The sequence below is a fragment of the Opisthorchis viverrini genome (assembly GCF_000715545.1).
Source record: "Opisthorchis viverrini unplaced genomic scaffold opera_v5_398, whole genome shotgun sequence".
Taxonomy (NCBI): Eukaryota; Metazoa; Platyhelminthes; class Trematoda; order Opisthorchiida; family Opisthorchiidae; genus Opisthorchis; species Opisthorchis viverrini.
In genome coordinates, this window is record NW_008752057.1 from 165,401 (window position 1) to 294,910 (window position 129,510).

Here is a 129,510-nt window from a genome sequence, read left to right on the forward strand (position 1 = left end):
TGAGAAAAAAACACGTTATCTACTCCTCGGGCTCACATTCTTTGGGCTTTCTGTTGCTGGCTTGTCTTTCACAAGTCCCCAAGCTATAAGTACCACTGAACTTAGTAAAAGACACTTATTTATTTGTGTTTTCTGTTAGCAGGGAGTTCTGTCCTGCTCATATTATTTTTTTCATCTGATACTTGTTATGATTTTAAGACTTAAAGTTATGAAATAGAAGATCATTCTGATGGCTAGTGTTGTGCAGGCGTAGTTAGTGTCAGTGTTTTTAAAGAATGCCCTTTGTCGCGTAATAACCCATTTTTCTCAACCACCAAGGATGTCTAGAATGATCGATGAAATAGATGAACGAAGACTTAAAGTTATGAAATAGAAGATCACTCTGATGGCTAGTGTTGTGCAGGCGTAGTTAGTGTCAGTGTTTTTAAAGAATGCCCTTTGTCGCGTAATAACCCATTTTTCTCAACCACCAAGGATGTCTAGAATGATCGATGAAATCATGAGATGAACGCTGGAAGGCCTCCAAAACCCCGCTGTTCAAACAGCCTGTGGCGAAAAACTCGTCCATCTGAAATATGCAAACGACATCGTTATCGTCTTCGAAGAGAAGTAGGCGCGGGTGTTTTTGGATGAACTGATCAAAGTTAGTCCACCCTTTGGTATGCACTTTGCTCTTGAACATGCTGTTACTGAATACGCCACCTACAATCCAGGAAGAAGCACTTGAAGTTGTGAAGCGTTTTACGTACCTTGGACGTTGTATAAGTTCCGAAAGGTGTGTGACAGATGAGGTAGATGCACGAATCTGCAAAGCTCGGGTCATCATTATAGGTTTGAGACACTTATGGCGTCAAAGTGATATATCCTTGAATCTCAAGGAACGTGTGTATCAAGCTACAGTGCAGCCTGTTTTGTTGTATGGCTGTGATGTCGGTGTATCCGCACGTCGGTGTGTCCGCAACGAGGCAATTGGAAAGCGAGTGTTCGGTTGTGCAACGGGTAATTCCATCCAGCACCAGAAGCTGCGTTGGTTGGGACATGTGTTGCGTATACGGAAACATCGTTTGTCCAAAAGAGTGCTGTTATCCTTGCCTAATTCAGACTGGCAGGAGCAGAGACGTGACCAACCCTTCACCTGGTGGAGGGGTATGAAGTAGATTATGAAACGCTTGGACACTGTCAGTACCGCTCGTCTCCAGGTATGGGGACCGCATGATCCCCACTGTGCCTGGTTGGATACACTGCAAGTTACGGCTGACAACCGATGTCAGTGGCGTTTTTGCTGCCAGTTTCTATCCGGATTGCCCGAGTGAGTGCCTAGAGGTGTTGGCACCTCAGAATAGTTGTGGTAAGCTAAGTGCTAAGTCCCTTCCTCGCCCACCTTCATTCTTTTTTCACAATAAGGCTTTCAAATAAATCATCGTTGTACGGCAGCGAAGTATCGGTATTGAACACTGATTTCATGCTGTCGACGGTGATGACAATGATGATGATGATGATGATGATGATGATGATGATGATGATGATGATGATGATGATGATGATGATGATGATGATGATGATGGGGTGTGTGGATATTTACGTCAGATTTCCTGAATAACGAGAATACCTATCACCACTCATGTACAGAAAGCCAATAGAAATGTACTACGTTTAGAGATTGCTCTTCAGGCAGGTCTGAGTAAAAAATAGACGAAACCTGTTGAAATTTATCGTTAGAATTTCATGGCGGTGAGGCTCACGATTCTACAGAAAAAAATTAGCTTGGTGATGCACTAACTTCTCAAGACTCACCAATGATTTGCATTTCAGATTTTCCAAAGCAAACGGTTTTACTTGCGTCAAAATTTTTCAGTGAACATGGGTGGCGGTTGATTTAGTGAATGGTTTGAGTAACTGAGCCGATTTTTGTGAGCCAAGCTTCCTGATACCATATAATTTTTAAACAACAGCATAATGGAATAGCGATGGATGTAGAAGTTTGTAATAGTTTGAACAAGGACGTTCAAACAATAATGCTCGATGAATCCGAGAAATACGCCAAAGCCAGTACTCAAAACGAAAGGACAGAAGCCAAGAAGCGCCTTGGACCGTCCAGATCCCATATGATTGCAGCCAGTAGATTTCTTATAACAGGGAATCGGATGGCCACTTTTTTTCTAGTAGTCCTTATCAGCAATATAACTTTTGACGGTTTGGCAATCTGAACTCTAATTTTTAACAGATCAAACAGATACGTTGCTAAGACTTTGCCAAGTTGGACTTGCATGAAACAGCTCATCTGAACAAGCGAGCACGCAGCTTGAGTGATTTGTGAGAATAGTTTGCAATCACTGCTCTGACGCCACTCATCCATATTTCAAAACAAGATTATTGCAATTTCAAGGTGGAGAAAATTGACTGTGAATTCATTCCGGTTATGTTCGAGCGTGTGAGGGTAGTAGGGGTCATATGACAAATCTTGGTCGAGAATTCAATGTCTGTCAGGAGATTTCTCGTTTGGCCCATCTTTATGCCATTTACAGGCCTCTTTATCATTACTATCATCAACTTAGTCAACAACATCAGTTTTGTGTTACAAAACCTTTATCATTCACTGCTACCATAACAACGTCGTAGTATTCCAAAACACACCTGCATAATCAGGGGGAAAATATCAATCTTCTGTTTCCATGACAGTTATTGAGTTAAGCTCCTGAGAAGAGATCGCAAAAATCAATCAGTACGTAAACTAAGAGGTTCAAACTGATCATTTTCTATTCTCATTGACCATTCGAGCGATTTCGTTTACGAGAACAATAAGTTGACATTGAAATTATGTCGGATTTGTGGCCCTAGCAATAGATCAAGCAGCAAGAACGTTTCAGATGATTTTGTTTTTAGCTGAATCTCTTAAACGCGAAATTTTTCTTATCTGATACGACTTTGTTTTACCCGAATTTCAGGTGACTTGTTTTCCTAATGTGCTTTTAGCCAGATTTATAAGTTAAATGGATATTCACAAATGCTTGTTTGTATGATTGCTGCAATTCACGACCAAATTAAGAGGTCCAGTAAACGATCACAGATTGGCTTACTCTCTTTCAGAATACAGGATTCACAGACACATTTCTGATGCGTCTCAGCAGGCAAATACTCACAAAACAGGTGCGATACAGGAAACTACTCACAAGGTTGCTGAAAAATTTTAGACAGCCCACGACCGGTTTCGCCCTTCTTGGGGCTCATCAGGTAGGCACAGTCCCCAAGTTTCCTCAACCTTATGTCCTGAATGTGATAGAGCTCTGAATTTGTAGAGCGTTTCAAAGTCCAGTTGGCATGCCAGCGTGAGGACCACACTCACCGTGATCGCTCGGTCAAGTAGGTGTGAAAACAAAGGCGGGTTAAACAGATCGATTGCTATCATGCGGAGCGTCAGTTTTCCTACTATCGTTGACCCGTTTGGTAGCAGGATCTTTGTTTGTTGCGTGATCTTCTTTGAGCAAGTAGTAACAATTGTACCTAAAATACTGTTCGTAAATCACATTGTATTAGGAAATGACAGATATTCTATAATCCACGTTGTACTGCCAAGAAGGTTGGCAATCGTAACAACAAATCACCACAAATGATAACCGAACCCTATCTTGTTCTTGGGTTTCAAACACCTCAAATGGGAACTACACAGGATGGAATCCAGATTTGTAGCCTGAATGACTGACAGAGCACTTCTTCGCTGACACGTTCCGCATGCACAAGAATTAATGAACGAACAAACGCAGAAAAACTACACTTTTGGTGTTGGGAGACGTTCCTTTTTGCAAAGTGAACTACGCAAATGACGCGATCGGCAAGAGAAACTGTGCAACCCAACACAGTTGCCTAAGAATGTTTAGAAGATAGATTTATGTAGCTACCACCTTTCAACCGGTAAAACCACGTTTGTGGTCATACTGATAATGTTTTGTGAATTGCTTAGGCTTTGTTGACATATTGCTTCAGACTTCTGATTCATTTAATCGAAAGCAAAAATTTGCAATATATACAATGCAGACAGAAGAAAATGAGAAAACTCAGGACAGGTATACTTCTCAGAAAATTAGCCAGATGGGCTGGATACAAAATTAAAAGAGGTGATATATTAGTATACATTACACATTAACACGTATGCTTATAGTCTCTTGGATCAACTCGGGTGGTTCTCAGCAAGTGTTTGCGACCTCCTATTGAAAGTATCATCCATACTCGTGTTTCACTGCCGAATATCACCATTTAAAGAAAGCAACAGAAACAAATCCCGATTCTGATAGACAGTAACCCAAATGTGTCGGCAGGTCATAACGGTTTACGGTATTGTGTATTGTTTTCAAATGTACTCCTCAGAGTACTCTTGAGCACTCGTTTTTTACTTTCGCGTTGTTAACCCGTCAACTCCGGGTACACATTCACTACAGATCTCAACCTGCTTAAGTTTCGCTGTTTGCGGTGATTACATCATACACGTAGAAAAACAGACACAATGTAGCCTTTCAGGATCACGCGATTGTTTTGCTTCATGCGACTGATTTTGCAGAGGAGCAGATATGTTTTGGGTTCTGTAGGTTCTCGGGTAACTGCATTCGCCAGATTACACATAATTCTATGATAATCTCCAAGATAAGCAAAAGCCTGACAACACCAAGTGCTCCTTCTTGGGTGGCAAACATGGTCATGTGACTACATAGATGGTATAACTCTTTTTTTTAAATCCAGTGCGAAAGGATTCGGTGACTCGGTCAAAAATGTACGCAACTTCTTTTTACTTTTAAAATACGAAACAATGTTTAGAGGGCATTCATCCCAGTTTCTCACAATCTCGTCCAACCAAACTTGACCCACTACCAATTAAGAATTTAGCACGGAGCTAACCTTACAAAAATGTGTGCACAAATAAGTAACGTACGTTTATTAAGTCATATGATCTCAATTTTTTAAAAACTGCGAAGAGTGGGTTGGGTTTTTTTTGGACAAACAGACTTGGCCTATAGATCCACTCAGGACGCCCACAATTCATGTACATATGTAAAAATACTGAACTGGTGGGATGAGCTGAGGGCCTGAATTAGAAACATTTATACTACAGACGGTCAATTTTTTGATTTCACCAGCATCCAGTTGCCTAAGGATACCATGTATGACTCGATTGCTCAATGACCACCTGCTACCTGTAGTTGCGTCGCTCGTTGTTGCGTATAAAGCCAATGGAATATATGGTACTCCACGAAGGCAATAAGACCTACCGTCACCATCTGACTAAAATGTGGACATGAACGTCCGGTGAACATCGCCGGCTCAAACCAGAGGTTTCCACATTGCTCCTTTGTGAGTCTGTCCAACATATTGATGAAACTGAGCCAGAAGTATGAGTATTTGACCAATTTACACAGTGGGACCTCTCTAAGGCAACTAAACTTTAGGAAAAATCCTTTTAACTCTGTTGGGTGGGCTGCCATTTTTTGGTTACATTAAATAAGTTATGTACAGAATAATCCGATGCAACCAGAGCTTCATCTTTGAACTAAGCATTTTCTTTTTAGGGGTTATTCCTGAGGATACTCGTTTGCCCGTCTTTACCGAAATTAATACAGCATGAAGCTTTCACCTAATCCATTTTGAGGAATGTTTGTACAAACGAAAGTCGTTCAAAATCATCCCCTTGAATACCGTTGTGTTCCTCTCTATTAAACTTCCTTCTTATCAAACGTACTTGAAAAAACCTTGCTGAAATAGCTTCCTTATCTCATTTATGACGTAGAGCAATAGAAGTACTTTAAAGTCTTTACTGTTTTCTTCCACGGAACTCAGAGAGCATCAATAGGAAGATGAGAATACCACCTGTTGTGAATCGTCATTTCGGCAGGTTAGATTAACTTAAAAACACTGAGTTACGTAGTGTCTTTCTAGTGATCAATCCATCAGTTTAACTTAAGAGTACGTATAACCGAGATGAAGATCACCCACAGCTGAGCTACTGAACTGCAGTTAAACGAATCAAAGTGTAGAAATCCAAAGATGTATTTTAAGTGGAAACTGAAGATGGTAGAGCGCACGGGTTTTGGGTTGCAATGAAATAGTGTAATATGTGCGCAGTATCCATCATATGGAGAAAACGTGAAAATCACTCAAACTTCTTCTCAAAGCATGTTTTGCTAGCAACCCTTACAGCCTGAATTTGATGGTTATAAACTAAATACGGGGTAAAGTACTGTGTGTTTCTTTGACTGTCTCTTCGGCATGTTTTCATCCATGCAGATACAAACGGATATCCCACAACATCACACTCAGAAACTCGAAGGACGAGTTGAACAATCTTTGTGATCCACGCTTGGAATATCTCATCCAACCATTTATTACAGCTTTCAAACACGAACAGCTTGGTTGCATATTGTGATATTGATGGAAATGAAGAACCTACCAAAAATGTGGCACCCAGAAGTGATGCTCGGCTCCACCACCCAATCCCCTGATTTTCGATCCCACTAATCAATCGACGGTATAATCAGATATTGTGATGCATAGATAGCAAGCCATTCCCATTCAAGGAAGTTTATCACTTTAATAGCCCTGTACTTTCGGGGAAGAGTGAAAAGATTTTCGGGCAAGTAAAAATAATATGAACTTATTACATTAGCAATCAGGCCGGCTGACTTGAACAATTTTCTGGTGAACTCTATTTTAAATCATGTGATTCTGGTGTTTACATTTCGCTAGTCTTCCTGTCGCCAATTTTAGTCATCTGTGGTCGGCCCACCAATCCTTATTTGCGTAAATTGCGTACTGAAAGAAATCGTGCATGCTTTTCTATCAGGAAGCTGTTTATTTTACATTCCCCTTTTGCCTCCGTAGTACTTGTTGTTACATGAAAAACACCGAAAAACGCTAAAGTATTCCATGAATAATTCAGAGTTCATCGGTCGGATTCTGAAAAAAATGGGACCGTGTCAACAGGGTGCTTTCAAGACAGGTAAAATAAGCGCCATTTCGTGCGTTTCATCACATCCAGACCAACAACAATCAATCTAACACAACAGCCGTACTCTCTACGGAATTAATGATGACCCGCTGTTTGCAGAACAGTAGTGCTAGTCTTATGCTAATACCGGTAAAGTGAGTGTCACTTGGTGGATATTTCCTACTTACAACTATCTTTCGACCATCGTACAACTATTTTAAAAGCTAGGTGATGCTGAATAACTATATCCTTGTAGTTGTTGTCGTGGATCCTATTGTTGGCCTGGAGACTGTTTATTGATCAGTGATAAAAACTAACCCGATCTTGCACAATGTTTGTATGAGGGGAACAACTTAAATCAGCTTATCTACCTGAAGATTTTATATAAGCAACTCACTGCATACACTACACTGCAGATGCATTGGACGGTAAACTTTCATGGTGAAATTTGGTACATGATCTCGAGTTTAACGGGCTGCGAATTCGGCCAAGGTCTACGTGGATGGTAAAGCTGCATCCAGCTAACGAGCCCTTGTAGAGGCGAAAGACCTTATATGGCTGAGCTTTCGGGGTATGATCACATTTATGTGAACTTATTCAGTGGGAACAAGGCTTGAACAATGTGGTGCCCCCGAGTTCAAGCTGAATTTTAGGTTCACAGGTCGCCCACAAAAATCATTTGAACGTATTGTGTGTGTCCAAAGGTGCTAAGTTTAAAGTGTTGTGGTGTGCCTGGTACATGGCCAATGTTTTTTTTAAATTATTTAACTTTCAGTCAAACGGTGTAGTGAAGACTGTCTTTCATGTTATGAAAATTTGGCACAGTGATAGCTAGTTCACCCTCGACCAGGCCTTGTTTATCAACTAGTGGTGAAAAATATGTGATGGGGGAACTGCAGGTTGCTGTGTTATCAGAAGTGGTCTTAGCAGAATATCTTGGAACGCTTAACTTTTGTACGGCTGTTTCTCATAGGAAGCAGATATTTTGAAGAGTGGAAAGTTTGCTTAGGTGTTATTCAGTTGACGAAAGATGAACATTACCAAAATGTTCGAAAAAAAACTGACTGTGCTTAATACATAAGGTTCTGAAGTTTCTATCCTAGGCCACAATAAGTTAGCGAGAGGGGTTCCGAAGGGACCACCGACAGCAACGTGATGCATCTGATGGCAAAGTTAGAATGAATATTATCTTGACGGAGAAGGCTCAAATCTTTCGAGAGCGGATGTGGACGACTGACAACTGACTATCTGTTGCGGCGCTATTTTAGTGAAAGAAATGGTCTTCACTGAAGTTCAGTCGGTTAATAAAACTCCAGCAAGTGTCAATATGTGTACGAGTGAACATTTAGCCAAAACATTCAATAGACGTCTTACTTGCTCTTATGGGGATTTTAGGGTTTTCTGTAGTGAGGCAGTTGGCGAACTTTACATGGCATCCGATTGGGGCCATAGGCCTTGATTGGGGAAAACTTATTGGAAGTGAGCTTAGTGACAGTTTCAGCTAACTTAAAAAGGCAATTACGTGATGATTCTGTAAGGAATAAACTTTAAAAACGTTAGGTTGTAGACTTGTTTTGTCACTTTCACATTATTTAGTCAAATTTATGTGGATAGTACAAATAAGATTCAAAAACTAATCCAATTTTTGAGATATTTCGCTCAAAGGACTACTGCTTAGTCCACTGCCACTCGCCATCCACCGTCAGGCAGCCCAAAATAGTCAGTTTATTAAGGTTTCGAGTTCTGCATTAGCATCTGATAAACGCGCCTTAGTCAATTCAATGTTCTATCGGGGAAACATAGTTGGATTACACATGGAGGTTAAGTTATTTGGGGAACTTAGTTTTGAACTGGCTACCCCAAACACTTCATCCACAGTCTGAAAAATGCCCACACGGAGCAGTTTAGCGCAGCTGGGATGAAAGGTTTCTCACAAATAATGCTTCTGAGGACGCACATATCTGCCTGTGTGAACTAAAGATCATTCTGGGCTGCACCTTTTCCATTACGCAACCAAGTACAACACAGTCAACCTTGTTCCAAGCAAGTTGGTGTCTCTTGCACTGCCAGAAGAAACCACCCTCTATCACACAAGGTGGACGAATACACCGATGACCAATGCTAACCCCTTGAATCAATTCCGTGCTCATTGCAAATCTTTTATAGTTACTCAACCGCGTCGCCCAGACTTGCTGACGTCGAGTATGTATCCGGGTCATGAGAGGAATATGCCTTTGTTTCCAGTGCGTGAAATGACAACACAGAAACTTCAAGTTATCCGTTCCTCAGCTTGGGCCATTCTGAGTCCCTGTGTGTACGAATAAACCACAAAACTTCGAACTCACATTTTAAGTTTTCAAACACAGAGTATGACCTCAAATGACTGCCGTTGAAATAGAAGTAGTTGGCACAAGACTAGGGCCATGTCTGCAAAAAGGCAAGTTTATTGCGAGACACTCAATCGTGTTTCTGCTAACATAGTCAGATGTCTAGACATTTAGTTGTGACCAGACTCATCTGATGTCGATTGATTGGTGATAGTTCCACCTAAGAATTAAACGTTCAAATGCGATAGAAATTCTGATGCCTCCCTTGAAGTGAATGAAACATCATGAAACCTTTAGCAAGAATTGACGTCAGCCTGAACTCGACATGCAACAAATCTTTGTGTGTTAGTGCAGTCTGTTTTGAAAACGTGACGCACTTTCCAAAGTGGTTTTTCAAAGCCTTTAAACAGGAAGTCTTTGGTATGCCAAAAGGTTATAGAAACTTTTACTATTTTGTACCCTCCTTACTATCTTTTAATTTGTCATGCTTGATAAAGCGACAAAATAAAAATATAATATTAGTGGAGGCAAGCATTGTTTTGATTAGGTGACGCATCCTGTAGTCCGCTAAAACAAGTAAATGAAATTGTTTCCCTGTAAAAATGCAGTTATAGATTTAGTATCACACGAGACTTTATTACAAGTGACGACCGAATGAATTAGTGAGAAATAACTGACCAATGTTATCTTGGTGAACCCCTTTCTCAATGCTTAGAATATCAAAGATCGCCTTCAAATAGCAAATAAAGTCAACAGTTCTACATGGGAAACTTGACTCAATAAGTATGACATAGGCTTTTAACCATTATTTGTTGTTTTGTTGCTTAGTTAAGGCCTCATTAAGATCGTTCACGTAATCTGAAGGTGACACACTGCGGGTTATTTACATGTTTGTTGGAAGCTTTATTGGTCAAATGACTCTGGTATGGTTCGATTACTCCGTGGTCCACGTGGTTCCAGAAAGAGGATTTCAGGTTTCGTTTGCCATGACTGGGCATGACTGGGTATAAGGAACTTGCCTCCGTTTCATGATGAACAGGATACTGAGATTCATTTCAGTAATTCACGAGTTTACAACTAATAAGGCATTAGTAAATACAAAGAAATGAAGTTGCTCTGATTTCGTCTACCAGGTCCAAACGGCCTTATTTTTTTCCTGTAGAATATTGAGCAAAAAAAAACAATGGTATAGATCCCACGTTATCCACATCGCATAGAGTGTTCATGCGACCTTAGAACAGACATAATTCTAACGATGGAATTTCTGGACAAACTTACTAAATTCTTTGTTTTCAGCAACATTTGACAGTTTTCTATTACAACTCTCACAAAAGTGGTGACTTCACATTCAGCCAGCTGAAAGATGGTATTCAGGATCCAAGAGCGTTTAATGAAGTTTGTTTTGACTATCCTGGATTCCGCACCCAACTGGAATGTTTGAGTTTGGTCGTCTATATTTGTAGTGTACACACACATTACTTCAGCATCGGAAGTGTATACATGAAATTGCTGAGTTGCGATTTGGTTGGTTTACAGTTGGCCACCCCTTAGTGGTTGCGTGGACTAGTAAACAGTTAGATAATTTTTTAGTCTTTTCTACTTCCCACAGGTATGGGTATTATTAGGCCCTGTCGCTTTTATAAAAGATGATTATAAAATGGAATTAATCGATCTTGACGCGATAACTCATCGTGCCTTTCCTCCCATCTCAGAGTAATAGACATCAGCAGTCGCATTCTCAGCGAAATAAATCAAGCAAAACAAAGAATTTGCTTGCAACGTCCTATGACTTATTTTGATGACCACGGACTGTCGGATGTGGGGTGCGAAACTGGGTATCAGCTGACTAAATAACGCCACATCCATGGATGAGGAAAACACATAACGGATCATTTTTCTAAAACCAAGCGCATCATCTACTTAATAGTACTTGTTGAAATTCCTGGGACTTTTCAATTGACAGGCACTTTAATCCTGTCTACGTCATCGTCCTGTACTGTAGTGGCTCTCCTGATTTGCCGAAACCTAAATGTCAAAAACCGTATTAAATTATCGAATGTGTCAGACGGTAGTGGCAATGTATGTTGTTAGGCACGCAGACAGTGAAGTCCGTTCGTCTCTAATGCTAAGCCATGACTTCTCATTTAAAAAGGAAACCATGTTCGCACACACATGTCAGGAAACAAGAACTAGCAACGACCTAGTGTCCCTTTGCAAAGTCAAGCGGTAAAAAAGGAGGTGTTTTACTTGGGCAACTGTTCAAAATTACCGAGCTACATGGTACAACTTCAAAATGCCAGCTGACCATATGGGGAAAAACATGCGTGATTGAAAGTAATTCCACAATTAACCGTCTCAATCTTCCCTGTATCTTGAGCAGTCTTGCGTTTTGTAAACGGCTGGCGTATTGGTGACTTTTTTAAGACGATGTAAAGTTCCTCATCAACATAATCATGTAAACAAGACGAAGCGGACATAATTCCTACCTACATATTAACATAGTTGTCTGAACCGTTTTCGAGATAGAGATGTCTTGACACTAAGCTCTGCTTGAGCATCTGTTCAAAGCTTGCGGTGTTTTCGAAACCCAACGGACGTTCTGTGGCACGTTGTAAGCTGAGAGATATTTTTCGTCACTTTCCTTCCATTCAACCTGATATCAATTCTATCACCCACACTGTCAGGTGTTTTTCAAAATACACTATTTATTCCCATTTGCATCTCTAAACATCCACACTTTATTGGTCAGCTTAAGAGATTTTTCTCTGCGGGACATTATATATTCCCTTCCAAAGAAATGATGATATGAACCAGATCAAATGGTTTTCAAGTATTGAAACTGCAAAGCCCCAGTCGTTTTTTTCAATCTCGACCAACCGCACAACACTAAATCGCAGGACGTTTGGGGGTGGGTGGATGGAAGCCTGAAGATTCTTTGTGGTTGATTCAAATGATACAATTTTGCTTGACATCCCGCACGGCCTCGTACGTAAACAATGGATGAAGCACAGGACACCCACAAACAATTATTGCAATCCAGACGTTTAATGTGCAGCTTCATTTTTTTCCTGCAACCCCGATGTAAAACAAACATAACATTGGTAGGCGAAAACGAAGAGACTATTTGAGAGCAAGATAGTACTGCGGAAAACACAAGAACCTAAATAATGTCCTTACGTTCCTTCACCTATCTGTAGAAAATTGTTTGATCGTCCTTGCTAACAACCGACACGATCAGACTATCCCAAATTAAGTGGAGGGACAGAAGATTCAGGAGAGCAGGGCCAAATTGTCCGTTGGTTGTCTGCGAGCGACACAGCATGAAAGCACTAGCGTTCCCTCATCTCAGTACTGCTCATGCGTTCGCGTCAACATTTTACGCAGATTCATAAAGTAACACATGAAATGTGGCTTTGATATTAATCGTTGTCATCTATTCAAGCCCATCAGTTTAGTGTCAGCCCATAAACGATTATACTTAAAGTATATATGCACTTTTGGTAGTTGATTCCCCCCTCCTCATCCTAACAAACAAACCATCAAAACTACAAGCTAAGCTGTCAATGTTCTGTTCGACATCCGCAGCCTAATATAGGTCCTATAAACCTAAACAGTTCAGGAGAGAAACCAGTAAGCAGATTCTTGCCTAACTAATTTGCAACATTCGTTGTATACGACTAAATCGGTGGATGTTAGAAGGAGCATTACATACAGGACCAATTAACACAGCTTCATTGTATTAGCGACCACCATACTATGGTGGTTTATTATGCGCCAATTGGTATAGATGGATGCTCATAGTCAAAACATCCAAAGTGAACACCTCTTATAACTCGGTAAAGAGATCGTTGTTCTGTTCTATTCGCAGAGCAATTCATCAATCTTCCAAAATTGCCAACACATTTCCGCTTGTGACGTGAAGGAAGTTCACTAAAAACAAAAGTGATAAAGGAGAATATCTAAAAAGGCACATTTTTATGCAGTTCCCTTATTGAACCACCTTATTTGCAATATATTCCAAAAAAACTGTTCACAATACAAAGCCAATAAAATCCGGTATATCATTGAAAAAACGGAAAACTAACAGCAAAAATAAGTAGCTCATTTTATGTGCAACTATCCTGAATCATCAAACAAGGCAAAAGACACTTTGGACGTAATTCTAACCCTTTCCATCAAAACGCTAAACAACAGCTGTTTCGGTTCGCACGAGCTGTAAACTACAAATTCTGCCCTGCCAGTGTGAAAATGCTTGTGAACAAAACAGTTGTTTGGTGCCATCAGAAATGTGCCAAACGTAGGGCAGCACATATTATGAAGTATAAAGATGGTATTATCGAAATAGTCAAACAAATCTCCTTTATAATGATAAAATAAAATTTTAATTGTGCTTTTGGCCAACGACATACTGACGGAAGCCTCTACTTACATGCATATTATTTTTCAAGAATGACATAAGACTGGCGGGGTAAAGGGCCCTAAAGTGGGGCAACAGGTAGTTAACTTACCTACCGTTTAGATAATGTCATATCAGGGAAACTGTTATCCAACATCTGTGGTTCAGTCAATAGAAACCGCTTGAGAAGAAGTTTCACACGGGTTTAATGAGTAGTCACAAATTTTCGAACTACAATTCGGTGAGGGAGTAGTCAACATACATGCGAGACCCACAAAACTCGGGGAATTTGATGAGATATTTTTGGAACCGGAAAGCCATTTTTATAGTCATTTTGAATGACGATTCTTTACTTTTTCAAACAGAACCTTTTCAATGGAATCATTCACACTAACCTACACTTGCAAAGTTTCTTAATTTAAATTAAAGTGCATCACATGAGAGGTAAACGTTAACTGTAACATTTAGGACATTTTTTGTTGGTGCTTCAGATCCAATGCATACACCATGTCAGCCTATCCAATAACTAGCACGTTTTACCGTGGAATAATCAGAGAGCAATCTACTGTCACAACCCGCTACTTCGTGAAGTGTGCATAAAACACCACACTCATCAGAACCTAATATTATAGTCTACATTGTGATAATCACGTATCGATGCTTGATAAACGTGCTTCGGTAGACGTACTTAATGTGCACAAACGTTTCCAGCTCCTGGACGGTCGTTGGGCCAATAACTACACATTTAGATCCCTATTTTATTGAGAATGATTCCATTCTGTGATTTTCTTTGTGATTTTGACTTATATTGTGATCCGAATGATTTAGAACAGATATAGAGTTAGCTGAGTGTGTTTCACACGACACCGCCATCGCGCCCACCTTTAATAGTTCTCAGTTTAAAATTCGATGATATGTGGCTCTACTTTATCTCTTCTTCCCAGAAAGAGCTGATGTCACGGTAAATATTGCTCCATTTTCCTCAAAACAAACAGGTAGCTCATTCATTACAGAATAGCAATTGAGCAGATTCTGTCGAAGTAGGTGACCAAATCGTTTGTGGATGGGGATGTCGAAAAACTCGATTTCCATATTCATACATTGCAAGTCTGTCAGATGGAGGATCAACTGACACACGCATTTCAGCACAATCGGATCGAGGGGAAATGGACTCACACTGAGTCTATGCAGTCACAACTGAGGTTAGAACAGCATGCACAACATTCTTTACCTGTTATCCTCGTCAGCTTCTTGTCTAGCAATAGGATGATTCGCTACGAAAGACCGTCGGAACAACATATATAGACAAACAATAACACCTTTCTTTGCAGAGAATGCCACCCAGTTAGTGATCACAAAATTGTACTTTTGCACAAGATTTAGAAGTTGCGAGTTTTAAATAAACTTCGCAGATGACTGAAAATTTGGAAAACCTAACTAACCTTATAAGGACAGGTGAACTGGTGGCCGGTATTATATAGCAAAATCACCAAATTAGAGCGTAAATGTGGCAAGCGAATACTTTTTTGGACACTGCAATTGTGGTTTAACTTAACTGGATTCAACATGTCATATGTTAATGTGTATAACATAAGTGCGTCGTCCATTTAGTCAGCCAGTAGTAGGACCAGTATGCGTGAAGTCTAACACGGCTGAAAAAAGATTTCTCGTGTGATACTGGAGAAACCATTTGTTTAAAATAATAAAAGCATTGCATATTTTGAGGGACAGAAAGTTAGAATCCAACTGTTGGCTGATATTACAATGGATTGATCATGAATGGGTTTTCCTGACAAAATCAAGCGCTCTCTGGTGTTTGTGAGTTCGGAAGATCGAAGTTAGTTTTTTCAGATTCAGTCAAAATCTGGTACGCCTATGAGCGCCGAGGGACCATTTCTGCCAGGCCAAGGGCAGAATTATCTATTCAGAAAAGGGAATTACTGGTGTGTTTTCAAGCGTATGGATGCAAAGGTTAAGCAACGAGAAAAAAACGAAAAACGAGGTCCATCGGTCATTGTGCTGTGGTCGGTACGGAGCAATTTTATCATGACCATATTGGCGTTATTTTTGTACTGGAAAAAAAGAAAGCACAGTGATGGCAAAAGATGAAAATATTTGAATTAGAATCGTCTGCTACATTTAACTTCAAGTGTGATTCAGGTTTAGTTTTCAAAAAATGTTTTCTATGGTAGCATGTTTAAAATGGGATCGTTTTACCTTCTTCAACGCTGGTATACTTTGCTTATTGCGGAACCGATAACAATTTGTGGGACGTACCATTAATTGACACAAAATATAAGATCTGCTTTCGGTATTTCATCATGATTCGGCCAAAGTAGTTCCATTTAAGAAAGCTCGTTCTCTCACAAATGAATTCTGAAACATATCAAAGTTGATCAATTAGGCAGTATTGTGAACACAAGGTTATCCCGACAGCCCTGGTTTCAAACTCAGAGAGTTTTATAAGGGTTGTCAGCCGGCTTCTAATGATCTGTTAACGTGCCACCTTGGAAATACGGATGCCAAACTGGGGTCAATGGGCCCAAAAGATATCGGTGGTGAGCTACTCCGCTTACACGGGCCCTGCAAAACTCAGCGAAATTCGGAAATTCCTTCTGAAACTCGTGTTACGAATAAAGGTAGATAACAGATCTTGCTTTCCGTAGCTAATCCTATTGGCTGATAAATTATAAATTTCTGTTTTACATAACGCAGTGAAGTCCGGAGTGAAAACATTAGCTGGTTCGTGTACAGTTAAGATGAAGTATAGAGAATGTTTAAAATGATCAGCTTGAGGTCAACGTCCGACTTGGGAAATGAACTCATGAGAAATTTGTCTACTTGTTAGAACTAATTACATAATATTTGAGATTAAATTTAATATAGATCTACGAGCAATAATTTAAGTAAAAGCCAGTAATTGGATAGCCCTGAATAAGCCAACGGGTCCGGGCCCTGAAACGCATATAAAGAAACGGTTGACTTTCACTTTTTATGCATGGTAGAGATGTACGAATGATGTTAGTAAATGAGTCAGATATCGTTCATAAAATAGGCCATATGTCTTCTGCCGAACCTGAAAAACAAATGGCAACTGCAAAGATAAGACGTAGTTTAATAGATAACAAGTATCCAAAGCATTTTGACTGTTTTAACGATCAGCCGTTATTAGTACTAATACATTCGACCGTATATAATACACCAGCGTAAAGCGACTAGGCCAGTTGCCCAGGCGTCTCAAACCTCGTGTGTAGAACATCACGTTGATTCCTAAGCAAAGTATCTCAAGTGTATAAACCATTCGTCTTCTAACCAGACCGGAAGTAGATGGGTTCGAACTTCCAGTAGGATGCCAACTGCTAATAAGTAATAAGTAGAAGACGGTTGCAGAGTGCTTGGCGGCTTTTCAGCACAGAGCGTCTTCAATGACAGGACGATATCTCATCTGAAGGTTTAAGATTAACTGTATTCATTTAGACGATACATGCGTACTTGCCATTGAAGAAATTTACACTTCTAAGTCTCTTGATTCGACCTATGAGCAATTTTCACTAAATGGGCTTTTTGATATTCACGTAACTTAATTCATTTAAGGGCTTGCACGAGCAATTTTTTTCTGGTATAAAATTTATTTAAAGATACAAATTTTTTTCCAGTGTGTTCGGCTGACAAGCAATGTGCGCCCCGGACGTAACGTGAAACAATATGCACATCGAGGGTTCCAGAATAGTACGTTATTTTGTCGTTCAATTTAAATTATTTGACAAGAACAAGTGAAAACTGTAGCGTGTTTGGCTTGCTCTGATTTACTGAGAAGGTCTTTGAAAATGACAGCAACATGACATCATCTGAACAACCGCCCTAAAAGCATTAAATCTCCGAGACTCTCTTTTAGCATACCCAAGAAAACCACGAACTTCTTTGGCTGCAAACTTTATTCATTTTCAGGAGACTTGAAATAGCATTTTTCCGTGCTACTACGTTCTCATCACAATCCGTCGTAAAAGAACCTTTAGGAGGATATATTTAAATGGTCTCAGATATCTAATGTGAAGTTAAGAACAACACTGTAATGAGTTCGGTCGTGCCCATTTACATAAAAGGTCTCGAGTGAGCAACATATCTGGTCCGATACCGGATGCATTTTTGAAAAGATCTAAACTTGAACCTGTCCGTTGCTTTATCAAATGATATTCTACCCCTAAAACACGTGGTTTCTAACGTTTTACACTAGCGGCTGAGCACTGTGAAACATCCGTTGGAGTATTAGCCAGCTCCGAAAAAACCGTCAGCTTAGGTCCGAAAGTAGCATTGTCCTGAGCATGAGGAAAAACAAGAGTTAAACTAGCATTCTCTCTGTTGTATGTAACCAGGAGAAAAGTAAAGACAAGAGAGACTGGATTGTGTCAGCTTATGTAGATCTGTCGCGTCGTCTTCCCCAGTCTTCTATTAGTATAGTAAAGACGTAGGCGAAACGTAGCACACTTCAAATCACGATATGAGACTGAATGTGGACTAAATGTAAGAACTGAGTTTACGGTGGAGTGAACTGACTGCAGAAACTTGGGTTGTCTCACGGAACTGGAATAAAAGTATGTTTTCAATGTTACAAATGAACTAAAGTGGCAGGATAACAGTGGGGTTAGTACAAATCGAAAGAGCGAAAAGAAAAACACTCCCTCATTGCTTCAATAGGGCAGATATCTGGGAGACGTTTTCGATATTCTTCGCACTCTTAGTAAGCGATTTTGGGAAGTACTGTAGTGTGCGCTCTAATGATTATGTTCCACCTGGTCATTTGCGGATCTTTTGATATTTCGTATTCAAATATTAAGCCGGCAGTGGGAAAAACGCACTACACGGTACATTTCAGATAGCAGCGGATGTAGTTTGAAGCTGTATTGCCTTAGAATAACAGGTAGATTTGGAGAGGCACTATTGGGCACTTCTCTTTGAATAGAATTCCATCTTACAACGACCAGAAATAGACACTGATAAAATCCACCCAAAGTTAGAAGTTTCTCACCCATGATGTTCCTCCAAACATTCGGTGAGTGGATTTAGAAAAATTCAGTTTGTGGAAGAAAAAATGAAGCTCATTTCAGTGATCGGTAACGAAGCCGTATCAGACAGGCAGATACTATTCACCATGCACTGGTTGATGAGACATGCACTATCGTCGTCTAATTACTGTCTTCGACTTGAATGAGTAGCTGCGAACACATTGTATGGAACAATCCGTCTTGAAGTGAAGTAAAGAAACAACGCTCGCCCTCGAAATTGAGTTTTATGGGATCCTAATAATATAAGGTCAGCGTCACTTCCTTTGCATACGATCTTGCCAACCTTACAGACCGTGGCACCGGAGATAACTCGGTAACATTCTAAATGGACTGCCTAGCTGAGGTTTTCCCATCATTGTAAAATGCACTCGCCATGAGCAGGCTTCGCAAAACCTGCTCCGTAAGTCTTATCTTAGTTTAGTTCATAGCTGTTCCTCTGGTTGGTTGTGTTATTTAAGGACATTGAGCATTCTGCACCCAGGTTTCACTCCTTCTTTGCGTCCCCTGCTCAGTTTTCACCTGTTCGATGCGGTTAGGTTCTCCACTGGTGTAGTGATGACCGCCTCCCAGTTAAAATGATCAAATAGAGGACCTTAGAGTATGGAACTAAATATTGATGTTGTCCTCTATGGTGCTGAAATAAGCTGGGATTTGAGTGGTCGTGAATGTTTGGTTTCATGGTCAGGTTTTATTCACAGCCATAATCGCCGGGGAATGGTCAACAGACGCAGACTAACGGCAGGTTGGCCTTGTAACAAATGGTATTATTATTTTGCAAGCAATAGTGTTCACGACCTTCTTCCAAGAGTAAATGTCCCCCTGAAGGCATAAACGACTGGTGTCTACTAAAATAGAAATGGAGTTTTTGAAGATTGAAAATCCGAAAACACTGTGGAAAGCATCTGCTGTTAACCATCACTTCATACGGATTTTTCTCAGAAATGTCACTTTAAGGATTCTACTCTAATTTGACTTTTGATATATTTACCTTTCAAAGCTTCTAGAGGGATACTTTTGGCAGTTTTTCGGTTGAGTCGTTAGTTTTTGAGTGCCCAGAAAACATTTCTTGAATTTTTTTTCAAACAAAACAACTAATTGGTCTATGGCTCAGAAATAGTAACCCACGTTACGCAACATGTGTTAGGATTGCACGTCAGTAATTTTAAGAGCTCCATTCAGTAGTGCAGTAACCACCGTTTGATTATTGATGTCTCATTATATGACTTCATCTTCCCTCTGATTTCTACAAGATGTAGGAATAGCAACCATATCACTGTTTGACATGTTCAGAAAAGTAGCATACACTGATAGTCATTGCCAACTCATTGCAAACGATGGAATGGAAGTTTCAATCAACAAATGAAGATGGCTTCCGGGCAAGTGATGTACCTTGTGCTTGTGCAGTGTCTCATCCAGAATATTTACTCAGGACTGGCGGCGTTGAGTCAAAGAATATTCGTGTTAGGTATCGTCTACTATTAACCATGAATTTTTAGACTTTCAGGTTCATAAATTCATCCGAAGTACCTACGCAGATGCAGGTCACCAGTCGCAAAAGTATAATGCGCTATCACATAGATCACAAACATCTCTACCGTATCAACTTGCTTTATAAGTGAGTCAACAATACTGATCAGTATGCTTGACTCCAAATAGTTTCTCGACTTAATATAGCAGGTAGGTCGCCTGGACTTCTATTAGCAGGCAGAAAGTTTATGAATTTCATGAACACATTTACTGTTCTCCAAAAAGAGTATGTGATCTATTTTATGAATGATTGATCTCACTACGGTTTTACTGTTGACCCAAGTGAGAAACTCTAGGGAATAATAGCGCCTAACCTGTGAGAAGTCAAAAGTTATGGCTTTCAAGCCGAAGAGGTAGCTGAATTAAAACCAGGATCTAAAAATTCCTGTCACAAGCATTTCCCGTTTACACAATGCAGAAGCCTTAAAATGAGACGACCAAATGATCTGGTAAGGAGTTTTCTCAAACTAACAGTGGACTAGGGAGGTTCCATATTCTAGTCACATTTGTTTTCTATTTTCGTTCAGCTACTATTACTTTATGGCACATTTCAAGGGGTGGTTTCTGACGATACATAATATGGGCTGACAAAACTATGTTCGAATTCATCAACTAAGTGCGAATTTCTGTTGGAACCGCATGTACAATCGCAATTTCGTTGCAAGTTGTTTAAACCTGCCATGTGAAACACCCTTTGGACGTTAATTACTCACAATTTCTTGCACGTTTAAATCACCAGACAATGGTGTTCCATTTTTAGACACCAAAGTTTCTGTAAATGCGGAAAGATTGAAAAGGGTGCATAAAGTACTCCGCGTTACGTTTTCGATTCAGACTTCGTGTTAGCTTGCGGCAATAAAGCATTGGTACACAGTGGTAACCGAGGGCTTGAATAATTGGATTTTGGTTTCACATTTACTCCCAAGTTTGTTATTGCTTTACATTTATTTAAAAAGAACTTCGAAACATGTATTTAGGACATGACGCTTTAGGACCAAACGTTAGCGATTACACCCAATACAACGTCCATGACGGTAACGCCCAAACACAGTTGCCTGGTTTTGGACTTACGGGAGCGTCATGTAGGAATGCCCGTCTTTTACCACAGTCATCTCTCAAAAGAGTTTCCCGACACACCCACCTGTCCACACGTGTCATGTTGATGGATTGATAGTGGATGCTTAGTCTGCAATCTTGCTGTTTGCATTTTACTGTGATGTTAAAGTACCACTTACAGATCGCTTTTTATATAGGTAGTGAATAATCAAATAACAAATAATGAAACAAATAATATATAACAAGCATCAATTATTAGGACATCTTGAGAGTAATAAGCAGAAGTGTATAGTTATTATAGGACCCATTATAGCCGCTTAGAAGTTTTATCTTTACAAAATAAATAGTTTTTTGTGCCATTTTGTGTAGCCTGTATTTTCTTTCACCTTACATACGTGGAGGACCATTAATCCCGTCAAAACAACCCTAGCAGAAAAGCTATTTTCATTCGTAAAATTTCGCGATTAATTCCCCTTGCGCAATCCCATGAATAACTTCTGTCTGGAAACACGTCCCCGTGCACGAACATCAGTTATCAATAAAAAACACGGATGGCACAAAATCATCGTCCAAGCCATGACTGCAAATATGTACGCCGTAAATTCCTTTGAGTGCCTATTTCCTTGATATACGTTGTTTTTCTGCAGCACATTTCGTCATTTTCTAAATTTGGGCGGTTCCCAGAACAAAACAGGTATAATTTTCTTACTGACTGAAAAGTCCAAAAGGCCAAATTCTCTTTTAAATAGATGCACCAATATGCGTATTATCTACATTCCTCAAATTTATTAACACGTACATAATCGGAACCTTGACCCTGTGGTTTAGTGGTAATTCTCATAGACTAGATTACTCAATGTCATGTACAGGGAGAACGTTTGTACAGTGCTTCTCGGCTTTTCAGCAGAGATTGAATTCACTTACAGGACAAAATCTCTACAAACAAAACAGGAATCTCCTCAAACCGCTAATGTAGATATATTATTTCCTTAAAAGTAAGGATCAAGCCACCAAATGCCAGTATGAACCGCGGGAATTTTGATTGTGATGTTCCGCCCACATGCTCAGCTGATTGGCTGATTTGGTTAAAGCGAACTCCGGACCGACTTAATTAAAACTGATTCCAAGCCTTACCTGACGAAAACTGGTATATTATATACCAAAGTTTTGTTTTCGTTTACGATGCCTGACAGCATACATACCTCACCGCACAAAAATCTTGAGTTATGGATGCTTTATCCTCAGTAAAAGTCCTGCTATTGCACAGTAGTTTTTACATGTCTGCATTTTTTTACAAGATTTCCCCCAGTTGTGATTTATTTCCAGACCTATTCTCTTTATGTGCATTGCTGGCTATGTAGGCAGAATTGCGGCATTTGATAGGTTGCGACCCATTTGCTCTTCATACACATGGAACACGAAACGAAGAGTTTGAGGATACAATAACGCTAATGGAATGTCGGCCATCATATGTTGCCCAGCTGTTTGTATATGATGGCAAACGTTCGAGATTATGCGTCGCAAAACACACTCAGTGTCTCACTGGCGAGCTTTCGAATGGGCTTTTCAGGCTTTACTCTCTGCACCGAAAGCTATACTCACAAAATCGTGCACGATTAGAACGCACATGGTCTATCTATAAACAGTTCGGTCTTAGTAACAGTGTTTCAAGTGTTCAAAACCCAAAAACCTTGTCAGGCAATTAATAAAACAATTTACACTAGTACATGGAAAATATTGGGAAATGAAGTAAAAACCAGTATTTGCTTTACAAGTTGTGTCATATTTACTGTGCAAAAGTCGAGCTCTGGAAACTCAGTACCATTCGTTGCCTAACCGAGCACTTGCGGGAGAAATCAGAAGCACATTACTCAGTATAGTTTTGGTAAGAATAAATGTTTCAAGAAACCATGTTTTGGGAGAATAACAACGCACAGAGTACTTCATACACATAGCTTGTAGAAAGAAAAAGACTGGGTAGAAAACCGAAATAAGTTCGATCTGGGTGAGATGAAAATTATGGTATTGCACATTTTCTATACACAAGGCTAAAAGTGATGGTGCTCGTGATGGCTTACAGAGGTCAGCATTTTCTTCTAAAGGTGAATTTTATGTTGAATTGGTTTCCTATTTCATCCAAACTGTGAGGAGGAAGGCGGGGTTTATGGATATGCACAACGATGCCCAGCCTGTTTTCATGCAAGCAACACCGAAAAAACGGAGAACCACACGTTCATGAAGGGAAATATGTGTTCTCAAATTTAGTCAGTAAGGGTTGTTTGATTTTTTTGGTGCAGCCGTCTTGTGAATACCGCTTATTAGTGAAGATTCTCATTGTCCTTCATCGAGTGAAATATTCAGCCAAAAATTAAAAATGAACTTCTGTAGGTCACGTTTTTCCAAATTGTCTTATTATTTATAGATTAGTGTAAGTTCACTTTGGTGAGAGAGGAACATCCCCAATGTTAAATTTAGATATCCTACTTAGATTGGTACTGTTCAGTTTTCCTAAAATGGCATGACCTGGCTTTAGGGACTTCAAAACTTTGTACCCAAACGCCTAGATGTTCGCTCTGACACAAGCTGACTGCTGTTAGGATGTCAAACTAATACAGAAGCGCTTTAGAGGACTGCGACACTTTGACCTCCTCATGAAACTCTCTAGCGAAAACGAACAGTTACGAATAACGTCTTCAAAAAACCTTCCTTATGGAATGCAAACCCCAGAGATGATATTACTGATCACGAAATCCTCACGTATGTGAGGTTTTTATTCGTATTAAATTTCAACTCATCGTCATCAAACGTCCTTCGAGCTGAATTTCTGGGCAAAAGCCACTGGCTTTACCTCTCGAGTAAGGTGTCGGATGAACGCTTCACACAAGAAACGGATTAATATCCGTGTGGCTCGCCGTTTAGCTACTGAACCAGGCGTAATTCGGGTGACACTTGATTATTTGAACTAAATAACACTACTCTTGTGGACCTGGCGTGATGCCGAAGATTTATCAGAACTAGAGTAACTGCGGCCAGTGTTTGATAGTCAGGCACAAATCAGGCTATTTTCTACCAAACCATGCTTCTATCGACCGGTAGACATAGCTCGGAGATCCAAATTGGGTGTAGATTCTCATTGGGCTCCTGATTCTTCATCAAACCAATACATAGTTGTTTATGTGGCTGAGTTCTTAGAAAGCGTGCAAATAAATGCTACAGCATAAAATAAAAATTCTCAGCTCCTAGCTTGGTTTCTTCTAGGTTCTCCTCGAACCACAATGATTATGATAAAACCTCTGGCCATTCTCGCTCGTGGTCATATTGTCAAGATATCTAATGTTAATGTCACATGCAGATGAAGCGGTTTGTATGCAACGACCGAACAAAAAATAAGTTGTCTTCTCCATTTTTCATGGCGACATTTTTTCAACCTTATCGTAATTACTTCCTAACTGTGTACCGATTGGGTTTAATTAAAAAACATCCCTTAAAGTGTGTGCACTTCCCGCACCGGATTTTTTTTGGATTCCTCTCGGTGTTGACATTTTTGCATAAAAACAAAGACGCGTATTAGGCATCGCCGTAGGAGGAAAACCTCATATGCATTAACACTGGACCTAGTTGACCAAGGGTGTCCACTGACGAAAGATTTCTTAAGCTGTCTTTTTCCCGGAGATGCATTGTCATCCTGAGTACTAGCACTTCTGACATGGTTGACAGCTGAAGAGAAGCTCTTGCGATATCCAACGCCCAAATCAAGACGGCCGTGACAAAATGTGGCATGCTTTAGCCCAGTATATCTGATTTGCGCTGTCATTTTCTAACAATTTTGTCTTTGATGGAAATGAATCTATGTCAGTAAACTGAATCTCACTTTATAGAAAAGTTACAACTCAGGTGCTCTGCGTGCATCCCAAATGAGTCAGCGTTTTTCAGTGTGATCAACGAATATAGCTGAGATGTCAGTTTTATGATGTGCATTAAATGTTCGGATTTTACTTTTGGAGAAGCTCGGTAGCCTTATGCAGACAGGTCAAAGATTTGACCCGTCACTGAGTATGACGGGCATTCAATATGAGTGAACAATTTGGTCATTAGGAAGCTAACGGTCCGCACCGCGCCACGAACCTGCCATGGCTTTGTGTGAGATTTAAGTGATCTGGTTACAAATAAAATGGACTGCGCATTCATACTTACCCCACTACCTCAAACATTTCACGGTGGAACCTAGTCAAGTTTGACAGTAAACCTACAGTCCAATGAACATATTGATAGTAACAAACTTACCAATCTATTTGATTGCACACTGTAAAAACATTGAAGTTGTGTTGGACAAGCAAGGAGGAGCTTCATTTACTACATTGTTTGTGCAATCTCACATGGCTGGACACCCGGCTACTGTGACAACCTACACGGCCGAGCTGAGCTTACCACGTGTCAGATCATGCACATGAGGTGCATCAATATTTCCCGTAACCTGAGGTATACAAGTTTCGATGAAAACCTTTAAACTTCCATCCACAAAACTGCTGTCCAAGTTGAAAGAAACTAACAACCCCTCAACAATTGTTTCTTTAAGATCGAACCATTGAAGTTCATCACTGTGTTCACCAAAAAGGGAACTTCCGACGTGACAATACACACTGATTTTAGGATCAACCCTAATACCAGTATATTACCAGTAATTTACAGGAAAACAGTTGGGTTGATGTGTGCCACATTTCTACCACTGGGCGACACATGTGAAGCGACTGCCTCCGGAAGCGCAGAATGATTCATGCCGGGGTCGATTGTATGCTGTCATCAGTTTTTTTCACGCTTGATAGATTTAGACGTAACCACGAAAACTGGGGCCGTAAATATACACACATCAGTACAGACATAGGCACAAACTGCATGCACCCGAACGCAGCGCATGCCTCATTCTGCCAGTGAACACATTTTCAGAGGTTGTGTTGTTTATGGAACTAAGGGGCATGCGCGGAGTTTATCCTCCTCTATCTAGCTTCCTATCGTGGATAAAACGACATAATGGACCAATCAGCGTGAAGCTATTAACAGTGTAGCCAGCCGATAATAATAGATGTCACCAAACTTAGCGGCAGCAACAGCCGCAGTAGTGCTAGAACATGGATTTAAACTCTGTTCTACCGCCGTCGACGAGAACGCACCATATTCAAATATCCCATGAAACTGCGAGGTTGCATATTTCCAGGCTTATGTAAAATATCTGGCGGAACCTATTCTTTTGTAAGAATATGATTTTGATTTTGTTCCTATTTTGCCAATGCTGGATCACCTTGGTCAGTATTCAAACTCGATTTGACCGGTACTCACTGGGTGGCCTAGTCCAGCTAAGTCACACCTGTGTGGTGTACGATGAGACGCCAGGGAATCGCGTGCTATCAGACGACTTGAATGGAAACCCATGCTCCCTACTCTCTCCAACTCAGTTCGTAATGGACGGCGGTGGGGTTTCGGTGAACACAAAGATTATTTCGACAGCGAATCCACTGGCACACTACTTCACTATACAGCCCATAAATTTTACCGTGGTAACCACACAGCGGATTGACAGAGAAAAGTTTTGTGTCAAATACGCCAGTGGCAGTCCCGACGGAGGACAATCTGCTGGGATTATTCGTTGTTGTGCGAATCGCAGGCGGGACTGTGATTTATCTGTAACAATTTTGGTACAACTTTCCAGAACACAATCAAGACAACAGATGAATGCTTCCCTTGATCAGCTGGAAAAGCAGTCACATTTTCTGCGACTGTCCATTCGGTTGGTTGATATCAATGACAATGCGCCGCGATTCCAGGCGCCTACAAAACAAATATTTGTCTCAGAAGGAATTAAGGTGGGAACGCGGTTACAGTTACCGCTCGCGGAAGACGCCGATTCTGAAGATTACGGTATTGTAAGGTAAGTAATTTTTTCTGGATAGCAAAAAAATACGGTGTAAGGATCTACTACGAACCGTTAATTTGCCCTTTGTAACGTGATACCAGAAGCTTTTTCTATCATTTTACTCAAATCCGGTGAAACATTGTTTTGACTAAAAGTTGTTGAAATGGTGAAATTCCACATTTAATCAACCTTATTTAAAGTACTTTTATTTTAGATTTTCCGCGAATTTGTCTATTCTCTAATCGTCATTCACACATCTTCAACCGTTCGCGGACAAAATATCCGCGATTAAAAATGTGCCAACAATATACCAAATGTGGTCATTTTATCAGATAACCGGTATTATTTGATCAAGAGTCTTCGGAGATGTTTTACTTTTCCTTGTAAAAAAACAGGTTAGTGTGGAGTTAGAAGTCCCCTTTAGCTTAATAGTGCAAGGCCCATTAAGCTTTCGATCAACTCATTTAATAAATGCACACTGTGGACTCTGGCCACCGTGATGATGTTGACTGGGAACCGTGGAATCTTTGGACACCGTCAATAACGGGAATTAAGTTTTGCATCATTCGGTGAATACGCAGCAAGGCATTCAGCCTTACTCATTTAGGAAATCGACTTTTGGATCATTGGTAAGTGCAGAGTAGGATCAAAAAATGCTTGTGATACATGTAATAAAAGTGTGTTAAATACAGTTTACCCATTTAAGCTAACGAGATGCAGTCAAAAGGGTAACCAGGTCTGGATATGGGACTACTGTCCCTTCGATAACCAGCTACAATGGAATCGTCATGGTAAATCATTTTCACATCACTACTCTCATTTAACTCCGGATGTGCATAAAAAGGCAGCCCAAGTGATAAATTGAAACCGCGGGTTGAAATAACACTCAGCTGTGTTCATTATGTCTTCATTTCTTCTGCAAACTCGTTGCCCGCACAAGCAAGTAGTTTTTACGCAAAAAACAGCTAATTTTCATGGCTTCGTAATGCAGGCTGTATGAAAAACCCGCTGTGGTAGGGGGGTCTTTTCAACAGATGATAGCCGGTTGGTTACTGTTCAAATGTTGTTGCAACTAAAACTTGTACTGAAACTGTAACCAATCCACTGTCCCATGAAGTTCATGAATACTTTTTATATACTTTCAAAAGTTATCTGAAAGCGGTGATTTGGAATGTACTACTGGACTCTTTTTATGAGACCAGTCTTCAATTGAAACGTTTTTCCTGAGCTTTGAGCGTACATAGGGTTTCTCATGTCTACTTGAAGTGAATGTTACGCATGACTGTATTCTTGCAAATCCGTAGAATAGGCTCACACTGTCTCACTGAGATAGTGGTTTCGTATACATGTGTCTGCTTCCGTCAGGCGTTTGATCGTGAACTGGTATATTTTGAATTCCCTAGCCAGATTCAACCAAACCTTGATAGTATCCCATTGTACTGGCAAAGTTTATATTATATATTGAAACTTGAAAACCGTGAAGCAGCTGAGTGCCACTCTACTCTAACCCATAAAGTATTCCGTCTGAATTCGAAAGTGTAGATGTAGCATGTTACGTCAAATGACCCAGCAGTGCAATATACAAACTTGGCCTGATCCAGTCACCAGACGTCCATAGACTATTCGGGCTACTTCAGCAAAACTTATTCTGACCTCAGCAGCCTAACGTGACTGAAGAAAAATGAATCTTAGCTGTCACTAAGAGCTCCTTTCCAAACTTACTGTTTTCCTCCAAAAATCATTTCCAGTATGCTACTAAAGTATTTCGCGACAGAGGTTTTGCGCAGCAAACGATTTTTTCAAGATGAACCACATCAACAAAGGTGGCCTCATGTCACACTACAGATGATGGTCAAGGAAATAATTAATCATAAGCTTTTATTTGGATATTTAGTTAACAGAGTAGCAGACAGTTGAACCGATTTGTCTTCCGCCTACCTCTGTCTTCCTAGGGCAAAATCAGCAGTTTCCTGATCGGGAAAACTATTTACTGCGTCACCTTAAAACATGTGACATTCTGTTCGAATGGAATTTCCGATAAGTTGCCGCAGCGGATTAAGCATGCAGAGGACCACTGTTCCGCTTGTAACCGATAGGTGGCTACAGGGCGATATAACGGAAAATTTATAAACGCATCAAGATTTAACCCGGATAAATGAGTGGGCGCGGTAGGTACGGTTGATTCTCTTGCACCGGACACATGATATGAAGCCGTCGATGGTGAGCAGTACATAAGCTGATGTAACCACAACAAAGCGGCTTAGACATACACAGTATACTTAGGCTTTTAGATCGTAGTATTGTGAAACAACTGTTTATACACACGTATATATATATATATATATATATATATATCAGATAGCATATTCTATGTTTGGTTAACAGGGGTGATTGAAAGATGTCACTACATTTTCAGCAACTCTCAACTAAATCCAGACTGCTTTTGGCATCCGTAGCCAATAACTACTTACGCTTGGTGTGCACCTGCATGCACCCCTGCATTTTACAGATAAATAAAGGCTAATGCAATCGGAGAAAATGTATTATTCAGAAACCCTAGGCTCCTGTTTGTATTCCTAAGGTTCCGTCTGATCAGCTAGTTTCGCCGTCAGCAAGCTGATATATCTGTTTGCAACAATCCCAAGCTTTCCTTGTGCAGTACGTGGTACATTTTTAGTGCTTTTGCACTAAAGTAGATTGCCTATTTTTTTCAAAGCTTGCATCCTGGAGTTCCACAAAGATTGTTATGTTATCTGCTCACTCCCTAAATTGTGGACTCGTCGAAGCACATATCAAAAGAATCACAAATTATTTTGGGGGAAACTTTATTATGGGTACTCAACAGCAAGAAGTTCAATCCATACATTAAACTTAAAATGAGGACAGTTATTCGACAGCTTGAGACCTTTCTTCGTGTGGATCAAATGGTGGCACCCATTGGTGCAATTAACCCTTTACCGATAAGATTCATTAGCTAGAGACCATCAAACCCGAGTAAGCTTGGAGACAAAAACACTGGCTCGGTAAGGGCTTTGTCCGAATTGCTGCATAGTTGCGATTTGTGACTTCAATTACAGGATGCATTTTAATTACGTGAAGCGTTTGATTATGCAGGAGGTCTAGTCCGGGAATTTTCAACCAATTTATCCAGGTAGGGGATAGATGTTTTCATTTTCAGAATAAAGGAACTCATTTTGGCAGAGTTACTTCGCCACTTTTTGTGTGTAAAAAGTCAAAGCTCTGGAGGAAAATGCAGTCGTGGTTGTAGCTAGGATTATCGTCCATGTGCGTGGTCCCCCAAACTCATCTTGATCGAGTTTGACGCCTTGATCATCTTGTTCAAGGAGCTTCCATTGAGGATACCTCTTGGGTGCCACATATTTTTTATCTGTGTGGGTTTGTACCTGATACCCCAATTTGTTGAGGAGGCGTGGAAAAAATTTAAATGATCGTTTGCTCGGCTTACTTACTCAATCTTTAAGTTTCGTTGATGATTCCACGTTGTTGATAATTGCACCACTTTATGTCAAATCGACCGATCTACAAGCGTACTGCACAAGCTCCCCGGTCCTTTGCCTCGGGTTCTGTTCACTCTGGGGTGCTTGGTCATTTACGCTTTCTTGGCTTTCATTCTCCGTAACTTGAATCGTCGTCCCCGCCTCAAAACTTCAAATTCTTGAAGATCATTCCTGTGTTCCATTCTTGCTGAGTCTTTCAGTGACACTCGATAGTCATCTGTGCTTCTCGGGAGCCTGTTCATTTTCCTGAACTTAATCTCACACACCGACGCTTCATATACCAGTGCCTTATGAGATGAGGACTTTTCAGTGGATTCCAAAATTATTCTAGTAGTTTGAAAGTAACACACGCATTATGATTTAGGTAGTACTTGTTAATAGATTCGTGGCTTCTCTACGTACGTCGTTATAATCCACATCTCGGAGGTCAACTGTGCGCATAGTGAAAATGAAAACTTTTCGTCTATTTAGAAGTTGGGACCCACTGACTGGCACACACCACAAAAAGTACACGTTTACGTTTATTTCGACATGAGTTTGAGACTTTGTAGAAAAAAGCTTGACTAAATTTCACGGTTTAATTATTAGGTAAATGCGCTCATCCGGCCAGTAAACTTACGCTCTAACCACTTGAGCCATCTAGCCCCAAACGTTTCCTCTAGTGAGCTCTGTAAGTTTTCGCTTCATCAAATACCCTTTTAAAAACAGTATACGACGATAAGATCTTCAAAACAGTAAGTTATCAGTTTCAATTGAATAAGGTTTTCTAGTCAATTCTACAAAATTGGTACAGTCATCCCTTAACTATGCCTCAACTGTGGAGTTTTGAACAAGCTGAGACAAAGAATAGACCATGAAATCTCTAAGGAACAGGTGTAACTTCCTGGCCAATATGAAACCGTACCTTCTGATAAGCTTTTTTAAAAGCTTCACCTACGTAACTGTTTCGCCCACAAAACGATAAAGAAACTTTTTATCCCAAACTGTTGTGGCCCAAACACTATTCTCAGTAGTGCACCACCCAAAATGTTTGGGAATAGCATATGTTGACCTCCGTAAACCGGAGAAAAAATGTCGCGTAGGGAAGAAAATGGGTGTAACGTCGCCAGCATCATCGTCATCATTCACAGTTCCTTCGTCCAACTATGTGCAAGACAAGCACGACACTAATTAACTCGTCCTAGTGGGCAAAACAAGTGTGGCCGGATTGCTTGCGTGTCACGTGCAGGTAAGGACATCGTTTTTGTGTTATATGAAGCCCCCGGAAACATAATGGGGCACGTTGTCTTTGTCCCAGCAAACGGAAACGAAAAACAAGTATACATTTTCCGCGTATGAAATCACACAAGGGATGAAAGGGAAAATAAAGTCAAATATATATGAACTTCGCTACAAAAGGGTAATTTCGACCTACAGTCACTGACCGTAAAAAGTATGGCCTTAGTACTAGCGCTTCTAAACACTGAGTAGAAAGTATTTACAATCGGGGAGGATATTCTGAGGGACTTGTTTCCGGACAGTGCGAGTAGGGACGCCTAGTTTGCAACATACGTCCTTCCTTGTTCTCTGAAGGATTATTCATCATTCACCTGAAAATAGTCTATAGAAGTAACAAATTTTGGGGCACTTGCAACTNTCCCACATTTCTACACAATACACACACAATACAAATGAATCCTTGAGCCTCCGCTTAAGGGTGCAGTTGACTAGGTATCGACTTGTGAAGGGCAGAATATATCCGAAAATTTTGTCAGCTCTTTGCATACAGGTGGATTTTTCAAGGCTGGACGCTAAGAAGGCAATGCGTCCAAGTACTCTAGACACTACCAGTTGGCTCGAAGTTCCCAGCAGAGGTCGCATTCTAGGTTGACAACATGCAGCAGATCGGCAGACAGACAGATCGGCTAAATACAACACAAAATGTTTACATAAAGAATTACTTGATAACCGAGATTCACTGAACAAGGAGGATCTGTCTGAAGTCCAACGTCCTTTGAGCTACCGGAGATGTACGCTACGCAGCCGTACGCTTCAGCTTGAATCATCCGAAAACGACAAGGCGGCAAGCCCAGAATAGACTTGTTAAATGGTGTATTAAGTTCTGCATACGGATCCAAATTTAGAAGAATGATAATAGCAGACAACCGTCTGTCCTGGACCACCAGGCAACGCCAAGCATGTAAAGAGCCCATAAAGGCAGAGGACTTATACTTGAAACTTTGTCCAATAGGAAATAAAGCGAAATAAAGTGAGCATGTAGCGGAGTTCACTATTCCCTGAGTTTGATAGTATGTCGACCAACATATGAGCAGGAATATAAGACAAAATTTGGGTAAGGATTGTTCCAGTATAATTGTATTTGTGGACAGTTCGCATTGCTTTTCCCTAATGCTGCAAAGTACGATACCAGTTCTCGATTCCCATAAAACGCAAGAATTTTGTTAGACCGTATGCAGACCCTATGGTAATTTGCCCACTCTTCTTCGTTTCCACTGGCAACACAAATGATGGTGTAGACCGGTTTGTCAGAAGGTGTTTGCCAAAGCGTAAGCTGATTATTCATGGTATGGTCTAAGAAACTGCCAAGCAATACTGTTGGGAGTTGTAGAGTGTTACGAAGAAATTGCACTGAGAAGTACAAATGCAAGCAGCATGAATCAAACACAGAATCTTTAGCAAAACTTAAAAAACCGAATTTCCGCTAACCGGGCAGGTGTTTTTTCAACTGAGCTGCAGCTAACGCTCTCTATCTATCAAGCTTATGCCTGATGGCCAATTTATCAGACGAATGATCTTATGGAATGTTCGATTTACAAGGGTGATCACAAATGGACCTAGGGACACTAGCCGTTACTCCATTAGCTAGAAGTATGGCAATTTATATGTAAGATTCGGATACATAAATGAAACGCGTGCTTCCTTTAGGTTAGTCTGTAAAGACTCTCTTTTGCAAGAGATGTAAGAACTTAATAAGACCAAGTAAACAAGTGCCATCTCCTAGCGCCTCCACGTTGGCGACACTTCTAAAGTCTTTCGTTGCGCGGCCATAAGTTCATCTCTAATATCACACTGTCTCGATAAAGCGGTGATTGTGCATTTAAACTCAAATTACAGCGAAATTTGAGTTTATTGAACACATACTATCAGATTAAAACCGCTGTTGTGTGATTTGCGAGAAACAATGGGTCCTTTTAGATGTGGGTCCAAAACCCCATTTAAAACCAGCGGAAACACTAGCGACCGAACAACACTTTTGGGCCTATCAGATGAAGCTGTTCGTTGTTTTGCAGGTTTCTTTAAGATCACTGTGAAAATTTGGTATTCTTACCTGATTGGCTCTGTCTTAATAAAAGTGACAGAGATGACCGGGGGAACATGCGGTCCCTGTAAGACTAATAGGTGGTGGTGTCAGCTCCTGAAGAACCAGATACACTGATACGCAGCAACAAGTCGGTTCGATGTAGAAGCTTTGTTCTTCAAAGGTTTTTCGCGGAGATCCTGGACGGTACAATTATAAATGATGTATAACAGAATAGTTTTGGAAGGGTATATTGGGTGAAAATATCGAAGATGTCTTGGAAGCAAACCGAAGTCAGATTTTTCTTGCCGAAGCACCATACCCAAGTGCATAAAGGTCGGAACGGTATGGTTTTTACATGCTGGTCTGTATGGCCACTTTCAAGTTGAAGATTTGCGATAAATTTTTGACATTTTCTTGGTTTATTCATTAAGTTCAATGATGTTTTGCTCCTAATGAAGTGGAAATAGTTCTTGGATATGTGCAGGTTCTTTGTTGCATTAAGGCTCTCAGTCCCACATGCCTGGATCACACAAATGTGGCGAATCTCGCTGAAACATCAAAACATGTTTTGTCCAAACGGCCGCTAAAACTGTACTTGCAGTTTTGGTGCGGTGTCGTATACAGCCATAGATGGCTGACATAGATGGCCGACATGAAATCATATCACTAACCCCCACATAACTCAAACTTGTCCAAACGGCCGCTAAAACTGTACTTGCAATTTTGGTGCGGTGTCGTATACAGCCGTAGATGGCTGACATAGATGGCCGATATGAAATCATATCACTTTCCCCCCCACATAACTCAAACTAACATTGTTTTAACGTATTCAAACTACGTCACTTTGTTGTTCATCTTGATTCTACGGGAGATTGGAGTTGACTACATCAGGTTGAAGGAGAAACAGTAATGAGAAATTTGTTGTTTGTCTTTTTAATTTCCCATAGTGTCTAAAACTTTCCTCGGCACAAAATGTGATCTCAAAATATGCGAATGAACAGCAAATAGAATTGGTTGTCCGCAAAGCAACGTTAGCGGAGTGAACCAGAAAACATGAAGTTTATCAATGTTATCGAGTAATTAGTTATTATGTGTTGGCCAAACTTTGCTTGTTGGTAGGAAACCACAAATGGGGAAAATAAATTGGTTCAAATTTAATTCAGTTTCCACAGCCAAAACTCAAAGGTTTTTTCTACCCTCCTGCATTTGTAAAATCGCTACTTTGAGTTGACATCTTTGCCACGTCCGCATGACAAATTTGAGATTGGAGTGTTTGCACTTATCATACCTAAATCATCTTGTCTTTGCTCTCAAAAGACGTGTCCCACTGTTTCCGCTTACACTTCGCAAAACAGTTCACAGGCAGTTGTAGTGTAGAGTAAGTTGATGAAGAAGATAAGAGTTGATGTGATCACACCACAGATCACTTGTCTCCTTTGTTGAGGTTTCCAATTGATCAAGCATTTATTAGCAGCAAGCTGTAACCAAAAATGTCATACCATCATTTAGAGGCGTCTCTGCAAAAGCTTGAGAGATCTGTTGAGAATTAACAAACTGAAGCTTTCTACTTTCGACACGTAAACACAGAGGTTTATGCTAATAACCTGCCCCAACCTAAAAATGAGACCCGGGTGCGTGGCCCCATGTTTGGTTCCGTTCAGCCCTTGTGTATTTACCCTGATTTAAGCTGATTGTTCATCATACTGGGAGTAAAAGTGAGGAAATTATTTACAATAATTGTCTTTGTGTTGTATCATTTTAATTGCTAGCACAAATGTGGGTTTTCTTCTGGGGTATACCGTCCAATCAAACCGCTGAATTACCCTAAACATGCACTATGGGACGTATTATTCCACAGAAGTTGGCCAAGAGCCCTGTTCCTTCTCAGCTATGTTGCTTGCATAAACCTACTAGAGGCCTTATCATAATCATTCTACGGGTCCGTTGAAAGTGCACATGTGAACTGCACATTATATCTGGTCGGAACACAAACTGTGCTCAAATTACTAAAATATAACATTGGGACCCACCCTAATGTAGTATTCCTACATAACATAAGTCTAATTTCCTGACTTGATATGGCGTTGTCGCCTATTTATAAAACGATGATCATTTCGTTGATATTATTCGTTCAAATGTCAATTTATCCTTGATTCTACGTTTAGTTTTGTTCCCACGTTGTTTTTATAATGTAACGATTCTCTTCGTTAGCTCATCCCAAGCCACTGTGCACTTTTCGATTTGACGGTCCCTACAAAACCCCATTTTGTGCTGCTCCTATTGTGTCTCTACTAATACCTGGAGCAATTTTTCTGCTGAAAAAAAAAACAAATTTCCCATCCCTGTCCCAAACCTGTCGAAGTTTCATTTTTGGTGAACAGTCTTGAAGATTTGACACATACTATAGAAAGATTACGACTTAAGAAAGCTGTCTCTGAATATGTGACTGTATGTATCTATTGATGAAATCAGACTATCATATGATTCACCAAAAAGAGATTTTCACTAAGTAAATCAGTCGCACAATATGTAGGAATATGCCATACGAATTCGCCTAACTAGAACCAAGTTCACTCAAATCATAAACTAACCTGTGGTGTTAGAAGTTCGAATACCGGTAAATCTATCAAATGCTCACAACTCAGTCTCACTGATGCTGGGTCAGGACGAACATTTTTCCAGGATTTTGTGTTGCCTCTGAATTTTTAGCAGATTTGCTGAAGCGTGCACCTTTTGCGACCTATTTTCACATCAGTATACACCGGAAAGTGTAGAACCCGAAGTTATTTGGAAAGCTGACGCGGTTCCCAGCCGAAGCCGTGCTATTTGTGGAGTGGCGTCGAGTATAGGTGCTTAGTTCAAAACATCAGAATAAATGGTTACGATTTCTGGCGAGAAAATTAAAAAAATCAATATTTTTTGTCGTTTTATAAGGAAATGCATAAACAGCGATGCTATTGGCATGAGCACTATAAAAGACAGATTGACTGTATTCATGTAATCGTAAAATATTCTTGACAAGAGCTATGTTTTTAGTCGATTGAAACAAATTGAATCCTTCAGTAGGACTTGTGTTACATAGGAAGTACTTTAAAAATACGTTCTTTAAAACTAATTTTCGTGGTTTCAACGCCAAAGTGATGAAACATAATTCCATTTGATCGGTCTTCCTGCCACACGCTGCAACGCATAATCCGCAAGAAAAATAGATAAAAGCCCGCCAAAATACGGTACATCGTACTGCAAAACTATACTTGTTTTCGTTCACGAATAAACTCTGTTCTTACAGATCCTGCTTATCTCTTTTCCGGACTTGGAAGTACGTTTTTGATAAACAATCATACAATGCCTTGTGAAGCATTTTTGGAATAGAGAACAGAATTCCAACTATGAAATTCACTTGTTCAACTGGCTTCGATCAATTGATTGGCAGATTTTTGCTGCGTAACGAAACTGAAGAGACTTGTAGCACCTGAACAGAATACTGAATGAGAACAAAAGAAACGTAGGCTTCCTGCATAAGCAAAATACAGCAAGAGAAATCTTCATGCCGGAAGTCACTGGCGATCAGACAGGGAGGAGGGTCAGTTGGATTAGAGGACGACTACTTGCAGACGCTACACGGAACACTGCCTCCTCTCTGAAGGTCGATGTCAAGAATTCCCTATATTGGGATGTCGCCAATCTCAGAGAATGAGTGACAGTCAGAAGCGGAAGTAGACGTTGTTGTACGGTCTGGCGCGACGCTTGAACATTAGGCAAGGTTGCAAGTGTGTAGCGAAATCTACACAGTCACCACACAGAAAAGTAAGCGGTCAGTGTCTTAAATTGGGCAAAATCTGCATGACCGTTATTAAACACTCATTTCATTGGAATGGATTGTCTCGACTCAGCAAATAGCTGACTCTCCGTTTTAGTGCAATTTTGGGGATCACTGGAACCTCAGGCAAAAATTACCTTATCTAACGGGTCGGGTGTAGCGTATCTGCACGATCCCAACATAACCTCGAATGGTATGTACCAGAAAACGGTCCGTTCGACTTGTCCCATAACAACTCAAACTTCAAACTTGTTTCAGACAGAGGCGAAACGGATAATTCGTCTTTTCCCCTTGTAACTGCATGTTATCCTATCCAGCCACCCAAAGAAGCAGCTGTATGCATGTCTGCATGGGGATTCGTTGTCGGAGGTTGATTTTATGTAATTTGGGAGAGAATGCTTGAGAGTTTTCTCCTGTAAGTAAAGTCAATGTATGCTGTGACTCTGATGGGAATTCTACAGCTGTTTCCTCCCTATCGATTATTACCAACGCTGTGCAACTCGCTTGTCGTTAGAACGACGAGAACCTGCGTGCTCCAAGCTAATGGTTGAACAATTAAAACGTCCGAACATGAAAGACTATTCAGTGATATGATTACCTCGAACTTAGACGGAATAAAGTTTCACTCATCTTTCATTCGCGGAATTCACATCACTGGTCACGTGTTGAGCGGTGAAGGCATTTCTCACAGTACAGTTTCGTACAACTCTTTTCGAGCTTCCCGACACTGGTTTGAATTGCGGGACGAAAACTCAATTGAAAAGCTTGGACAAATGCAATGCTTCTAAGTATGCACTAGCTTAAAATAGATTTGATCGCTGAACATACTTCTGAACCTTAATGATCAACTTTCACACCCCTTGGAGGCATTTCCATCACAAAGCGTTTCCGTGCGACCAATTATCATTACAACAAATTGTTTCTGACCAGTCTGAGTAGGATTTCTTTCGTTACGTGGGTTCTAAGCAGGTGATGAATCTTCCATGCGATGTAAGGCGTACGAAATGCGCACACAAGCCAGACAGAAGCTGTCACGACGATCAGGGGGACTACGGTCGTAAATAGAGGTAGTAAAAACCGAAACTTGCATTACGGGAAGCGCTATGGGGAAATATATAGATGTGATCATTTGAATAACTGTGTAAGGTACACCAGTTATCGGATAGACAGTACACTGTTGAAGGCAGCTGGAAAGATAGTGGCCAGTTTTTTTGGCGATTTTGTGTTTAGGTTGACTAAGCAAACAGCGGTTATACTGGACCTGACAAAATAACACTAGGTGCCTCGGCATATCAGTGGTCGCCATTCCAGACGGTGGGGGGCACTTTTAAGCAGTCCGTCGTCAAGGCTGCAAACATGCCAGCATACCGCAAACTGCCGAACGCAAAAATTCTAAACTATCCGTAGAGTGATTTCAAAAGTTCAATGTTGTGAAATGAGTGGTAGATGAAGAATGTTTCGTGAAACATTCCTTTAATACTGAAATTTCGTCAAAACGGGCTGTCCTGTAGTCAGTGATGGACGTAGAATGAGCAAGGTGGGAAGGTGCACGGTCACTTCTTCAGCAACATGATAATATTGCAGTGACCAGAAATAGAAGAGACAGTATATCTGATAGGCGCTGAAAACAACCCACTCGACTGCTGGTAAGTCTTCTACAGATGGATAAAGAAATCTTAAATACTAAGTTATCGACACTGGTTTTCGGGAATCCAGTAATATTGAGAACCAAAAGCGGTAATCCTCTTAATAATACAACGTCTCGTTCAGGGTAAAAGAGGAGACAAGTTTCATCTAATCCGGAAAGAAAGATGTGCTTCCACGACATGAGGGGAAGATACTATGAATGAGGGTCTTGACGCTGAGTTTTGATAGTCTCACCACTGTCTCAGCCACTGTTTGTTTGAATCAATGCATTTTTGAATTGTTGTTAGATGCTAGAATTGTGAAACGTCTCTCGCGGAAAACACGCACTAAAACAGTGAATTTACATGCTTTATGGGAGAGTTTAGGCTGTTCATCCTACGCATTTTAAGTATGAACCGGAACTTCCGTATTAAAGATGATTACTGATACGGTGACGTTGTGCAATATTTAGAGGATGCTGAATGGTTTGCGCTGATGTATCGATCCGAAGTAAGGCAGTCAAACAATCTACCTACTCGTTCGCGGCAGTGTGGCTTAACACATTTCGTTGGTTTGAAACCACAGGTCAGTAAAGTCACTCGGGAAGACAATGATGATCACGAATGCCGCTGTCTGTATTCGTAAGCTTCTCATGAAATCTCAACACAAACACATCCAAGCAGTGCAAGGTGAAGAGTGTTAGAATCAGCCTATGTGGCTCTTTTTGTTCTTAACCAACCGTAAATTTTCCAGACTTACTGGTAGGTGGTGACTAATTTGCCCTACAAATTTTCCTTCAGGAGTAGCAAAGGAATCCGGCCGAAATCACTAAAACAGAGACTGAATTAAAACGTAGTGGAGATTTCGGTAAACCGCTAGGTTGAACCAACTTATTGTGTCAAGGTTATGCAGCACTCTAACCGGACCAGGAATATTGAATTAATACGGGCCTAAACTGTCATGTCACCCTGGCCAACAACTGATTATGTTTCCCATGCCAACGTGATATTCGACGTGTGAAAAAATAGGTGCTATAAGATCCACCATCAGTGTCCCTTAGATTTTATGCTTCTCCATTTTGCTGATTTTACGTTTGCCGCATGAAGATAAACTATAATTATCGGCATTTTGGGATGGTTACTCGTCAGTTATAGTTTGCGGATAGTGTCCGAAGTTCAGGCCGTGATTACTTGTTACTAGCTAAACAGGTTAGATTGGCTGATCAGGATTGGAGAAGGTCAAATCCTGGCTTCTATAGTGGCACATCTAGCCTAGCTAAACGAGAAGCAGCACTTGGGATTGTATACAGGCTACCGTAGACTCGGTCGCAATACCTAATTTTGCAGCAGTGACTTTCATTCACTCCTGACCCCCGACGGATAAATTTGTCAAAACCCTCTAACTGATTTGGCTAAATGCTCGTCTCCAACATGAAGCCAGCACACAACAAAAGTTTGACCACTTCACACCATCTACGTTTGCGTAACTGTACTGGGCTAATTTCTATCACGTTTAGTCCAATAGGTGTTGTGTACTGGCTGGGAGACAAAAACAAAGGGCATGCGTTTATTTTTTCAGAAATGCGAAATATTTTTCACTGATTTATTGAACAAGCGAAATTTTGTTCGAAGTATGTGAACGAAATGTGTAAGCACTTATTATGTTCTGATGCAACCTGCACCGCAGTAGATTCAAAGGAAACCTCAGTTCTTTCTGAAAACTTTCAAATTTTGGCCGTTCGACTGATGCACCGTCAGCTTCAAGAAAGGCATGCTTTCTTGACTAAGGCTCATTGATCCGAAGTGCTCCTGATTTGCCAATACAGTGAGTGCTAGGGGCTTGTTGTCCTCTTCTCCGTATTCTACAGAATATTGTATGAGTTAGTATAAGAATCTGTAGATCTCCGGGTTCAGCTAGCTAAATGTGTGCTTGCGTTTGAGTTGGGTCGAGATCCTGCTATTCTTCCGATCCCTGTGCGCACATTACTATGTTTGAATCCCACCATGATGGCTGAGACAGTGACACTAATCCTGGACGACAATGTTCAGATGTGTGGTGACCTCAAGCTTGAAAATCCCTTAACCAGAAGATTCAGCTGGGTTCCAGGTGCGTCACCCGCGTAATCACTCTTTTTGCAAATGAATCTGTTTTGCTAATATCAGAAACGTTGGATCAATCGGAGACAGAAACTCGGGAACCGCGCTTCAAAAAGGGCGAAACCTGTCATGGTCTGTGGAAGAATTTTAGCAAACCTATCAGTGATGTAATACGCCTATACTTCATCTGAGACTCAAGAGAACATGTGGTTGAATTCAAGGCCTATCATGTTATTCTGTGTCATAGTGTATAAGAGGTTACCTCTCCAGTGTCCAAAATGATAATGCATTACCTTGTCAGAATAGCTTATCATCGGTGTTCGGTAATCGCGTTAGAAATCGTTAGCAATAAGTCATCATGTACTGCTTTATACAGGCCCTAGTAAAAAATCACCTTTCCTCAGAGGTAGTATTCTGAACCTTGACGTCGTAAAATCAGTTGACTGTCCGCAATCTCAATAACTTTGTCTGAAAATAAAGTACTTAATGTGCGATTGATTACTCGTTTTTCAGAATGGAGTAAACTTAAAACTACACTTAAATTAGTTGAAAGAAAGAAGTACATTTTCACTTTATCCTATCTGCCAATCCCGTCGTCCCTCCTGGTTCCTTTCTGTGTCTTGCAAATCCACCAAAGTTGCTCGTGCCCACCTGACAATTCAATCAATGCGCATATGTTATTATGCTTTATTCAAAGTACAAAGAATTAAAATACCTCTGGTAACCGATACAAAATGAAAGAAGATACATTTTAGTTCCCAAATAGGGCTTTTTGTTTATTAACCTTAGATGTTTGTTTTAAATTTTGAAAACCGTCATTGAGGTAATGCTAGCAAGTGTACATCGAAGCAGTGCGTAAACAGTCTGGTGTTTGGGTCACCCATAAGAGTATTCTTCAAGATGAACCAGAAGTTTTACGTCAGAATAGAAATGGCTGTTGCGCTAGAGAGATTTTTGAATAAAATCTACACATCGCCAAAGTAATAGCTGAAAACTGCTTGAAAGATCCATCACCACATAACATACTGAGTGATACAAATGAGGAATTTTGAGCGGTTCCACGTGCAACTCATGATGAGGTATTTTGACAACGCAAGGGACTACGCGGTATTCACGGAATGTCGGGCCTTTCGTAAATGTAGAATTGTCGATAAGCCCAACTGGCAAATTGCTATGTTCACAGTAACCCTCCCCGGAGCTTTCTAGTGTCCAGCCCAAGAACAGTGTGCTTTGGGGATCAAGATTCAATTAATGCATGGAACTAGTCATCGCGGGCATTCACCGCAGATTCTCAAATGCTCCATATTTGTCAGTTAACTATGTCAGTAAACGTCAATGTCAGCCGAAATCGACTGGACTTTCCATGGCGAAAAAAAGGAAGAATACACCGCAGATTCTCAAATGCTCCATATTTGCCAATTAACTATGTCAGTAAACGTCAATGTCAGGCGAAATCGACTGGACTCTCCATGGCGAAAAAAAGAAAGAATTGCAGGCCGTGAGTTTGTGATCAAATCGTTCACCCCTTCTTCAATTATGGGCCGAAAGGTGAGACATTAACTTATGGAAAATAGATACAGTGGGAAAAGTGGTAACAGAATAAGGACAGCGCCAAACAAAGTAATGTTATCGTCATGTTTATATTGTGGCTTGGCGATGAAAACTGAAGTTTTACGGAGAGACACAGTGTGATGGATACAGACCCTCACGAGTTTTGTACCAGTCTGTTAAAGTGGCAGCAACCCCCTCTTACAGCAATCATTTCCAGAATGCAAACAAATAGATCGAGTCAAACTAGTCAGCAGTAGGCCACCTGAGTGCGGTTTCCGTCTCCAAGTTTGATCGGGATGTTTTATCTCCGCAGATTTTGAGCAGGAATTGGCATGGAAGATTAAAATCTGGTAAACCATAAAAAACTGCTTTTTTGAAGGCACTGTGGCCCCAACAAATTAACGGAATCCCGCATGCTACGTCCCGTAAAACTAGAGGGACCCGGTGGACCTTTATTTCTCTACATTCTGATCGTTGTAGCATTGTTTGAACGTTCAGGAGTCAGGTTTGTTACTTGTGCATTGGTATGTGAAACGGTGTAACTTATCCTTCATCTGACTGACTTGTTGAAACTTTCCTCTTTTTGGAGTATGCATGTTAAGTTTAATCTTTTTTCAACGTTTTTCTGAAAGCTGAATACTCATTTATTTTGGTCTTTGCAAATCTGCTTGAACGGATGCTAGGCTGCCAGAGAAATCCGCTGGTTATTTTTCGAAAGGATGTGTCAGCAACACCCTACCTGAAGGATCTGTCAAATGGTAGAATCCGGGTGATAGTGGAATTGACAATACACCGTTCTTGAGGAAGTTCATGAACGAACTTATCTGGGAGAACAGGGCTCTTATCAAGACACCTTTGATACGTGCCTCAAACTTTCGAATGTTAAGTGACAGAAACTTAGGACTTTGCGCTAGAAAAACAGACCAACTTCAAGCTGTCGACTGCTTTTTTTAGAAAGGTTTTAGAACTTTCGGTCGGATGTTTGGTCAGTTACCCAGTATCTGTCGACCAGTGGACCATTCAAACGATAGCATTCCGATTATAGTAGTCAGCTAGTCGAAAGTAGGCTAAGAATGATAGCCAATCTTCATTCAGGAGCAGCATTTTCAAGATATGCCATTTCCTCTTTTCTAGGAGAGCGCCAGCAGCAGATTTGCTTTTCACATTTCAGGCATGCCAGAAGATAAGTGTTTGTCTTTCCGTGCGATACGCCGCGACAATCCAAGTGCTGGTCCCTAATTTACGATTTCCGCGGTATGAAAGCAGTTCAAACATTGTTAACTAATCGTTTAACAGAAGTGTTGACACCGTGTTGGTTTAGGCCTGGCTTTGTTGGCCTGCATGCTCAGGAAGAATGCAGCTTTTTGTGCAGAAAGCACTTTATCTACCTTTAGGTGATACCTACTTTTGTGGACTGGCAACTGAATCTAAGCCTGTTGCTACCGGTAATCAGTCGGTCTTGTGCTATCACAGGGTGGGTTGGAATCGTTGCTGGTATTCATAGTCCTGCGTACGGTAAATTTTCAGCAAAAATGTGGCCAAATAATTTTCAGGAATCTACACCGTATTCTCACCGCCTGCAGGTATGCGTGTTCATAAGCTTCGAAAGACTGCGGAAATAACGATCTCAAATATGCCGACCGACCAACCGTATTCTAGCAATTTTAATCTCGTAGTACTTCCTGTGCAAACGTCATCCAGTTTACCGGAAACAACCATTCATATTTCTGCCGCGCAATAGAACACCTTGAATTCTAACTGAACGGATTGTATGCAACTGAAGTAGAACTGGCGGTACGATGTGCCCAAAAGCATCTGTTATCATTAATGATATGCATTTTTCCGCGCTTTCTAATCTTCCAGGTGTCCGGTCCATTTACGAAACTATGGTCCACACTCATAAGTATGTTGCATTTCAGCAGCTCAAGAATAAAACACCGCAATCTTTATACCATCCGGATGGATCCAAGTTAGAAAGCATGGAAATATATGCGAATGTGTTTGCCAAAAAACGAGAAGGAGCGTCCTTCATAAGCCCCATAAAGTACGTCATGTTAGTTATTTATCCACAACGCAAATGACATCTGGGTTGCATGTTTTAACGGATAACGTAGTATAGGTTGCGGCCTTAAAATGATTGATTAAACAATATATATGAGGTGTTTAGTTGCTCAAAATTTCGTTGTTGTAGATCTAGAATTAGCAACCAATCGACGCTGCAACCGTTTCAGAGAATCTTTTAAACGAAAATTTATACTAACAGTTTTGGAAAGAGTAAGCCACTTGACATAAGGCGATGGGGTAATGTTCACCACAGCAGGATTAAAGTGAAGTCATATTACACGTCGTTGAAGTTCCGTCTGTTGTGGATGATTTCTTAGTGAAATAAAGTGGATGAGTCACTCATCAATATTCTGTTTCTACCGAGCTGGCTAAAGCGAGCAGTTCAGCAAAACGGCCAAGGGTATTATTATTCCGGAAAAGTGAAGAGCATTTATACTACCAGAAGGGATGTTTTTATTTGCAATTATTCCTTTCCTATTTCCTACCGCAAGGCACCAAATCAGAGAAATAATCTCATCCATTAAAACAGTGGAGAATGTAATCACTTGGTCGGTGATAAAAGAGCTCTATCTGTGTACAACTCTCCTTGTTTACAGCTTAGTTTTACTGTTAGAATCTATGGACATTTGCAAAATCTTGTTCAACTATAGAGGAGAATGTCGGTAGCTCAGGTAGCGTAGATGGTCGTTGGCTTGTTCGCTGAGCTGGGCAATTTGGTTGCAAACGTTTCATCACCAATCGAGGTGACATCATTAGTGCGTAGTTGTGCGTATTGGTGGGTTAGTGGTTTTCTACCGAATGGTTTTCTACCAAATGATAGGAATATCCTACTAACTCAACATAACCTAGAGTGGTAACATTTTTTGCTGCCCTCGCTTGGCTCCTGAAGGGACAATAAAATCGACCGTTCATCATGTTTTTCAGTCTTTGGTCCCAGGACTCAATCTATGGAAAGTGATTTTAGTCTATTTTGTACTGATTGATCAACACAAAATTATGTCATTCGACATGGTGGATTAATCGGTGTTGCACCGCGTAAAACCTTATGATCATACTTCTTACTGTTAACTCGTGAATCTCGACAGAGTAAAAACTGTGAAAGGTCACAGTTAGCCTGGTAGAAAATAACTCCCTTTACCATAAGATTCTTGCCTCCTTACGAATCATTTCGATTCCTATAACGTCCTCCAAACTTTTGGCTTGGGAATTCGAAAAGCAGAGGATACCGAAACTTAATCTCTAAGGGCAGATCTTGTCCGAAATTTCGATGGGTTGTTTCAAAAGTTGCGGATCGATTATCCGGTTCTTACTAATGATCGTTTAGCGTCACACAGCTTGGAGCCAGTTTTAATTAACCGGTACGCAAAATAATCTGGCACTGTACTAGGGCGTATTCACTCCAGTTGCAAGTAGCTGGACAGTGGGACACTTATTTACTGAACCACGACTCCAAACTCGGCCTCTAGAATACTCGTTTCTATGCTTAGGAAATCAGGCGATATCATTCACTTGAGCTGCATAAACAGACAATATCATTCACTTGAGCTGCACTAAACAGACACACACACCCATACCAAAAGATTGCTACGGTTGAGCAAATACTACCATCATTATTGATTTTTCACTATGGACACATACACACATATTATTGACCTCCAGTATTGTAGTCAATGGGAATCAATTCTCTCATTTTAGTGAACTTGGCTGAGAAGCCTCAAGTTAGCCAATTAGTTGCAACTTTGCTAACCAACCGAAAAGCTTCAGATCTTCCGCCTTCTGAATGGCATTGTCTAGAATTGGGTAATGTCGCCGCCCTCAGGTTTCATTGAAATTTTATGACATCTACCAGTAAAAGAATATCGCAGGTGGATTACTCGACTTTCATTGCATATCACAAACCCGAGCTCTATTTGGCGTTTTCAGGATCTTTGTAACCCTCCGCAGCTCTAAACATATGACTGAGTTAAAAATGGCAATTTCTGAAGGCATTTAGCCGCAGTCAGGAAGAATTAGTATCATAATAGATGTAAATAGGAACGGACTCCAAGTGCCGGAAAACATCATTTCGAAATTAAAACACAATCTATCGTTGCCATGGTGAATTCTTTAACTGATTCAATATACCTTTTGTTGTCCTGTGTTCCAGACTCGAAGGTCGGACCAGTGCAATCGTGTTGGCAACTGATGTTATTAAAGTCATTATACGTATTACCATCGGGAGATACTTTTATGAACATCAGCAGTTTAATCAGCTCCTTAACTTCTCCTTACTTACAAGTCATCTCTACGGCGCACTTCGCTGTCTTTAAGAGGAAGTTCTGAATTCGGAAAATGCCTGTAACACTAAATGATGTTATCTTTCTTAAGAGGTCAAATAATGGAGTGCATAAACTGACTTATCCTGATGCATATAATACTCCCGGCAGGAAACAGTTGATTATGTGACATCGGACGTGTGCAAAACAACTCTTTGCAAGAAGAAAATCCCCAAAGTTGAAACAATCAACGCAAAACTTTACGGGATTGCCCACATCCGCACTTTCTTAGAGATCTCCCAATTTTGCCTCTCGGGAAGCGATTCTGCTTCTCACAACAGACCACGGACCCTAGGTCCCCCGGGTAATACAGGAAAGATATACATATACCAAATATCGGGCGGTAAGTTTTGCAGGAATTAAGTTTTAAACCAAAACCAACGTACTGGGTTCATCTGAATCATTCAAGACTGGGTTAAACTTGCTTAACAAAATCAAGTCCCAACATGGTGCTTGCACACACCTTTACATTTCTAAGAACAACCGCAACCCTGATTTTTGATAAGCTTACCCATGGGCAGCCGAATCTGAATACTAGCAATCACGTTACGAGCCGTTCTCGCAGAGAGTTGGAACAATTTATTGGTTTCATTCGAAGATTTCTTGAATGCCATGTGGTGGGAACCGACTCATTCATACCACCTTAATAGGATTAGCTAGTAAATACATAAAAAGGTTATTAGGAAACATCACTGCAAAGAGTGAAGGCAAGTCGAGGAATGGGAATCGAAAACCACAGTGTCTTCAAAAACGAACTATTGCAAGCTCAGCGCATGACACCGATTAGTTGACATGTTGGCTAGAATGCAATGTAATATTTTTATGGAGTTGACCTTTAGCTATGTTTTAAAAATTTGTGGTGAGAAATAGGACGACCCAGTGAGTGAAGCAATGTCCTCATAGCACATCATTTTCTAACCTTCGTCTTTGTTCTACGATGTTACATCATCGACAATGCTCCGTCAGTGATTTGCCAGTGAGGGTTTTGAAAGATGGAAACGGCGTAGAGAGGTAGCGCCTTTTGTGTTCCACTGGCACCGAACAGCAAACATTTAACGACAGAATTAATGTGATAACCTTTCAAGTAAAGCAGAACTCCAGCTGAAACCTTTTTTCGCCACTACATAGTCAATGCCTACGTAATGCACAAGTCCTGCAGAAGCACACAAGGATTGGGCTATACGAAAATGTAATTGTGGCTTGAGAACCGCTCGTAAGTTCTCGCGGACACCAATCATTCTAATGGTGCAGACGGATAGTCCTGCTGGATATTGTGGGTTCTCGTTAATGGTTGTTCTCCGGTCTTGACTTTCAAATCGATCATACTTGAAGAAATTTTGGATAAGAATGGTGACTACGATCCTGTTGCTTTGTAAATCTAGATGAAAACAATGAAAAACGCAAGCGGTTCGAAAAGGCGCTGTTTAAATCATTGAGTTACTCGAGCAGTTTGCTTCGAAGCTTGGGCCATGTTCACTGAAGGAGACGGACCGGGTGGACTTCTGCTGCATATGCTGTTTAAAAACGCAACTGTACCTCTGACAGATTTTCTATTACCTCGGTACCCGTCAACAGCCACTTTCCCGGTTGAAAAATCTATTATCCACAAGTTTTTACTCAATTCAGGTGTTACAGCGTTTACAGGCGAGCTAGGCATTACTTCTACCATTTTGTATACAAGGGAGCTTGACTTTGCAAGTACAACATGTGGAGCTATGATCATTTGCGGTACCAAAGTTACATCAAACCTGAAGTGAACCAAGACAGGAATTCCGAATGCAGTATTTTGCATCATCATCCTTCAGTTATTAAAAATGTAAAATTATGGATTTTGAAATTATGCAAAAGTAACAAATTGTCTTTATCAAAAGACGCAAATAAGGCTTTGAGACCTCTGAAAAATTGGCTTCCGGGTCGCCAATCACTTCTAACCATGTATGTATGGGGAATGGGCTTGAATTTGCAAGTACTCTGCCGGCAATAACCGAGAGTTTAGTAGCCGCTCGAAGCCATGTGTACATTTTGGCCTAGGTTTGGACGACTAAGAACCACCGATTCAAGTTAGATTTTTGTCAAGAACACTTGTCCGTTGCTCTGTCTGCAAGGTAATATAAGGAAACTAGCAGAAAGTTTCATCGCCTCTATCTTATAGAAGACTGTGTAAATTATCCATTCGAAAAGATCGCCATAACACAAATTTTTAGTCTTGCCTCCCGCGGTGAAAGTAGCCAAAGAGATGAATGCGCAGCAAGTTAAAACAATTTTGTTTAGAATACGGTAGCATGATATAAAAGATGCAAAATAATAATGCGTGCAACCGAATCAATGGACCGAAAGTTTGGTTGCCGTTGCTCTGGCGTCATGCGAATAAAAATCACCACCGAGATGGGTATCGAACAATTTATTTAGCCAAAAGTTGGTAAACGACTAAACCATTTAAATGACTCTGAAAACTTATCTATAAAGGGAATATACGAACAAAGAATTCGACTGTCAATGACCACTCTACTTCTGATGGAAATGAAAAAAATTCAGAGAAAGATGTGCATTAGAAAGGATAACTTTTAAACGTTATCTTCGTTACAGCAGCTCCGTTTTGCTCAAAAACACCTTTGATATTTCCGGGGGATTTGTTATAAGACAAGTTTTATTTCAAAATCCCTGAAGTTAGCCAGACTTTCAGTTTGGAAATGTTTTATTAGCCGGTGTACTGAAATTGTTTTAGAGGCACTAAATTATATCTCTTCGTTTCTACTCCCCGCCTAGATGAGCCTGAAAAAACGGTCAGTGAAAGCTAAACCAAACATTTTGGTAGTCTGTGTTGCTGTCACGATATATTTATGACATTGACATTCCTACTGGTGTTTGAAATCCACATGGCTGAACGCCGCATATTACCACATGTCTCAAACACCTCCGTTGAAGACTGCATTATCAGATCTGTATCCTACAGTGGACTTTACTAGGAACTTTGCATACTGCTGCGTGATCTAGTGAATGTTTACACTATATTTCTACATACATGTACATATAGGTCCTATATACTCGTCCGTCAGGCTGAGCAAGTAAATAATAGCAAGTGACTGATTAGAAGAAAGCTTGCAAGAGACCACCTGGAAGCAGTTTTCGGAGGGAAGTTCCATGGACTCAGTCAGATAACGGATCTAGTTAGTGTATCCAGATATCCAGACCTAAATGATGATATTACTCAGACGGTCAGTGTTTCAGGTTGGGCGGCGCAGATGCTTTTTCCGTAACATATATTAGGCACCTTTCTACAATTTGACCTCAAAGAAAAAGCTTCAGTTGAGATGCTGGAGCCGGATAGCTACTATAGACTCTTATGCACTAAGTTCTGTGTCATAAAAATACAGCCTAAAGGACATGACAAATGCAAAAACAGAATTATTCGAACAGTAGCGAGCTTCTCTAGGTTGCTGAAACGTGCAATACAATTTGATACGTATGGTTATGATATTTTCCGGCTTACACACATATACAAATCATTCAATCTTGACTACTTTCTTACGCAACTCTTGCTAACCGAAGTTTTCGAGCTATACTGGCCATGGTAAAGTTTAAAACGCATGCATAATAATGTTTTAATGAATGAACTCACTTAGAAAGCCATGTTGCTTTAAGATCAGTTTGAAAAATATTGCCTAAAATGCGTTCCATATTATAAAATACTTTCCCATTACTCAAATAAGTTTTCTTTGGTTTACTGTTTTCTGCGGAAATGCGTGGTAGGCATGAATTTACACCATATACTAATGCGCCGTGTCCAAACCATGGATTCTCGGCAAATAACCAAGTTCAGTGCTCTGCTATCAACCAGTAGTATTTCCAAAATTCTTGGCATGGTATGGTCGTTAAAAATAAATGGAAGGTGGATTTCATTACTCAAATAAGTTTTCTTTGGTTTACTGTTTTCTGCGGAAATGCGTGGTAGGCATGAATTTACACCATATACTAATGCGCCGTGTCCAAACCATGGATTCTCGGCAAATAACCAAGTTCAGTGCTCTGCTATCAACCAGTAGTATTTCCAAAATTCTTGGCATGGTATGGTCGTTAAAAATAAATGGAAGCGTGGATTTCATTTAAAGAATCACACAGTTTTTCTAAGCTGTTTTCAGTCACATGTGGTTGAATGCTTTTCCCACGATTCTTTTAAGGAAAGAACGTCCGCTCTCACACACCTTCTCCTTTGGTTTAAAAATTCGACTACCTTTGTTTCAAAACACTTGACTTTAAAAACCAATCGAAGCGCAACGGGAACATGAAGGACCGTCCGTTGGTACACTGGAGCATTGTTGATTGCCGTATGCATGTTAAGTGAACGTAAAGTGTCTTTCCGGCGCAACCCGGGAAACCTCAAGGATGTCGATTTACTGGTGAAGTGGGGTGAAGTAGCTGAAGGAATTTTAAAGAAATATTGGCTGAGACAAGTGAAACCTGAAATGCTTCTAGACTAATAGTCTTGATGATTATTAGTCTTAAAAATTTTTATAATGTTGTCGGTTCCCACGCACAAGTGGTTGGGGAAAGATATTTCAATACAACCCCTTTGTCCATACTTTTATCTAAGTGTATAATTCTTAGACGGAGGTTGGTTTTGTGTCACCCAAGGATGAGGTGTAAGGGATATAAAACCGAGAGAGTGAAGAAGTATGTTAGATTTATTACAGGTTAGAGTCTTCGGACAGTTAACCCAGATTGATTTGGAGACTAATACGGAAAGCACAAAGTCAGACATTTGGAATCACATCCAAGTGGAAGGCTTAAATATTGAAAACCCGGTGCCTGTCAGTTGGTTACAGTCAAGTTCTATGCCGCGTCAATAGCAACTTCAGTAGAACTGGAGGTTCATATAGCGTCCAAGTCTTAAATAGCAGGGAAGAATTGAATCGCTTGTTAAGCAGTTATCATCTAAAAGTCCAGGTTTGTGCATCAAGATTACGCACAGACTGTCGTGAGGCCAAATCAGAAATCATTTTCAGATGTAAGCAATTTGATAAGCTACACTTATTGACCTCGGGATTAATACGCTTTTAGAGACTTGAAAATGCTAATTTGATTAACGCCTCTTCTTGCACCCACAGCCCAAATATTTATTTAATTGAATCAGCTTCATCATTGTGATTATTTTCACCCGAATAGTGAAAACAATGCTTTTACCGTAGCGGATGCTCGTTCCTGTTGATATTTGTGGCGGTGATGGTTTTGTCAACCGCAGTCCTCAGATGTACTTACATAATCTCTTATGGAGAAACATGGAAGACACAGACTGAGTAAGAACAAATCAATATAAGTTACGCCCAAGTATGTAAAGTAATATTACCAGTTAGGACACCAATGGATCTTGTGGTCACCTACCGGTCTGCCATTTATCGTATTAACCGGAAAAATCTAGCATTTTCCTATCAGCAAGAAAACAGATGGCACGAAGATTTACGCCTATTACTCACGAGCAATTCGATTTCCCAGATGATTATCCCGGAAAGATTTTCAATTTGTTGCAGACCACTTGACGCTTGTGGACCTTTCCCGTCGGCGTACTAACTAAAGCACTGGTGGAAACTTTGATTCTTACAAACAGCTTACAAAGAACCAGTTATGGAATCCTTACACAACCGTAAAAACAACATATCAATTGAAACTAAGGTACATATGAAACCCCGAAGGTAAAAAGGTGAGACAGGTTGTCAATTCTTGGTCTTCACGAAAACGAAGACACACAGAGAGGTCAGTATTGATAGTAAACAACTGAGAGAATGCAATTTAATCCGCTAACCCCTCTTTATTGATGCTAACCAACACGTGCCCTCTGCCGTTCAGGGATACCGCTTTTCTGCTTACATACGAGGTTTGTGTTGTTCCCAGTTTCAAACTTTGTTTGACCAGAAACTCTATTCTTTACATGAAGTGCCCTTCCAAGAAATCGAGGCTACTGGCCTAGTCTCTGATCTGGATATATATATAATGCAATAATATAATATATTATATGGTATGGAACATATACAATGATATAAAATAATATAACAGATGGTAGATAGGTATGCATACGATTTGTGACACACCGTCGTTTAATTTAAGACACACCGTTTCAGTAAATAAAACCGCTTCCACATTTCCACCACAGGAATTTTTATAGCTCATATTTACAGCACGTTCACAACCATCAAACGTTCTGGAAATGTTTATCTATCTGGCGAATAATTAGTGTCATTCGATGGGGCTAAGGACTGATCAATGACCTCGATGCTAACTGACGACAAATAAAGCCACGTTCGGTTTTGATTGATAGGTTGTCAATACGACGTAGACAGGGCACTTGCGCAAACGGACATCGTTAGGGAAAAAGCTATTCATTTAATGTACTGTCATACAGTCCCATATGCGGGAGGAACATTAAGTGAGAGCTAATATGCGGTAAGGAGGGGAATGGGTGCACGCTCTTAAAATCTCTTTTAGTTTGGATCCGTGTGCCTGAATTGGTTGTTAGCAATGTCACATTTTGTGCGGCTGGGCTTAGATTTACGAGCAAGGTGATTTTTTGGCTTCGAATGAAAGAGTTCAAATTGTGGTGTGATTCCCACTTTGTAAACTTCCAAAAAATTATTTGAAGATCGGTTCACTCTAAGAAGAAATTTATTAGAACAGTGCATACCTGGCCTTCATCCTAGCCAGAGTGAATTTCGGAACCCGGAATAATTCCTTGGCCGTAATTGTCCGGTATTAGATTTGCTCATCGATTAATGAACACCTAGTCAGCATCCAGCTCTGAGAGGTGTACGGCTAATCAATAACACATACAGCTTACTGACCTTGGTCTGCTCTGACCTTGCTATTGAAAGATAATAAACACCACTGGCCTTACAATAATCAATTCACATCCAGTAAACTTGGGTCAAATGCCTACTCAGTTGGCAGCTGTTCGCGGCACGCCCATAAGAGTTACTGGGGGTGTTTTCATTTCGTGGAGAACGTCATGTATGTTTACTCATTCCCTAAACCAAAGATTGCTCATTTAAATGTGTCCATATTTTTAAGATGTGCCACACGGATAAATGCATGTAGCAACTTGTTATATTGCATTTCAGAAAAAGTCGATTTATTGATAGAAAATCTGACATCTTGTACAATAACCAAACTTCATTTGGATAACTCAGAACTACCAGGAGTTTAGTTAAATGGTCAACCGTGCTCATAGCTAACACATTTTTCCAATGTCCTTGAGCGCGTAAATGATTAGGAATCGTCAACACTTCTCGTGGTACCACATAGAAAGCTTGCTTGAAATTTGCTGTGGACTCACTGAAGGAAAAGCAGTTTGAAGAACATTCACCATCGCCGCATATTGCCAATCCCCTCAAACATATATTGGATTCATGAAAGTGTGCCGTTCAGCGAACTGGATACAGTTAGATCTAGAACGCGATGACAACTGGGTCACAGTACTAGAGTTTGGAAGTAATTTGAGGCGGATTGGCAGAGTTCAGGCCACGTACACTTTACGTTGTACTCAAAAACCCTTTAAGAACACATTGACGTTTATAGGACTCTATTATACGGCATCTTCATTGTTACATCTCTCTATATTTTCTCCACGTTTTTTATGAACTGACAAGTCACTAAGTGCGACCTCCCTTCCGGTCAGCCTATTGGACGCGGAAATGCGTCCGGTTTATGTTGGCTGTCGTTCGCACTAATCAACAGGGTGTATTTTTGGTAAGTAACCTGCACTTGATAGTCAGCCATGTGCATCTCTTGATAGGCCTGAGCAAGAATTTAGGATCTTGCGTGACAGAGTTTCCATGATCCGATTACTTTCCAGTCTTCATCATCATCACCATCATCATCATCATCATCACCATTGAGAGTAACGTCAGATGGGACCATTGGTGTTTCATTTCCCTGCTGTCACGTCAGTTTATCCGAATAATGCATTACAATTTAAAGAAAAGCAGTGGATGAGTGAGATGACCAAAGACTGCCCTACAACGTACTTCCGAGGTGTCAACAACCCAGGCATTCATTCAGGCAATCTGGATTGGGGCGGATAGCTTGGACTACACTAACTTCGGTCTGCCGGCCCATAGTTTCTGAAGGTGTTTCAGATCCTCCGGCCGGAGTGGCCAAGTCTCTCTTGCGTATAACAATACACCCCGCAGTGCATGTAGACACATGCGTCTTTTGAAACCCAGTGAGATGCATTTTCGATGCCACAAGTTGTGCGAATTATCAAAACCAACCCTGGCCTTGGATATTTGAGCGTTGACTTCGTTTGCCATGCCACTGTCAAAGCTAACGCAAATTTCGAAACCCCTGTAAGATTTCCCAACTTTCAGTGTCACTCCACAAATTCTGAGACGTTTTCAAAGCATGTACGTCCTGCACCATGACTTTGCACTTTGTGAGCACAAACCACATGCAGATAGGCTAGATGACCTGGGCAAGATTTTCTACCAACTGGCCGAATTCCTCAGTCATAGACTTGAAGTTAATATGTTGCTCTCGCCACTTCGGTTAGTTCCGTACAGTGGTCGCCTTTCTAGAGATCAGTCAGAGTAGGCTTACTTCTGCTTAATTACGGCTGCTTGCCATATGTGACCAAGAAACATGAGACCAAGAATTTGCAGTTGGTCTGCGATTGAAATAAGGTGAACTTTTGTAGTAATTGGTCATACGACAAGTGAAACAACAATTAAAAAGGTAAGTTGTAGGACAGTTTCATGTGGATACACCTTGAGTCGCATGTGATGGTACCAGATTTAATGGTCTGAAGTTTCAAACACGTCTTTTATAAGAATGTGATCAACTCAGGGTACCGACTTCTTGGCAAGCATTAAAGGGAAATTCTGCAGAGATGCACCTGATGATCAGTCATTTCTCGACTTCTTGAAGACAGCTTCGGTATATGGTCCAAATGTGACCAGTGGACTTTTTTGCAATTCAAACAGACCATTGTGGTGTGGAAACAATGGAAGCATTTCATGGTTAAAAATAAAATTGCATAGCATCCGTGAGTTAACTGAATCTCTTGATATCTGTATACGTAACCACATAAGTCCCTCTGATTGGAATTGTTAATTGTTAAGTACCCATGAAGGTAAAATTACAAAGTAAACAGAACCTTATTCAATGAAAGAGGATGAACCAAAGTGTTTATTTGAATTCATTCTGTTTGTTATTTGGCTGAACTACTGATGCGATTACCAGACAATGTAATTGAGATGGCGGAATGTGAAATTATGTGCGCAAATATTGTCGGGGAAATGCACCATCTAGTGGAAGAACAACTGTTTTCTGAACATGAACGATGAAAACATCAGCACTCAGATCGAGAGCATGTGTAACAAACCGTCTTAAGCTGTTCGAAAAACCACTTAAATTCCGCCTTACTTAGCACTTAGTCCTATTGGTCTACCCAGGGTCGCACTCCACTCTTAAGTCAGTTCCGTACTTGATGTGGTTAGTTGTCACCGCAGTTGATAACCAGTTCAATGCCGTATATTCGACGTTCTGTGTACACACCTATTCCCCTGAGGGCTTTACAAGGGTGCTGCCCACCAGAAACGTGTGAGAAACGTTGGCTGATAAGGAATGGAACAACATGAAAGGTTGCTGAAATTGTGGTAAAGATTTCCCCCTTGGAGTACGGCCTCCAACACTAGAAGGGTGGAGATATTACACAGTGGTTTCTCTTGTGTCAGGCGTTACATTTTCCACACATCCGACGATCCCCCTAGGAGAGTCAAAACTGAAACCTTTCCCTTGGGTAATGATTGACCAACCAGTGGTGACTAACCAGCACCTAGATAGGATATCACGGCCTATTCTCGAACCACACAATTTGTATTAAGTAGCCGCCTGCTGGGGGGCTGCATGATTGACGAAATAACAGTCAACGCATACTACTATCGAAGTGAAAGAAACCCCAAAAGCGAGTCTTCCCAATATACGCGTGAACCATATATATGGCAGCGAAGCATTGGTGTTGAACACTGGTCTCATCGTCTCGATGATGATGATGATTATGATGATAATAGTGATGATGATGATGCCTGAGGAGCAGTCACTCGAGTAACCAGTCAACAGCCCCTCATGTCAGCTGATGCTGGACAGAATGTACCTATTAAAGACAGTGGACTGACGGCTGACATAGTTTTCCTCGATGCAGATCATTACGGGAAACATCGTATCTTAGTAGGATTAGCCAGCGGGTTTCTTTCGTTGGTCTTGAGACCAGCGTCTCACAAACCAAAGCCTTTTTGTCTACTAGAACATTACTCTGGTGCAAAAGGTAAAGAAAGCGGAGTGGTGCCAAAGAATGTTTACAACCCACCATTCTTCCTAACGGATGGTCCAAGGATAAAGTCAAGTCTCGCTTGGATAATAATCACAGAGCATCTCCTCGGGCGGGCTTGTATTACGGTACTAAAGAGAAATTACTCCGAAGATCAAAGATCAAGCCCGTCACTTTGCTACTCAACCTAATTCGGCCTATGCTTGCAAAACCTGGTTGATGTATGTACAGGACGGTGGGTCGAGTGAGTTTTACGGTGATTGGTGTTTGAGTAACACCCTCCCAGTAGGTCTACGAGAGCGTGCGTCTAACGAATTTGTTCGCAGTCTACGCTTTGACATCATTCAACTCAACCAGCTAACCCAGTAACGTGTACTCCACCGGTTACGGTGCATTTGTTTGCCTCCAATAAACAGGCAGTGTCCGAGCTGTTTGCTTTTACGTCTCACTAAGGATGATTTTTTCGTTGAAATTGTTAGCTAAACACTTGAATCAATAGTATTAGTCTTGATGTTAAAATTTCGGGTTTTGCCCTGCGTACACACGTGAAAACTTCGTTATAACCAAGCAAAACTTAAAGTACAATAGATTCGAAGGCAAATGCTGTAAAGCCCTAATTGCGTGAATTCGCAGCTCACTGAATCCAGAGGCGCGGTGGAAGACGATGGTCTGTGGGTTATGGAATTACAGGAAGGTTCAATGTTTCATTCGTTCAAACATTTTCTCATCAACAACAGCGAAAAGTTGCTTTTGATGATGGTCTTGTGTTTAATGAAGGTAACCTCACAAGGTTTTCTCACGGGAAAATTGTTCCTTTGAGTCTTCTCACTCTCAATATTTTCATAAAAACTCGTATCTACACTTTCCAGATAAATCTGTTTATTGCACAGCCATGATACAAAGAACTAAGAGAATGACCATGTCTGCTGTAATAGGGATCTGTAACATTGTGCCTCAAGATTTTTTGTCATACTAAATTTAGAACAGACTTTGACGTTTTTATTTGTAAAAAAATCAATTTTATTAATCTTGTTACGCCTCAAAAACTGTTTTTGAGGCCCAGATTATATGCCAAGTGCATTTATTCCCGTTCTGTTTTCCTCATTTTCAGGTACTATTTACATTCCCAAAATGACGACACTTTCGAACTGGTACAAGTTGCACCTGTCAGCTCAGAAGTCATGCCAGGTATCTCGCACCCGGGTAACGTGTATCAGTCTTTGGGTTCTTATGATACGCCGATGGCTAGAAGTTCCTACTACCCTGATGCGATAACTAATGTGGCAGAGGCACCCTTTCTGAGTCAGTCGCCCAGTCAGTTGTATTTAAAGCTTGCTCGGCCATTGGATTGGGAAACGAAGAAATCGTACAAGTACGTACTTATTGCCGAAGACAACGGATCCCCATCGCTCACTGGCCAAATGGAACTTCAGGTTTGTGTAAAATTCCGAACGCGATTCAGCGCCTTATATCAGGACTAACTTAGATCTCATAAATTGCACCTGAAACATGTTTCGTTTTGCAAATCTGTGGCGTCGCACGCTATGAAAATGTGATGCCCCGTTCGACGTATCGGTACGCAACACGAGATGCGATCGTTATTTTTAACTATCCAGTCATATCCTAGATAGACTAGGAATTAACTACAAATTGTTCTGCCAGGAAAAACGGTAGTTGAATTTCAACGTAGCAAGGGTGATCTCTGAAATAAAAGAACACAATAACCTAGAACAACGCAAAACAAACCACTGTTTACACTCAAAACAAACCGCGTCTCCACCATTTTACTCGGTAATGCACAAGTGGCCAATCCAAAAACGAAAGAATCTAATCAAATTTATTTTGTTCATCTGGGCAAACACCCGCGTATACCCATCCACAGCAACTCAAATGATAATTCTATGATAGATGGTTCGAGAGTAATCTTCTTTTTGGCTCAAACGCCATTAAAATTTCACCTCTGGCATTTTGTTTTGTTCATCTTTGTTTTTGTGTGCTTCGTTTTTTTCTTTTAACATGCTATGAGTTTACGCGTATACCCATCCACAGCAACTCAAATGATAATTCTATGATAGATGGTTCGAGAGTAATCTTCTTTTTGGCTCAAACGCCATTAAAATTTCACCTCTGGCATTTTGTTTTGTTCATCTTTGTTTTTGTGTGCTTTTTTTTTTTCTTTTAACATGCTCATGAGTTTACACTACAGAGGACGATGAACACATTGATGTGGTGGCAGAATATGGGTGAAAGATTGTACGGTCACGTTGCGAGGATGGTGGTGAGGCTTGACATTTCCAAGATTCGTCTCCCTTACGATTGAGTGAATCAGAGTTGACACAATGTGCTGCTGTTTTTCCCAAGTGTTACGGTTTAACTGTGTTTGGGTGGATAGAGGAGTGGGAGCAGAAAATCGAGGCCAAGTGAAGAAAGATTTGTTTCCAAATGCTTGCTATGAAGATGCAACAGAACGCAGGATTCCACTGTTTCACAATGTGTCCAGAAGGATCAGTAGAGTTGGGTAGGATTTTTAGCATGATGTGTTGTTGGAGAATTGTTCTGTCATAATCAATATTGTCCAGACTACGTTATCTGCACTCATTTCTAGATAAAGTTAACCTCTACTTCTATGGGCATAAAATTAGGATCAGTAATCATTTTCCTGTTAAAATAAGATATTAGCAGAATATCCATGCATCCTCAGTTTAAAACTGGGGATGATTAATCTAACAAGCACTTTTATTGGTGGCACGATAGTGAAGTGGAACACATACCAGTCTGCGGTGAGCTCTATCCATTAAAAACCGAAGACGTAAACCAGAAGAAAGTCTAATTCGTGTTGTGATGGTTTTGTTTAGTATCCAATCACCTGGAATATTATTTCGAAAAGCAGAAATCACTGAGTGTCCAGTTGTTTTTCGGCTGTCGATCCTGAAGAACAAACTGAATGTCCGAGAGTTTAACATTGAAAAGTAGATGCGTTGGTGCAGCATCTCCACGTCCGTTATTTCTCGAATCAACTGTCGTTTGAATTCAAAGAAACCTGTCGGCGTCCGGAAAGTTGAAAATGGTCTAAACATTACACACGATTTTAACAGCCATATGGATGTAACCGCATACAGATGGGAAATGCGATCTGCACGCCCTAAGACTTCAAGAGTAATTTGTACACCCAGTCTCACGTATATGCAAAGTATGCAAACTATACCGGTTTATGTTACATAACTTACAGTACTCCACGAAAAATAACTTCCATGTAAGTCTTCGGTGGAAAATCATCCCCCAGAGCGTTTCGCCAAAGTTTTGCGCTTGGAAGAGACTGCAATGATTTATTCATTTCCTTACCGCACGGAACTTCTGATCTTTAGCCTCTAGGCAAATTGACTGATAAAATCCTTCACGCAAGCGCTTTTCCTCAAGAAACACTTAAATCAAGTTGAATAATGTTCATAGAAATCTTTGAAATCAACCGTTGTATGGAGCAATCCCTGGGGGCGTGATCTATTCTTGATGACCATGGTTAAAACTACGAACAATTCGACACCTTACTAACCCTACTTTAATTAGTCATTACACGCCGGCGAACCTCGATGAAGCAAAATGAGAGTGGAACTTTTCGAAGAATGAATAGTATCATTGCGTTTACAATGCGAGCGTTGGGCGGTTATCCCGTTAGAGTGGTGCCATCCTCAGGGCAAACCAACCGATTATTAGGAACGCAATACGCATGGAACTTTGGGCATTAGCTTCTTGTTTCTTTTCTATTGAATGTGTGACCGTAGATTCAGATCGTTACTTGTTATTCAACCAGCTATGGGCCTAGTTTCACCTGCCTATGTGCACAAGCAGAACTTAAAGCAACATAAGAAGTTTCGTGTTTTATTTATTCTTTCAGTAAATTGATATTATTTTGATATTAATCATGTTCTCTGAGGACAATCTTGACGACGGCAACAGCATAGCTCAGTTGTGATTGAAACCGACTGCAGCTGCATCAAGGATCTGACGTGGTTCACTGAAAAGTTATAATATTTGCTCTTCATTCAGTTCTGTTGGCTGGCAGTTGTACAAGTTTAGTTCTGGTCACGGGTTTCACAGTAGCATGCGCACTGTTTGAATAACTTTATGCTGAAAAGCATTACAAGTAGTGGAAATTTTCCGGCTATGGAAGTCTTGTCTTGATAATGTGTTGGAATATTGGTAGCTCGGGTGCAGTAATTGGTAATTGATCAGGTGGCTGTTGATCTGTTCTCCGAGCCTGGCAGTTGATTTGCAAACGTTTCGTCAGCATTCGAGGAGATATTTTCAGCGCACTGTTGATTACGTACTGAAGATGTCTCCTCGAATGGTGACGAAACGTTTGCAAATCACTGCCAAGCTGGGCGGACAGATCAACAACCAACTAATCATCTACCATTCATCTACCATTTCTCTATTCTTTCTCAGAAATTGAATTTTTACGCTCTATGTAAAACGGTAACTTGCACTCTGTTGTAGCCGTATGATGTTCGACACATTGGGCTTCAGTCAGAAATCGAATTTAGATGTGCCGGGTGATTCAGTTGGGCGTGAGTATCCTGCTGACTGACGAGCTTCACCCGCTAAAGGGTGCGCGGTGGCTGATTGTAAAGGTGCACCCAATTTCGGCTGCGAGCATTCATAAGGCCTCTGGATGATTGTTCTCCCCCTTTCCCCAAATATGTTCAACCATACACAGCATGCCGTTTAATTAGGTGACTGTTGATCTGCTCACCGACCTCAACATTTGTATTGTAGACATTTCGTCACCAATCAAGGGGATATCATCAGTGTGCGGTTGTATGGGTAGCTCCTTCCTAAGTGGTTATTCTAACTATATAAAGTATATAAAGTATAAAAAACTATACATAAACAATATGTCAACGTAAAGCAAAAGTAAATTAAGCAGATTACCATTGTTTTACAAATTCTTTGCGAATGACAAGCAATGTGTACATCATGGATTTCAAAAGGCTGTTTGGTAGCTAAAAACAATGCAGTTGGGTGAGACAGAATCTTCTCACCGTACAACTACCCGTTTTACTGTACTGAATTCGGTGCTAACTCCACGCCTGACGGCCACCTGAATACGGAGCAAGCATGACCCGAGGTTTTTATATTGACGCAGGACATTGAATTGCATGACGTGGTCTCCTTTACTGAACGATAGAGATGCTGGATCTTGTCTAGTTGCAGCATAATGTATCCGCTAGTTGGTGGCCAAACGTTACTGGGCTCAACTTGTCGGCAAAATTCTCTGGAAAGTTTAGAATATAAGCACCGCTGATGATCCGTAATAAATGGTGGGATTGATTCAAAACTCGTTTTGAGTTTCACAAAAGATTGGTTCTACCTGCCCGATTGAATTCGTGACTTGTCCGTAATTGGGAGGTAATCGGACAGCCGTCAGGAAATCGTGAAAACGGAAGCAATGCACTCCAAAACAGGTAACCAAAAGTAAATGTGTCAAAATCCGGTTCTGTTTAGTTGGCTTTACTGCGGTTGTGTCACGATGTGCTTTTCCCAAGGAGCTGAAATCTATCTCTATACTGGTCAGTTTGATAAGTTTCCCAAGTAAATACTGTGGTTGGTCGATTCGGCTCTGTATCCAGTAAATGAATTAAAAAGTAGTCTGAAAGATCTTATGTGAAAATTCGACTCATGCAGCCTTTTTGGGCTAAAAACCGTCTGGTGCGAGCGGCCTGCTATACATCGAACCAAAACTTTCGTTACTCTTTTCAACACATAATAGAACCAGCAATTTCGAAATCTCTCTGACGCAAGACACCCCCTTTAGGGTTAAAATAAAACTCGTTGCAAGTTCTGGTAAAATAAATGTCGCCAAGTGGACCAAACCTAATTAATAATGCAGAGGGTTGAATCGGCGAGACTTTGGCTTCCATCATCTACCGAAAATCGAAATACTTCCCCCTAGGGAGGAAGTCTGCTTTCCAACTGAGAAAAACTTGTTCAATTGACCATTTGCTCAAAAGACATGTTGGGTTCTTTCTCGGCGTACAGAAAGTATTACTTATTAAGATTCCATATTTGTCCTTTGAATTGTAAGGTAATAATTTTTCTCGATTTAAAAAACCAAGTTCTGGCCTCAACACTGTATACTGTGAGATTTTTTATATTCCTATAGTTATTCAGCAGAAACTCATCTGCCGCAAAGATTCGGTCGTTCCTCTAGTGAATCAGCATCCAGTTACCGACTGTGACATTGTTATTTGAGCCAACTGTCAATACACTCCAAATCTGTCACAGAGGTGTCTGAGATACCTTTATTATATAGAATCCATATATCCTCAAACATGTCACGTAGCCTCGCACTGTGAATGTATTTCACCTTCTGTTATGCCACATTCATTTTCTATTAATTTGTCCCCATTCTAGAGGATTCCCCGCGACTTGTTCAGAGCTAATGCTCCGGACTTCAAAATTTATTAAATCAGTCTCTCAAAGTCAGTTTAGATACGCTTCATCTGCCAATGAACCAAATGCTGACTTTGATTATAGACTTTGTATCATACACGCTGTCCCATCTTATCGGACAACCGCTAAGAAGCTGCTGTTAGAACCTCCTTGATGTCTACTGGACAACTAATAGATAAATGATATTAAATCTGGTGGACAATGTATTGGCTGGGAAGTATTATTCGAGTCAACGGCAGCCTAGATCACGCGAATGAATGGTAAGCGTCATCACTTGCAATACGCGGGACCTTTTTATGCTCAATTTCTGCAGCATGGCTTATGGGACAATGATATTTGACATCGGTTGTCGGTACTCACAGTGCAATCTGGTGGACAATGTATTGGCTGGGAAGCATTATTCGAGTCAACAGCAGCCTAGATCACGCGAATGAATGGCAAGCGTCATCACTTGCAATACGCGAGACCTTTTTATGCACAATTTCTGCAGCGTGGCTTATGGGACAATGATGTTTGACATCGGTTGTCGGTACAATGCAAATGTCCAATTGCAACGATGAACCGGTGGCTGTAAGTCTCATAGACGGATAAACTGTAACGAATGTTGGTAACACGCCCGCCTCGCACTTCGGTTTTCGGGTGTTCATATCCCAGCACGGCCATTGGATATGCACCACTGATGAGCTCCAGTGAGCTCCAAAGCTTCCTTTTGGTGTGAACCCACCAAAACAATTACGCTAGCACAGGAGGACAACCGTTCAAACGAGAGTGGTGTGAATATGAACAAAGTACAAAAAATACACAAACCTGCAAAACCCTAACCAAAGCCAAAATTGTGAATAGACTCGATTTTGAAATTCACAGCCCCGGTTCTAAGCGGCTCAACCGTTCCCTTTCGTGCTTATTTCCATAGTCAATATAAGCGCAATGTGACCGTTCGAACGAATGTAGTTAACTAAATTTTTCAGTTGGTTTGGAATTGCTACCACTCAGTCTCTAGAGGAGATGTCGCCGCAAAACCGGCAGAATCTCCATTCTGTAAGAGTGTTGACACCACTCGGTTCTTCATTCATTGTTTTCATTGTCAGCCGACACAAATCTTGCCCATTCACTCTCCAGCCATCTTGGAAAACCCGATCCTGGAGAATATATTAACACAGTACGGCAACTCTTCATGATTGGTCAGCTAAGTCCAACCTAAGACAGTTAGGCTGAAACGTGGCTTCTTATTTCCGACTTAACTGGAGCTGTCAGACATCTGAATATCTCGCAACGTCGATTCATCTCGAAACGTCAAGGTTGAAGTTGAAATGTCCACCGTTTTACAGAAGGGTCAAAGTGCATCCAGCTGAAAACTATGCCAAACCAGAAGTTCATCTGGGTCTTTGTTAACACCAACATAGGTTGCAACTTGTGCACTTCATCCTTTTTCGTGACCAAGAATCGGCGATATTTTGATCATATTCCGTTGTTAATGCGATTTGTCTGTTGGTATCCCTCAGGCCTGTGAACCTTCAAGTTGACCATATTATTGCTTTCGTGTTTGTGGTATTGGCCGTATCGTAATATTCTGCTGCCGCTGGCTGGGGAAATTGTTGCTAAAGCCCGTTTTAGGGTCAACTGGTAAGGTATCTGAGATTGTGTTGAGATATGTACGTGGTAGCGCATAACAGCCGCCTTTGATATTCGCCCACGGTACATCTAATCGGTTAACAATACTTAACCTCAGGAGTCGTGCTCACAAATGAGGACATTGTGCAGGCTAACACCACCGTGCGACACATGAACCTACCGAGTAGCTACTCCTCTACTAGCGTATTGTAACATCAGCTAGCTGATGGGCATGCTAACTAGCATTTTGAGAAAACCTTTAAGGCAGTGAGGCTTCAGTTGGCTTCACGTGGACTCTAACAGTTATAGTTGGATGAGCCGATAATGTCTGTAGCATGAGTGCCACAAAATTGCATTGGGGGTAGCATCAAACTTTTGTGGAGATCTTCATGCAAATCCGATGAGTTTTCACACCACCTCAGACTATTAACCGATTAGTAATTGAACCTGGTTCACGGTCGTTCTGTAAATTCTGTTTTTTAATGTGCCGAATTTTCACTTGGATCTCCTAGTCCACACATTGTGTTACGCAGTATCTCATTGTTAGCGGACTAACTTGCCTTATGACCATAAGTTTATTTATTATTGAAAGGGACTTCAAAATCATCCTGTTCGGTCACCGTGAACTGTATAGTTTCGATAATATTTTAAAATAATTCATCATCCACATCTATCAGAATTTTTGTCGCCTGGAAGATGGGCGCTCGTTTTATCTCGCAAATTTATAAGAGCAAAGAACATTTAACCTGATCTTACAGTTACTCTGGGACGACAGTAACACTGACGATCTCATCTACATTCCTGCTTCTCCTATTGTTTGCCACCCAGTGAAGAGTTGAGAGCATGCCGTAGCTAGTACTTCCATGCTTTTTGCTACCCTATGGAAGCTGTAGGAACTGGTAGATTCATATCGCCTTAGTCAGACTGTTTGTGATTGCAAAGAAAGAAAGCTTGAAACTGCAACCAACCACACAAGTCTGAGACTGAACTGTTAAACGAATTTTATAGTGAGGCCATTTCCTCAGAAAGAGCGTAATTGAGCTGTAACAGACCTCCGGTAGCCGGTCCAAGCCAGATATTGAGAAACTAGATGGAGATATTTCAATCACTTCAATGTCGAGTTCACTCCGACATCTGTTCATTTTATATGCCCAGTTAACTATTCTCGCAGACAACCTGTACTACTCCCCCACTTGTAATCCAACATATGCTATCTCCGTCGTAGAAAGATTGTTCCGCTATTCTATCCTGTTTCTTAAAAGGTTTGTTCAATCTATACATCACGCAAGTTTGCTTACAAAAGCTCTCCTCCCATCACATCTGAGAGTAATCGTGGTGTAGAATTTTTTCACTAAATAGAAACTTTTGACGGCCTGGTAACGGGGACCCTACCTGATAAACTTTCTACTAAACGTTTTGACCATATTTGAAGTTGCAAGCAGCTGTCGATGGCTGAAATTCCCCTCCGCTTTCCACAAGGCTTAAAATCCTTACAAGATGATGACTCACTGATATATTTTCAGTGTTTTGGTTGTAAGAATGTGGGTGACACATCTGTCACATTTGCTTGTACTAGTCCCCAGCCCCACTTACATACTTGTCTACCTTTGACATGTCATCCCTGCGTAGACTTCACTTTCAGTTACCCAAAATCCAAGTGGCAGCAGTGAAGGCTACTCACGGACAACAATGCAACCTTGAACAAACAGGAAAGTTTTAGGAGCTATGGAAAAGCATTAACCGTCTCTAGATGAGTAAAGACACTCCAAGCTAGAGTAGGAATCGCACTTTTTTGTAAACCTAAAGGTTATAAGCGATAACCTTTAGTAGTAAATCTGTGTTTCATAAATTGTTCCTAGTGAAAGGAGGGAAGCCAAGTTTGCAGCTGGCCACATTTCTTAGGTTCCAACTGCATACAGTTTCAACCATTGTATCGATGGAGGAAAAAGCGGTAAAAATCTTTAAAAAAAACCGGTTATCAGTATGGTTAATACAAAGGAGGATAAAGGTAGGACGACTACTTACCCGAGTAAGAATGAACGCCTGCTAGATGGAGCTCATCGGCAGAATGAAAGTTGTAAAATCGAATATGTGATGAACGACAGTAATATTGAAGTTCTGTGAGTTTCTAAGATCTGTGATAAATTATTTATGGCAAGATATAGACCGCGTTGATAACCGCAAAATCATAATCCAACCATGGCTCTAGGGCCAGCCAAACTCCACAAGGCAGGTGCGCTCATGAGACTGCTGTTAGACGGGGTGCTATACTCACCCCATAATCTGGCCTGATTCTCGGTGGGTTATATCACACCTTTTGGCTGCAAATCAATCACACAGCTTTGCTAGAAGAAAGAGCAGGATTTCGGTGGACCAAATGAAATCCTTGTAAACTTCTACGTGATGTGCAAATGTACCTGAAAGGGACCCTTTATAAGTAGTTAAGTAGTTGTTACTGGTAGACACCATGCTCCCAAAACACGGCTTACCGTCACTCAAACCGTGGGGGTACGATCATGTCTGAACCTCCCTCATTTTCTACTCAAAGGCAGGTGATGGACCTCCAATTTGAGTTAATGTATCTGTGGAGGGTTTTAAACAAAATGTCTTCGCCGGACTCCTGCACCGGACGGAAATATTTTGGCATTGTGTCCTCATGCCCTCACTAAAAGAGAAAAGATCAGTGAACTTAACAAGTGTTCACAAGTGTTTTCCACATTAAATTCAAGCTGGAGATGAAATCACTTTCGGATAAGCTAACTCTACAAGCCCGTGTGATATGTAGCTGATGGGAAACCAGAAACTACCGATACTTCAAGCCAACTCACTAAGGCAGGATTTCATACAGTTTGTCGGCCTAGCCTGGATCGACCCACTTCCTCTTCAACAGTCAGCCGATTAAAGACCCTCTGTACACAGGACGCTGATCAACCAGTGACCTCAAATGATGCAAAAAATGGTCTTTGAGATATCGGATTAGGATTCAGTTAAGCAGGACACTGTTACCCTAGGTAATGGATCGATACTTAGTTTATTTCTTGAATACCATGGATATCTGAAGTCATTCGAAGGACCCTGGACACGGCTAACGAGTGTGTACGATTCGAGAAGGAGAAATCTTGGCGCTCCCCACTGGTCGGGAATTGTTGCGGGTGAAAAAGGGACAGTGTTTTATGCCACAGCGACCGATGGCCAAGGGGTTGGAAAATGCGAATAGTTCCAAGGTGAGTGAAGTAGAACGCACAGAACTTGTGAAATTGTAGATCAGCCGAGCTAACGCTTGTTGCTGTGCTCTGTTATCAGTGAAAAGAAGGCATCGAAAGATGTAACCTAAATGTGAAATACATTGGCCAAACTGAAGAGAGGTCCACGACACTTAGGGGAAGTTTTCAATTAAGGGGCTTTAAACCGAGAGACAGAGAACCCTCAAGAATACAAGATGTAACACACAAAAGCTCATACTAATCAGCAAGACCCTCTAACTAACATTGGGCAATGAATTAGTGCGTTAGTCGAACTAATCATGTTATTGGATCCTTCGTCCCTCTTAAAACGCGGTGATCATATCCTAAACAGACCTATCTCTTCAAATCCTCCACTCATCGGGTGAATCGGCAGGCTGTCGCAATCTAGACGTGTTCAGTTTGGTCCCCATATAGTGAAACATGCCCTTCTTTTCGTTGTGTGTGTCGCAGGATAATTTTGCTATCAATGTCACCTCTGTTCTCGAAAGATTTAACGATTTCCAATAAGGCTTTGTTATTCCAGATTTTTTCATTAGTAACTACTGTGGAATTTAGCATGCATTTAACATTTTACCCCACGGCTTCTCAAGTGCAGTTCCATTCACTACGAATTTCGGGTTGTGTACAGCATGCTTATTGCTTCCATTCCGAGCGTTATTCCTTGCCATCCGGTAAATGCCTTATATTTGTAAGAGTTCGAACCCTGGAAATTCGCCACCATGTTTGTTTAAAGCTATCTTATTTTCTGATGTTTTCTAACTTCCATTCCGAGCGTTATTCCTTGCCATCTGGTAAATGCCTTATATTTGTAAGAGTTTGAACCCTGGAAACTCGCCACCATGTTTGTTTAAAGCCATCGTATTTTCTCATATTTTCTAGGAGAAAAACAGCCTTCATTCGGAGACTCACTGAATTGTACTGCTCGTAAATCTGGTCGTTGAGGTTACCCTCATTTGAGTGCTCAGAACAGGACGGATAAGTATGTGTCACGCAATGTAACGTCCAAAATTGTTCGTGCCGTATAAAATAAAGCATCAACCTTCAAGTGTAAACTCTGGGTGAAATGAAGTTAAGTTGCTTATTAGAGACAACGCCAAGGCCGCTTTAATGAGTATGAACACGGTGGTCACTCCTTGGGCATAAGGCTGATAACCATCTTAACTTAGTTGCTCAGCTCAAGAGTGCGTCTCATGATTTTAGATTTAGCCTGTCCAACTTTCTACGGTTAACTACTCACCGGTTGGCTGTGAACATTCCCAACACATGTAACGGAAAAGTATCCATTATTGGAGGTGATCTACTCACTTGATTAGATGACAGTGCTTCGTCCGCAGATAACAATTCAAAGACAGCGTAAAACACCACATTTCAACTCTGCCTCAACACAACTCTGGGAGGAAGGGTGTATGGACTACGGTGACTGTGATTATTGCCAACACGGAGATCTGCTGCCAAGAGCTTATGGGAAAATCAAATGTACCAAAAGTTCACCGCACTTTTTGTCAACTTCCAGGCTACTGCTTTTTACATCCGTAAAACTGATATTTTCGGTTGGCCAAAATGGGAACAGACAAAGGCTGCCACAGCCGAACAATTATCATTTTATTTTAAATGTTAATTACGTTGAAAAGAGTAGAATCTGTCAGGGTCTTTTTCGCTGTATTGTTGATCAGCATGCATTTGTGAGATTAATTTTGGCGCGTTGCACATAACCCAAGGTAATCTTGGCTTCCAGACGCAGTACACGCAAGGCATGAGACCTAGCTTCACCAAGATCTCATTGTATCACACCACCCGATGGTTTTTGATAGAATGATTGGTTTCAAAACTAGTAGAGTCGTAAGAACGCCACACAGGTACACAGGGGAATACTTTAGCTGCGCACTATGCTGTGGGTCCATCCTTATTCAGTAGTCAGCTTTACAAGGAAAAACATTCGAAACCAAGCAGGCCAGAAAACAACCGCACAGGACGTTTACCCTCCGCCCTGGTTATAAAAATACTAACAACCAAGATCCACTCCATATCTGTTCGTTCCTGCCCGCCCTGGTACTCGCATTAATTGATTGTGGAATACGGTCCCTATTCTAACTTGTATTTCATAGAAGCATAGGTATCCGGGGCTTATTCCTCGGTTATTTTTCATTTCATTCTGCATCGGATAGATCGTAACTTTCGAATGATTCGAGTGTCATAAAAAGTAGCACCAGCTACCAATGTATGATTTTTTCATGCGCTGTTGTCAACACAGTGCTTGCCCGGCTGATGAACTTTTATCATCCATTAGAGAAGCGGTCCATGTGGTAGGCAGACTATATGCAGATATGTATATCATAAATCAAGCCGTCTCTTGAATACTCAGTTCCCAAAGGCTTTTCACCATTTGACTGTGAGTATTCAGTGTTTCGTCCCCGAAAACGGACAGTTTCGCGATGTTCTTGGTTTATATCAGTTAGTGCACACGTAAAAACTTCATACATCCCAAATGTTTATAGCAGAGCGTACAGCTAAATTTTACGCACTTTCGGCATTTAAAGTGGAAGAGCAGGTCCTTAGTGAGCGACATTTTGTGTGCATGCTTGTGGGGATAAATAGCAGAAGGAGTACGGCACGCGTATCCGTGTATGATAGAACGAAACAAAGAACTATGTTCAGCTCTTTTGGTTCGAACGAATGTCGCAGAACTGTTGTGCGGTTTGGCGAAGCAAGCCCGAGAATGTGCCTGGATATTATATGGTAACTTGTGCTGACCACAATCCTCCACGTGTTAGGACAAACAATGTGAAATTAATAATGGGATGTGAAACCACACCGTCCGCCTGTGGAACACCTTTCGGACACGCCGTTATCTGACCAGGTGGAGTTGAGAATCACAAGCTTAAACGGGAGCAGCTGAACATGATATTACACTTCTAACGCTCACGCACTGACATCTGAAAAAGTATAGTCTAATAATTATCATCCTGCGGTCGGGGAGAATCAGAAACTTAGCTAGTAGGAATGTGCTTATGACGGAAGTAGACACGACCACTTTTGTTCTTACGTCAAGACGTCAGTTGATTCCTGTATTCATGATGCCTTCCTCGAGAACTTTCCAGAGTTTAGGTATCAGGATTCTCACATTCTTTCCCATCATCTTTTCAATAAACGTTAATAAACGTGCTAACTGCGATGATGAATCCGATAAGTGAAAAGTAATTTACAGGTATGGAATTTCAAAACGTCATGTCTCATTTTTTAAGAATGTGATATTTCCTTTCAAAGGACGCAATACTTAACGGAATGTACGAACGACCATTAGTGATTTCCAGTAGTTGTCAGCAAAAACCTCAAGAAGATTTCATCTGCACTGATCGCAAACCTGCATTTTATCCTAAACCCGGTTTGACCAAATTTATAAAGCTAGAAGAATTTTCACGTTTCTAACTCTGAAACAACATTCTTGCAAAGTATCAGGAAGCTGCCAAACAAATTAAAAGTCCTCATACGTGTTTCGAATTCAGGTCGTTGAAATGAAAGTCCACAATTTTTACCACCCGACCAGCCCAGACATATGTTTTAGTAGAACCTTTTATGTTTCACTGACAAAACACTGTGTTATCCCTTAAGCTAAACAAACATTATCCACCTAAATGTCCTTACCAATGATCAAGAGGAATCATCATTGCGAGGCACTTCGATGCACGATTTTGCTTCAGTGAAAGACTACAAAAGAGCTGGTATCGCAGTTTGTTCTCCATTCGGCTCAATCCAAGCTAGTATCTTTAAGAGACACCTTGAAAACCAATCCTGCTTAAGTGTAGAATGTTGTACTTCTACCGACACTATGTAGACGATATATTATCCATCACAGCCAAGTTCTTATATCTGTCGGTGGTGTGAACGGATTTCAGTTTACATCCAAAGAGGAAAACAACGGTTCCTTCCATTTCCTGAACTTACACCAGTTGAAAGCCACTAATGGCTCAAATAAACGTTTGCCTTACTGGAAACAGACTTGGATGAAACAATAAACTAAGTTCAGCAGATTCGTCCCACTAAAACATAAACTGAAGTTAGTCTGTCTGACAAGGCATCAAAAATTTGTTCGGAAAGCCAGACTTCAGTCGCTAGCTAGCGTGCTTCAGGACAGTGATTATCCGGATCGATTCATCTGAAGACAAATGGCTGCTGTAATTGAGGAAGCCAAACCAGTCACAGCCAAAGTGAAGCCATCCGCATCAGTCTTCTTTTCAAAGAACATACGAATATATCCGTGCCTACATCACACATTTTGGAAAACATTCGCGGACGATTCACTTAAAGTGTGTCTAATATCTACTCATCTGCTGCCTACATATCTCAAATTCAATCCGCCGGTGCATTCTGAAACAACAGTAGTCTTATCCTTCATCTGCTGTTGCACAACAGAGTACATAGAGCATACTAAACGGCAGTTATGCAGGAGCATAACACATTCTGACTAACAGCCACATCAGGGAGGTCTATTATTACCGCGGCGGTCGTTCGCTTGGCTAGTGTAAGTCACATGATTAATTCTGACGCCATCTTGAGAAAACTGTACCGAGAGTCAATCTATCTAAGAGGATCTGTTCAATGTTCGTTCATTCAACCCGAATCTGTGAATCCGTAGGAAGTTCGTATGTTCATCGAGCCTTCCACGCTCTGCCGACGAAGGACCGCTGGCCACTACTGTCAAACGGTTGTGACGTAAACAGCTTCAAAATTTCTACCCACGACTCCACTTTATCCATGTTTACTTGAACGAAGACACTTGATCTTAGTTCTGTAATCCTTCGACCGGTATATACGATCTTTGTCCTAAATACTTTATTGGTTGTTATGCATGAACTAGGTACAGCTTGAAGTACGAATTATTTCAAGTCAATAAACGCGATGTCCTTGTGCATTCCATCACTTCTGATGCCTTGCGGGACCTTTGCTTGTTCGTCCACTGCTGTTAGCCCCCTATGGCTACAATGGTGCTGGGGAATTTCACGCAACACCACTTTTTGCTGCACGTAAATCATTTGTGGATGTCCAAATATGTACGGCATGAAGTTGTCCAGTTACCGTGGAACACTTTATCCGAAATGAATATCGGCCATGTTTGCTAGCGAGACAGATTAGAGAACCCGTTGTTCAATTTTTTTACGTTTAAGGAATGTTGACTACATAACCTTACTTATTTTTCGGCTTACACTTTCAGTTACCTCTCAGTGCCTGTGAGTGAAGTTAAGGCTTTGCTATCCAGCATAGCTGTTTACTAGACGTATCTCTGGAGAGAAAATGCACACCCAGTAGGAAGAAAGGATCCAGAAGGACAAATACATGCGCATTTCGTACAAAGTCTGAGGGAGAACATGACATGCAGTCCGTTGCATTAGTTCCAAAATGTTAGTTTCACTATCTTCCTTTAACAGTAAAATTGGTGTGAACAGAACGAATACGTCAATGGTTAGATTTCAACCATTGACTCGCCACTTACTGTCTTCTGAACTGCTTCGACGCTGCTGCCGATTAGGGTGTCATATCTGTGTCTGGCTTCTCCGTTAGATAAACCCGTTGTTTAGTATATACAAATTAACGGGTGTTAACCTTTTTGGTACCCGTATGACGGTCCTAGGTGAATGATAAACTGAGTCCACTCTCATGACTAGTTCGCTTCGTCTATATTGTATCAGACTGGAGCCCAAGCAGTGGCCTTATACATGGAAAATCGCTACTCAAGGAGACAGTCATTATTGCGAGACTGAACGTACAATTTTATCCCTAAGCATGGCTGGCACAATGCTAATCATATTTAACACTGATTAAACAGCTGCTTCTTGCCTCTGAAACATACAAGTCAGAGGTCTTCATGGGAAACTTGAGAACTTTTTCGGTACGATTCACATCCAGACTTTTGGTCTCTCGATAAAATTAGCTTTTGTGTACATAATAAGTAAGCTGACGATTAATACTTCTTTTTCTTCAAACTTTTTAGGTTATCGTAACAGATGAGAACGACAATCACCCGGTATTTCAAAACAAGACATACACAATCTCGATCCCAGAGAATGCAGCTGAGGGTAGACGTGTAATCCAATTGGTTGCCTATGACCCAGATGAAGGCAGAGCCGGAAAAGTTATTTACAGCCTAGCTGATAGCGTTCAAGAAAGCAGCTATTCCGGTAACTTTAAAAAGCAGCCAAACGCTTACGAAACCAGCCGAACAGTACAAAACTCTTCTGGACCATTTCTAATCGAACCCCTCAGTGGTTGGTTGATTCTGAATGGTAAACTGGATTATGAACGTTCCAAGCATCACTTGATTCGGGTATTGGCACGCGATGAGGCCGGTCATCCGGGTTTCGACGAGTCTGTGGTGAACCTGATGGTCACAGATGTAAATGATGTCGCACCTTTTATTACAGTCGAACCGGTTTTGGATATGAGTGTTAGAGGAACGAGAGATCAAAAGAAGTCTGCCGAAAACACACTTGACCTGCACATCCAAGAAGTTTCCGGATGGGTTGCGGTCGAAAACGAGCCATTGCTGCTTTCATCAAATGATCATTTCAGCAGTAGCCAAGGCCAAGCATCATCTCTGTTAGCTTTTGTTGCTGTCAATGATCCGGATACTGGAAGCGGTGGACAAGTGCAATGTGGTCTGAAACAGGACAAAAAACCTGACGGTCACTCGATGACCAATTATCAGGCACAGAATTCAAAGTCTTCCTTTCAGTCGTCATCCGGCACGAACCAAATCCATATGGCTACAATTTCCGGACAGTTTCATTTCAATCCAATTTCGAGAACACAGTTTGAACTAAAAACAGTAGGGGGATTTGACCACGAGAGGAATGTGCTCGAACAGGTCGTGGTAAGTTTCCTTTGTGTTGTCATGTATTTTGTTTTGATTAGCTAAGTTTAAATTAATCTGAAACAGATTTGAACTAATATGGAACAGAAATAATAAAATGCTTTGATAGAACTTAATAGTAAGTGGAGGCCGGTCACTACAAAACTCTTCGGAAATGCAAATCCACCCGAGAGAAAATATTTGCTCTTCCATTTTAGTCCCACCCTCCAAGGTGCACGGCCCAGACACAAGAGGGAAATAGTTTGCGTTTCCGAAATAGGTAATTTAACCCCTTCCTCATGGGCCCACAGTAGGGACTCGTATTAGTTCATCGGTTGTCCCATGAAACGCTGATTATATGTGTTACATGTTGCATGTTACATTATTAGGACAGATCAGTGGGCTCTTGTTGCTTGGACCATAAATTTGACCTAAGGTAACTAACTGTACAGTAATGTCTATAGGAACAGGTCACAGCTGGATTACGGATTAAAACCGATCAATCTGAACCATTGGATGGATCCCATAACTTATGAAACTCAATGTACACTAAACTTGTCATTGTTGTTACTTCTGAATGTTTCTCAATGAATGACCCTGTCTTAATGTTCTGGTAATGCAAAAAATTACGCATTCGTCGTTACTCAGATGACATAAGCTGACCGGCATCATAAATGCTCTTGCAGTAATCTAGGACGACAGATCTATATACTTACAAGCATACAGATAAGCTAAACTAGTCAGCTTAAGCGGATCTAAAAATTTCATCCAAGATTCAAAAGCTGCTTCAAATTCGTAAAGCCGTAGAACGCCTAATTACTTCGAAATGGGGAGAGAGTTTAGTTTTCCGCTCATTTTTCTAATGGAGAAGTCTTCTTAAGAATAATTACCCAAAAGCAGTTTCGGTGCTGTTAGTACAAGCTTGGAGGTTGAGGTTACCCCAGAATCTACTGTACATTAATCAATTTGGTCTCGATTCGGCACATTTGACGCACATCTGGGCCACAATCTGGTCAAGGTAGAAGGTTCGGTACGCACTCACTCGCCAGTTAAACGTACTTAGTTTGTTTCTCTCAGTTCCATGTTTTTGAACCGGTTGGCTGCAGAGACTATAATTAATATTTCAGACCGCTAAACCCTTAACCAGCTTTTTGTTAATTTGCTTTGCTTTGTCCACAGCTGTAACGTCTTTTTTCATTCCCTTTTAATTTTGACAGATTGTGTGTACGGATTTTGGCGAGCCCAGTCTTAGTTCGAGCTTCACCATCAATGTTCATGTTGAAGACATCAATGATAACGCTCCCCAATTCATGCAGCCAGTTTACCAAGTAAGTTGTTCCATCTTTGAATGGAGAGCAGGCTTTGACGTATTCAAATGTACACAGGTGGGTTTGGTTGATTTTAGTCATACGTTCGACCAATATTTCTGGGCTTAATTCACGCACCCAAACAGTTTTGAGATGAGGTTTGAGTATTCGTCTAACCAACGTGGTGACCGATTGAAATGGAGAATGGTGGTATGATGTAGAATGTAAGACAGCTTATGGGTGAAACAGAAAATTAAGAATTCAACGGGGTAGAAAAAACATGCACCGTATTTATCGAAACGTTTTTACATCTTACTGGCGCTCAGAAATGACGCAGTTGCCCTAACTTCCGTCCGAACTTCGTCAGTCCCTTTCTACTTCAGTTAGGGTTACAGCACACCTTGGCGACAATCTACAGTACCTGCACAAACCGCCGATGCACCGAGTTTCCGAATGAATGCAGTTAACAGCCACACTTTTTGGAATGATGAAGTCGAACGTAGTTCATTTGCATCGTCTAACCTAATACAGGAAAAGAGAAACTACTTATAGGTTAGAGGGTATCACTAGTCACAAAATCTAATGTCAAAAGATTGTGTAGGATAATATTTCTTAAATCCAGATAGCAGCTTACTCTTTTCGATTCACAGTGAGACTGCAAGTTGCAAACGATCCCGTTTGGGCACACCTTAGACGTGTTAGACTTGCTCATATTTTTTTCAAAATAGTTTTCTGAGAATTTCTTCAAGTGAAAATGGTCACATTTACATAAAGAATTCGTCGAGCTTTACTTCGGTGAAGCATATCACTCGGATCAGCCATTCTCACATCTCATCTAACACTTTGGAGATCATGTAAGACATCTGACCTATCACTGACACATTCAGAAGATGAGCACCCCTCTAGCAATACACTACACATTCAGGATTGAGGATAACCACACTTGAATGTGAATAGTCCTAAGTGTTAAAAGTAAACACAAGACTGCTGTCGAACGACCGTAGCATGGCTGCTTAACGTAGACTAATGATGTATTTGTTTCCTATACAGGAGGCGGAGAATGCCTATAAGTGCTTTGGCATGCATAGAGTAGCTAATTCAGTGTCTGTATATAACATTGAAATACACCGACAGACCTCCACGACGAACAACTAGCAACACTTTAATTGCATGTATAACCGTTTGAACTCCCTTTACTCGGCGTAAACTGGCGGGACGAACACAGCAGCGTGAGAAGTGGAGGTCAGTTCTTACGGTATCAGTCTGCGCACCTAAGGGCTCCAGCTCTCAAATCCTGAAGAAATAACCCACAGTATGTGTGTAATGTCCCAGTATTCCACACCGCTTAAACAGCGCGCCTAATGCACATGAGTATGCCGTGAGAATGTGTTCACCAGGTTTTACTGTTCAGTGGAAGTCACGAAGAGTCACTTCTAGCACTGTACATCATAGTCCGGAGTGAGATTTAAGACGCTCCATTTACAGACCTAAATAAGAAAAACATAACATTTGAACATGACGATATCCATTCCCGTCAGACTTGGGTTCCCATTACAGCTGCATCAAACTAAGATCACGCAGGCGTGTCATCCTATCGTCACACCGGTAATTTTGTTTGGTTCTGAAAAATTGATTTGAGCATAAATACTACTCACACTCAGCAGTTCAATGTGTTAAGCCATGTCGTCCGCAGACTCGCGGGACGACAGCCAAACAGCCAGATTTGCTGCTGACTTCGGGCAGACATGTGAGAAGTCATGATACACGCACCATATCAGCATCTAACTTCAGTGAGAATCACGGGCGCCACAAAAGCACAGTAGATCCTCTCAGATGGTGGAGGCAAATCTGTTGGCACCCGACTTGTTTTGGATGGGTGGAGCATATTATCTGACGCGTGATATGCCATTCCCCACTTTGTTTGGTTTATGCACTATTTTGTTAAATCTACTCCGTTTTATTCACTGAAGCTAGTTCAGGCATCGTTTGTGTTCGTTTCTTATTACGAAATTGGCAATAATCCCTCTCCAGCAACACTGAGGCGCCATCTATGGCAACCAGAAGAAAAGGAGTAGTTTCATCCGAGCCAGAAATCAGCATCCAACTGTATGCTTTTCTTACACATTTCACCCAGATGTCGCGAATGATGTAGCTACCCGCCTGATTTCACGCAATGAATAGCATAGTAGACTTGTACCATTTTGGTGCACATATGGCAGACATTTAGATAAACATATGGCGCCCGGTAGAATGTAGGCCTGGATGTTTTAGAATCACACCTGGAATATGGTCACAAGACCGGAAAACTGTAAAACTTACCTGTCACATTTTCCTGAATTCACTTACGGTTTAAAATCGTTCGTTCTGATCACGTAAACTTCCCTGTTCACTTTGTAGCAAAGAATGACCTCAGCCGCCATCAAGTCAGTGCTTTCGGGTTGTTAATGCAAGCAAATGAATATCTTTCACATTCCAGATATAACAAAAACATACTACCTACTAGTCTTCTAAAACATATCCAAATTGGTCTTCCACCATTAACTTGTGTGCCCACTGTACATTATATTCATTTTATTAGCCAATAACAAATGTGACACATATGAAGCAACCAGGGTAAAATTTGTGCAGTTCGTTTCCAGATTTCACAATAAAATTACAGCGCCTTACGCATAACAACAAAGACAGGTTTTATCTATTGCATTCTTGGTTTTCGAGACTCAAGACAGGTCAAAAGATCGAAGCGAGTGATTTTTGGCCCTTACAGGTGATACGATTATATTTCGTTCAGACTACGCGTCCACCCTAAATTTTCCGTCATATTCTCGTCGCCAACATTTCAAAACTTCTTACTCATAAGTTCGAATTTCCTGTCTTTCTAGTGAACATGTGAACTGAGGTGGACCAGTACTGATTTTTTAATCGGGCTGAACACTTTTACTTCTCCACAATTGGCTCGTACAGGTAGTGAAATGACTCAAAAAACTCAAGAATGCACCTAATCACAACGAGGTGAAAGCACGCAGCTCCATTTCCCTATGTGACCTATGGGAGCCATCGTTTGTTTAACCTCGAGGGTTCTAGTGAACTTGTTGTGGTCTCATTTATGACTGACTTTCTGGGTGACTGACTGATGGGGAGAGAAAATGACCTATTTTTATGGAGCTTCCGCTCTGCAAGTTAAGCGAACATATGGTAAAACCTGAGAAGTACTGTGCAGCTTTTTCATCCTACTCGGGAACCATCAGCAGTAGGCATCACTCGAAGCTCAAAGGAATTTCGAACTCGCTGACTAGCGTCTCGAAAACTTAACTGTTCGGCAAAGTAATCTCTGTAAAAATAAATTGGTCCCTTTAAAGTGATCTTTTTTGAATGAATTTGTATTAGGTTTGTCGTTAGAACCATGGCCGCTCCATTTAGGTCGGTTGCGCTGGACGTTTAAGGGTAAATTGAACAAGCAAAAGCAGACCAAATAGTTTGATTATTCGCTTCAGCGCGACCAGTGGTTATTCTTTGCCGCAGGATGATTTGGCTTTCTGCACTGTGCAGAGTGGACACAATCACGCTGATTTCTCTCCACTTCATTTGGTATTGGTTGCTGGGCTGGAGATAAGAGGCTATGAAGCCATGCATTCAAAATCAATCTATAATGAAAAGCCGTATACAGACGTTTCATCCACTTTAACACCACTCTTGTCTGAACAATCCTCCTCCTGACCTGGTGCAATGATAGAGGTGAGTCCATATCAAAAGTGGAAGCACGGTGCACGATTTTCGCTCTTATTAGCACACATCCTGGGACACGACGGGGTTTTAAATCCAAACATTTGGCACAGAAGGTGAGCATGTTACTACCACTCCACCAACACACGCCAGACGCACCTGAATTTTCACATCTCAATGTGATAAAGAAAACAGACGGATGGCTGTTGGGGGGACATCTGTAAATAGCATGATTTCCAAGTGGTCACTAACTTCATGAGGACTTCCTCCTGGTGTGTATCATATGTTTAAAATTACAAACATACTTATCAAGCACACGGGAGAGATTACTGAACAGTCCTTTTTTGGTACATGGAGTTAGTTTTCCAGGCGGCACGAGAATCTCTCATAAAGTCACAGCTAAGAATCTAGTTTGTTGTTCAGCAACTTACTTTACTCCGTATAAACATTTAAAAGCATCGTCTAGTTGTTAAATTTAATCAAGTGATCCAAGTTTTATTGCGCTACTCACACGCTTTTGCGATTTATCTACTGACCAAACAAACTTATGTGGAAAGACAGTCATGTGGGTCTCTGATAGGCACTGATTTACACAAATATACTCATATGGTTGGTTTATGTTCAATTGTTTTCCATCTGAGGACAAAAACTCCTATTTTTTATGAATGATTCAGCTTAGTTGGGACAGCGAATGCTCTTTGATGTTGAAAGCTAGAAAGTCACGACAATCCCAGAAAAAAGAAACGAACACATGCGCTTACTGAGAAAAAACATCATTAGTGTAATTACCATTGTGGTTTATGGCGATTCTTCCAACAGTCACCGCAGAGATTCTCGTTCATTCTTTCAAAGTTTTGTCACAATTCAGAAGATTTTTCTTCCTCCACTACGTTAGTATATTCTTTTATTTTTCCAGCCTGGAAGGTTCTCCAGCAGAAACCTCTAGATGTCTAATCAACCGAGATTACCGTTCGTCTACTTAAGGGAGTCACGCCATGTTTACTCTGAAGGTTGTGTCTAATGAAAAAGTCACCATGTGGGTATTCCGTGCGGAATCAATCGTAGTTTTTAGCCCCAAGAACGTAACTGCGAAAAAATGAATGATGTTTGTCCATTATCACCTACATATCGGAACGATACTTAAAGCTTGGGCCACAGACATGAAAATTTCATACCAAATTAACGACATCCGAAAACCGGAAATATATATATGCTGGTACCGCCAAACTTCGCTTCGACACGTTCTTAACCCATTCCTACTTAGCATCTTCAAAAATGAAATAAGTTAAACAAAGATGTGTCCCCTGAATACGTAGAATCTTTGATTAGATGCACAAGAAATCGAGGAACATACAAGAGTAGGAGAGTTTGGGAAGCTACATGCCGGAACCAGNAAGCTACATGGCCGGAACCAGACTACCTCATTGCAAAATAAACTCTTTCCCTCAATTTTGCTTACCTAATTTTGATCTAATTTGTCAAAAAGTTGACAAGAAAGTCGTCAGTAACTTGTGACTTTTTTCGACTGCTTGATTACGTGAACGATTGTCTGGTACCTTACCTTGCATGGGCTCTTCAAGCACTCTTACTTTTACACCTCGGTTATAAGCCGATATTTCCAACAGGTACTCTGGTACAATTTTGGCAGTTTGCGAGCTACGCAATGTCACATCCTATGATCAAGCCCACATTGCAACTACGAACCATGAAATAAGTATGGTGAATATTCAGTGTTCTTCCCTGTAGCCATGTCATCTACTCAACACCCTGAGTTGCCAGATGATCTGTGTATTGACAAAATGGTATCAGAGAACACCGTAGGGTGGTGAATCACTTTTAGCTTTAGGCTAGAAATAAACAGGTCTTGCGCGTTTCAGCTTCTGGTGCAAGTAGACTGCACTACTGCGCATTTCTATGAATGGCTGGCTCATAAATTTATGGGGCTACCTAACATATGCCTCAAGATTTGGAACATTTTACGCAACTCATGCACTCATCAGTCTTCTTTTCAAAGCATCTTTCTGGTTTTCCTAACTCTTTTCAGGAAATATCTCGAGAGATTTTCAAGTTTTCCATTAATGCCGCTTCCTGTCTGTTGAACTCGGTCGCATTCTCTCTGTTACTCATTGTAAGTCCTAAATTAGCTTGCTGAAGCTACGAAAAAGCACGAACCATTCTTCACCTAACTCAGTCTAACTGGCACCAGGAACAACTCGCCTTAGTTTACATCATTTACGTTATAGGCAACATAAGAACTGCTATCTACTGTTTTAGTCGAATTCGTCCCTGCGCACAGTGATGGGGGTGTAGCGTACGCTAAACATTGTGTAAACGATTTTTGACCGTACTACCGCTTCGCTTGTATGTCCATGGGTTCACAGTGAACACAGCAATTCTGGACTTAGCTACTTCTCTTCCGGAACTGATGGTTCTTAGTTGAAGGAAGACCCTCAGTTGTGAAAGTATCTCAGGTGGTCGCAACCGCGTTGCGCAAACTGTAACAGCTTCACAACACGTATCAGGTGGCCACGTGGCTGTGGATCCACTAATTAATTAAAAATGGAACAACAGTCACACAAATACAAAGTGCAGGATAAGATTAAACTTCAGTTATGTTCATTTTCATGAGGGTCCGATAATTCGATTGATTGACTGCAGTTATCCCGGTGAACGTTAAAACTGATGAAATGAAGTGACGGAGTAAAACAGCAAGCGTTGGTTGAAACCACTCTGGTGAATTCTAAGGTAGGGCAGTGTAACTTAATTCATAGTTTTATCTCTTTGCTCCTAAAGCAACAAATTATATTTGTTCAGTTCAAATCTGGGTCGTCAATTGTTGGAGATTTTATCCTCTTGTCTAGAATAGGTCATTTATTTGCCCAGTGTAATCGTCTGGGATTTCATGTGGACTCGATATCTAAGGTTATCCGTATTAATAACCATAAAAGTAAACCACTAATTCTTTATTCAATGTTGTTTTTATTTCAGTTTTCTATAGAAGAAAACCGACCATCTGACACAGTTATCAGTAAAGTGGTGGCCTCTGATCAAGACAGTGGGCAAAATGCAAAAATTGAGTACTTTCTGGACAACACAGACACAGAATTTTTCCGGATCAATTCTGAAGACGGTACAATCCATGCAAAAACGAGTTTTGATCGGGAGCTAAGACAAAAGTGAGCCATTCTATATCTGTATTCGAAATGTGACATCTGGTTTTCATGTATATTCTCAGAAGATATACTCTTAGTTTCCGATCCAAGGTGGAAGAATAAACGACGCCGCAATTCTTTTTGTAGTCATGAAGGCGTACATCCAACTACCATACAGCTATCAGTGCATAAAATCGCTCCCCGAATACGAGAATTTCATGCCGATCTTTGAAGGCCAAACTGACGACACAATATATGCAAAACTGCCAAAGCTTGGATAAACGGACTACATTGGATAGATGAATTTAACAACAATAAGAAACAATGTAATAGAAACCTTTTTCACCCAGTTCAATCGCCCCCATGGAAACATCTAGTTAGTGGAGTATCATTTTGTAATATTTAGATGTAAGGCGTCGAAAAAACATTATCGTGAAACTTTGCTTTAGGTTTCTGATGTGCCTCAACTTGGCATAGGGCCAGTAATGTGAGTCAGTTTTTATAATAACCAAAGTCAACTGCATGTTGACTTCCGTTTCTCAGCTTCAGCTTTGTTTTCCCTTGTTATGAACAATTCTACTGACAGAAACACATTTGCGTACATGCCGGGTTAGTTTGTTTCAAATCTAGAAATATAAATCGGGAATGCTGGCACTGTTCTATTTAAAGTTGATACCTAAGTTGACACCTAACGGAATGCTCTGCTAATCGCAAAAGTAATACCCTTTCAAGGTGAAAAATTTCACGATATGCAATCAACCACAAACTATTTTAGTGCTACTAGGATGTTTAGCTTAAAAGCCCGCTTGCTTAACTAAAGTTGCTTCCAAGGGGTCAACTCTTCCTTCAGTAGGTGCGGTACCCGAGACAGTGTGGTGAAATTTCTTGGCTGAACACTACTCAAGTTTGCCGAACATCCTTTAATGAACCATTACTGTGTTTATTCATTTTGAGGCTTGTCAGGTAGGCGTGTTCTCCTTCGTTTCATCAAACGTTTCTCCTACTTAACACAAAGTTGTTTGCAACTGACAAAATGCACTGTTAAGAAAATATGTTTTGATATTTTGTACATCGTATTAAATGAAACATGAGGCGGCCTTCATGCAGTACATTCACTGAATGGGTATCAAAAACGAGAGGTGCTGCGTAGTTTCCGTAAAACACCGAAACGGTTTGAAACTGAGTGCTCTTCGTTATTCAGGCACAATTTGATTCTTATCCAGAACACATGGGTGATGAAAACTCAAAGCACCCCCGTCTGGTGAGCTCTAACTAGGATGAAATGGGAACGAATTTTCATACTCTTAAACGGCCTCAAAAGCAATGTGTTGCGTGGTATATAATTTCAGTCACCCTGCATGGAATTTTATTTCAATCTAACTATTTCAGCGAAATATACGCATTTTCAAACAAATTTGGTTTTTCGAGACACCAAACTTGTTTGCAAATCAGTGTATTGTCCTAATTTCGTGCAAGTTGGGTTCAAGTAGAACACAAGGTTGCCGGAAAATTGGAGATTGTGTCTACCTAATGGACCTTAAGAAAGGCGAAACGGGTCAAGATTTGTCGAGGAATTTTAGGCACCATTATGAGTAGTGTAATACGTCTATAAATGTTTTTAGTTTTGATGGGTCATTTTAGAAAACTGGCGCGTAAGCCGTAAAAGCCATCTGACTTATCTGGAATAGTGAACTGAAGCATTGTCTTCCAGACATAACATCAGTGTTGTTAGTTTTGATCAAGCAATCAGTAATTGTAGATTTCACATTTCTTACAATCCGTTGGGAAGCAAAGACGGATAAGTTTCGAGAAAACATCCTCCTAAATTAGCTAAGCCCACACAATAAATTGAAATCACACGTCAAAAAAGAGGTAGTATATTTTACAACCGAACGTCAGCCGGTCTCCACCTAGACATAGAAGACTTTGAAACAACTTTTAGTGGCCACTGGTTCATCAGGTAGGCGCCTGGTGCAGCATATTCAATTGCTTGAAAACATCATAAATGAGGGATTTAGTTGGGTTCCAGGTAAAACCAAATTAGTTTGCAACTGAGTGTATTTCGCTGGAGCGTCACCCTCATCCTAAATTACTCCATTGTTTAGGATTTCAGAATATTTTATTACGCGGTTAATCTTTCTCCTAAGTCTCAAATATATTCGTCACTGAGTGAAGAACGGCATCTGCACCTGAACAGACGATATAGTTATCATCTAAACTATGAAATAGCAAAACACGAAAAAACACGGCTAAAGTTTCAGTTTGTGCAGTTCTCGAACGTCATGTAATAGAATGTACGACCCCCACGCAGTGAAATGAATTTGGTACCACTTAATTAGTTTCCACTTAGCATTTTCCTTTTATAAACTATCTACTTAGTCGATTTGTTGCAGTCATTTTGACTCTTGGCTGTAGGAGACCGGCTTTTCCTAAGAAATGTACATTTTTCAAGTTGCTGTGAATGACTAAACTTTACTTAATTTTGTACCTGGATTGTACACATTGTGGTTCGTTACTAACTGACTATGTTAGATCTGCATGAATTAGTTCCCTCTTTGATATTGTGTCTCCCTTCTGTGTCTTTCAAATAAATCAAGGTGACGCGGTGTCACATTTTGATGCGGTATAGTGCTTATTCCAAAATAGGCATAATCCTTGAATACTATCTAGTAAGGACTAAGCCTGTAAGACTTTAACCCGAAAGCAACACACAACCAAAATAGGACATAAAGAAAATGCTTTCCACTACTAGCCACTACACTTTCGTGGTTACCTGCTGGATGACGTTTTTGAAGGATACATAACTAGATTCTCCAGAAGAACACCTTGCCCTAATAGTAACACAAACAGAGTGAGTTCATTTACCACCACATGCGGAAAACATTTCAGATGTTGAGTGTTGAATCATTAACCAGCCAGAGTACGGGTGTTTACGCAGGCATATTTTCAGTGAAGTCGCTACACCAACCACTTATTTACAAATCCTCAGGAAAATTAAAGGAAATCTGAGTGGTGGATGGTCGTGAGACAGGTGTTTTGCGTGATTTTGAACACCTGATGTGAGGGTAAAAATTGGAAAGCAATAATCTGAGAGATGGGGTGTAACTGTATATCAGTGTGTCATTTCTTAAAACTGCTACAACCAGGATATTACAGTACTGAAATCCAATACGAACAAACTTGAGAAAAACCATTAGAAGAACGTGGAATAAATCATTGCGGAGTACTAGAACAACATATAAATTGTCACAAGAGTGGTTACAATAATTAATGGCAACATCTCCCCTAAGTTGCAATTCTTTGTGTCTAAAAATGAGACTGATCAAAAAGAATCATTTTAAGGTCGTTGAGATGCATTCGAAACTTTGGCCGCTGATTCTCTCAGACAGTTTCGGATTGCCCTATATTTCACTCAGCTGCCGAATCACAAAACCAGGGCATCGGGTTTTGCGGACAAATCCATATCAGGTTGGAATTCTTGGTTCGACAGACTCATTCTCCGGTGGGGCAAACACACAAGCAGACCCTGTTACAAGTGCTAATTGAGCCACACTTTGTTTTATACATATATATTCCATGTGAGCTGAGTTATTATCACCTTTAGATGACATACGAACTAATACCTACCGTGAGTCTATTAGGTTGCTTACGCACTCGTATACCAGCAGTTACCGCCTCAGAAATACTCGTTCTCTATCTGAATAAAACTGTCATATATTTTTTGATAACAGTTTTATTGGATTATTCCGAAAAGTTGATTTTAGAACATGAAACTTTTCGACGGACAGCAAACAGCTCACGTCTTGCGAAGTTGACTTGTGCGTCCGCTGAAGAATATATATAGTGAAAACATTTGTTGCAGAGAAGGAACAAGACTAGGTTTTTGACTCGACGTCTCAAAAACTTTCTGCCGGCAATCGGTTGAATTTCAAAACCAGAAAAAGAGAGAATTCGCAAATCACTGAATAGATTTCGGTTCTCATAGACGAACGACTTCATCTAAATGCCGTGAATACACCTGTTCAAGTTAAACCAATACATTTGGGGGACTACTGAAGAATGAACCCAAACTGTTGTATCTTGCTGACGGTGAGGCAACCTCAGTCCTTGACTCCCTGATTTTCTCACTATGCTATATCAGAAGGCACGATAACTTTTGGTAGTCCTTCATGAAGGTGAAGAAATATTATTATAACTGTATTTATAGAGTCATCTCGGAATGTGCCACAATGTCACGGTAGAATATTCATCAACGTCGATAAGCATCGAGCTTTATATGCTCGATGCAGATTCCCTGACACAGTGAACAATGGAAGCATGCCTTCGTTTAATCCGTAGCTCGCACGTGACGCATCCGTCCAATCGACGTGAAGCTTGGTTATTAAGAGCAGCAACCTGGAGCTACCCCCTTTTGTTGTGGTCTTGTCTGAGTACACTGCCTGGAACGCCGTTCCAAAAGTTTAACCATATAAGGAAAGCTAATATGAGAAGGTCTGCAGTCAAAGTTTTGCTGTCCGCTGCAAGAGGAATATGGAGGCACTAAAGTCTTGCCATTGCGTGGTCAAATTTCGCATATTTACGTAAGAAACGATACTACCCTTATCGACTTAGGGTAGGTTAGAAAATATAGATCTTAAAAACAGAAAACTCCGATCACACGGAATATGTTGTTGTTCGCTAGTAGACTACCCAGCGGAAATGAAGTACAATTAATGCTTACCAGGAGTCCGTTTTGGCTCAAAATACATATGTTTCGCATGGTAGGATCATGAGTGAGAAGTCTGTTCATTGCGCCAACGAACTGGGCCGGTCCAGTACAAACAAATCGATCAAACTATCAAGTCACTGGCTTCTGGTAGGGCCTCTAAGTAAACCCTAAGACTCGTGTCTTGCGGGTCAAATTTTCAAGATAAGCACTTCGAGCACACCCATTTGCTTGAAGTAAGAAGCCGAGGTGTTCCATTAGCTCTTTTCATTCTTCATTTATTGGCTCTCATCCACACTTCAACAGGTTCAAAGCTAGCCATTTACACAAAACTCTTGTAGTTTTGAACTTTAGTCCCTTTGATGCAGTCAAAAATCTTATTCACGATGAAGCATTCAAAGCCCATGCTTTTCATCATATTGGGCAACAGGCATCTGTTGCTGAAATTTGCTTTCTTCTTTGGTCTCCGTGTTGATTACAAAACACGTACACATTGTTGATATTAGTCAAAGACTTTCTCTGTAGTTTGACAAACATCGGCTGCTTATGGCCAGTGCGAACATTCGACATAAGAGCTTCTATCAATATATTTAGATACTGAGGACCGAAAAACAGTTACGAACTCATTTGGATTGCTTGATCGTCAAATACTGGTGTAACGGTGATACTACTGGTCGGGAGGCATGCGAGTAGTATGTTTTGCTTTTGTAAATTCGCTTTGCGTCTCTTGAAAACGGAGATCTGTTGCGTGTTCCTGATACTTCGTATTTAGATGACGAAGAATAATCAAAGACTCATAATATTCCGCTTTCGTTGCAACAGAGTCAATGTAAGATTAAAAGACTACAAAATTATGTGAATCTTTCCCGATCTTGTCTGAAAAAGAGCCAAGTTGTTCCATTATTATTGTCCTATAAACTGGATCCAAATGTTGCGAACCGTGTATCATTTTTGTCTAAATATGAGCGCCACTCGTAACAAATCAACTAAATTTAGTTCACTAAGGGTATCGTAAAGTGCCGCGTTGGGTACATTTACTGTACGTCGCATCTGAGAGAGGTGAGAAGAGGTGGACTGTCGTTCAAAATCTCAATATTCAGACATGCATACGAATTTATTTCACGACAGATTACAGAAGCTTTGTGGTGTTTCGAAATGGCTTCTTAAAATCTTGAATGATCTGTGGTATTCGTAACGCCACAATCCGTATGGTTGTACAACATTCCAAGCAAATGTCTGAAGGTAATGTTGGAGGATACTTTGTAGTTCTAAAGTTGCGCCGTTTGAACGCTGTGCTCCGACACACTACAATGAACGCAGAAAGGAACCGTGGCTATCCGGCAATCCAGAATTCGACTGCGATAAACTTGACTTTTTGTGGTCATTGCTCTATGGATCAAAACTAACCAAAATGTCTTCCAACGAGGCGGAAGATATTTTGAGTGATCATCATTCAGTTCTGACCGCCGTGAGCTCCATTACCCCGCATCGGTGCACTCTGCCTTTGGTTGGCTCGTAACGTAGACTCCCATGCTGTTCCAAGAGGACAATATGTTCGACTCTTGGACTGTTTCCATCTTAAAATGTCTGTGTCAATGCTATAACACCAATTAACCATACGTGTTTTGTAAGGTTGCTGAAGGTAGCTGAAACTCTTCGACAGCCCACGACCGGTTTCACCCTTCTTGGGGCCCATCAGATAGGCGCCGTCCACGAGTTTCCGTCAATCATATGTTTTGCTTGAAACCAGATTGCTCGAAATTAGTGAATCTACACTCATTTGCAAACTAATTTGGTTTTTCGAGAGACTCCTTTTGGAACCCAGCTAAATCTCTCGGTTTTGATGATTCTAGACAAGTGCATGTGCTGAACCTCAAGTCGCCTCATGTTTCAGTCGTTAAAATATTCGAGACATCGCGATATATATATATATATATCAAAACTGAAAGATTCAGCTGAGTTCCCGCTGAGTCTTTCATATGTGGATTCGGGCATTTGTTCAACTGGTGATGACTATTTAATATGTGCTAGATATCCTTTGACTACAGGGTGGACTCGTTAATTTTCGGCCCACGAGGTGGGATTTAAGCAAACATATTTGCGGATAACAAAAAGCTCACTGATATGAGAGCATTTATCTCCATTGTTTTAGGTATTTTGCCCTAATAACACTACCATCACAGTGTGTATTGACACCCACTTAAAGCAGTTATTTTGTGGTAGCTACAGAAATGACCGATAGAGGATAATCTGTGCCAAATAGCTCGTTTGCCCCAAAGCAGAGTGAAAACCTATCTGGCTGACTTACAGTTAGAGCACTGCTGACAGCCACAAAACAGCTGCAAAATGAGAGAGCAGAAGGACCTGAGGCTTTGCCAAGAAACTGTTGAGCCTGGGAAGACCGACCCCTAAAATAAAATTCTCAGACTTCTGCACATATTTTTGACCCAGAGGACATTCTCCAAAATCTCATGGATGCAAGTTTCACTCCTGTGTATACAGAGAAAGTAGATTTATGGAAGCATCATCACTACAAGGAAATCAGCTACACAGTTGGCAATATAGTCCATAAAACGATCAGCTGGCTATTTGCTGACGTTCAGTTGAGACATTTTTATGAATTCCAGTGCGGCATTTGGGAATGTTGGAGCGAATTCGCCTCAAATTTTTTTCCGAAAAACCGATAAAATGGAAATTTCTCGACAGTCTGAGTACATCCCCAATTCCCGAAGTTCGTCCAGCAGGTGGGTGCTGTGCGTCGCCCTAAGAAAGTCTAGGTAACTATGCTGTGAGAGCTATGGGAACACGTTGAAGTCCAAAGGAATTGACCGGTACCGACCGTTATATTATCGTATTTAGGCAGTTTGATGACTTGTGACAGGCCGCCGAACGTACGCCGGCCGAGCCCATTCTGTTGGTTCATACGGACGCGAAGGGTATGGGCGCAGCGCCACATTCAGCTGAGCTGTCCGTGGATGCCTACATTACGCAGGTGTCCAGTGGTTTGACCACTGTTGCTTGGCATAATCTATTTGGATGCAACCCATTCATCCGAGGGACCTAGCAGTCTTTCCATCTGCAAACTTTACTGTTACTAAGGTTAAAATGACATTGTACAAGCAGTTGCTTACTAATACCAAACCGGTCCACAGGTTTGGATTGAGATATCGAAACCCCACTAGTTTTGCTTTGATTGCTCTTGTGCTGCTACTATTAACTTCTCTCCTGGAATGGCTGTTCTAGCGTACCATCAAAATTGTCTGAAAAAGTGAATCATATCTATATGAATTAGTGATCCTCCTAAGTATAGATTAGATAACCTACACTCCACCCTCAACTGGCCCATTAACATAGGAGGCCACATAATCTCTAGAGATTACTGAGTGAAACTTTTATGAGTAAAAAATACTATATTCAAGTAATGCCCTCTCGTCATGAGGATTTTCCCATCCAAGCTTGCCTGTACTAGAATAATTATCATATTTCAAAATGGAAAATAACCAATCAGAAATGAACAGGAAGCTATTGCGTGGTTTCAGTAAGCCTAAGAGGCACGTACTGATATCACATCTTAGTTTTACCGGCTTCAAAGCCAGTAGACAAAACTCTCGAGTAGGAAACGCCCAATAAAAAATGTAAACTTTCATACCACCCCGAAAATTAGCGAATCAACCACAAACTTCACTGCAAATCCACCACATCTCCATCGCTCCCCATCCACTTCTAGCCAATTCCTGTTGACTGATTTGTTTTCTAACTAGACTGAATGGCTTCAGCATGTTAAAAATTCCCTTCCGTTGATTATTGATCTTGTCTTGATAGTTGCGGAAAATTCGTTCCGTGACATTTCTCCGAACCATTCAGTTAACTAGAACGTGCTCAGCTATATTGACTTGGTTAATTCCACTTTACCTAATTGATTCATGTTTTCTTTTAACCTTGTCGTCGAGGGTGGTCGCAGTCGTGCACGCAATCCGAACGTTACTCACCCCCACCAGCAATTCAACCCCTAATACGAGCATCACCAACCAGAAACACAATTTTTTTCAATTCCCAATGACAATTCCGTGTATCTGTTTAGCTCCGTTTTGTGCGTCTGTGAAAAACCATGTAGGATTGGATTCCATTGCAGCTCTCTTTACTTTTAGGAGATTGCGGCCAAGACGATATATCACCCCCCCCCCCGTTCAAGTTCGGTAATTTATCACCAGCACTGCTTGAAATCAGAAGTCATTAGAAGGCTAAATATGGTAAAAACATTTATGTGGTTGAAACGTTAGATGAACACCACCCGAATATTGGACGGAAAAGTCTGCCTAATTATTACTTAACCTTAATTTTCCGTCAATACAGCGGAGTTGAAATGAGTTTCCGGACAAGCAACAACAATCCGACTACATTCTAGGTTGATGGACTGTCTCAGAACGGTGTTGCCAGATGATCAAACGAGGCTGTGTTTCGATGGCTCGAGTGCTCGATTAGTTCATACGTGCGTTGTTAGCGTTAATGGAGCTCACTCGTGACTTGTCCTGCTGACCGCCACACGAGCGTGACGACTAATCTGAAAACTCCTGTGTATATGCAATTTATACGGTAAATTTTAGTACAAGGGCGGAATCCTGTATACGACCGGAAAATGCAGGCTTTCCTTATAAGTTTAGAGGGCCTGCGTTTTGGAGCAAACGCAGTCAGCCATCTGGGCGAATGGGAACATAATTAGGTGCCCAAGAAGGAGTGCTCTTCTATTTGCACCTAACACAAGATCGACGAGTGCATGCGGAGAACTGAAACTGACAGCACATGTGAACTTGCTTTTGAAAGCAAATTTAAAATTACTCGGGTTTTCATTCAAATACACTGGAAATTATTTGTGTATCCTAAGAGTTCGTGTACAGTATGTCAACCGGAGTAACCCAAATTTGTGCATCTTTGATGTGGCAAAGCTGGAAATGATATGTAAGTGCACAGATGTAAACAACAAGGCAGCAGAATTGGGAGCTAAAATGGAATTCACATGCACCGTCTAATAGTTAGATATATTGGAACCACTTAGTTCCTCCTAGTTGAGTAGTATGCGACAACACATTCTAGCGGAACTATGATGACCATACTGTGCCTCAACTGAGTCAATAAACAGTTGACAATTTATATTCACTTCCAAGTTATCGTGGTGTCAAACAAAGACTGAATTGAATTCTCCTTAAACACTTTCGCAAGGACCATCAGTATTTTCATGAAGGAAACTACTCACAAGGTTGCTGAAAATTCTTCGACAATCCACGACCGATTACACCCTTCTTGGGGCTCATCAGGTAGGCGCAGTCCCCGAGCTTCCACCAGCCTTATGTTCTAATTGAACCCAAAATGATTTGCAAATGAGTGTATTTCTCAAAAACATCAGTAGTTGATTTGGTTCACTCTTCCTCCTTAGAAAATGAAGTGAGCTGAAAACAGACAAACTACATTATTAACCAACGAAAGTGGCATCCTTCGCTTAGGAACATTTTAGTGCGTCACTGAATATTAAAAACTCATTGAACCGAATCAATACTACATTACGAAATGGTGGGAGCAGGATTTTTCCCACCAGAAATATACCACAGGATGAGTCAATCAATGTTTTTTCTTCGGTTTTGGTCTATTGATGATGTGCCCTGCTGGTGATAGATGTGATTTGTCAGAATATATTGTGTGGCACGTCATTTGGTTTTCCAAAAACAAATTAAGGTCGCAAAGCAGACGAGAAGTATCGACAAATAGAATTCGAGCCAGAATGACTGTAATGGGTTTCCTTGCCTGTCTGCTGAATTTAGACTTATTTATGTTCGTGAATGACTAAATACGCTCACTTAAGTAGGGAGGATGAATTATGTAAACTCTGAGTAGCACGGTTCAGAACTTATAAGTAGTGAGTTCCGTCAATGAAATATATCATGCCACTTCGAATAATTCATCAACTGAAACACGGGGTGGATAATATAAAAAAGCGATTCGGTTGAAATTCATTTGAGTCTCTCGTGCAAAGCAAATGAGTCTGCATACAAACGTATTTTGCAAATTAACTTACATTAGATTTTGGATAGAAAATATGGTTGGCGGACTTGGATATATATATATATATATATATATCTTGATGATCCTCAAGAAAGGTAAAACCGGCTGTGGGCTGTTGAAGACTTTTCAGTAACCGTGTGAATGGTTTCCCTCAAGAAAATAAACCGAGACACCTTGACTAAAACACGAGTCTATCTTCCTACCGTATATTCCCTTGAAGCATGCCATAAACGAGGGATATAGATTGGCGCTCCTTAACACCAACTTGGTTTGTGAATGTGTGCATTTCAACAAGTCAGAATCGGATTACTGATGAGTGACTTGTGGTCAAAGTTGCGGGTTCGAATCTGTCTGAGGTGTGTCAGATATGCACTGCTGATAATTCCTAATAAGAACAGAATAGCTGCACAAGGATTCTCGGTTTTTCAGCAAAAATTAGCTTTAATGACAGAATGAAATCTCCATTGAAAGCTAGAATCTGTTCCTTTCGCTGGAAAATTGTTTACCTGGAGCGTTTTATACAAATAAAATTCATAATAAAATTTATGAGGTTGAAGCAAATGTTATAACTAACTTTACACTTCACTTGGTCAAAATGATACGTGAATTCCTTTGGGGCCGAATTGTTGTCATCGTTTATTAGTTTGCACCATCAGAATAAAAACTAGTTTGCCTAACCTAATGTGAATCGGGTATATCATCGCGTTTAATCGGGACATTAGGATTTTGCAGACTATATGAATGACATTGAGTTCTTCAAATTTCCCTAGCCCCAAAGTTGGACTCTGGAGGTATATTGTCTAAGAGTTAATTGAACAGGAATATGCTAGTTATTTTTAGTAGGCGGAAACTGAAGCAAATGCGATGTTACATTTGTGACCGAGTTTAACACCTCGACCCACTAAGGCAAATACTGGCCGACCCTAATATGGGATTCTGTTTGTGTACGTACATATGGCTCCTGGTACATACTCATCTTATCCTCAGGTCAACCAGCACTCACAGTCATTCGTTTGTGCGGAATTCATCCAGATCATTTAACTCCATCACCTAACGTTGCAGCTTTTGATTGGATTAATTCACTTGCTTGGAGTTCATCTGTAATACACGGTATTTCGAAACCAAAAATGTAATTGCATTTCACTTACTGGATTTTAAGTTACTTCGGGTGGCCAGAGATCTGCTTACAGAAAGAACCTGTGGACGGCAGGATACAAAAAATTGAATGAATTTGTCCCACTGAGACAGAACCGTACTCTGATTTTCACGGTAACCAACCGAGCGAAGTGAATCTATTCTACAAAATCACCCGACTGGACTCAAACCCATCGTGAACATTTTCGAAGCCAATCCTTGTCCAGAAGAGTTTATAACTGAAGAAAGGTCAAAAAGTCTTCTCATTGCTTTTCAAATCCTTTGCAAAGAAGCCTGTTTATCTAGACCTATGCTAGAAAGATAGGCTATCAGTAGGTAGTCATTCGCCTGCAATGGAGGTTCTCGGTTGCAGCTATGCTTGAACTCAAAAGAAGAACATATTATTTTCTATCAAGAATGTCGCCGTGTATTCCATCCTATTGTGATGTTAAGCGGAATGTCTATAATGCACGAGATGGCCACTTGCTAATTGAACTCGCCATGAGATCAACGGCACTGCCAAATACTCGATTTTCTTAACAATAATTAACACCGCGCAAGCGATGAATCGAAATGAGTCGTTTCGCGTTGCCTACAGAGTACCTAGCGGACTAAAAGTACTGACTAAACGGAGTCGCTTGACCACAGTGGAAGCAGCCGCGATACGAGAGCGAGGTCCTGCTTTCTGCTGCCAGAAACGATCCTTACGGAATCTGAATCTGCGTTGATAGTGTAGCACGTATCGTCCAACCCAGTCGACCAGAAGATTTTCGGATGATTTTACATCATCATAATAGATAAAACTGATTTAAGTCGATGGTCCCGATGTTCAAAGTTAGATATGTACTGACCTGATGAGATCACAAAAACTGTATTGTTTTTTTCGCTGTTTATATTGAGGTTGTGGAGATAAGCAAGCATACGGTACTGCAGTATAAATTGCTGCTGCTTCTGAAGCGGTGATGCAAAACGAATTCGCTTCCTGGTGACAATTTTCAACTACCTCAAACAACCGCCGACCCGCTCCCCAACCGACTTACACTTGAACTATGGAGCTCAACTGCTCCGACACACAGTGGATACCTATTTGAGTTGGCGCTTGGAGAGAAGAACAGCATCTGTCATTTCTTTTAGCCTGTCACGTCTTTGCCGAGCAGTTAATCTAGTATTGGTCTCCGCTAGGTGAGGAAGTTGGCGAAATCATTAGTCTGGGTGTTGAAAGCACACCCATTGAAAATAGTGCTCATCAACGGGGCCAAAGAAGTCTACATGGGGTCCAATGGCGGTTATGATGGTGTTGTAACTGCCCAACTAGCGTGTGTAAAATCAATTGCACGAAATCCGGAAGAATTGAAACTCGGTCCGCAGTTGGTAGCGCAAAGATTAAGGAAGCAGAATACTTCGTGGTGCTTGATACAATAAAAGTGGTAAATTTCCTCGGTGCTTGATGAACTCCTGTACAATAGGTACCTGTATCCATACTTAACATGCTCTCAAGGCAACATACCCCGCTAGCTCAGTGGCCGAATGCACACATAGTCCCTTTGGACCCATCTACTTGCTGAAATGTGCTATCTTTGTTGGCCCACATGGGGCGACATCTCCACATACGTCACCACCGTATATATGTCGCATGTTCATCGACGGTCCCTGTTCGAGGACTTGGATTGCGGTAGGCAGATAATCTATGGCTGATTCAACCTAACGACTATGCTACAATGGTCCTGATATTCATCCAGACCTCCATTCGTTATGGATAAACAGGTCAATCTACTCTTTAGACGTTGCTGTAGACAGTCATCCAACATTTGGAAAGACATTTTCATAGTGCGATGTTACTACGTTCACAGTGAACATCACGGTGTCGGGGGTGGGAACAAGTGCATAAAAAACCGTGTCCCTGTTGTGTCTGCTTCTGGAATTATCTATCCACGCATTCGAAACTCCCAGCTCAGAAATCGTAAGAAACCCATGGGTATCGACATAGAGATTAAAAAGACCTTTAAAAATGATGGTAATCATATGAATAGGGTCACTACTGGCTGTACTGAACCGAAATAGTCTAAATCATAGGGTGGTCTGTGAAAGTTTTCCAACTACCCGCAAAATGAATGGGTTAAGTAAGTAACATATCAGCCGTCAGCCGCAGATGATACTTACCTGGCGAAAACCTCCAGACATCGGTTTCTCGAACCAAAAGTAACAGTTTTCGTTCGGAGCGAACAGATCTACCTGGTTTTGTTACGAAAATGGAGACATCAGCATTTAAAGCTGAAACTGTCACCAAATGTTCGTTTAATTCGCTACGAAGCAGACTCTTACTCGAAACAAAAGCGCAAATTACGAAAATATCATGTTTCGGCCTGAAGCAGAAACTTTCAAAACTGACTTTGGCAACTGCTCAATGACATCGATTCTGACATCACGCAGTATGGTAAGGTCTTTCATCGACGAGTCAATGACAAAACAAAGCTTTACATTGCTGTGAATCATTAGCAGATAAAACGGCTTGAATAGGAGCCCGATTGTAAAATCGGTAAGTTGGTTTTGTCTAGTAAATGGAGTAACTTGGATTGAAGTCTGAAAGCCCGGTTGCCAAATGTGACTATGAGTGTCTACTTGGTTTGGGGAAAGAAACGACTGTCACTCTGGGTAGATGCTGCCTCCGAGTTCAAATTCTGATGCTCAGAAGGATGATTTGTTCCAAATCAGCATGCAGCCGCATTAAAGAGAAGCACAACCAAGTTTACGATATCTACCTGATGACTCCTGCTGCTTTCCTGATATGAACTCGTAGACAGCAACTGTGTGCACAGATAGATCGGTTGGCTATCACAGAACCGCTACTTATTCTACATACTTGATTTGAATCGATATTTGTTCAAAATGAAGTTCCCCCCACAGTCATTTTCCGTATAAATCATCTGATTGTCCGGCATCTTCTGTGAAGCATCACTCGGAAAAGATTGGAGAACAATCTGGAATTAGTGACAAGGTCTTACAGACTATCGATACAACCCTCACCCCAACGTTTCGCCCACTTGCTTGCTCAGTTCCTGCTTCATTCTGAATGAGCAGCTCCGATTACCAGTGTGGAAAACTTTTCAGCCTTATTCTTGCAAAGCCTCTGGTAGCCTCACCCATTGATTGTAATTTCAGGAGGTTTGGTTTAGCATAGAATTTCTTCGCGCATTCATTCTGTGCGTTACCAGCAAACACGGGCATGCGCGCTCACACACACACATTGATGGAGACGCACAAACACGGTTAGGCGCGAACATTCGCATCCCACCTTGTGCTCATCGTAATGATTAAATTAACCTGCTTAGGACAAATGCAATGTCATGCTTAACTTTTCAAGAAATCTAATGCAATTAAACGACCTTTTGCCTAGAAGAATTAAATTTAGGGTTTTTTCTGTACCGGACGTCCCTCATAGTGTGTGACTGTTTTCGTCTCTGTATTGAAGTTCACAGTCTGGCTACTTGCCACCTGGAGCGATTCCCATATAAATGAACGAGTTGGATGTTGTGGATGGCAAAGTTCTCACTCTATCAGGCTGATTCTCTGTACTAAAAAGTTCATGGTTTTATCTGACCATCAACGTTGAGTTTGTGTGGCAAACCAGGACAAACTAGGCCGGAAACTTACCAACTGTTACACAGTTGTTTTATTCTTTTTGGGAATCTTAAGAGGGTAGAATCTCACAAGTATGTTACGAGCGAGGAGGATTCAGTCGGTTCGATGGACTTTATGCGAATGCACCGTTCAGTTATGCTTGAGCTTCTCCCAAACAAGTGTGTTCGCTTTCGGCAAATTTCGCTGTTCCATTAGGGTCTATCAACATACCCCTTGCCAAAATAAGATTCCCTAGATGAAGGCTTACTTGGGTACAATGTATTTCGAATCCATAGCAGCAAAACAGGTGCTTATTTCCTTGCTGTTATACACTGATTAAGAATCCACATTGGCAGTCCTTGCTATGGTCATTAAACATTTTCAGTTCTAGTTCAACTAGACCCGGTATAATTCCCATCCGTCTCTCTCTCTCTCTGTCCTCGCTGTGCAGTTATCGATTTCAGGTTTTCGCCCGAGATCAGGGCATTCACAGACAGTTAACTGGTACGACAACAGTGGAGGTAACCGTGCTGGATACGAACGACAATGCACCCATGTTTGTCGGACTGGACAGTGATAATTGTTACAAGTTTCGCGTCGCGGAAAACGAACCGGCAAACACACATGTTGGTATGTACACGTCTGTGTGTTTGTGTGTGTTTACTCATGATCCCTGTAAGTGGAACCCGGTTGTTTCGATTGAAAAAACAACAGAAAATTTAATGTTTGACTGGGAGGACGCGAAAGACAAGACGATTGCCATTAACGTGCAGCAACAGTGAACAAACCACGGTAAACCTTATCAATTCCACCACATCATTAAAAGCTATCTGGCTTAGCACACAGGGATGATATACTATTCAGTTTAGATGCACTGCCCACCTGTTTCCCACAGCTGTTTTTATATCATATCGCAACTTCCGAGAATCAGGCAAAATGATTCGATTGTCTTTACTTCTAGTAGACATATCGCCCGTGATTATCATTCATGTCGCTATGTGCTACTTTATTTGATCCGGCATTTTGGATAACATTTGAAACACCATTGTTCTCCACCGTAAGCTTTGCTGACAGTGATTTACTACCAACCGAACTCATGCCAAAGAAAAGTCTTGTACATTTGGGGTGATTCTCCATCATTTAAGGTCACTACAGCAACAGGAAAAACCCTGGAAGATGGACAAAACTAAAAAATTGGAAAACAAAAATGAATTGCCGACTGGCCCTAGCGATAGATAATTCGGTGCAAAATTACTGAGGTGACAAATTAGACTATCGTTAAGTTCTGCGCAAAATGTCTGTCCACTAGAACTTGTCTGGATGCGACTTTGCGCGTGATCATTTTGGTCCTTTCAAGATGAAAAGCATTCGGTTAGAAGAAGCACGAGATGGCTCACGTGGTATAACAGTAAAAACACTCACAAGGGGTTCATTCAAAAACACATTAGTTAACCGGAAGAGTGGAAAGTATTGATCTGGCTATCAATCAATAGTCAGGTCAAATGATTGGTCTAAATAACAGGTCCACCCCACTAGGTTTTTTCTTAACCAAGCTCTTCCGAGTAGTCTTAAACAAAAGAGCACGATGTCATAAAAATTTTATGTCATCACGACCCCGGTGCGACTACTGCAATTAATAAAGATGAGCACATTTGAGGCAGTCCTTAAAAACATTCCAGATGCCTTGGATATTGGGAGAAAATGATGTGATCTACACCGACAAAGTGGGCAGAGAAGGCAAACCAAGCGACGTATGAGGAACATTCCGCTGCTTAAGAGTGCTATTTTAATGGATCATAAATTAGCCCCGACCTGGTGTTGTGTCTGAAGATAAATTCGTCGTCAATTCAAAATTAACTGAAATCAATACCAGACCATTCACTGGACAATCCAGGAAATGTATATGTCTCCAAAATAATAGGGATGTTGTAGTCGATTTGCACCCGTTGGAGAACTTGACGAGGGAGAAGGCGGACTGGAGACAATATGACCCGATGAGTCGATTCAAGTTTTCAGACTAGCCATGAGTAAACTAGTTCAGGCGGTGTTTGGTGGAGTACCTAACTGAGAGACCCAGTCAACAATGGTAGACATTTTCCGCCGTGTTGTCAAACTATCTTCCTCACTGATACGCGTTCAGATTGCTTTCCCAGTCCAACAATGTCAACTTTGTTGTTCAGGCTACATAGAGCACATTGTGTTAGCAGGCTGAAATTCGCGTTCGGTTGAATGAGACAAATAGCTCACAGGTGTAGTTCTAACGAGTTTATGTCCCCTGAGTGTTGATTTTGACGATGTGGAAAGTACCGTACAAACGGGACTGCTAGGTTAAACTAGCCAGTTCGCTTTTAAGCTCCACACCGTTTTTCGCTTAATTTACTCTAATTGAAATATCTAATTCTTTGATGGCATCATCTTAAGAGTGAAAGCCATCTTACCTGAGTCTTACCTGCTTCGTCTCATCAGTGTAGACACTTATTTGCCAGCCTCTACCATATGCATCCAATATTTTGGCCAACTCGAGCTGTCACTTGACGAGTATACCGTAGACTGAGACTGGATTATTCGCTCGATTCACTTCACTAATCAAGTGCTGTGTCGCTTGCTCCCAAATCTAAAACGTTTTTCCGACAAAAACAAGAATTCAGGGAGCCAATCTGCTTCACACTATGCTTTTTGCTATTTATCCTATCGCTGTGAGCTTTGTTATGCTGTGTCTGGCTCAACCGCTGTCATCCATCCCATAGATCTGTTTCTGTCAGCCGGACCACAAATGACCAGGTGTGTGTTGTAATAGTCCAGAGAAAACGCATTCAGTCTTGCTCTTGAATTTCATCTTCTCTGTCTGTTTCAACCTAAATCTGACCTCGGTTAATGACTATATATGGGTATGCATAAATATCTATGTAACCTTCCTTTTGCATTTATTCAATGACCACCTTGTCAGAGCGTGTACATTAACTCTGCTTGGAAGTACAGTGAGTACATGTGGAGTAAATTGGCGAGAGGATGCTGGATTATCCGGCAGTGCAAGGGTTTGTTATACCTGCATGGAGGATTTACGGAATTCGTTTGAGGACTTCTCTCGTCCTGGCACAGTTATACCGGTTAATCCATACTAGTCCTGTTGAATAACTTTTCAAGCAAAACCGTGGTTCCTTCTGCCAAAGGCTCGTTGTTTTTGTTGCTTCATCGACTGACTGGACTATGTATCCGACTGTGTTATTAGGGTTCGAATCCTGCTAACCTGCAAGGTGATGCTTATTGCAACATTCATCTTGAAATGAGGTGCCATTATAAATAGTGCGCCCTTGTGATTTATACGTTGACAAAAATGACAATATAGCTTAAAAACATGATAAGCAAGCAAAAACCAAAATTTGTGAATTAATAACAGTCAATCAGCTCTTCGGTCTCAGCTTATTCACATACCTCTGTGGGAAACAGCTGTCACTAACGGAGCACCTGGATGAAGAAAGGATAAGGCACGTCTTATGCATATAAACTGGATCTGAGGCTGCGTCAACGTACTATATTGGTTTTCGGGGCGAAACATCGATCTCAGTAAGAGCGAGCAAAGAGTAAATATGAGTCGATCATTTACCCACAAACAACTAGCATGAGTCGATCCAGCAATTTGATGCATTTCTATCACAGCATCACATAGCAATGACTGCAGTTTTCGGTATTTTTCGGCCTACTGACATCACCGAAAATTGATCTCGCTCATCTTCGGCATGGTTTGAAATTTCAGGTTAGCTAGAGTCAGACCATGTGGTCAGAAAAGTTTGTTCAAATAAGTAGACAGGGTTCAGCCAGCCCAGCTTTGAGTGTGTCCGGTTGTACTTAGCGAGTTGGTAAAAAAAACTCTCGGTTTGTTTGAACTGCGGGTGTAAGTCCCCTGACGATTGTGCTGGTAACTCCAACCCGCCAGCCGTTGTGAAGTTGGACGAGTCGATGCAGAATGTCGCATGACCCTTCGCTCGCCTGTTCATATCACTTTGGTTCATTGTTCAACAACATTACTGAGTTCGCATCCCATAAGGCCGAAGGAGTCTCCTACAAACAAGTGCAAAATCGAGGGTTATCTTCATGCCATATAACATTCAAGGAGAGTAAATCAAACATAAATCAGCAACCCGCCGCTGTACACACACTTTTCATTAATATCCTGAATACCAAACGAGTACATTTTCGTTCTTATCATCCGCCACTGCCGTTTTGTAAAGGTGAAAGCGGGGGTCACATTGATGAGTAGTCGAAAGCTATTCTTCTGAAACCTCACGTGACTAAACAAAGGCAAGTGCTAAAGTGAGGATATTGTTAGGGATGGCTGTGAATAGATTAGTTTTTTTAATGATTGGTTCCCGTTATCACGCCTCCTTGTCTATCCTTCCTACTACGAAATACAAGGGGTCCCACTAAATACAAAGTGAAATGCATTCGTAATCACGTGCCCGGTTAGAATAGGACGTTTCCCACCAACGCGTCACTTAGCACAGGTATGTAATAACACCCGAAATATTATTCAACTCCCATTATCAACAAGTTATTCCAGTAGCTCTTGATCCAATAGATTTCTTTAGAAGTGACGTTTTGTAAATGTTGTTTGAAATCCACTTAACAACTTTTCACTGTCTTACCTAGTTCTCTCATACGCCAACTGTTTCAGAAAACATCGTCTCTATGGTTGTTGACTTGTTCGCTCAGCTGGGCAGTCTGATTGCAGACGTTTAATCCCCAATCGAGGCGACATCATCAGTGCGTATTGGGGAGCCGTAGTCGTACGTAGCGGTGGGTTAGTGGTTGTGCCCCAATAACGCACTGATGATGTCACCTCGATTGGTGATGAAACGTTTGAAATCAAATTGCCCAGCTCAGCAAACAAGCCAACGACAATCTACGCTACCTGAGGTTCCAACATCTTCCTCTATAGACAGCGTCTATATCTTATTGTGGGTGTCAGTGTAGCTCTGACAGAGAGTGACGCTAGTTCTGAAGTAATTAAGCTTCAACCTCTTGGAATCAGAGTTTCCGTATGTGACCATTTCCCTAAAGTAATTTGTTACTAGCACTCGTCCAGCCTTAAAGGAGCATTTTGTAATCATGTACTTTAAAATGCCAATCTTGACTACCCTCTGTGTCCTCCCGAATTGCTTTGCACACGGGCCACACTCGGCCGACATCTCAATTGCTTAATCGATGACAGTGCCTCCTGCATTACTCAGTGGTACAGCAAATTCACTGAATCCCGACTGATAGTATCAATTCCGGTCATTCTGCAAACTCTGCGGTTCTGTTTAGCAGTGTAAGTAAATAGTACCAGCTCAACAACCATTAATTCAAATGATTCCGGTTTTATTTGAAAAGAATAGATTTGATCTCCCTCCAACGCACCACCGATTAGTATGTGTGAGCGGCAAAGCTGGACTTTCTCCTCTATGAGAACAACCCTAAAATATTGCGCTGGTGATGAAACCACATTTGATTTGGTTCTTCATGAGATACATCGTCTCGACCATACGAATTACTCTGTGGTTACTATCGACACAGTCAATAGTTCGATGACAGTCGAACAGGACTATTAGACTTGTGGATTTCGTCAGCTATTGAGCTGATGAACTTTGCTAAACTATGAATCAAGAAAGGCGAAAGGATAGTTTGTTGATCAGAGATACACCATAGTGCATACCCTGTTTTTCATCTGCATGGCGTGTACTTATCATAATCTGGAACATTAAAAAATGTCTATAAGCCACTGCTAGTAAAAGCATGTTGAACACCAATCTCCAAAGTGACTGTGGAATCTTCCAGTGGAAAGAAAACTCTTTCTGATTACATGCAGTTTATGACGTTGGAGTCTGCCTGAATTATTTCATGTGTGCGCTGGAACTAAGTTTTTAATTGCCTATTTCTTCGAGCTGAAAAATCTCGTGGGCAAAAACAGAACACCTTTCGACTGTTGCTCAAATCTTTCCGATCTAGGCATTCTACTCGGCACCGATATGGACACCGAGGAAAATGCCCAACTTCGGTTTCGTTTGGTCACCTCGACAAGCGTGTTCAAGCTGGACTCGATGACGGGAGAATTGACCACCATCCAGAGTTTAGACCGAGAACGTCAGCCGGAGTATGAACTGGTGGCAATGTTGCTGGACAAAGGCAGGCCACAACAATCTGCAACAGCGAAAATCCTCATTCACGTGACTGACGTGAATGACCATGACCCGATTATTGTTTTCCCCGCAAATGGGAGAGGAAACGTTTCCGTGTCGTTTCGGGAGCCACCAGGAGAGGTAAACTTCTTTGTGATGTTTTTGGAGAGATACACTCATTTGCAAATCAATTTGGTGATCACGAGAGACTCAACTGAATCTCTCGTTCATGATGTTCTACAACTGAATGTGCTGCACACAGGCCGCCCCATGTTTCAGTTGACATGATATTCGAGGTATCGAAGAATATTTTCATAAAGGAAACTTTTCACAAGGTTGCTGGAAACTTTTCGTCGAAGAGTTTCCAGCAACCTTGTGAGTAGTTTCTTTGTGATTTCTTTTCAAATGTTAACCTTGCAAAAAGCTGCTGCGTTGCGTTTTCTTTGAATGATATTATACATGGGTCGCAGATAACAAAGCGGCTGTAAAATTGAATGTTATTTTTTTTATCAAAACAGTGTCTGCGTTAAATATTTTTGGCCTACCGATCCGGCAACATAATTCTCGTTAAGCTTGTTTTAAGGAGCGTACAAAGCCAACTGAGGAGAAACACTGATTACCGAATTGAGTTGGTTTTTACGAAAGGCTCAAGTGAACCCCCGTAAAATCTTCCAAATAGGTGTATTCTCCCAATGAACGTCGTGAAAATCAGTGTATTCGCCAATCGCATATAACCTGTTGTTCAAGCAAAACATGAGATTGAAACTAGAAGATCGTCCAGTTAAGTACATTTACCTTGAGTCTGTCTACCAGAAAATGTGCAAAACCGGCAACGTACTACCGAGGGTTTTCAGTAACCTTATGACTCGTGCGTTTCCGCAAAATAGTAGAAACCAACCTTGTCTTAAATGAATGGCATTTGATACTTTTCCTCAGTAACTCAGTCCACTATATGCTTTACTTCCAGCTACGTATTATTTCAACTGTACGCTTTACCAGCCTCAGCACAGAATGAGACACAACTCAAGGTCCTCTTGAATCCATTTGCTGACCAAATACTGCGTTCTCGATTTGAAAAGTTCCAGCTGTCTTAGGTTCAACAGTTAACATAAGGCCAGCTGCTGAACATACTGACAACATGAGTTGAAATGTCATATCCACGGGCATTTTTGTCGTAACTTACATTATCAATATTTAGGTCAGTTAATCATGTAGGCTTTTCTGGTAAGGATCTTTCGAGAAACTTAACTCGTTTCCTAGACCCATCGAGGTCCATTTTCGTGCATTATATTAGCCAAACAATCAATTATCGGCAAAAACCCTGTCAGGGTTGCAACAGATAGCTGAATTAATTTATCTTTTGTTCTTAAAACTACATCGGATGGTATGTTGAGACATCGAGTTGCTTACGAAATTGCTTTCTAGCATGGTCACGGTTTGCACACAACACTTGTAGACAGATTCTTTTTAGGTGCTTAAATGTATCTGTATCAATGTCTGTCCACAGGTGGTTGCACGTATAGAAGCCCGCGATCCAGACGAAGGTCATAACTCTCTGCTACATTATAGCCTAATCAAAGGTAACAGAAACTCCATCTTCAGGCTTGGTAGCACTTCGGCTGAACTGATTATCGATCGGGATCTAGATGAATCATATGTCGGAACGTACACTTTGCACATTCTTATCCAGGATGCCGGCGTTCCTCCAAGGTCATCCCAAGTCCAGCTGACTGTACAAGTAAGAAAAAACCTATTACAATGAGAAATGCAATCGAGTGTGTTTGTGGTCCGTTGAATATCTTAAACCCGACCCATACGTTACATACCGTCATATAGTCAATGGGTACAGCTGTCCTTCCTAACATTTTGTTTAAGCCGGATCTACTGTTAACTCAAGAGCTCATCACCCTCACGGGAAAGCAGTGCGCCGAGAATGTAGCCAAGCGAACTGTTTGGATTTTGGACTTTTCACTTGCAAACATCTTTGCTCACAAAGATTTTCAGAAGACAAATGCACAGCGGCAGGCTGTTAGACAATCGGTCTGGAGGTCTTTCAAACATTTCGCACTTAAGGCAGACAGGGATTCTGCAATGCGTCATTGTAATACATACGGGTTTTGTAGACAAACACTGCGAGGATTACTTAGAATATCGAAAATTCTCTTCATGTGCCTCAGACCGTTAATTGAAACGGTGTTTTTGCTGAATTTTATCGAGTGTATCTATGTCAAGCACGTACTGAACCACATTCATTGAAGTGCATATCCTGTTGTCTTTGTTGCAGGCTTAAATAAATAAGATTAAATAACGTTTGAAAACTTTGATGACCAGACCCTTAGTTTAGATATCAATATTGTTGAAACTCATGAACTTTTTAACGTCAAATTAGTTCATTCATTTTATCACTTCGGCAACTACCAGACAAACCACAAACGAGTAATATTTAACACCGATATTATGCTGTAGACAATGGTATTGACGATGAATCATTTACAGACCTGTGGATGAACCCAAATGCGCTCACTGATAAACCAGACAAGAGCGTTGGAATGTGGTAGTACACAGGAGAGTACAAAGTACTAAAAAGTACCAAAATTGCGTACAAAGATGAAAGAAGGTGGGATCAAAGTAAATAAGCAGTTGTCTTTATGAGCGGTTCTCTCAACCACACCGGTACTTCGTAACGGGTTGGGGTTGCGGAGTTTATCCAAAGAAAATTGGCGATACGGTTCGGTTCAGAGAGGTGGTACGACAAAATAACATGGAATACAAAAGTGCGCTTTCACTTTAGGCAGCTCCTTTGTTCACTAGTGTACCTCTGCCGGACAACCCGTACACAGTCTGAGGGCCCAGATGCCGCATTATGCAGATCATCGCACACCAGGTTCTGAGCGTACATTCGGTGTCATGCACTATCGCTAAGAGAATCATGTAGCATTAGGCTCACCCTTGCGCCTGCTGTCCACCGATTTCTGCATGGAAAAGCTGAAAAACTATGGACTTCTTGTAAACTGAACAGATTTTCCCCGGTAGCTTATGACACATTCTGTATTGTTGATGAGTGATCCGACCTATCTACAGGTCTTTTAGAAAGTACTAACATCACTGCAATTCCCAGATTAATTTGAAAACGACAGTAAGAACAAACGTGTTGCAGGATGAAGCAATTCACTCTCCGCCAAAAGGTTTGTAAAAGAGTAAGAGTAAATAAAACCCAGGGGTAAATCCATCTTTTATTTGAACTGAACCGTAACATGGCTGGTCAACCCTCAGATCTTTCCGAGGGCACAGTACAAGCATGAATCGAACAATCCATGTTATATCGAAGAATTTCATTCCATGCAGTCTACTGCTTTGCACAGAACAGCAGCTCAACAAAACGATCGGCTGTGTTGCGCTGAATGTTCGACGCAGAGTCTCTACTGTGAGCTCGCCAGTCCCTGGGCTATCTTAATTTTATTGATTGACCACGTTAGGGTTTAGGTCCATATGAACGACGTAGCCAGTCTTGAAAGATTTGTCATTCTATTTCGTTCTACTCATATTGCTGCAGATTATATCGAACCCATCCATACTGTCTTGTTTGCTTTGTTGAGTGTTGATTAGAGGGCGAGCTTCCTCTGCTGAAGTGACGTCAACTGCTGCCATATTGTGAAACCTCTTTCCAAAGCCTCCTCCTATATTGCCTGTAAAATAAGGACAAGCTGCCACTGCTAACCTTTTCAATTGCTTTCTGCCAAGTATGTGTATGGTCCTACCGTATAGAGTATGTGTCCCGCTAGTTGACCCGAGAACCAGATAACACTGGCTCATCCTCAGAATAAGAAAGAGAGCCACCATAGGTCTATTTCAGCCCACTTAATTGACACAAGCTATAGAGTTATTCCGAGTTTAGGATCACTTACCAACTAGTGCGATCAACACCAGTTACAGTGGTTATTCTCCTAACAATAAGGTTATTATCATTAGCTTTCGTGTTCAAAACTGTCCAACCCATCTCAATGAGATAGTCCCTCGTTTAATATAGGCACAGTTTAATACCCCACTGCGTTACGTGATTCTCAAAAGGGGGATTTCATCCTGATGGTTACCCGTCTACAGAGACTGAAAACGACCCATTTAAAGATAGCATTCACCGGGGAACCTATTGCTAGCTCGATTAACCTGATGTCTTAGTCATTTCAAATTTGTCCCTGGTTATTGTTTTCATACCAAGTTGACACAAGCTCTTCAGTGGGGACGCCAGAGAAGGGCACGGGTTACCAAAGAAAGATATGTCTTTCATCTGGAGCACTGTCTACTATAAGGTAAAAGCAAATATAGCACTACCATCGAGTTATCCGTGGAGTGATTGTGTTAATTTCGATACAATACATTTATTCTAGATCGAATGATTTTCTTTCGGCCTTCGTATACAGTACTTCATCCAGAGGGGGTATCTGTGGGACCCTGTCGCGGCCAAGGGTATGCACCGATGATGAGTCCGAGTAAGAGTGAAAATTCAATCCAGTTCTTCTCCGCCTGGGTGTAGATTCACTAAAAGAATTATGCCAAGACAGGATGAAGGCTGTTCAGAAGAGGAAGTTTCGAATGTGAAAACTGAATTCAGTCACTTCCATAAAGGCCGATCGTGTAATTGGATAGTGCAGGAGGTGGCAAATGCAGTGGCCTTTTTAGGAGACACACGAAACGGTCACCCAGACAAACCATATTGCTATTATAGTGATTTCACGAGAAAGTTTAGTATATTCTAGAAAGATGGATTGTCTCCTGCTGCATTATATGAAGGAGTGGTAGGAAGGCAAGGTGCAAATATGATAGCTAATCCGTCACTACCGTTTTTGATAAAATAAAATTATTCACGATTGCAAGTCTGCTAGAAACATTTCCATTCCTACGCAATTACGCTGCGTTTTCCTCAAGCATCTGTGTTGCTTCCGAAAGGCGTGCTTCATCCGCTTCTGAGGTCACTTGTTAGGAGGTGCAAAATAACCGGCAGTACTCATATGTATCTTGTTTGTGTTCCTGTTATACTCTCCTGAAGACTGAATGCGCTGGGATGGGGGACTAAATACATTCTCAGGAATGAACACCCATACGGACGAGTGAATCTACATCTCTAATTCCGTCATCATTCCTCTACGGCAAGAACAGGCTTGCTGGTATCATAACAAGCAATCTAATATTAACTTCAAGCGGTCTGACGAAGGCACGGCTGGAGGGGCGAAAAACTTTGCCATGACACCACATAATCAGACTGGTTTAGAACATGTTCCGCGACAGGTTACTTGTTCGGCTTGGCGTGCATTTTATCAGATCTTCATCGCTTATCATTTCACCGTTGGCTGTGCTACCAGGACCTACTTTGCGTGACGCAAAGTCCAATGTCGTCAAGCCCGGTGAATATATAGTGGTCTCTCTCGTACATGCCATCAGAGTTTCGCCATATTGTGTGTTTCTATAGTAATAAATATGTTGTTAACAGTACAGTCATAGATAAGTGTCGGGTTTTATTTGGCCACCTTTACTGAGATAAGAAGGACTGCAGACGGGACAACGTGTTGATGCACTCATCATCCTCAGGCACACCTCACACTGCGCTGTGAAGCGCATATGTCTTCGATGTCAGTCATAAGACATAGGACTGGTATAGGGTGTCTGAGCGCTACTTCGCGTTTCGTCATTCATTTTATCAGCTCTGCTTACATCATCTGATTTTCTGGGTGACTTGAGCTTTGACTGGCGAAGTCGATATCCATTTCGGAGTGTAAAAACTTTGGTGTGTTCGATATGGATGTACATCTATCCACCTTAAAGAAGATAAATCACCAGCGTGTAAGTTATCTCACGGGCATACCTCTAGTAATTTCGCGAACGACAGTATTTTTAGCCACCTTTAAACAGTTTGTTGCACATTTAATGATTCACAAAAAAGAATCAAGTTTAAGCTTTGAGAACTGTCAATTTTAGATTAGAACTTCCTTTTTTCCCTACCTCCAAACTGTACAATTCACGTGTGCATTCTGAGGGTGTCTTTGCAGAAGCCTTCATGGAGTGAGCGTGCATAAACAAGAGCGAACTTTTGACCTGAGGATAGTAAATTAATCCAAGGGATTTGCTTGGATTTACAGTTGGTTCATGAGGAAATTCCTTGCATTTTCTCTAGAAAAATAATTTTGGGATCCCACAAATCTTACAGTGAAGGGTATAAATGATAATCCATTTGATTAGCCAGAAAGTGAGGCGTTACCGCTGACAGACGAACCTGGAAGGCATGGGGCTTCTTAGACGTCAGGATCACCACTTTATGATTACAGCTTTATTATGTAGTGTTTGTAAAGTAAGATCCACTTACCACATTTAAAGCACCTTCAATCACTTATGTCACATGGTCACCTAATAAATGTAACAGTCATTTCCAAATACTTCCGTCTACCTGCCTACTGCGCCTCCCTCTCCATCTTGAAATTTGAATTCGGCCCCACGCCTGGTTCTGGTTAGAACCTCAGTTGCAATATTATTCTCCACCTCATGACATTCTCCACCTTAGACATACAATCATGGATCACTGTCGGTGTTATTCGTTGTGCGTGTCCTATAACTGCCTAAATATCCGACTGGTGCCTTTCTGAATCCTTTCTAACTAAAAAAATTCTGAAAGTACTGAAAGTGCCTCTGGGTAGAGTATCAGTAACAAACTTTAACCATTGTATTCGTTATACTCGACATGAAGAAATGTGTGCCAGGTATCAGCATTATCCAGTATGCCTCGAAAAGAATTCAAACAGTTTACAGGAGGAATGCCCTACCTATTGGGTTACTGAAAACGTTCGTCGCACATCACTACAGGCAGTTCGCCACACCCCTACCTAATAGAACATCTCTAACGGCAGTGATAGATATGTTCCGTTCATCGACTAGACAGAGGTGTCAATATCGAGTGCTTAACCATGAAAGGTAGGAGGCATCCTCAGTAACTTGCGGGATACAGCATCCATCTGTTGGACAGGAAATCACTGGTTCAATTCCATCTTCAGGAGCGTCTTTTCAAAGTGGCGAAGAAAATGCCATGTAAAATAAGTAGTTTAGGCCCAAGAAATATGATGGAAAAGGATCATCGGAGGGGATAAATGCCTTGAAGTGCTGCCAAAATACTTCACCTTCCATATACGCCTGCAAATACTCACTAAATATTCACATAATGGCTTGGTTTGAAACTCCCACAAGTTCAAGTGTTTACTTTTTATTCCCCACGAATTTAGATCTAAATCAATCCTCCTGGGATGACTCGCGGAGCAAACAGAATTGATGAAGAACCTCTTCAAAATTCATGATGATTTAAAAAAAACGGATCTAGTTATTCCGTGCAGTTTCATTCATACTGACTGATTTCGAGCACCTTGTTCCTTGCCCTTCCGTCCGCGCAATCCAAGGCCTGACATCACGTGCCTAATTGAGAGCAAGATGTCGTTTTCCTTTTGCAAACGGAGACTATTTACTCAAGTCAAACACGACAGCAAACAATTTATCACATCATTCGAATTGGAATTTAATTGTCTGTGCCTGCAGAAAACCCACAGCCCCTTCCTGGCGTGCACTTAGCTAGCGTGTGGTAATCAATTTCTCACTGATGCGCAGAGTAGAACCTGTGGAAAATCAATAGCTACCGGGAGTGGTAAGTGGCATTTCCGTAATAGAGTTTGTGTAGTGTCACGCAAACCAACCACATACATGAACACGCAGAACGGAGAACAAACAATCAAACGCGAATTGTTTGATCAGTAAATGGGATTGAAACGAGGGTTCTGATTCGCGCGGTTGACAGTACGTTGGCGAACTGTAGGGTACATTTAACCAGTCTGTCAAAGTTGCATTTCACCCCGCTGAATAGCTAACTTACGCGGAATCTCATGGTCACCTGTGTCATGCTTACCGGAGAGGCATCAGCACTGCATACTCCGAGAACCCGATGGCAGATTTAACACACTAAGGAATGAAAATATCCCGCCAAATCATCGGAGCATTCGTCTGGAAGATTCCTTCATTAGCGTAGGCGGGAGAGTTACCTGATGGGAATATGCGTCGGTTAAACAAGTGTTACGGTGTCTTTCAAGTGTCAAACAATCCAGGTTCCGCTCAGTCACTTGTAGCTGATAGGTATATTCTATTAGCATTCGGTTATATGAGGATTCGAATCGTCTTTCATGATGCAGGCTGATGCTGATTTCTATTGGAACTGAAGCAGTTATGTGATGCCTGACGACACAACACAAAGACTTGACTTCCTATCCTAGACCATCATCCAGGCACGCCGAGAAAGTCATCTAACCTGTCTCGGTTAAGTTGGTCGAGGTGGCTAATTATCCTGTCTCGACTATTTGTGTGGTTCACTTGAAATTACTGCACTGAAGTCCTTTAAATGACTGCCAACTTCAAGACAAGAATCATGCAATATTCTGGAGAAACATTGGAGGAAACAGTCCACACTGTCAACCGAGTTTTCACTATATTTATCCGGTGCCTTCACGTGTGTATTATTTGACGTTTGCTTTGTACGATGTTACCGATCAAACATCATTCCGTAGTTTCATGTCGTTGAAAAAATATGTAGTGTATTTGTGATGTCATCTTTTGACAGTTAACAAGAAATTCAACACCACACAGTTGTTTGCATCGGTACACGACCATCTTCTCATTTGTTTTCGAACGTTCAAATGGCTCCGCAGATCCGTGTGGTTGTCTTTTGCATAAACACTAAACCACAGGAATGGCCTTAAGAGCACATCTTTTACTGTTTCAGATTTGTGGTGAGAATAATCTTTTGTGAAGTAAAAAAGTAATATTTAGTGTGCATTACGTCAATTTCATGCGTTGTATAAAACCGAATTAGTTAAGATGATTTTCCAACGCACTGGACAGATGTCTGAGTGTGGAACTTAATTTCGGCTGTATAATTCTTAGAGAGTTGTCATCACACATCTGTGTGTTGAAGTTGACTTTGCGTAATTCAACCTCAAAATCCATTTCGCACCTTTAAATTTCTCAGGTCACCGATAGCCCAGCACGAATTTACTCGCATCGTTACCCGAACATACGTGGGAAACAGACAAGTTCTGAAGAACATTCGAATCCCACTGGAAAGTATCAGCGAGTAGATGGCCTGCCAATGAGGCAAGATGATCGAGCGGACAAATCGACAGGACTAACCAGTTCCGAGAATAGCATTGTCAGTGCTGGTGCCATCTTAGTGGCGATTGTGGCGTTGAGTTGCGCAATCATTCTCGTGTTGTTAGGCATCACCGTTTACCTCTGTGGTAAAAAAGGGTTTGGGATGCGACGCGCATATCTCTACAACAGAAACAGGAGGAATAATTGTGATGACCTCAATAGAACCACCGGATTAGATTTGTACAAGGCAACTGCCCTTAACACAAAGCCAATTGAAGTTGATACAAACAATTCCACGCCACTGCATTTTCCGGAAACCGTATTTGTCGATCCAAACAGTGGGACCCTGTTACGATGTCCCGTGGGCTCATTCTCCTCAACATCAGCAAGCAACCTACAGGATTATGGTGATCACAAACTCATTCGCATGTCAACACCTGTTGCCTACGAGAGTTACACAACATGTTTGCCCGTTAACGAACGGGTTCCGCATAGCGGAAACTACGAAACTTTCCATGCGCCGCACATTCTAGTACCAATACTACCAAGTCACATGCGTGAAAATTCAGGTGAAACTGTTGCAAACGGCATTGGTGGAATCAGAAAACAGGAGTTCTCAAATTCAGGTGGTTACGTAACAAAGCCCGGGACAATAGCAAGAACGTCGGAAGTATCTACAGCACGAAATTGCATGATTGAGGCCACGAGATTCACGCAATCCCTAAAAGTTCGCAGGCCTGACAGAGAAGACTCGTGTGAATCACCGGTATCTGAAGGATCCACCATAAAACACCAAGGGAACCATATCTATCGCGCGCCCAAAGTGAGAACCAGTCACAGCTGGGAAAGTTTACTGACCTTGAGCAATCCCAAACAGAAAAGTGTGAGCTATTAATATTTTGAAACATTATGAACGTTAGTCTTCTAATAGACTGACAGAAGCTTACCTCTTTTCACTGATTTTATAGTTATTCGTATGACGTTTTTATAAAAGTTGTTTCCAGAAATGATCATCTACACTTTTGCTTCTCGTTTTCATTTTGGAACTTACAAGCAGTTTGATCATTTCATGCTTAGTCTTCGTCTTTCGGTGTCTCGGTCCACTTAAAATAAGTTATTTAAGTCAAAGACCCAAGATTGATTCCATGCGTCTTAGAAATAAAGGAGCATACGCTCATCGAAGTTCGCTAACTTATGAACCTTTTCGATACAGTCCCCACTAGACCGGGGTTTATTTGGTTGTCTCACTAAAAGATATCGTCAGCCCTACCGAAGATGGGTAGGATCACTGGCTTGTTGCCATGCCTGAAGCCCGGAAAGACTTATGGAGTTAGGTGGGCGGAGTGCTATGAAAAGACTGTTCCACCAGAATTCCCAGTTGATAGCCCGTATAAATCAAAGCAGATGTGGAAAATTAAACCTTGAAAATTTACGGCAAATCTAAAGGGCATAACGGCTATCCGAACCACTCTAGAATCGCACGCAGCGATCCCACAGTAGAACTCACGGATTTGAGCCGCTCGTAAACCATTTGACTTCAGTATACAAGGACTAAAACGAACTTATAGCTGGCTAATAGTTCGGTCTTTGCAAGGGTCCAGGTAATCAGCCAAACTGAGCTCTACTGTTGAATGGGCGACTCGGTACGCTCAGTTGTATTAGACGACAGCCCATCTATTTACTAGGTTAGGCTGTCGAGTTCAAAAACCACAAAATCGTCTTAAATCTAACCATCTCTCTCTGTCCTGCTGATTTCTAAACACGGTATTTCAACAACGCCTCGTGTTAGGCTGTTCTGAGGGATGCGGTTCTCATCCGTAGAATTCATTCCAAATTTGCATTGCCTGTTCCACTGTTCGTTCATTCATTCAGGTCCATTTGGGGGACCTCTCAACAGGCAATACAGGAAAGGCACAATTTCCATCAGTCAGCCCAAACCGAAATGATAAACCAAAAAAAGCTCAAGATTTACATTGGAGAGGTTAGTTGAATTTGAAATCCTTTCTATTACAAACTTGACCCATCTATATAGTCTGTGTTATTTCAATCTACTCTATACCAACTTCGTTGCTTTGAGGTACCACCTACTGAGTTTTACCACATGGTATACTTATTCCATGGAGTTACTTCCCTACTTTTGTTACTCGGGAACGATTTGCAGCCCATAAACCCCGATACAAACCGGCAATCTTCCGACTAGATTTTGAAACCTCGATGGTTTTCCAGGCGACGGCCGACCGGTAAACTGTCTGACTTATCCTCTACCAGGTATGGCTACCGCATTAGTTAACCACACGTTTAAAACCTCCCAATCCGTCGACCGGACACCCTGGTGATAATTTTCCGTGGGACACTCATGTTACTTGTGAAACGCTTGAATGTTTGTAAACAATGGGGGAAAATTTGTTCAGTATGTGGATATTGTCAAGATGGTTTTGGTAAAAATCGCCAATCCGGACTTGACACTGTCTAATTTCGCAGAAAATTGCTTCGTTTTCTGGTTCGCTATAACCCTTTACCTATCTATCTATCTATCTATCTATCTATCTATCTATCTATCTATCTATCTATCTATCTATCTATCTATCTATCTATCTATCTATCTATCTATCTATCTATCTATCTATCTATCTATCTATCTATCTATCTATCTATCTATCTATCTATCTATCTATCTATCTATCTATCTATCTATCTATCTATCTATCTATCTATCTATCTATCTATCTATCTATCTATCTATCTATCTATCTATCTATCTATCTATCTATCTATCTTGATGGTCCTCAAAGACTTTTCAGTAACCCTATGAATGGTTTCCCTTAAGAAAACAAACCGAGATATCTTGACTAAAACATGAGTTTATCTTCTTACCATATATTCCCTTGAAGGATACTATAAACAAGAGATATAGATTGGCGCCCCTTATCATCAACTTAGTTTGTGAATGTGTGTATTTCAACAAGTCAGTAAACGTATTGGTTTTAGTTTTGTTTTGTGCCGAAATTAACAGCGAAATTTCTCACATCCCATAGACTTTCTATTGCTACCTTGAAATGGACCACTTATCAAAAATATCAACCACCCATTGGCTATCAGGTTGTTTGTTTTTTATGCCAACGTGCGCGCTGTGCTAGAATTAGTTTAAAACAGCTGTCCTAGAAAGGCCGAATTCACGTTTCCCACGTACGAGTTTGATTAGGGACAAAAATTTCGAAACTTTTTTTAATAAAGACATAACAACTTAATTTTTCATCCACTTTTGTAGTAACCTGGAACCCTGTTCTAGACACTCGTGAACAGAGTCATCAAACAGAACCGAACGTCTCCACATTTCTACCCCATACACCCCGTCAGACAGCAACAAAAGTGCAGACAGATCTGAGGCTTACACAAGTTCTACCCGGCCAAATTGAAAGATGCACTCCTCAGACCACTCGTCATCTAGTACTACCACCAGGATCTTTCACAGGGGCAATAGAGGACAAAGAAGGATACTCACGCCTTATCCGAGAAACTCGGCACCTCAATGGTCCCTTGGCATGTTGTGCTATTCAACAGTCATGTGACTTGCCGTGCATGGATCCGCTTTGCACTAGGAACCGCCAGGATTCATCTGACGAACTCATTGACCTACAGTCGAGAAACGGAAATCTGATTGATTTAGCTGGCAGTGACAGTCAGAATTCCACTTGTTCACAAATCTGCGACTGTCCGGTCAATGTGAACGAACCTGTCCAACATTTTCAGTCTCTTAACGGCATCAGCTTAGGCGAACAGGCAGAATTGGTATGAGTAACAGCTGATTGCTCCCCCCCCTCCCATCAGGACCTCTGTCTCCACTGACCTTCCTGAATAGTCTGGATTGCATTTTCATGTACAATATTCTTTATTTATAAATAAACAGGTTGAAAGTTGGTGTAACTATACCTTGACTCCATTAATCCAACGGCACGGGAGCAGAACGTCATGTTCACCACACAAAAAGCACCGTACCAGGAGAAAAGCCTAAGTTACACATCACCACATACCAGAGCATTCCAAAATGGGAGACTAAATTAAAAGAGGAGAACCAAGAAACTCTTACACTTGGGGAAATTTAAGGAATCACGTGGTGCCTGTATATACACACAAAGTTACATCGCATCAGTGTGCGATGGTATCACCGGTGATTAACTGCTTTGATTGGGATTAAGTTAATATCAAGGTGCAAGAAAAACCCAAACCACTGGACTTCAACTCAGAAATATGTTGTCAGTACCATAGATAAAAGGAAACACTGCCAACCTTGTGGAACAACCCTCCACATGCATTCCAGGCCGGACCAGGAGGTCATGTTCATCGAGGACCTATCCGCTGACTCGTCTTGTAGGAGACATATGTTGATACGTGCGAGCACAACAACATCGCTCACTGGCCCAGCGATACGAACGAGCGATGCAGGGCTGCGTAGATTTATCATGACATAACTATATGATATCCACTTCTCGCAATCAAAAAGTGGTTGGGTTCCATTCAAATTCAGTTAGTCTCATTAATCAAATGTAATTACATTACAATCACTGATCTAATCTTATTCGAATAGTCCAGGAATTCATCTAGTTTTGTCTTCCGTACTAGGCATAAAATACTTGAATTCAACAACGCATCCAGCTTCTTCAGTCTATAATATTTAGGAGAGGACGGATAATGGTATTTCATAACCAAGTTCAAAAGAGCACCAGCGCGCTCACAAACAGCAGTTCCGGTGAAAAATGGCCATCTGGACAGAAACAGATTGAATAAACTTAGTTAAAAGGTGGTCTGTTCTAAGGCAAGCATCCTGTTTAGAAAGCACAAGCCCAGTCATGCACCGAGCCACAGTCATCAATACCATCCTTTGCAATGCCTTCGTTATAACAATTGCTCCAACATGAAAGATCATCACTCCCGACCAATACCATGGTCCTTATAGTACGATTTATGATAATTCCTGATGGGGACCGTTACTCTGCAAACGTCACGTGGAAAGTCATAAGAAATCCTCCTTAGGGTCATTTATACTCCCCAAAATTCAACGGTTGTAAAATGCCTGCATGCCTGCTTCCACCGGCTTATCGTACTGACGCGGTGTTAAGACAAACATATTCGGGTACACTAGACTTTCGTGAACTACGGGCCGTAAGATGAGGTAACCGATCTACGCCATCACTCTTCCTTCAATTAAAGACGGGCCTGCTTGCAAAGCCTCAAACCCAATCGCAGTGCTCTAGAGGGTCAACTGTGTGCATTCACACATGCTGTCATTGTCATACATGAATACCGACTAAAAATGTCAGATTTTATGTTTTCTGAGACGACTACCATATTTCTGAGAAGCAGTTTCTGCGGAAGACAGTCTGTCTGGAGGGAAGATATCTTAGTATTGAGACATTCTAAAGCTATGATAAGCTTAAATAATTAACGCAAACGTTTGACAAGAGATGAAGCTGTTGTGGCCGGCGTGACAACTGACACTCTAGCTTCAGTTTCCGTGTTATAGTAATCTTCAGTTATTGTGTTTGCCGTTATGTGGGTTTAAATGCCCCACTGTGCAGAAATAGACCTTAGTATGGTCAATCCGTAGAAATGGATCATTTTGATTGGTGCTTGAAACATGAACAAACTTCACCTCAACCTCCCTTGAAATGATCAATTTTGAAAATATCTATATACGCAATAAGCTCAGTTCCATCCACACAAATCAGTCCTTTCTTTTTATTTCCCGAAAATTCCCCATTTCGAAGCTTCTTCCACTATGAATGGATCTGAGCACACAACAGATCACCCGGGGATCTGGATTTTATCTCTCTCACGTACTAAGCATCGTCAAAAACGTGGTTTTATTCGGAGGCCGAAGAAAAGGAATATCTCATGTTGTCAGAATGAATCGTATCCTAAAACATGGCATGCGGGAGATGATAGACTGTTGCTGCAATGTTTTACTTAGATATGTTGGTATGATGATCTTCCGAGATTCGAAAATCGAAAATGAGTGCTAAAAAGAGTGATCAGTTTTAGGAAACAAAGTTTATCTGGTGTTGAGCTCCTTTGAAAGACATAAATCTGTGGAAATAATACTATTTTTGAAGCTCACTGCTGAGTGTTTCCTTAGACTTGTTTTTCGGTGAAAACGAGGCAATCTTTAAAATAACTCTTTCATGACCGAACTCTTGATGTGTCCTTTCTAAAGCGAAATATTATATTTTGGTTATTACCCTCTAGGTGATTGTTTGTAGGCACTGAACACGGATCTCTCGATATGTACGGGATTCCAGCGGAGCTCCAAAACTAAGCACAAGTGTTCTGGTCTTTGGTGTAGTTTAATCTATGATAATTGCGTGCCATGTCACACTACCTAAATCACTTAAGGGAACTAATCCGTTACTGTGTTTTGCGTCCAAACATATAAAAATGCCTTGCGTCCTTGGCTTTGTGCAGAAGAAATTTCATGCGCCTGTACGTTTCTACAAATCCCATAGGGTGCGAGGGTATTTTTCAGTGATTTTGGGCCGAACCTCATGAGACCGCAATTAAGCGTCCTTAGTCAGTGGTTGGTCTATCTGTGAGGTCACTCTGTAAACATAGTTGGGAAAAGAATTCTCACGTAAACTGATGGAAGAGGGTAAGGAGGGAAATAAGATTTGCAAATGTCTAGGAAGAAATTCACTTATGGTACTTCTTTTGATGAGACGTTTGCACAAGGGAGAAGAGTTTGATCTCTTTCTGAGATTTCACACGGATGGAGAAGCAAACAGGCACTACCGATGTTTTTCCTGCATGGAAATGGCTTCACTATGAGGATGTGTGATTCCGTGATCAAAATAACACAATAACGCTTGACAAGCGATCTCCTCCCTTGCCTGGTTGGTCCTTTGTCAGATGATTTACTGTACTACTTGTAGAAAAGCGTGATCATACTGTATCATCTGCCGGAACTTTGGCCGTCACTCAGCGTGGGTAAAATCAGCACAGAATAGTTTGCCTGGGAAACTCCACATCAACTGATGCAGAGACGAAAGGTAAATTTCCGCAATGAATTTTGAAAGCAAGAACAATAGTTACATGCTTTAGGGCTGAATTTAATGTACGCGTCACCTGTGTCTTGATGGATTTCAAAAGCCTATACCTCACCAATGTTTTGCGGGTATCCCGATAAACTTTGTGCCTCAGACGAAACAGCATTTTTTCATTTCCCCTTGTTTTGATTTACTCGCTTGAAGAGTTATTGGAATCGCTAGAACACTGAGGGCAGTCATCTAACCGTCAGGCAAAATTCTTGGAAAGGTTCCTTATCCCCAGTATGGCAAACTGAAAAGGTCGGTATATTCAGTCAATGATTTGGTTTACCATCAACCTATGCACAAATACTTGTGCGATACATTTGGTGACTCTTGCGTCCGGTGGTTCATTGGGTGCTGGAAGATTTCCAAATTTAAAAATGAACTTGTCGCACTTAGTGTCGTAATGGGTTAAAGGTCTACGCACGGATCTTTCATAAAATTGATCTGTTAATTTCAATGTAAATTGTTTACACAGAAAATGGTCACTAACTCTCTAGCTATCTTTTGTAGGACACTAAAGGTCCTTCAACTGGCCCACCTAAACAATTGACCCTTGCATGTTACAGTTTGCCGTAATTCTCGTTCCCAATGACACCTCTCTCGAGACTTCTTGGAACGTTTAGATAATTGCACCATACATTTTGTAATACAAGAAAGAAGGAAATAAAGCTCAAGGAGCTGATGCAAGGGTATATTTCTCTAACAGAGGGAATGTTCTTTAATAAGGCTGTTGCACCAAACATTAACTGCATGAAGCTTAGTTGCGTTGAAGACCTCTCGGCATCATTTGAGCACAACTCAGGGAGGTTCGAACTTCTGCCTCACCTTACAACTAACCAAAAGCTACATAGTTTTCAATTTCATTATATTTATTGAAACTCAACCTAACCATTCAATGTTAGAATAGATCATTAGATCATTAGATCACTTATCGAAAGTTGATATATGAAACCATTCTTTGTGGTGAAGACGCCTATTTGCAAATACAGTTATACGTAAGGTGGGATGCTTTAAACTCAGATAAAGCATCTTATTAAAGGGTAACTATTCTTTAGTCAGTTGGTGGAAGTGGAAAACCCACGGGTGTATAAGCTCATATGATGGTTTTTGAGGTTAGTTTCCGGCATTGGCCCGTTAGTCCTATACTGCACTCATTATTCTCAGGGACAATGCACTCAAAGCTATGCCTGACTTCGCCAAAAACATCACCTTCGTTCTGTCTGCAAAAATGAATTTTGACTGGATTTTTGCTGATCCTCAAGATTAACTCTGCCAGTCAATGTGGGAAAAATGTATGAGAAAATGAATTTTTACTAACAGAGTTCACCAACCTGAAAGCCACGACCACCTACTTTTCTTTGTCGTGATTATGCCAAGTTGGAGACAAACTTGCAACCTTGGCTATTGTTCCAGCCCCGTTCGACAGCGTTAAACAGTGCCTACTTCCGCCTCTGACTGTCACTCTTTTTCTAAGACTGGCGACATCACGGTATGGAGTATTCTTATTACCGACCTTTAGAGAGAGAACAGTGCTCCGTATAGCTTCTGTAATGAAGCTGCTCCTCTTTCGTGTCTGATCTATAATGACTTCCGGCATGAAGATTTCTCTGACTGTCTTTTGCTAAAACAGGAAGCCCACGTTTCTTTTGTTTCCAATCCATATTCAACTCAGAGGCTATAGGCATGCAAAGAAAACTTGCTGATTAGATAAATACACTCATTTGCATACCAGTTTAATTTCGGCGTGAGACTCACCTGGAACCCGACTGAATCTCTCGTTTATGATGAGAGCAATTTGCTTATTTTGTGCCGTTTGGGTTCAATCAGAACATAAGTTTGTCGTAAACCCGGGAACCGAGCTTACTTGATGAGCCCCAAGAAGGACGAAACCGGTAATGTTGCTGTCAGAGATTTCAGCGGTGTGCTACGTCTAACTAATTGGCTGTTCGAAGTCAGGTAAACAGTATTGAATTTGGAATAACGTTCGGAGGATTTTTGATCAGCAGGAGTCAATATGAGAGAATAATTATGAGAAACACTGTGACAAAAGTCAGAATACAGAAGATGTGCCACGCAGCTAACCTTGATAGGCATCTCTGATGCGAGTTTTGACAAATTGTTAACTAGGCAAGTGAAATTTTGCACATGTTTGTACCTGACCTTCAAAATATATATTTTCTCCTGATTAGACAAAAAATCCAAACACCATGTGATTGTAAACCTGATTCACTGATCCAAGGGATCACACTTTTGTTCGTTCCAGGTACATTACGAAAATATCCAGAAAAGCGCCAGCCAGGAAAATCGAATTGATAAAACTGAAAACCAATTCTGCCATCATCTAATCAACTTCAGACCTGTCCACGTTCATTAACTCAGCATCAAATCAAAGAAGGATAGACAGAGCATTGAGGCACTCAAATCCAACTGTATCAACTAGAACACGAGAAGGATGTCGAGCGTAAGGCTTGTTAGTCCAAGTGACAACTGGAAAATGTTCTTGGTTGATTATGACACGATGAAATGTAAAGCTGCTGATTGGGTCCCTTTAAACATTGCTACGACGCTCAGTATTAGCACAACGGAATTGAATTTTCAAAAGCTACGATATGTCCATGATAAACTAAAAGAGACAAGAAGTTGAGTTCTGAATACCAGCCCAAACTTTTGAGCCCCATGTAGGCATCCCGGCATCCCAGTGATGTCAAAAAAGTCTTCAACCAGTTTTTTCGCCAAAGGTATGATCGCCTCACTGGGGAGTGAAATTTGGTGGTCTGCAAAAATATGAACGTAGATTGGAATAGTTTTTGGTTTGAGCATAGATGCAACAAATTGCAACGCTTCGGTGTAAAAAGTTTTATTCCATCCGCAAAATTTTTTACAGCTAGGGGCCCCCATTGCTATTCACTAAATAAATTCAAATTCAAACGTTGGTTTCGGTCATTGTGATAGTTTGGTCGTCAGAGTTTCGAACCGTTTCTTTCAAACAGACACCTCCGTATTCACACAACCAAAATCTGTCATTTTTAGGATGAAATTCAGTCGCAAATTTTGCTGCTTAGTGATATATTCCTCCTCTTCCTGCCTTTGTTTTGTAAAACTTGGGCATTGTGTTTCAAAACTCTGTACCGAAAGAATTTGTCTTTGTTGAATACAGTAAATTCTTCATTCTCCTCGGATTGTTTTTTTCTGAAGAAAAGGCATACTTTGGAGACAAATGTGGACTGAAACACAAAAATGCACGCAGCCTCCTATATACATTAGAAAGTTCCCCTTTTTCAACGGATGGTTTCAGGTTAGCCACTAGTTCATACACTTAACGTGCAAGTTAAATTTTTGAAGGGCTAAAGCGACGTTTTCCTATAAAATTTCACAGATAGACTTCCACAAATAGTCTGTAACAGGAGACACTGAAAAATAAAGTGTCACATTGGAAAATTACATTAGATAATTAGGATAAAGTTTTATTCAAAATTTTGGTCTCGCCACTACCATGTGAGAATCCGGAGGAAAATTTCGACAAGTTGATCTAAGTTTGTCTCTTCACTTCCTTCTCAGTAAGAACGTTTTTAATCAAAACAAACAGAAAATAAAGAAACAATGCAACCGATTGCAATACGAGTGTGTAATAGCATCAAGACCGCGCCATACATTCGTTGTAAATATACATGCATATATATAGGGGTTTTTAGCTCATTTTACTGTGCTGCATTCAGCGACCCCTTCGCAACAAAACGTTCTGTAGCACTGTCAGAATGGTGTTGTCAACTGAGCATTTGGGTAACTGACGTCGTACAGATAAACACTTTCAGAGAATCCGTTACAAAACGTGGTTTCCTTCATTGATTGGTAACAAAAGCAACAGCCCATGACATTTATGTTTACATATGAACCAATCAGCAAATTGGTGCCAACTCATCAAGTGAAAACCTTTTTTGTACGCTTGAAACAACCATTATATCAAGCCTGAAATTTCCGTTGACCTTGAACCCCACCAAACATCCGGTCTCACAGGAATGCACCATATTCAGTCGGATTTACCAACTTCTTTAACGAGAAAAGTCCTCTTGAGTTAATTTTTCAATAGAGTGACTTTTATCACTGCATTCGCGTCAAGGAGTTCTACACGGATCAGCTCCTTATTTCAGTGGAGACACTATAATAGCAATACATGTCCCACACTAGACATACTCCGTTATTGGTTACTGCTGGGTACAACCACTAACCCACCGCTACGCACAACTACGCTCCCCAATAACGCACTGATGATGTCACCTCGTTTGGTGATGAAACGTTTGTAATCAAATAGCCCAGCTCAGCGAACAAGCCAACGACCATCTACGCTAACTGATCAACCAGCATCTTCCTCTATAGAAAATTGGTTACTGCACTGCATATTTTACGTCAATACAAGTAATGCTATGCAAACCTAGGGTTCATCTCATTAGTTCTCACGTGACTCAAGTGCTTTGCTTAGACTAAACGAATTTTTACACAGACTGTGATATACTACACAGTCGCACTACAAAATGGGAGCATTAAAGAATAGAAATTAGGGAAAAAATGCACAGCAATTCAATATACAGGTAATATTACTCCCAACATTTGTTACTCTTAAAATATTGTTAGTTCAGAATACATCGGTGGTAAAGGTCATTTGTGGAACAAAATATTTGGCTGCGACCAATACATTTTGGTAACACTCGTTAACTAAGCCATTCTTAGAGGGATCTAGTCTATCAGTTGAGGTAAACGCTAACTGACCAATCAGAAACAGATTGTCTCCCGAAGTTCTGTTTTATTACGCCTGACACAAAGTTTTTGGTCCAAAGATTGCACCCTAAGTAAGGTGTTATCTAACAGCAATTTCAAAAACTAACGTTCGTGAATTTTTGGTTGATTTAAAAAAATACTGTAAACACATTTCTCCAAAAATCTTTCCTGCTTTCGCTCCGTTCTTCGTTTAGAGATCGAGTTGGCCAATTCCTCACACATCCATAGATGATTCCTCAAATGCTTACGAATATAGTCTAAAACGATGTTTTAAGAACATATTATCATTTTGGGTGTGACTTCGAAACAATAGGTTTTTGGGACAGAGCCTAAAAAGCAGTCTTAAAAGCGATCAACAGAATTCGCAGGTCAGTCACAAAGCTCAGCTTCCTATTAAGCCCTATGACAACCAAGGACGTTGTGCGCATTTCAATCCTTTGATTGAGGTGCTTTTGTGATAAAGTCATAAATGGCAAGTGTGTTTGTAAATACGAGTAAAGCGTGATGCGGGAAAGCACGAAAAATATCTAGTTAGTCTACATCACTCGCTGAACTTGCCAAACGAATGACTAAATTTCGGAATCCTCTTACTTCTTAAAATATTTTGAGGACTAGCTGGAGAATGGTTTCATCCATAAAAATTTCATACTAGCAAACGCTTTTTCCGTTTTAGGAATAAGTGGCCCATCCAGTTCTCTGTTCATCCGCTGTACTGCATTAGTCCAAAAGCTGTTCAGGTAAAATTCAAAAGACTCATTCTTCGCTGGCCGAAATAATTCTGAGTGAAATAATGGGCATTCCTTACATGGAGATTTAACTTACGGCAAATAATTGATACCTTTCGACCAGTTAAACCATCGGTCAGTTTCTTCACAATGTTTGCCCTCAAGGCAATGGGACTTCTTTTATTCGTACGACTGCCTAATCTACGCGCACAGAAACAGTGTTTTTCGTTACACCGGAGCTATACTAGATTTATTTCCAACGTTGGGCAATCCCCGAAGAAATGGTGCTTTGTACAATCCTCACGAATGATCCCTGCCGAGGAAAAAACTGTAAATCAGGTGTATTTTGTGCAAAAATCATCCCAAGATAATTCAAATCGCAGTTTGTAGTTGAATTAGACTTGATAGCAAAACGTCTTTAGTGTAGAGTGGAGATGGTGGTCGTCATACTGTTGCACAACTCAAACGAATCAGTTACAAGAGTGTGAGGATACTGAGTATCTGGTTTAATCATTTTTGTCAAGGTAAAATAACCTCCCCTCATGATGTGACAACTGTGCAAAGCACCAAGAAGTTTTCAATTGTTTTCGGTTCAGTATTCTTATGAGTCTGTCCACTCAACCGATGACATCTATCAGACATATATTATTCAAGTTCTAGCTTATTTACTGAGCTTCACCATTTCATCTGGCAAGAGAAATTCATCTATGAATTGTCGATGCAGATGGTTCAGATAGTGAAATTACATGTTCTTGCAAAATGCATAAAATCCTTTCTGGTTTACTGTTTCTGGACTCCCGCAAAGTGCCGAAAGATCGATCGCAACATTGTCTGGACATACCCGCTGATGGTATCAATGATGATTGGGTAGACAAATTGTCACCTCGTTTTCTTCTAAACAATGGGCGAATGTCACATAAAGCAAACTTATCAGATTGGTCATTTCATAAATGTGGGCTTAAGTGAACATTACAGGATGGAAAACACGTATTTTGTTTCGTGACACACAACACAGACGTTTCATNTTTGTTTTGTGACACACAACACATCGGGGACGTTTCATGACCATCTCTCGTTCCTCTGCCAGGAGAATGTCAGCAGGAACGGAACTGACAAGGCGTTCCCACTGACACTTAACTCACATAGGAGGACAAATTTACCGTCATAATTGGAATTTTGTAATCAGTGAGGTCTTCACGACAGCATCAGATGTTTCCTCAAAGAAAAAACTGTCTTTCAGTTAAACTAGTTCAAAGGTGATAATTCGTTTTCTGCAGCATGTACCCTAAACAAAAGGCAATTTCTGAAAAGCGATGATAGGTTCCAGTACGGTATTCATTTGTACTCCCTATGGTTCTCGGGAGATTTCAAACAGACTTTGAGCAACCTCCCGCTTATGCTGTTTTTTAACCAAATGTCCAACAAGGAATCCTTCTTATGCCTCATTTCAGTCCACGTTCGGGGATTCGGGGGATATTTTCAATACGATCAGCCAGAGAAAGTTCATAAAAGCCAATTACAAATTGGTTAAAATTAACTTAATGCGCTGAGGTAAACCCATTAGCTTTAGCTAAAAGACCGCACCTACCTATTGGGTCAGGAAGAGGATCAACTCAGCATCAGGCGGTAGGCTAAATTCCCTCGTAGTCTACTACAAATCGAAACTTTAAGACCTGGAAGGAGCTAGCGAATTCAAATACTCATTTCTTCTAATGAAGGCAGTCTGTGTTGAAGTGTCCAGAAAGTGTCCAGAATCTTTTTTATACGGGTTAGGCATTATCCGAATATTATGCGATACCTGAGAGGAATTTGAGTCCTGAAATTCCTGTGCTTGCAGACAGAATGGCTAATCCTCCACTCATACAAGCCCTCAACGCTATCTTTTATTATATATATATATATATATATATATATATG

At 41.0% G+C, this 129,510-nt stretch overlaps 1 protein-coding gene across 1 annotated transcript; it reads left to right on the plus strand.

The window, feature by feature from the left end:
* Window positions 1-26,551: 26,551 nt before the first annotated feature.
* T265_10723 (hypothetical protein) lies at window positions 26,552-118,897 on the plus strand (the record flags this gene model as incomplete). Its single annotated transcript, XM_009177183.1, has 12 exons — window positions 26,552-27,262; window positions 58,962-59,283; window positions 75,143-76,021; window positions 77,218-77,385; window positions 83,950-84,203; window positions 100,076-100,365; window positions 102,339-102,471; window positions 105,638-105,986; window positions 107,317-107,583; window positions 114,892-115,896; window positions 116,886-116,994; window positions 118,282-118,897. 12 exons carry the CDS (start codon window positions 26,595-26,597, stop codon window positions 118,806-118,808), a joined length of 4,971 nt encoding a protein of 1,656 aa, XP_009175447.1.
* Between the last annotated feature and the right edge of the window lie 10,613 nt (window positions 118,898-129,510).